This window comes from Thunnus maccoyii, chromosome 19 (genome assembly GCF_910596095.1).
Source record: "Thunnus maccoyii chromosome 19, fThuMac1.1, whole genome shotgun sequence".
Lineage (NCBI taxonomy): Eukaryota > Metazoa > Chordata > Actinopteri > Scombriformes > Scombridae > Thunnus > Thunnus maccoyii.
The window spans coordinates 14252978-14395097 of record NC_056551.1 but is presented as its reverse complement, the minus strand read 5'-3'; the positions used below and the strand labels follow the sequence as shown (position 1 = coordinate 14395097).

At 39.1% G+C, this 142120-nt stretch overlaps 10 protein-coding genes and 2 long non-coding RNA genes across 19 annotated transcripts in view; 6 read left to right on the top strand and 6 right to left on the bottom strand.

The window, feature by feature from the left end:
* LOC121885350 overlaps positions 1 to 734 on the top strand; it is a 1036-nt gene extending 302 nt beyond the window's left edge. Inside the window, exon 2 of the long non-coding RNA XR_006092541.1 lies at positions 112 to 734. This is a non-coding gene — a long non-coding RNA (uncharacterized LOC121885350). The remainder of the gene's footprint in view (positions 1 to 111) is intronic.
* The window catches only part of setd1ba (SET domain containing 1B, histone lysine methyltransferase a), a 16479-nt gene extending 15093 nt beyond the window's left edge, over positions 1 to 1386 (bottom strand). For 3 of the 4 annotated variants that reach the window (XM_042394715.1, XM_042394717.1, XM_042394718.1), the window contains exon 1: positions 1 to 118. This exon is cut by the window's left edge and continues 851 nt beyond it. The gene's annotated coding sequence lies outside the window, so the exon portion shown is untranslated. Of the gene's footprint in view, positions 119 to 1302 lie in introns of those variants that run through there. The other variant, XM_042394716.1, reaches the window with a different exon arrangement.
* Positions 1387 to 3825: 2439 nt separating this feature from the next.
* On the top strand, positions 3826 to 8979 carry rhof (ras homolog family member F). The gene is made up of 5 exons (XM_042395582.1): positions 3826 to 6061; positions 6354 to 6441; positions 7575 to 7684; positions 8027 to 8161; positions 8422 to 8979. The coding sequence occupies exons 1-5, from the start codon at positions 5924 to 5926 to the stop codon at positions 8584 to 8586; spliced, it is 636 nt and encodes a 211-aa protein (XP_042251516.1). The 5' UTR covers positions 3826 to 5923; the 3' UTR covers positions 8587 to 8979.
* Positions 8980 to 9349: 370 nt separating this feature from the next.
* Positions 9350 to 17637, bottom strand: tmem120b (transmembrane protein 120B). Its single transcript, XM_042395576.1, has 12 exons — positions 17455 to 17637; positions 15143 to 15261; positions 14913 to 15029; positions 14762 to 14821; positions 14558 to 14653; positions 14376 to 14465; positions 14172 to 14237; positions 14022 to 14083; positions 12364 to 12456; positions 12008 to 12072; positions 11675 to 11743; positions 9350 to 11414 (listed from the first exon to the last, which is right to left on the bottom strand). Exons 1-12 carry the CDS (start codon positions 17632 to 17634, stop codon positions 11298 to 11300), a joined length of 1134 nt encoding a protein of 377 aa, XP_042251510.1. The 5' UTR covers positions 17635 to 17637; the 3' UTR covers positions 9350 to 11297.
* A 68-nt stretch (positions 17638 to 17705) lies between these two features.
* On the top strand, positions 17706 to 20675 carry morn3 (MORN repeat containing 3). 3 transcript variants are annotated; one of them, XM_042395579.1, is made up of 6 exons: positions 17706 to 17794; positions 19393 to 19564; positions 19678 to 19835; positions 19927 to 20086; positions 20186 to 20370; positions 20526 to 20675. In XM_042395579.1, the coding sequence occupies exons 2-6, from the start codon at positions 19420 to 19422 to the stop codon at positions 20589 to 20591; spliced, it is 714 nt and encodes a 237-aa protein (XP_042251513.1). In that variant the 5' UTR covers positions 17706 to 17794; positions 19393 to 19419; the 3' UTR covers positions 20592 to 20675. The 3 variants fall into 3 exon arrangements, with proteins under 3 accessions (XP_042251513.1, XP_042251512.1, XP_042251511.1); XM_042395578.1 differs by lacking the exon at positions 17706 to 17794 and adding an exon at positions 18104 to 18250; XM_042395577.1 differs by lacking the exon at positions 17706 to 17794 and adding an exon at positions 18106 to 18284.
* An 861-nt stretch (positions 20676 to 21536) lies between these two features.
* On the bottom strand, positions 21537 to 24865 carry orai1b (ORAI calcium release-activated calcium modulator 1b). Its single transcript, XM_042395580.1, has 3 exons — positions 24780 to 24865; positions 22775 to 22941; positions 21537 to 22668 (listed from the first exon to the last, which is right to left on the bottom strand). Exons 2-3 carry the CDS (start codon positions 22907 to 22909, stop codon positions 22111 to 22113), a joined length of 693 nt encoding a protein of 230 aa, XP_042251514.1. The 5' UTR covers positions 22910 to 22941; positions 24780 to 24865; the 3' UTR covers positions 21537 to 22110.
* Positions 24780 to 50824, top strand: LOC121885808 (lysine-specific demethylase 2B). 3 transcript variants are annotated; one of them, XM_042395574.1, is made up of 21 exons: positions 24780 to 24887; positions 25459 to 25603; positions 25753 to 25831; positions 26010 to 26056; positions 27219 to 27397; positions 27530 to 27636; positions 29468 to 29561; positions 29717 to 29870; positions 30050 to 30165; positions 31312 to 31438; positions 32585 to 32991; positions 33118 to 33204; positions 39521 to 39751; positions 41760 to 41903; positions 42032 to 42118; positions 42251 to 42577; positions 43389 to 44461; positions 44555 to 44718; positions 46227 to 46388; positions 47509 to 47727; positions 48599 to 50824. In XM_042395574.1, the coding sequence occupies exons 1-21, from the start codon at positions 24843 to 24845 to the stop codon at positions 48778 to 48780; spliced, it is 4176 nt and encodes a 1391-aa protein (XP_042251508.1). In that variant the 5' UTR covers positions 24780 to 24842; the 3' UTR covers positions 48781 to 50824. The 3 variants fall into 3 exon arrangements, with proteins under 3 accessions (XP_042251508.1, XP_042251507.1, XP_042251506.1); XM_042395573.1 differs by having other exon boundaries at positions 42242 to 42577; positions 43392 to 44461; XM_042395572.1 differs by having other exon boundaries at positions 42242 to 42577.
* A 1494-nt stretch (positions 50825 to 52318) lies between these two features.
* Positions 52319 to 71986, bottom strand: rnf34b (ring finger protein 34b). The gene is made up of 7 exons (XM_042395575.1): positions 71844 to 71986; positions 64772 to 64990; positions 59562 to 60035; positions 56215 to 56277; positions 55861 to 56062; positions 55745 to 55768; positions 52319 to 53275 (listed from the first exon to the last, which is right to left on the bottom strand). Exons 1-7 carry the CDS (start codon positions 71847 to 71849, stop codon positions 53091 to 53093), a joined length of 1173 nt encoding a protein of 390 aa, XP_042251509.1. The 5' UTR covers positions 71850 to 71986; the 3' UTR covers positions 52319 to 53090.
* An 8581-nt stretch (positions 71987 to 80567) lies between these two features.
* On the bottom strand, positions 80568 to 109701 carry lrrc75bb (leucine rich repeat containing 75Bb). Its single transcript, XM_042395303.1, has 4 exons — positions 109166 to 109701; positions 102522 to 102650; positions 99160 to 99272; positions 80568 to 81689 (listed from the first exon to the last, which is right to left on the bottom strand). Exons 1-4 carry the CDS (start codon positions 109454 to 109456, stop codon positions 81074 to 81076), a joined length of 1149 nt encoding a protein of 382 aa, XP_042251237.1. The 5' UTR covers positions 109457 to 109701; the 3' UTR covers positions 80568 to 81073.
* On the top strand, positions 99975 to 102602 carry LOC121885161. Its single transcript, XR_006092479.1, has 3 exons — positions 99975 to 100429; positions 100900 to 101320; positions 102540 to 102602. It is a non-coding gene; the product is annotated as an uncharacterized LOC121885161 (long non-coding RNA).
* A 7119-nt stretch (positions 109702 to 116820) lies between the features above and the next one.
* ggt1b (gamma-glutamyltransferase 1b) lies at positions 116821 to 128059 on the top strand. Its single transcript, XM_042395599.1, has 12 exons — positions 116821 to 116987; positions 117234 to 117364; positions 117494 to 117583; positions 117820 to 118012; positions 118123 to 118283; positions 119036 to 119185; positions 121419 to 121555; positions 122683 to 122870; positions 122976 to 123103; positions 124846 to 124958; positions 125641 to 125754; positions 127520 to 128059. Exons 1-12 carry the CDS (start codon positions 116821 to 116823, stop codon positions 127664 to 127666), a joined length of 1719 nt encoding a protein of 572 aa, XP_042251533.1. The 3' UTR covers positions 127667 to 128059.
* A 1518-nt stretch (positions 128060 to 129577) lies between these two features.
* ggt5b (gamma-glutamyltransferase 5b) lies at positions 129578 to 138038 on the bottom strand. The gene is made up of 12 exons (XM_042395331.1): positions 137648 to 138038; positions 135399 to 135526; positions 135219 to 135314; positions 134097 to 134292; positions 133275 to 133435; positions 133004 to 133150; positions 132720 to 132850; positions 131788 to 131972; positions 131597 to 131688; positions 131373 to 131482; positions 131179 to 131289; positions 129578 to 130954 (listed from the first exon to the last, which is right to left on the bottom strand). Exons 1-12 carry the CDS (start codon positions 137824 to 137826, stop codon positions 130808 to 130810), a joined length of 1683 nt encoding a protein of 560 aa, XP_042251265.1. The 5' UTR covers positions 137827 to 138038; the 3' UTR covers positions 129578 to 130807.
* Between the last annotated feature and the right edge of the window lie 4082 nt (positions 138039 to 142120).

The following is a 142120-nucleotide window of genomic DNA, read 5'->3' as shown; positions in this document are numbered from 1 at the left end:
ATTAAATAACTGCGGAGATTTTAATCGATTTTTTTTATTTTAATAATTTTTTCGAAGTGTGTTTTGTCGGACAACCTGGGTTTTGTTTGACATTGCCTGGTGTTTTTGCAGTGTTCGGGCATTTGGCTGGTTAACAGCAGCAACGCGGCGGGCCAATCAGAGCGCAGCAGTAGAGGAGCTGTCTGCTATTAGAGGCACGGCTCAGGAGTCCTTCAACAGAGAGCAGAGAGAGGGGGCTGAGCGCTCTCGGCAGCCATTTTCCTGAAACAGGACTCAATGGCCTATTCCTTTGTTCCAAAAGGGATCTTACACTTGATTTCCTCATCTCTCACGGACTATGATAAATCTATGATTCCTCCTTTTAAAGGATTGAGAAGAAGGAAGAGAATGTACTGGATGTAATACCCTGTGACATTTTGAGCCTTTTTTCCTCTGCCTGGAATCCATCTTTGTCTTAACTAGGTCATGGCACACCCAATATAATAGTATTTATAAGAAAAGAAAACCAAAATGTTGTGAATAAACAGCTGTATGGTTTTGGAGATGTTGAATTAAGAGAAACAACACAGTTTGAAGTAACAAAATGTGTAATGGCAGGTTGCACTTATGGCCTTGTATGAGTAGCAATGAGTAAGTCCAACTCTTTTATAATCATTTAACAATTTTGGTAATTTAGTAATGTAAAAAAAATGAGGCATGCAGTTACTGTTATTAAAAAGTTTTCTGTCAATTCATGTATTTGCTATCATCAATTTGATCTCATAGAAAAATGTGTCTTTTGTAGTAGCCAACTTTGTTCAATATGTTCACTGGCATGCTGACATGAATATACAGCCTATACAGTCCAGGTTATGTACCACTGCTCCTCAAAATGACAGAAAGCAGGCCATGGGTAACTAATGGCCTTTTGCAAAATACTTTCATTGTGCTGCTTTGCTATTTGGCTGTTGATTGATAACCCCCATTGGCTCTGATTAATGACTTTATACACTTCCTCTCACAACAGCAACGCTTTACACCTGATGGCTTGTGTACCTACAAGTGTGGAGGCAGCTTACAGGCACGATTGGTCTGTACTGTCTATTTGCCATTTAAGAACCGCTCAAAGAGTAGCCTTAACGTACGGCTTGACCTTGCTTCAAGGGCATATTTAAATTTCTAAACAAGTCCTGCCATGTAGTCTTTTTTTTTTTCTTTTTTTTTTTTTTTTTTTTACAGCTTCTACAACGGCTCAGAAAAATTAGACTGTCAAAGCTATGAGGAAACAGATGGAGGGAAAACTCTCATGGTGAAAATATTTACCTCAGCACTTTGGTGAAATGCAGTTAACAGGCCTAAACGCAGGGGCAGGAGGAATGTTTTCAGCTCCATCTTCGGATCCTCTAATAATGGCATTAATAAGGGGTGGGAAAGCGTCTCCTGAAAAGGAAGGAATCCATTAGCACGAAAGATAGAGCTCTTTTGAAAACTTTTTTTTTTTTGATCAGTGCTAGGCATTGCCTCTCAGCCAGCGAATATGCATCTTCAAGCATCATCTGTGTGGGCAATATGCAAACCATCTCCTCTCTCTCTCTCTCTCCCCTTGAAGACAGGATTGCAGTCAAGTGTACCTTCTTCCAATTTCGACATTTTCTAACTAAGCCACTTCCTATTAAACCACAAGGAAAAGTTGTATTGAAAAGGTAAATGGATTTTTTTGTTGAGATATTTCACTAAATTTGCTAGTTTATATGTGTAAGTATTCTCACAGAGGACAGACAACATGAACAATACTTGTGATAAAAAAGACGATATCAGCAAGAATATATTGATTTTTGTAAAATATAACTGTAACTCATATATTGTTTTTGATTGTAAACTTACAGTTAGTATTCAAAACATGTAATCCAAGTCTTAAAAGAATCTTATGGGGAGAAATCTTGTATTTTTCACTGCTTCCCTCTGTCCAAAAATACCTTTTTTGTTTAGTAGTGTGCAGGCTAACACTTGCTCAATGGTTTCTCTGCTGTCTCAAAATGGCTTCTTTACAGACAAAGGAGAGCACTGTGCTGTAAAAACGCTGCTGCGCCATAACTGGGTGAGGTTCGCCCTCACTGGAGGGGGGGAAGAGTCGTTTTTTCCGAGAACACTTCTCGGTGTTTCGTGATTCAACAACATATTTACACCCAGCGACACGAGGGTGGTTTTGCTCGAAAGGGTGTATGTTTTACAAGAAGTATTAAAAAAAGCAGAAGAAAAGCAGTCGACATTTCGTTTAAAGGAAGGAAACATTAAGGTGGCTGTTGGGTTATTCAGGCTGTTTGGTTGCTGCCTGGGTTGACTCGCCCTGGAAACCGGCAGTAATCCGAGAGTTTTTGGACGGTTGCCATCTGAGCCGGAGCGTGTTGCAGCACCCCCACACTGCCATATAAGGTCATCAAGAATCCTCTGCAGCAACCCTGTTGTTTTTTTATCTGGGTGAAAAATAACACAGGGGGTGCTTCGGGCTTCTGCGCTCTCTCTCTCTCCCTCTCTCTCTCTTTATTTCTCTACCCCAGCTCCAGACAAAAGGGTGGCGGATCACCATAGGTTATTTTCAAGTGCTGCAGACCAGATAATGCAATCAAACAAGATGGGATGCCATCTTTAGTTCGGTAAAGGAGATAAAAAAAACAGAGAAGGAGGGAGTTTTTATTCGCGTGCGTAAAAGGTGTCTCCATGCGCGCCACGATATAGGCCTAGCGCTTATTACGCACTCTTTTTGTCGGTGTGTGTGCGTGTATATGTTGCGTATGAGGACACAAAAATCGAAGTCGGTTGTGTCAGAGGCCTGCTTTTCTTGTTATCCACTCCTAGCTCCGGCTGCCAAGCGCGCGCATTCATCCATTTGCAGGTCACGAGGCTGTAAACTCCATTCCCCCCCTCCCCCTTTCACAAGCCATTTGCTTTCCAGACTCTTTACCCTTCGTGTAATGGAGACAACATTGTGGAGAAGGTTTTCTGTGTGTAACAAAGGTGAAAATTTGACATTAGTTCGAGGGGTTTGCGTTCAAATCCGCCAATGAGGTTATTTATAGGCCTTTGTTGAAAAAAAAAAAAAAAATCTCCCCGGTGGGTTGCGCCATTCAGCATTGCGCGCTGACAGACTGGAATATTCCACACAGAGGACTGGCCTCTCTTCTGCAGGACAGCTGTTTCTCTGCACGGCGAAAAAGACATTTTTGACAATTGTTCTTTGTTGTTTATGAGTTAATGAAAATGGGCTGTACACGTACGGATATTTTGTACACCTACAGGACAATTTGATATCCTTTATAGGCTACATATGTTAGGCTTCACCTTGTAAGTCAAACAAGCACTATTTTCTTTTCTTTCTTTTTTTTATTATTGATTACAGGTATTTTTCATAGCTTGTGCTGCACCATACCGTATTGTAGATGCACATGGGACATGGGAACGGTGTAAGACTAATTACGTGTTGTCAGGAAAACCAGGCAGCCAGACAAACTGCAGCCATTTCTTTTCTGTCTTTCTTTGTATGCTGACGGATTGTTGACTGAACCAAATCAGGCATCATCGACTTTTTAAAAAAAGATTATTATTAGTTATGGGTGCAGTCGCCTATTCAAGAATTTCTCATGCAGATTGGTGGTACTGTATTTGTTATATTTAAAACATTTCCTTTTCCTAAATATTTGCATGTCCAGTGTAAATTGTTTTGTTTTTTTAGTGTATTTTACTTGGCAACATTATCTCCTGTCTGTGTTTCTGAGATGTTTAAATAAATAGACTATACACACATTTTTATGTTTTGTTGTTGTGGAAACTAAAGCAGGACGTTGGGATTTTTTTTTTTGATGGACTTACAATGCATTTCTTTTTAACTTTAAATGATTTTTAGGCCCATATTTAAAAGAGTATTTTATTCTGCCATGACTTACTAGATAGCTTACACACAATGAACACAGTTCTGCTGTCATGTTGACATATGGCTGTAGGATCATGTGAATGTTTAGTGTACTCATGCAAAATACTTAAAAAGATTACAAGTGTTTTCTTAAAATGGACAAAGTACAGGGCATTGTCAGTTTATTCTCTTAAAGGGACAGCTTGCTCAAAATTTCAGCAACCCTACCCACTAAATATATCTTTTCCCACCAGTAATCACTGATATTTAACCCTTTCATTAGATCTTAAAATTTGACACAATTTTGCCTTTATGGCAGAAAAAATGTTCCAAGAGTTGAATCAAGAGTAATCACATTTATTTTTTGTATATTCTGATGATTCACACTCATTCTCTATGATCTCCTGAAACCCACTGTGACCAACTGTAATTATTAGAAACCGTCGACATATGGCTGGAACATATTTCTAAACCTAATGTTCAACTTTCATTTTATTGCATGCAATGTAGTGTCTGAAAATTCTAGGTCATGCAGGTCATCTATTACCCAGCAGTAAGTGAAAGGAAAAAGGACAGAATGTATATTTGTCTTTGATCACTACTAGAAAACAGCACATCTGGCTCACGAACATTCACCCAACAAGAGAACAGACTCAATATTGAAGGGAAATCTCATTTAATTCCAACACTGATAAGTTATTTCATACACAAGAACATCTTGTCTACCTCGCACACTCACCGCCTCCCATTTAAATCCACATTTAATCCATTTAAGGTTACATACTGTACCTCTTTGCTCACTGAGTTAGTTTGTTGCCGGGTAAGATGTCCGCACATCGCACCCTGGGACGAGACAGAATAGTTTGTCCTGACGCCCAACCTGTGATGTCACTGCTGTGTTCAGCCATACAGACTGAACAGAGATGTGTGACTGACATGTTGCCTCTAACTACCCCTGAGGATTCATAAGATCAAATGAAAAGGACTTTGTTGCTCATATCTCATCTGAAAACATCCTTCTAATTGTATAATTAGACTCAGCATGTAAATTGATTGCCTGGCTCCTGAAAGTTTATTTAAGATTGTTTTAATTTTTGTACAATCATGGACTCAGTCAATTAAAATATCTGTATTTCTGTTTCTCACTGAGTAAAGTGAGTGCTTCATTATGAATCCAACATATTAGACATACTGTATATTCAATGAAGTAGCATTACAAGAGTATTTTATAATGGTCCAAACATCCATGACTATCAATGAAAAGGCTTGATGGCACAAATAAAATGCACAATAAAATACATCTGATGCATCTGGGTGAAATTAGGTTAACAGGCCATGTTATCATTTGGGCTTCATCCAAATAGAAGAGGAGCTGACCTTTTACCAGTACAGGTTTTTCCGGTGTTCGTTTCTGAGAAAACAGGTTGATAAAAATAAAAACCTCAAATAGAGGTAAGAGATTAGTTGCACATTCATGTCAGTCATCCGCTGTCATCAGAGCATCTGCACGCCACACATTTTTGACATAACAGACAAGAATCTAGAGATACTGCGGTGATAAATGTACAAAAACTTGCTGACTTCTTGGTGTACCTTGGAAGTGCTATCTCACATTTATTCCTCTGTAGAAGGAGGCAGTACGTCAGACTAATAGTACCCACCCATAAAATAAAATAATCATGCACATAGAGGAAGTAGGAGCAGCCAGACTCAACTCCTCCACATGTGCAACTCAGCTGCGGTACTGTTCTCACGAAGAGATGCTTTCAGTGAGCCAACAGCTAATAGGACAGGAGAGAAGTGTAGGGGGGTCAATTAGAAACAGCTTCACAGTGTGGCAGGAACAGGATGTGGTGAACAGAGTGAGCTGGTAAAACATGAGGCTCGTCTGTTCCTCACTCTTGACACTGTCTGTAAAATCAACTCAGCCTTTCCAAATATAGATTGATCAGGTTTTGCCATGTATTTAACCTACATTTGGAGGGAGTGACTTCAGCCCCGTCCTGTCTGGCACCTGTTTGACTGTTTGGAGGCGAGATGACACAAAACGGTGCCAGGACTGCTAATGGTACCGCCACAAAAAAGGGAGAAGAACTTAAAATTGTGATCGTGGGAGATGGAGGCTGCGGGAAAACATCTCTTCTGATGGTTTATGCCAAAGGTGATTTTCCAGAGGTAAGAAGAGTTAAAATGTCATGTAATGATACACATCTGTTGATGCTGTGTATCAGTTTATTACTGCAGGCTTGTTTCTCTGATCATCTCTGTGAAAAATTATAATAATATTGATATTTGAACATCTCTCAGCCCTTTTTTTAAATCCAAATTTAGTTTAAAAAATAGTGAAATGAATTTCCTGTTGAATCATTAATAAAACTAACTAAATGAGCAGAAATGTGATATGTGACAGAACATAAACATGGATAAATCATAAAATGGACATCTTTCTCTTGTGTGTCTAAAACAGAAATACGCCCCATCAGTGTTCGAAAAATATGTCACCACAATCTCTCTTGGAGGAAAAGAGATAAAGCTCAACCTGTACGACACAGCTGGTAAGACTCTTCTTATCAAACATCACCTCTGTGTTGAATGCATTGATTTAGTTTTAAGTCTCTATAATGATATTTGACATTATGTGGATTGACATCAGGGTGTGGAGCAACTGAGCTCCGTGACTATACACAGTGTTCAACAGATGGTGGAATATGTAGATAGAAAGTATACACTGAGTCACAGTTCAATGCTGATGTGATTGCCAGATTTTAATTGCCACAATTTAATATATATTATAAGATAGTAAAGTTGACACATCGTCACACTGTATGTTCACTCTTTATCTCATTGTTCTGACACTGACAGAGGAAGTGGTAAAGGTCGATGTTAACGTCACTGCACAAGCAAAACTATAATTCAGGAACTGACCAACTGTTTGCATATTAACTATCGACCTATTATGGAGTCAAATTTAACACACATTTATTATTTTGTTATACTTCATGATTTAAAAAAAAGGACAAATATTAAAAACCTAAATCAATAAAAAAAAATCCTTATTCCTCCTGATTTAGTGCAAACTTCCATTTACTTTGTATGTTCTTTTCAAACAGCTGAGTCATAGTGATGTTTTTTGGCCATCGACCAATATTAGAACCAGACTAATACATGAGAATTGTGTTTTTAGGTGTCTATAATAACGTCACCTCAACACTAGTTTCAACAATATTCATTTTAATTTATGATTTTGTTTAAATTTTCTCTATTTTATCTAGTGTAGTTATCAGAAATGAGACATTATTGTATTTGTAGCAAAGATGAGGTATTAATTTGACACCAGCTTCAAAGTGATTTAAATAATTCCCCCATTCAAACATTCACAAAATATTGTATTTCTGTCAGGCATAATTTATGAAGTTCATATGTGAAGTTATGTCATTTTCAGGAAAACACAAGACAGTCTGTTTGCAACTTATCTTTTGTATAATTGCAGTAGCGTGCCTTACATCAGCGGAAAAGGAAGCTGAAGCCAGGATGTGGTTTTATACATCTGCCCTAACTTTGTTACACATATATCATATCTTTATGTTCAGGCTGTTGCATCCAAAGTAGAATTTAGTCCCTCTTCTCCACATGAAGTCTTTTCACAATTCTACATTTATCAGCTAACACATATTTTTTTTTCTTTTAGGTCAGGAAGACTATGACAGGCTGCGTCCGCTTTCTTACCAAGAAGCCAATCTGGTTTTAGTCTGCTTTGATGTCACCAGCCCCACCAGCTTTGAGAATGTCATGATAAAGGTAATCGCTGCTGCATGAACAACGTGCCAAGTTATTCATGCAGGTGCAAAGAAACAAAGTTAGCACTGTTGAACAGGAGTGTCAGGTTTGCTGTTCACACTAAGGTTTGTAAATGATTGCTAGAGTCTGGTACGTTGGTGTTGGCTGCATTCTTTCAGCTATGATTAACTCATGCAGCTCTGCCAGCATTTGGACATTGACCCTGTTCATGCCGGTGACACTTGATATAGTGCTGCTTACAAATAGTGTGACAAATACTGTCAAAGAATGTAGAAAAGTATGTTAAACCAGCTTGTGGGGCTCTTATTAATGATTAATTATTGACATTTCTTCCTCACCCAGTGGTACCCAGAGGTGAAGCACTTCTGTCGGGACATTCCTGTCATCCTGATTGGCTGCAAGACTGACCTCAGGAAGGATAAAGAGTGTGCAAGGAAGCTGAAGGCCATGAATCTGGCTCCCATCACTTACACACAGGTAAGGCAAGATACAGAGTGCCTCAGTTTGCATGTATTGATCTACAAAAGAGGCCTTTAGCTTGAGCTAACAGGATGTGAACTGCAGCGTGCAAGATGAAGCACCAGAACCCACAACCACATTTTACTCTATTATGGTTTAAATACAATAACAGATATCTGGGAAATCCATCCTGACTGAAATGACAAACAGTGCACTTGTCATTTCTACAGCTGTCACACAGTCTAACTTTGTAACATCTGGTTGGTTTTGGGATGCAGGGCGAAGAGACCCGGCAGCAGATGAACGCAGAGCTCTACCTCGAGTGTTCAGCGAAGTATCAGGAGAACGTGGATGACATTTTCAGAGAAGCCACCAAAAAAGTGTTGGCATTCAATCGGAAACATAGGAACAACAGGAGGAGGAAAAAATGTGTCATTTTGTGAGGTTGAAAAAAGACAGAACCTTTCGAGGAGTCCTGCTCTCCTCGCAGACTCCTCATGTTCACATTCAGAAACTAAGACGTTCAGAGTCCTAGACAGATGTGGAAACAGCTGCATGACTGCTGGTTCAGAAAGTCAAGAATTGTCTCTGTAAGTTCGGGCTCCCCCCCCACCTTTAACCGTCACTAGCAAATGCCGATGATGATGCAACAGGAAAGACAATTTTGCAAGAAGTTTCAGTGTGGAGATTTTCTCTGTTTCAAATGCAATTCAGTGGCAAGAACAGTCTCTTGGTAACATTGGATATATTTCTAATGCCTTCTTTAAATGTATTTTTACTTTGTATGAGAATGTTATATTTTAATATTTTTTATTTTTTTAAAGTCTAAATCTTTGCACTGCTTAATAAAAATGTGTTTTTATCAAAAAAGTGTATTTATTGGAAGAATGTGAAGTTATTCATTGCTTTCTATCAGTTTTAAAAATTCACAGAAGAGTAGTTGTTAAAATTCAATGTATCATGGTACTGTAGCTTTAACACTCTTGAGAAATGAGAAATCTTCAGGGTTAACTTGTTTCCAGTTTAACAAAACACAGGGTTTGAGCTTGTCAACTTGCAGCAGGTTTCTTATCTTTGCCAACAGCGCCCACTAGTGTAAAAAAAAAAACAAACCTTAACGTGTGTGTGTGCTGGATTACCTACAATGATCAGAGCAGACTGAGGGTGCAACAACTTTCTGTCTCAGTGCACAAAAAAAAACACAGAAAGAGCTACAATTTTTAATTAGGTGTTTCATTATTAATATTTTTTTTTGTTTTTTTTACAACAATGTACACAGATTGAGAAATTGTCAACCGTCTCGTTACTGATCCTGTTCAGGCACCAGTTTACAATCCTGAAATAAAAGATGAAAACACTTTAAACATCAGCTACATTATATAAATGAGGACATCAAGTTGTTTTGTGCATTCTGGCAGCTCGCATAAGTGTAACAGTTTGGTCTGGAACTCGGTAGGATGATGTACGTTTCCCTCAATAAACATGACACATAAATACTGTGATTCTCTTCAGGAGATTAACTGTGGACATAAATGCAACGCTACTGTCTTTGGATTTTCCAAACAGAAGACGTAGGGCATTTTTGCTGTGATAGGCTAAAGGGAGAAAAAGGCATTAGAGACATTGATCAGATCAATTAGTTTGAACCCATCTGAACCCTTGATAAAAAAAAACAACAAACCCGCCCCCCCCAAAAAAACGACAAAAAAACAACAACAAAGACACTTGAGTAATTTTTGAACATGCATGAAACACAAATCAGACAAAACTACAGTGAACCAGAGCAAAAAGTGCCAGATTTGGCCGTAAATTAATTCATACAAATATTTAATTTAGTTTGTCAATTAGAATTAAAAAAAACAATAATCCATCACATAATTTTTATCATCATTCTGTATCATAACCTTACAGTACCAGTGCCAATAGCAGCATCATAATACATTTGTGTAACATCACATAACAAGATGGGAACAACCAGCGTGCTAATTAATAAACCCAACTCTGTGCATTGACTTCAAGTGTTAAACTGAATTTGAACTCTTAACCTCTAACCTGAGGGTTTTGTGTAAAAATGTTTAAGCTTGAAGCTCCTACACCAGTAAGATTTAGACCTAAGTATATATTACAATTTGTCAGCATTAAGTTAAATGACAACATAGAAGTGTAACTACAAGGAAGGAGCTCGTATGGACTCTCCTTTGTCCTTTCAACAGTTTTTGTAGAGACAGTTCAAGTTTGTGCGTGCTTTTGTGACTTAGCCAGAGAACCAAGTTTATGCATTCCATTATACAAAAAAACAGTTATGGCTTTTGTAACCGTAGCCTGAAAGGGAGAAACAGCATCGCAGTCCTTCGTAGTTGTGATACTTTCGAGGAATCAAGAAAACAACAGAAGCAGAACCGCTGCTGAACTCCAGACTTTTTTTTTCACTATTTCTTCTGAAAATGAAGGTTGTTTTGGGCAGTCAAGTATCAGGTTTATGGGTTGTTTTTTTTTTTTTTTTTTTTGAAGTCGTTGACCTACATTTGTCATTTTTCAAGAACAAAAATCTAGTAAAAAAATAGTGGTTAGCAGTGAAATAGCACAATAGGGAGCTGAGTACTACACATTAAAAAAAGCTTGAGAAATGAAGCGCAGTGCAGAAGTGAACATGTCCAATTTAGTTTGAGCCAGAGACAGTTTGATCATCGCTACTTCACAGAAGTATGAAGTATGTACATGACAGACTTCGGTCTTCAAAGGAAAACTTATGTTCTGTTCTTGTTCCGTTGCATATGATTTGAACAAAGCCTCTCTGACAGATTAACGCACAGACACAAATAAAAACACATTCTTTCCACTCACTTTCTTTATGTACAGGATAAAGCGACAAACTGTTCATCTATCAGGCCAACACCGCTATGTGTCGTGACCGTATGTGCAGCAAACCGACGACGACGACGACGAGGAGTCTTTAGAAAGCAAAAGCCTGTTGGCCGAATGCTTTGGCTGGACGCTGCTGTGGTCATCAAAGCCTGAGAGAAACGGCGGCTTCAAGCTTTTGTCTTCTCCCGACTTGATCGTACTGCGCACAGTCTGTCAAGCGATTGTGTGTGTGTTGCTTCAAGATTACTGGCCCATTTGAAGAATCTGAAATGTCCCTTTGAGTTTATTCTCAGTCATTTTTTTGCACCTTTTCCTGGTTTTTCTGAACTTTTTGGTGGACGACTTTTACCGTGGTGAGAAAATTTCCCAGGAATAAGACGAGAAATGTCAGCGCCAGCATAAACACCTGAAAAAAAAAAAAAGAAAGAAAGAAAGGAAAATTTCAAGACCAGTCATGACATGCATTGTTATAACTGTATCTGTATTAGGAAACGTTGCAGGGCTAGATACAATTCAAATACTTCACCAGACTTCATCACAGGTAACACGAGCCTCAAACTATATTTTTAAAAAAAGAAGCCTGTCCTCTTTTAATCAAACCATTTATACTCCACATCAACGTGTTTATGACATTTAGGCGACGGATCTGCTAAATGCGACCCTCACCTGCCACTCCTTACAATCCTCATGTCCTGCCAAGCGAAACAGGCTCACCGAATTGTACAGCTGCCAAAACTGTAAAGCAAGAAGAGACATTATCATTCACAATATCGCAGCACACTCTGGTTTTTCTCCCGAGCTTAAGCAGTCTCTCTCAAAAATGCTGCGTTTGTTCAACTGTGTGTTCTAAAGAAAAAATCTTTTCATGCACTTAGTAAACAAACGCTGGTGTAAAATGTGTTGTGGTAATACCCCCATGAGCTTAAATGTTTTACAATTTCATAATGTGTGCAAAGTGTGCAAATCTACGGCTACTATAATAAAGCTGTAGTTACTTACATGGCCAAAAAAGAGGAATGGCAAAAGAAAAGTGAGGCCTCTCCACATCCAGGACTGAAATCCCTCTGCAGAGACACAGGAGGAACTGTAACAGTGACCTCAGGACAATCTGACATAGTATATTACACAAACAATCACTGTGTTGTCTCAAGAATCTGACATTAGAGATGCTCTTAGGAAAAAAAAATCCCTTGAGGCCTTACTCAAGTTTCTCTGACATCTGCGCTGCAGTACACTGATGTTAACAGCTGTCTCGATCTCTCACCTTTAGCCTATTTTTCCAGACATGGTGTTGCGGATGGCTCAAAAGTTCAAACGATTGAAATGACTACAACCAAAAATAGCTTACAACTTACCCACTGTGAGGTCCAGCTGATTCCTCTCACCCAGAGCTCGCAGCCTGTACAAGCAGCCGCTCTGGTAGTAATACTGGAGGAACTGGACAAAACCTGGATAGAAAAAAAATAAGACAGATTACAGCACAGTCAAAACTTTAAGATGTTGAACAGATCAATGAAGTTTGGAAAACTCAAGTCTCAGTACTGCAAGATGAAAGTGTCATTTTGGAGGACTAGCATTAGCTTAACACCAGCTATCAACCCATAAAGATGGAATAAAAACTAAAAGTCAGAAGCAGCCGGTAATGTGAAGCTTTGCACACTGAAATGGGGCCATTCTGTCCTCAAAACAAACAAAAACAGTCTCAGTTTAAGCATTTGGCAGGTGAATTTCTCCCCCATAAACAAACATCTGTCTGTATAAACATTTGACTTATCACCCAAAATGCCAGCCAAACATTGGTGTACAGGGCATCACCATGAGTCTACATGTGATATACCACACAAAGACTGCAACCATCAGTGTGTCACTTCTCTATTCTAATGATGAGAATTTCACAGACGAACTGTTTTATTATAAATGCAACTATTATTAGAGAGCTGCGGGTGAAGCATCTACAATATAGTATGAGTCATGCTACAATTGAACTATTCTTATATAGCTGAGAGTCTATTCAGTGTTGGCCCTAAATATGAGGACGGCTGTGTCACTTCTCCCAGTTGTTTACTTACTGCAACTCTGAACATGTTTACACTGTTACTACGTGTTTGAGCAGATACTAGTTCTTTGTTGGTTTCACTGACATATAAAGTGATTCAAAAGGACATTTCACTGTTACATAACCAACTTTGTGTTGGGGGTTGATCCTGCCCTTGACCTACTCCGGCCTTGGTGAGCTATCACACCATGGTGTCACAGACTGACGGCAGCTGACAAAAGAGCACTAGGGGTGAAATGTTGAGCTGAGGGTGTTAGGTTCTCTTTATTTCTAGGGGTGGGGGGAGTTTTATTGCCTATTTAATACTATTATTATTATTATTATTTTTATTATACTTTCTATCAATGCTGTTCACTTTTCTATATCACTGTAATTGGCTGAGCCTGAGCACCTCAATGCTTGCATATTTACTTGGTTTAAATTTGGGTAAAAATACTCAGATAAGTCCAAAATTTTTCCAAGTCCAAGTTATAACTAATGAGATTTCAGCTGCACAAATTAAGTCAATATCTTTAAAAATAACAGCTTTTTAGTGCGAAAGTCCCTCTTTTTGTTACAATCCTTTCATCGCAGCTGAACAGTGTCTGTCGAGACACAATTTTCTTTATACTGAAAAGACTGAAACTGTGGGAGATAGACTTTATTTAACTAATTCAGACAGCTGGAGCCTCATATTAGCTTTAGATAAACTTTTAAGTACATTTTTGCTCAAAATGCGGTCTATGGATTTTGTCCTCCATCACTTACATTGTACACAAATGTATTTGGAGGAGATCATCTCATGGTCAGTATGATCAGGAGGAATTATTACAGCATGACAAACCTATTTCAATGTTCATTTAGGCACCTGACTATTGACTACACACTTTAAAAACAGTGAACCTCTCCTTTAAACTCAGAGTGTAATTATTCATTAAGCTCTATTTAGTTTTGAGTCTAGTAACCAGGTTCACTCACTCTGATAGATGGAGAAAGCAAGGAACTGACTTCTGAACATCTGATACATGGGCCCCTCTGGCCTGTGAAAAGACAGAAGATTAAACAAAAAAATCGAATGAAGAAAGTACCACTTAAACTGTAGCCTTTATAACCTTAGCAGTCGCTCACCAGGTAAGCATCACACCTGACAGAAAGGTGGACACATAATGGTGAGAAACCCACCATCCTTTAATCCTGAAAAGGAAAAAAAGAGGAAGAGATGAAGAAAAAAAATATGAAAAAGTGTTACAATTGCATCTTCAATATGTTCAATAAAATAATTGTGAACAGTTTCAGATGACTGCAGTGCCTCTTATTGATGTCACAACACACCTGGAGCCATTGCTCATGAGGATGCTTTCCCTTATCGTCAATGTGCAATAGTACCACACCAGCAAAAAGTTGAAGATTTCATCAGTGACACTAGAAAATAAATAAACAATTAAAAATCACATTTTAATTAAGTGACAACATTAACAAAAATAATGCTTGAGGGGGAAAAAAAGTTGTCTCACCGACAGTTGAGAAAGAAGAGGCAGGTTATGGCTCCAAACATCAAGATTATTGTCATATAAAGCTTGAACTTCTCATACTCGTCTTTGTAGGCAAATCTGTGTGAATGAATGGACAAAAACAAGATAAGAAACTGACAACAAGCACCACAATCCAGAGTCTAAACCTGTTCAAGCTGTCTTAAGGCCTGAGGTAAGTTCACATACTTTGCCTGGTTGCTGAGAAGCGTTACGTTCACATTGCCCAGGACTAAATTCAGGTAGAGTCTGAAAACAAAACAAAACAAATGTCATGTAGGTAATTAAATACAGAAACAAAGAGAAAGAAAATTCACTGTCGACATGAAAAAGTACTGACCCGTTCTTCTTTGGCAAATATGCTTCCATATCAAAGAACACGTTTTCTTTCTCTTTGATTTGTGTTTTGATGTCAGTTATTAGTTCGAGTTGCTTTTCATCACATGCTTGTGCACACCTGTGACAAAAACACAAAGTGCTCATGAGTGGAAACAGTATCTTCTTCCATTTATGTTTCATGTCTTAAGAGTGACAGAGAGGAGTGTTGTGTCCTGATCAGAGAATACGTACTTTTTCAAGCTTTGCCTCAAGTCTTTGAGGCATTTTCTCTGTTTACTGATGGCACTGCTGCATGTTGCTTGGAGGTTGGTGAGCTCCTCAAGCTTTTGTCTGTATATTTTGTGAGTTTCCTGGCGATCAAAGAAATACACAAAGTGAGCGTAGAAAATTTGCAACGGTAGACTCTCTGAAATATACCTTTCTATAAAATCAAGAGAAGTACAGAAGTGATTGCAATAAAGAAAAAACGGAATAAACGCTAAATGAATTTGTCATATTCCACTGAAAACTCTTTTTTTTAAACCCTACTCTCACATATCTTTGCTAGGCTGAAAAAACACTGAAAAACTTCAGACGAACAGGGTCTCTATTCAGCGGACATGGAAATGCTTCATGCTGTGAAATCTTCTTTGACCCTTCTGTCTAAACACAAACAACCCACAACACTGTATTATGTGGTGAGATAAATATTCCAGTGTACATGCACTTACATGCACCAGACCACACCACCCCCACTTTTTCCCGTCAGCACTGGTTTATAAGACATACTTCTTCATTTTCTTATCATTTGCACATGTAGAATTTAGGAAGATCTGACTGGGATCATGTAGTGTGAGTGTCAAGGATCAACAATCAAGAAAAGGTCTATTTGTCCACAAAGTTTCTTTCATTATAAAAATGGGAGAAGTGGTTTGAACAGAAGGTGTTTAGTCAGCTATGTTCTTGTCACCTCTATTGGAGGCCTGCTTGAAACTGAGTTTTGAGTAAAGCAAGTTAAAGTACACATCCTTGGAAGTAATAACTGCATTTGATCTGCTTCACTGCAAATCTCAGAGGTCAAAATAAAAACCACTGGCTCATGTCCAAAACTAGACTCTGGGAAATGTTTGATGGAGGAAATAAACTCAATAATACATGATCCACTATGTCATCCAAGCAAACTAATCACAATAGTCATTGTGGTTTCGATGTACAGTATGTATATCACATGACAGAGACACACACACACACACACACACACACACACACACACACACACACACACACACACACACACGTACGTCTCATCACTGCCTGGTGGTTGTAATTAAACTGATGTGTCACTCAAAAGGTTTACTACAGGTAAATAAACTGATTGATCAATTACTTGATCGACAGAAAATGAATCTGCAACTATATTGATAATCGTTAAACTAGTTTTTCAAGCAAAAATACCACAAATTTCTATGTTCCACGTTCTCATTAATCTGGAAGTGCTGCATTTTTTTGTCTTTTGTGATAGTAAACTGAATATATATTTGGGTTTTAGAGTGTTGATTTCACCAAACAAGCAATTTGGAGACAGCAGTTTGTCATGATTAACATTTCTCACAATATTCTCACATTTTATAGCCAAAACGAGTAGTTGATTAATCAAAAATATTATTGGCATATTCATCATTAATAAAAAGTCCTTTCAAACCCATGGACCCCAAAATTTGGATTTGAACCTTAAATGCCACAGATGTAAAAAAAGATCTGGTAAGAAGCAACTATGAATGGGAGACTGCTAGTATGAAGGTGTCAAGTTGTACTCCTTTTTGTTGTTGTTTTAGCAGAACATGCATCCCAGGACAGCTGACAGTCACCTTCATCACATCTCCCTGCGGAGCAGCTCTAGATTTATCATTTCTGATGGCATCACAAATCCACCTCTCAGTCGTCTAATGCCAACATGAGGAGAGGAATGGTCGTGCCACACAACACCACATGCTACCCTTTAATACCTCAAAGTGATTGTTATTTGATATTATCGACTATACATTATGTTGTTTCAAGTTAGCCAGCTAGCTAACGTGAGCTAGCGCGGTAACCTGATGATGTATTCACCGGCTACGAATTAATTTACTCAGGCAAATAGTAGAAAACACGTGCAGTTACCTATACTGTCTCTAAGTAACTTTGGTCGCAGTAATTTAACATGAAACAATCGCTCAGTGTTGCACTGTGTGGTTAACTACTGCAACGTTAGCTGCCCATTAGCCGCATAACTCACTAGGCTACTAGCAGCAAGACAAGCAACCTGCTGCTAACGTTAGCGGCTGTAACACACGGGTGTTACCGTAAAGTAAAAGGTGATAAACGCCCGGTGAAGTATATTCCACCCTTGAGATAATGCTAACTACAACCGCGCAGTTACAGAGAGGCTCAATGCTGAATGAATGGCGAATACGGAAAAGAGCCTGTCAAACTAACGTCTCTGCTGTCAGTACCATCCACGGTACGCTGCTTACAGCCAGCAGTCTACCACGTATAGTGTACTCGTTTTTAATGTTTTCTGTCACCTGTAATTGTTGATATTCATCGTCAATTTCCTCCCACTCCGTCTGAAACTTCGGTTTAGACATCGTGGTAACAGTGGGTGATGCGGCGAAGAGGACGGCTTCTCTGACTCTCCTCACACAAGCTGACTGTCCGCTCCTTTTTAATTGGGCTGTGTGGAGCATGCGCATATCGTAAAACATTTGTCAGGTGTTTTGTTGAAGTCTTTTCCCCCCTCGAGCAAACGTTCCCCCTCTGTTAAAATTATGGTTCCTGTGGCACCACCTCCGCGGTTGGGGTTAGGACTACGGTTATGGTTATGGTTATGGTTAAGCGTAGCAGAAATAAGTGGTTGTAATCAAGGTAAGTTTGGGGTCAGGTTAAGCGCTTCAGAAGTGATTGGTTAGGGCCAGGGATAAGGTTGTGTGCAGGTTAAGGTTAGGGGATACACATATCGACGGGGAACAGACTTCGACACAACACCTGTCAGCCGTTGAGGCCAAGCTATTTTTGTAGTTGAACCACGGCAAAATTAATTTGGAAATAAAAATGTGTAGAAAATTGCCAAAAAAGAGAGTTGGGCATCAGCTGGGCCCCCAGAACACATTTAACTCTAATTTTCAAATGACTTTGAATATAATATAACGTTTTACACACTGCACTAACAGTACACACTTCGGTTGCTAGGATACAAAGAATGCTCAGCTCTCTCTGGGATGCGGACACCAGCTAGCGCTGATATACTGCTCGCCGTCTAACATGTTTTCCTAATTTACTCTGCAACTGCATGGCCTGAGTTTGCAAGCGGATTGAGTTTAAGTAAGTCATCCGCTTGGACACATCGCTATTAAAGGTACAAGTACTTTGCTTTGAATGAGCGTTTGACATCCTAATGTGTTGAGTTACAGAGCAGCTAGCCACTGTAGTAACGTTAACTATAGCTAGATGGCCTTGTAGTTAACTTGCTAATTAGAGCACATTTAACTGATTAAATATGGGTTCATTGTTCGTGCAGTAGTGTATATGATTGTTTTTGCACTACTTTTCATCAGCATCGTCTTTATAAAATCAATAAAGTGACATACTCCAAGGTAGGAGTTAAAGAACAGGTGGCATTTTTTGTGGTCTAAATCAGGATATTGTATTTACCGAAGTGCATTGTTAAAAGGACGGCTTCACAATTTTGCATGTCCAAATGAACATTGATATAGCTTTCTTTTTTTTGCCATCATCATTCCTCCTGCTCATACTGACCATCAGAAGATCCCTTCATAATGCACTTCAAATGTAAGTGAAGGGGGCCAAACCCACAAGCCTCCTTCTGTGGAAAAATGTATTTAAAAGTTTATCTGAAGCTAATATGAAGCTTCAGTCGTCCAAATGAGTCAAATCAAGTAGATACCTTTCAACGTTTCAGTCTTTTTAGTGCCAAAGTCCCTCTTTTTGTTACTTCCACCGCAGCTCAACAGGGAAACACTGTCCGAGAAAACACAAAAAGGGAATTTAATGCTAATGAGACTGTTAATGAGTCAGATATCCACTTGATATGACTCAGACTGCTGAAGCCTCCTATAAGCTTCAGATAAACTTCTAAATACATTTTTGCACAAAATGACTGTGTAGACACAGTGTGGATTTTGGCCTCCATCACTTACATTGAAAGCATATTTTAAGGGGATCTTTTAACAGCCAGTATGAACAGAAGGAATGATTACAGTGAGGAAAACCTCTTTCAGTGTCCATATGGACACCTGACTGTTATTTAAAAATAGACTTCAAAACTTGTGAACCTGTCCTTTATGTGCATAAATTCCTTGCACAAATGTGATCTACACTGAAAGTATAGCACTATATGAAAATATGGCGCTATAGAAATGATTTAATTTTTCACTTATGGGCAAAAAAACTGGCTAACCTGTACAGCACCATATGTCTAACATTTCATTTCATTCATCTTTTAGGGTTTTCACCAAACTTTGCACCCAGCCATGCCATATGTTAAAACATCTCACAAAAATCCGCCATTCTCAACACTGTTGGATATTAAGTCACAGAAATGTGGACTGCGCCGAACAGTTTTCTCGGTCACTGGGAATGAATACACTGGGGAGTGGCAGAACAACCAGAAGCATGGTGAGATACTGTGCAGCTCCTACCATGAACTACAGATTTGTGAATACCTACATATGAATCACAAAATACTCTGGCTACACTATGCTTATTGACTATGCTTATTGATTTTCAAGGGAAGGGAACTCAGGTGTGGAAGAAGTCTGGTGCCATTTATAATGGAGAGTGGAAATTTGGAAAACGTGATGGATATGGCACCTACAGTGTACTACTCCCAGAAACAAAGGAGTATGTACGGAAGTACTGTGGTGGATGGAAAAATGGAAAGAAGCATGTATGTATCTGATACACTATTATACACACACTGTAACAAAATGTATGTGCACCCTGTGATATATTTTGTATCCTTATTCTTATCTCTTTAGGGGTATGGCACGTACTTCTACAGTAACTCAGCAGTTTATGAAGGTGAGTGGAGTGAGGGTCTCCGGTGCGGCTGGGGAAGAATGTACCATGAGAGTGGAGACATCTACGAAGGAGAGTGGATGAAGGATAAGAATCATGGACAGGGCATCATTCGATTTGGTAGGAGCTTGTTGCTTTACATTTTCATCTAAAATACATTACAGTTTAGTGGGGCAAGAAAGTGAATTTTGGAATTTGACTTTCCATTGTCTGTCCAAGCAAATGGCAGCTGGTATGAAGGCACCTGGAGGGATGGCAAGAAGAACGGCAATGGAAAGTTCTACTATCCTGACAAAGGCCAGCTATATGAAGGCTTTTGGGTGGATGGAGTAGCAAAATGTGGGACCCTGTCTGATTTCGGAAGGGACGAAGCACCAACACCAACGAAGTATCCCATTCCACAGGTACAACATGTTGACTGTATCTACTTTTTACAGCCACCCATCTAAATAAGCTAGATTTTCTCATCCCTTTGCCACCAATTACGTTATACAATCAACATGCTTCTCCAAATGCAATTTTGTAGATTAAAACATGAACACATCTCTTTTTTTTCAAGATACACCTGGTGGATATGCAGATGGTTTTAAGGGAAGCCCAATCGGCATACCTTGATCAATGTTGATGAGCAACAAGAGGATCAACACCATGTTTCCACCCCACCAAAAACTCACAGAATAAAAAATAAATACAAAATGTCATAACGATATTCAACATGTTCAGTTTTGTCCAAAATATTTCCACCCAAATAATTTGTTCTTTTCTGTGGAGAAAAAACCCCACATCCATCAAAATTTCAAATCAATTGAGCACAATAGTGCTACAATTCAACATGTTACTTAAATTTACTGCCAATGCAGATGATTAGTGTCATGATGATAAAAGGTTTGTTGCTAACTGTCTTATCACATAATAGAGCAGTTCTAGGGTCCCTAAAATATAATCAATCTACGTACATGAGGAAAAATAATGACATACCTAAGTACTCTATTCACTACATGGATCTACATGTTACTAAAGTAAACACAACCAAAAGCTATTTAACTTGGTCATGTGGTAAATTCAGTGTTACTAAGTATGGAATAATCAAATGATACATCCACTTATTCTTCTAATAGGGTTTAGTCAATTGTTAGTTTTTACTGTATTCTCTTTATGGTGCATTCAGACACTCGTACACTGTGAATGTCCCTGTGAACCTTCAACAGTTAACAGATACACAAGCCAGACTTTGTTATTCAATAAGAAAGCTCTGATGCTGATGCTTCATCTAATCAGTCAGATAAATACTAGCTCCCACAACTAGCCTGAAAGAAGATCCACCCCAACCTGTAATCATGATGGAATATGAACCTCAACCTTTACAAAATTAAGCCCTAATATTGACATATACTCCACGGAGGTCAGAAAGTGATTCATATACAGTATTAAAAATAGGTCATAAGTCTTTTGAAAGCTTCAGACATGCCTGACTCAGTTGGTTAGCCAGCATAAGGAGGATGATCTCATAAATAAATACACTCATGAAGTTACATATTCAAGCTGTGACTTGAAACTCTGAAACTTTGAATGCCACTATGTAAAAAAACTTTTATTTTAACACCACAGTCTGTGCTACAGATGTCAGCAAATATAATCTAATAATACTGTTGTTTTGTCAGCTGTTGAGTCAGTCAACACAAACAGCAGCCATTACAAATAATGAAAATTACAATCATGTGTACAGTGAATATAGAGGAAAGAGTTAAATACTTGTGGTTCACAAAACACAGTAGGGTAATATTGATTAACAAATGCAGGGTTCACTGACAAACAGGTAAATAAATGCAGCAGGCAACAGACAGGTTTCCAAGTTACTGTTCAGGTGTCTCTGCCATAATGTAAGAGATCAATCAAGCAACTATCACAGTTAAGACTTCTCAATTTCAAGTTACATGCATTATGGCAGATTTGTGAGTTCACAATTGATAAAACAACATGTTTTCTAAAAAAAACCAAAAACTTTTCACAAAAGTAAAATTCACAATAAAGAGGTGAGATATCTTCATTCCTGTAAAAAATCAGACGCCAATAATGTGGCGTCTGGCTCGGAGAAACCCAAAGGAGTCAGAGTTCCAACAGCAATACGCATCTACCATAGCTGTCTATGGGAAATGCGAACTTGGAGACTGCAAGATGGAAGATTCCCCTCTGTTGTCCAGCTCGTTTTGTAACCTGGTGAGATTAGATAGCTCCTCCAGCTCCTGGAACTGTCTGTCAGTCTTGTGGCTGACCAAAGAGCGGTAGAAATGCACAGCAAAGACTATGAAGACTAAACCAAAGGGGACCATAATAGAGGTGGAGGTAATAGCAGCAGCCACACCGGATGAAACTGTATTATTGCTGGACTTGTTGGGCTTCACAGGCAAAAATTTGACCCAGCAGAGTAGGACCACCTCAGCCAGGAAGAGCAAAGTACCAATAACAGTAGAAAAAGCCCACGCAAGTTCAATGTGCCGGTGCATTCGCTCGTGCGGAGACTCCTTCACAGAGTTGAGGTTGTGGACGTTGCTGACAGCCTCTATATTGGGCAGAATGCAGGTGCTAACCATCAGAGCGAACAGGTGAACAGCCACAAGCACAGTGGTGCAGGCACTGAAGGCAATAAGGAGAGCAGGTGGGTAAGGATAGCTGTTGTCTAGCTGCACTTCTACCATAGCCACCTGCAAGGAAGAACAGGAAGGAAACAGCTTTTACACACGTGTCAACACTGTATGATGTGACTGATTTCATCCACAGAGGAGCAATAAGATTTTAAGGCAGTGTTACCATAGCGAATCCAGAAAGCAGAGCTGATGTCCGGCTAGAAGCCTTCAATTTAGCCCGGCTCAGGTAGAGCTTCCTCCAGGACAGTGCTTGCAGTGAATGCTCGTTCAGACTCATGTCGCGCTTTTCAAAAGACATGGACGAGCAGCGCTGACGTAGTTACCTTGTTACTGTAGCGGAAAACGACAGAAACAAGCGGTCAACATGCTAACAGTGTTAACACTTTACTGAAACATTTAACCTCGCCAGCTGACGGAAGTGCGGAAGCTATTTTTTCCCCCTCCACTAGTCTCCGGCGTGTTGCAGAGCTGTACTGCCTGCACCTTACACTACCCACAAGTCAGCGCGCTCCGAGAGGAACATCCGCTAACTCACTGAACTGTCTGTTGCGTTTCTGTACGGGGCTACGTCATGGGTGTATCCATGGGCTACGTACAGAGCTTTACTATTTATTACTTTGGAAAATGCATGTGTTGATTCAGTGACTATGACAGGAATCTCTGTTCACAGTTTTAGTTAATTTGCTTGCTATTTTGACCCGATTTTATATTCACAAATCCAAATTCTTAAGAACAAAGCCAAACTTTTCAGAGCTGACTGTCCATGTCAAACAATTTCTTCAATATCTGACAAACCTATCTGCACAAACAATAACCTGTTAAAATGTATAACCACTGTAACCTTTACAAGATTTTTATTTAACTATTTTTATTTATTTTTTATTACAACCTTTAGTCCCCCTGGCGTGTTTGTGATTGGAGACTCAAATTATATACACAAGGTGCTGTAAACTTGTTATATACTTGTTTCAATAAAGCTGTTTAAAATAACGATAATAATGATAATAACCTTATTTATTTATAAGATTTTTATTTTTATTATAATTATTTAATTTTCAAATTATTTTGAATATTTATTTGTCTCATTGCATTGATGTATTTTGTTTACATCCCCTATTTTCTTTATATTTATACACTATTTTTTGTTGTTTTTTAATAAACAGTTTTATTGAAACAAGTATAAGTTTCCAGTACCTTGTGTATACAACTTGAGTCTACAATCACAAACATGTCAGGGGGACTAAAAGGTGTAATAAAAAATTAAAATAAACATATTTTAAAGCTTACATTGGTTTTTATGATTTAACAGCTTTTTTGTTTGTACATTCAGATATTGAAGAAATGTACTGTTTGATATGGACAGTCAATTCTGAAAAGTTTGGCCTTTTGCTTTAGAATTTGGATTTGTGACTATAAAATTGGTTCAAAATAGTAAATAAATAAGTATTAAGTAAATTGACCAAATAGAACTACGAACAGAGATTCCTGTCATAATCAGTGAATCCAAAGAATACATTTTTCCAAAGTAATGAAAAGTGAGGGTACATATATATTTCTGAGCTCCCCACAAAAGGTACAATCAGTGCGTTTCTGCAAATAATTAGTTAGCACTCTTGTATTGTGTTGTGCACTTGTTTGTGTCTGACGTAATATATACATTTTTTGTTGAATAAAGTTTTGTATTAAAATAAAATAAATAAGGAGGCCTTTAGTATAATGATAATAATACGACGTTCTGTGTGTAGTAAATGTCAAAAAACATGTTCTTGTCAGTTTGAACAGTTGAACGGACTACTGCACCGCTCCACGTGACGCACGTTACGTGCAGCATACAGAAAGTAAAATAATCACTAAAACAATGAATGAAAGTGGATTAAAAGCAATTTTTTGTGATATTGGCTAATTATCGCTTGTTCTTCGTTCGCACAGCGCGCTCAGCTATTCGATAACAGTGTTAAAACGTGCGTATTGTTTTGTTAACGCCTATGAACCGAACATTACTCCGTCTGTTGTGATTAATGTCGCCTATGTGTAAAAGCAGTTGAGGAGCAGGGAGCTGACATGCCGTGACGTCGTCCAACAATGTTTTGGTTCCTCGCGATGACGTAATACACAAAAACATGGTTCCCTTGTTTTGAACCTGAAAAGCGTGCTAAGTGTTTCTTTACCTTTTACGGCGCATGAAGATGCTTTCCCGAAACTGAGTGGCTGGAAACCATCCATAAGAGACGATGGCTCAGGCCGCGGAAACGTGTGCTGAATCTGGACGCAGGCTGGTGTGTAACTGACCATCTGCCGTGTTAACGTTAGCTTATGAAGCCAGACTGGCAGCGAGCTAATTAGTTAGCTAAGCTAACGTTCGCAACTGCAAACGTTGTGATGTTTGTCAGGTCACTTATGCTGTTAAACTTAGAGCCTTTGAGAGAAAATGATAGATATTACAACCTTAGATTTTACAACTTCTTGTGTATTTTGCAATAGTTCAGCGAGCCTGCGGCACTTACAACATAAATCAGCATCTATCTTTAAATCTTGCAAACATTTCACATTTAACGCCAAGTTAACAGTATAACGTACCGACAGCCTCTCTCACAGGACATGTGTCGTTTAATGTTTACTATATTTGACGTCACATTTAAGAATAAATAATGCAACGTACTATCAAAAAAATGTGACCACTTGCTCCAGTTTCAAAGTTAGTAATAAGATTCATGTTAAATCATTTTGACATCAGTCACTCTGTCTGTTCTTGGAGAAAGAGAGAGGCCATTGCGACAGAAATAAAGGGGCTGCTTTCCACTGCGTGTTGCTATTATGTCATGTAAATCACCTCGTTTTCAATGACAGCGCTCCATCTGCCGGAGGATGTACGACGAAAACGAGGATTTGTCTGATGTTGAAGAAATGGCAAACATCAGAGGTTTCAGCGTGGAGGAAAAGCTTGTTAGTAGCAGCTACAGTGCAAACTTTGTCCACTTGATGGAGGGTAAAGGTAAAGTAGGGCAATTTCCTTTCGATTAGCTATTGTTGCTGATTGATATTTTATATTTTTACAATAAAAGATATGCAGTATGCATGTCTTAACCATCATAAATGTTTTACCTATAAATGCTTTTGTCTCAAACACTCACTGTTTTGCAGACTTCACTTATGAATATGTGCAAAGGGAGGCTTTAAGGATCCCACTCATTTTTAAAGAGAAAGATGGACTAGGGATCAGGTGAGAAGTCATTTCTGTGTAGCAGATGGTTGTCAAGAATAATCGTTGACAGTGCTCAGGGTGTTGATTGAGTCTGCTCTATATTTGTTGTGCATTTATGTTTTTAATCATTTGGCAACACTTAACACTGGTAACAGATCAACTGAGTGACATCTGTCCCTGTCTTATATTTACATAGAATGCCTGATCCAGAATTTACTGTCAGTGAAGTTAAAGGCTTAGTTGGTAAGTAGAATTATACACACACACACACACACACACACACACACAGGCACACACTAAAACACATGCATAAATGTTTACTGATGCTGCAATTAGTGTCATTAAACGTGGCCTGAACGAAAACAAAGCTAAAGCGTATGTACATCTAGAGGGAGGTTTAAAAAAGTCAATCTCGCAGCCATATTTACTATCACAGCACAGTTTGTGGAAGAAAAATTAGCAAATTAACCTATGGTCAAACTGACCTAACAATGATTGATTGTGTAGTGAAGGTGGGACAGCACGTTCAAAATACTTGTACTCTATGGTCAGATGTGTCAGAAATTGTAAAGAAGCACTATTTTTAAGTTTATTCATCAAAAAACTGCTGATATTTGCAAAATATTAAAGAAGAAATTGAAGAAGGAATATTAAAGAAGAAAATTCAGCAGGAGAAATTGTAAGCACCAAAACTATTATAAATGGGCAAAAATAATCATGCAGATGGAAATCAATTTATAAAGAGGCAAAGTTTGTAATCACAGTATGTTTAAATTACACACACACACACACACACACACACACACACATATATATATATATATATATATGTATATATATATTGCTAGAATGGTATCATTGTTTCTGTTTTTTGTTTTCTCATTTCTGTTTTTTATGGTATTATTTAATTAGTGAACACACACATTTCTATCAATCTGTCTAATGTCTACCTGTCACTCTTTGTCTGTGGCCTGTCTTATAACTTTTTTATGTGTGTTGGATTATTATAGTAGTTGTGTGTCATCTTTCTCATACTGTGGGGTGTGCTATATACTCCTTTAAAAACTGCTTCCATCTATTATCTTGCACTTTTTGTCCATTAATATGATATTAAAAAGTTATGATCAGACAATTTCCAATTATTTTCATATGTATTATATTGTCAAGCTTGAACGACATGAAGTTAAAACATGATTGGAGTGTAGTTGCTCCATCTAGTGGGGAGGATGGTAGATTACATGCAGTTCATGATGAAATCTGTCAATTGTCAACAATAAAAAAAATTCTTTGTATCAATATAACAATAACATGCTAGGTTGTTTTAGACAAACTTAGAAAAAGATGGAATTAATGACAGTTCTCTTTTCATTTCATTTCAACTTGTGTCCTGGTTGTTTGCTCTCAGGCAGTCGTCGGTCTGTGGATGTAATGGATGTGAGCACTCAGAAAGGCTCTGAAATGAGCATGGCTCAGTTTGTGCGTTATTATGAGACACCAGAAGAAGAGCGGGACAAACTCTTCAATGTCATCAGCCTAGAGTTCAGCCACACTAAGCTGGAGAACCTCATCAAGCGACCCACAGTGGTAACATAACATGACACTCTCTGTATGATGTTATTAAAGGTTTCATGAGGGTCACAAATCTGACGCTATATCAAAAGACAGCATGACTAACAACACTGTAATTGATGGCTAAAAATGCAATTTTGAACACAGGTGGATCAAGTCGATTGGGTGGACAACATGTGGCCTACTGATCTGAAACAAAGCCAAACAGAAGCCACCAATGTGATCTCAGAGATGAAGTACCCCAAAGTGCAAAGGTATGATTTAACTGGAATGTGTTTCTGTTTTTGACAAAATTCTCTTTAGAGCTGTGTGTCAGTTTATCATAAAAAAAAAAGAAATGTTCACAGCAAGACAAAGAAAATACTTGAAGGAAATTCCTGCTCCCTTGGCAGCAAATACAATTCCTCCTCCCATCTGAATGTCTCAGCTATCGCTCTATCACTGTAGAGTGCTGCATACTGTTGGTGTCATCTACCTTCTGTAAGTGCTCTTGATTGTTGCTAGGCAGCAGAGTTTCACGGTGGAGGATGGTTTTATAACAGCTGTGGTCTGACTGCACACACACCTCTCAGCCAATCAGCTGTCAGCAGTAGTACATAGCTAGCAGTCAAAACCAATTGTGCCTTTCCTTTTAACCTCAGTCCCCTTTATTTCCTCCCAATACACAGAGACACTACTAAACCCACTCCCCCCCCCTCTGTCTGTCTGCTGACTTATATTTATCTATTCTATTTATGTTTAATTGAATGATGTGCATAGAGGTTCGGTAGGTGTTGATGGCAGGTTGGTCTTTGGAGGCTTCCCTGTAAATTGCTACCTGTCACAATATTGCCTGAAATAAAACTAGATGCTGTATTTCACTCTTTACTGGCGTGTAATTAATGTGTCATAGAGAAGCAAAATATTGGACATAACGATATGTTTATATATTTTGTAGCCTTGTTTATTTTCAGAGTAAGCCTTGCTGATTTGTCTTTTTACCAACATTTACAGTGTAGTCATTTTGAAAAAATGGTTGAAGTAATTTTAAAAATGTGTCATTATTAGCTTTCTTTGCTTCACCATTTTCTGTAACTCCTGCAAACTCTCGCACTCTGACTTTAAAGCTGCTCTTATTCATATCTTATACATTAGCAATGGATCAAATTGTTATGTTTTATGTGAAAGGGGTTGCTCATAGTGACAAAATCACAAAAAAATACCACCATGCCTGCAGTACTTCTCAGCTCTGTGGAACATTTTTGTCATCTTTCCGCTAATTGTTTTGGTTTTCTGGCCCACAACTTTACTTGTTTGATTTGTTCTCACCACTCTCATTAGTGTCCAGCAGCAGCAGGCAACTATTTTTAGGGAGAAAACAAACTCTAAAAACTGACTGACTTGCCTAGCACCAAACAAAGTTAGTGACAAACTGTAGAACATAGTGGAGCATTTAGCAGCTAAAAAGACAGATATAATTCAGAAGGAGTTGGTGGAGAGCCAAAAGCAGAGAGTATATTGGATTTAGGTTTGTCAGCCATAAATCATGTCAATGCAGGAGAAAGAGGCGTGAAGATTAGTAGCAGAAAGAGCAAATCTATCTGGCATAATGTTACCTTATTCAGAACCTTAACTGACTTATCTTGACATTTGCTGGTAGGTTGTTAAGCTGTTCAGACTGGCTGACTATCTCTCCAACATCTCTGAGAGAGATGCTCCACATAATACTGTTGAAAGATTTCCCTGCAAATGTTTTTTTTCCTGTTTACTCCTGAGATTCTTTTAAATAAATAGAGCTTCTTCCTCTTATCTTCTTCCCATCTAGCTAAATTACTGTACCATGTATGCCCCTTGGAGTGCTAATCATTCTGCAGTTGTTCTGTCCTATTGTGAACAATTTTCTATGCTGTTGTGCCTGTGTGAGTGATTTCTAGTGGTTTTCTATGGGGTAGCTTTTATTTAGAGTAAACAAGCGAGATTACTTCTGCTTTCTAATTGGTTTAGCTGTTTTCCTTTTTTAGATGTTTTTATGGATGTCTGATCCTTACTGTCGACTTCGTACAATGCGATTTTTAAAAACAAATGTTATTTCCTTTTCCTCTCTAGGTATTGTTTGATGAGTGTGAAGGGCTGCTACACAGACTTCCACATTGATTTTGGAGGCACTTCGGTTTGGTATCACGTATTCAAGGGACAGAAAGTAAGTATCTGGTATTTTGTGTCATAACCCATCATTCATCAGTATTTTTTTCATTGAGAACTGATGAAATCTCCACTTATTTCTTCAATATTTCTCATAAACCTCAATGTTTCTCAGAGTTGATATTTCACCTAAAAATGACTTCTTCTCTGCAGGTGTTCTGGCTGGTACCTCCAACCCCTCATAACCTTGCCCTGTTTGAAGACTGGGTCCTTTCAGGCAAGCAGAGTGATATCTTCCTGGGAGACCGAGCTGATGGATGCCAGAGAGTGGAGCTTAAGCAAGGATACACCTTCTTCATCCCATCTGGTGTGTTGGCATGGTTGTTTTACAGTAGCCAGCAGGAACAGATTAGCTGCCACTTCAATGAACCGCAATGCTTAGCTTTAACTGATCATTATATGATGTATTCAGCTGTGTGAGTTTGCATGGATCCTCCATTTATCATTCATCTCTTCACATACTTGTACTTGTTTTTTGTAATTAAGGGTGGATCCATGCTGTCTACACTCCTGAGGACACACTGGTGTTTGGAGGCAACATTCTGCACAGTTTTAACATTCCTATGCAGCTTACCATCCACGAGATAGAGAATAGGACTAAGGTAGGAGTCTGCACTCTCCCATGTGTGACTGAACTCTGATCTGCAATGCAACACAGGAAAGTCTACCTGGGATAAATTAATCTCTCTGAGAACTAGTAGAAAGGTGAAGAGTTTACCTGCAAGAGACAGGAGAATGAGAGATGTGGTGGAGGAGGAATCTGGTTGAGATTGGAAGAGAAATAAGGGGAAAAGGCTCAAAGGGCAAATATTTGGGAGTGACAAAATGAATGTAAAAGTCAGGAAGATCTGTGGGAGCCCAAAAGGACTTTTTAAAAAAAAAAGCAATTTAAAAAGCAATAAATATTTATTTGTTAGATATTGGTAGCTTGTGAAGGAAACTGGCATGGAGAGGCATTTGCTCTTAATATATATTTTTAAAAAAATGTAAGTCGTTCAATGTGCATATTAATATATTGTAAAATATACTTTGGTAATTTAAAAAAACAATATTTTATGCCACTTTCATATCAGTTTATGTGTAGATTTTGGATATGATAGGTTACCTGTGTATAAATTATAAGAAAATAACTTAAAAAATACATCAGCGTGGTGCACTTTGTGTTACAAGCAAACTGTTTTGCTCATATTTTTGTGGAAAAAGCAATTTCTTCTTTCTAGTAGGATTTCTGGATTGAGTTTTGTTTTAATATTTTGTGTGATCAGTACATTAGCGTCTCTAAAGCGGTATTATATCAGAATAATAATAATTATGTCATGCTCCTATAGCTCTAGTTGAATGTAAGCCTACCTGATTTTCGTTGCGTTTCTGAAGAGGTGTGCATGTGTGTTTGTTTGCATGAGAGGACAGTCTCTGTAGTGATAGAGCACAACATATTGCTAGGAGTACAAAACTCTGAGGCTTTTCATCCCTCTACACTGCTGTCAGTGATACTTGCACATGTGTAAAAACCCAGAGAGAAATTTGGTTAAGTGTATACATGACCAAGAAGTCTCGCTGAGATAACAGGGTGTGTCTTAATCCCACATTCTGATTACGAAATCCAGAGCTTTTGATTACCTCACATTCAAGAATTTAGGTTACAAAAAAAAGCCAACAGTAACCAGCTTACCTGAGTACATGTCAGTATACTTAGACTGAAGTGTTTTTCAAGGTTGCACTGATGGTATTTATGCCCCTGTTTTCAGGTTCATTCCAAGTTTCGTTTCCCTTTCTACTATGAGATTGGCTGGTATGTCCTGGAGAGATATGTGCACTGCCTGACCAAACGGTCCTACCTTTCTCAGGAGATCCGTAAAGAGCCTGTAGTAATGGGTGAGTAAAAATAAGTGATGCAGCTGTTTTCCAGCATGTCCATGGATACTGTTAAAATCTGGTTCTGCAGTTATAATTAGCTCTCTCAAGTTACTAACTGTCTTATTGGGTGTTAATAATGAATAATATTTCTGATCTCCATCTGTCCTGCTGGAGTTTAAAAGGCTGTGCAGAGACAAACACACATACACACTTATTTCTGAGACTAGGATAGCAAATACTGTTTGTGAACATTAGCTTTAAACACAAGAAACTCTGTGAAGTTATTAGAAAATAGCCAGACTCATCTTTGGTGTTGTTACTGCTGGAGGACCCAAGAACAAAGCCTCTTTTATTAAAGAGAAAACATGGTTTTAAATCTTAATTCTCTGTAACTTCAAATATTTAATAAATAAGCAACACTCAAAGTTTAAGTTTGGAAAAAAATATGTATTACATATACATCAAATATGTATGTATATGTAAGAATATGTATTAAAATATGCATTCATATGTATTAATGTGTAAATATGTATATGGCAATACATATTTACATATATGTATTACATGTAAATATGTATTGACATGTTGTATTAATCTGCTTCATCAGGACTGTGTGTGGGAGGGTTTGATTAGATGTGAGTTATAGTGATCTGGGAGCATTTAAGCAAACATTCCCACAACTGTCATCAAGTTTTGTTTGTTTAATCCTTATTGGTGAACAGAATACCAAACCAGTGAGAAGAGCACTGACAAAACATAACAAAAAGTGAAAATACCATCACATGGAACAACCAAATCCATTCTAACTTTGGCAGAAAATTGTGTGTTCATACAGGACCTCATTACCCAGAGTAAGAAGTTGATTGAGAAAATAAGTTTCAGGGCTTATTAAAGTCTAGCTAACACATGTTAATCTATGAATGTAGCTACACATGTAAGAATATCACCCCAGATGCTCCTAAAGTATTTTTTTTAATCTTCCTGCTCATTAGTATTGGATATACACAGGAGGGGGCTTCACAGATTACCTGCTGTGTTTCAATCAAACATATCATGCATGCTGATTCAGTGCCACGCTTGATCAATCTACCAATACAAAGAGAAATACAACATGAAGAGACGTGTTGAGTCCTTTGAAACAGCTGTTTTTTTTCTCAATTTCAGACTACGAGACAAAGGCAAATACAGAAAGCCCCTCCTCTGACTCACGGAGCCAGGACATGAACGAGGACTCGTGTGAGACTCAGGTCAGGGATGACCAGGGCGAAAAATCAGAGAGAGTCGGTCAAGATGGCCCCTGCTCGCCTGACAACGTGAAGGGCCAACACCTTAAAGCTGTTCTATCTGTCGACTCCGAGGACAGCTGTAATCCCGGCTCCACCTCTCTAGATTTCCCCAAAACCCCCTCTGACTCTCCAGCCTCAGAGTCTCCGAATAAATGGACTCACCTGACAGAGTTTGAGCTAAACGGGCTCAGGACGCTGGTTGAGAAGCTGGAGTCACTCCCTGAAAATAAGAAATGTGTCCCAGAGGGAATAGAGAACCCACAAGCCCTGCTGGATGACATGAAGGTAAGAAACAGCATGATGACAAAGTAAAAAGTTTGTCTCAGTTATGACACAGTAATTTACATGAAAGATGTGACTCAATAGACATGACACAGTTCTACTTTTTGTTTGCTCTCTGTGGCTGTCTAGGTTGTCTTAAAGGAACACGCTGATGACGACCCTAAACTCGCGATCACTGGAGTTCCTGTGGTTTGCTGGCCTAAGAAAACTATAAAGGTAAGAATATTTCAGCTGCAGTGTGACGATTTCCAATTGTTTCTGCACCAAACATATTTATTTGGGGCTTTCAAGTCAAGTCGATGAACACTTGATACACACTTGATTTTGAGTTAATAACTTATAATAAAAATCAGTGTTATCCAGTGTAAAGTGAGCAGAAGTGATCCTATGCACCTTTCACTTGGCTTTGTGGTGCAAGAACATTTTTGAACTTTCTACTGTCTACAGCATCAACAAAGCCATAATAAGTATTTTTATTTTTATGGATGTATATTAAGGATGTGTAATGTTAACTTCAGTACAAGAGTGCTGTTTACTGTTAAAAGGTGTAGTGTGGAGTGAGTGGTGATGATGTAGCCTCAGCCCACTGATGATTCTGGTTACTAGTGGCAGCTTAAAGTCAGCCCACATGCTTTTTGTTTCATATCGTTAAAATTCAGCTGCAAATACAATCTTGCTTCTGTGTTCATTCAGAGAAAAGCCTTGTTTCTACCATCAGTGAAGAATTTCAATTCAATTAAGTTTAGAATTAGTAGCGGACTAGTGCTGCGCTGGTTGGATACTGTTATCGATACTATAGAAGCACTGTCAGAGCCCAATTTAATTTCCATTGATCTGTTTTAAATGTTTTATCATCACAAGGAAACACTTAGAAATGAGCAATATATACACACTGTATATTATGTTGTTGACATTTTTATGCTTGACATCATCCCAGCTTAAACCTCACTGTATTTATCTTCTTTCTTAGTCTTTAACCTCTCGTCTCCTCAATTGCAGTTGTTCTCATTCTCTGTTTTAATCGTTTTTCCTCTTTTGCTCCAACTCCTTCCCTAAAGCAGTCGATGTGCTTATTTGCATAATTTTGACTTAACAGGCTGCAGTATTGACTAATGAAGTAAATAATTAGTTTTTTTTTTTTAATAATTTCTTTTCGCTCCTCTTGTTTCATTTATATGACAGCAAGATGCTCTGCAGAGTCAGTATTGTGTTGTCATTAACACAGTTTAGGATGAGCCCTGGATCACAAAACAAGCTCTTAAGGGAACTTGAACTGTTCTCAATTGACCGTTATTTTCTAGATGACATGAAACACTAGATGACTTACACGTTTGTTGTTATACTTCAAGTGTACGTGGGACTCAAATTGGTATCATTAATTTAATTATATATTAACTGGTATGAATGTTTACAGACACCTACAGTCACTGTGTGTGTAGTTTCTGCTTTTTTTCCCCTCTGAAATTAAAACATACATTTTCAATCATATTTTTGAGTAAGTGCAGATGCTCATTAGATGCTCATTACTATATGAATGTGACAGTACAAAATATGTCCTTGAACATGTTAGCCCGTGTGAGACTGTAAAAAAGCTGCAAACACTGGAAGGCTTGAAGTACCTTAGATGTCTACGTCGTTCATCTTTTCATTTCACGGAGTCTTGAGCAGCAATCAAAATCAATGACATTGATGTTGAATGTCAGATTGGCTCACATGGGTTTACTCACCAAAATGTCAGTTAATTTTGGCAGTCAGCTAACTCTCAAATTATTTACTTATAACTTATACCACTTAACTTATTTTTGTAATACAATGAAAAACTCAACCAGTAAGTATGGTGAATTTACAGGAAAGTATCTTTGTGTCATTGACAGTCTTTAACAGCCTCACTGTTAAAGCTAATAGTTAAAGACGCACTATGGACACCTGTGTGTAAACTGTATAGGCTACTGTACATTAAATCAGAATGGAAACGGAGCGACGCCACATTTTCTACCAAGAAAGACATGAGAAAAAACTGTCATATTGACACTATTTGTAAAAAAGGGTCTATTCCACTTGCATAGTAGACAACTGTATGCTGTTCTAATGGTTTTGTATGAATCATAGACATTTGCGTTGATTTTCATTTTTATCTCCATATCTGGTATGACAAATTATTGAAATGACAGTGTTTATTTTCAAAGTTCTGTTCCCAGCAGATTATAATATAAAAAAAACACCAGTTTCAAAATGTGAAATAAATATAATGGTAGTGAAAAATACAGTATGCGCTCAAGTAAAATATAAATTTGAATTAGTAAATTGTGTTTGCATGTGCCACTATATACATACCACCGACTATGTGTATTATATTATATATATGATACATACTTTAGTTTTCTAATAATAAGTAATTGTCCCAACAAATGCCTGAACTGTGTTAACAGGCGGAAAAGCCTGAACAGGAGGTGGGAGGATGGGGTGTGTTGTATATGAATGTATGGAAGTGATTTCTTATGCTTTAATGGACCCTCTGGATCACCCCCACCCATCCCTCCAAAGGCCAGCTGCTGGTTGTGCGGCGTCTTTGTGTTTGCCTTTTGTAATGAGATGCCATCTGGCTCTATTGGCTGCGCGGGGCCTGCTCACCTCTCCCTGTGTTACTCATCATGAATATAACCACACTGTCTCTGCATTTTCTCTCCTCATTGGAGGAATGCAGACACCCCCCAGTGCATATTCTGATGCTTAGCAGCCTCCAATTGGCCATGTGCTGTGCAGCACCCCTCCTCTTTTTCCAGGGAGTCGATCCATATTAATGAGGCAGGCTTGTCTGTGTTTCCTACATCTACTTGTGGTATTGTGGAGCTTTGAAGCAGGAGGGAGGGCTGTAGGCCAGACAGCAGTAGCAGGAGTAGAAGGAGGAGGAGGAGACTGCAGCCATGTCAGTTTGCTGTGAGCTGGACGGTGTGTGAAAACCAGCCATGGCCATGTCGCTGAGCGCTGATGATGAGGACTACGACTCAGACTCTGAGCAGGTTAGCACACTAAACCCCTGCAGGCAGGCATAGTGAGGCCACCAGAGGAATGCTTGTACCAGACAGCAGTGTGCAGCATCACAGAGCAGCGAGGAAATGGATCTACCTGAAGACAAATGCATAGATACAGTTTATCTCTCTGCTTGCTCCTTGCTTTTTTTTGCTCTTTGTTTTTGATAGACAGATTTGCTGTGTGTGTGTGTATGTGTGTCTGCATGCTTGTGTGTTTTTATCAGGTAAATCCAGCAGTAGGAGAAGGCTGTGTTTATATAGCTCAGAGCCTCAGGGCTGCTATTGGTTGCTTTAAAGGAGAGAAGCAGAGGAATGGGAATTCACATAGATATAGAAGATGAATCCTTCAGGGTTTGATTGTAAAAACATTGGATGCATGTGTTAGAATATGTGTGACAGTAAAACAAAAAATGTGCAGTATGTGTTAATGAGAAAGCAGTCATAATGAAATTCATTTTTGATAATTGTCAGTGTACGTCAGGTTGGTCCAAGATGAGATGTACATTTGCTTACACAGCAAGAAATGCGTTTTGTTGATTTTAATTACCTCTTCTACTTAACTCTGAAGCACACCGCCTTACATCAATTCTGTGGCAGCATTTGGATGAATTACTCCATTTTATTCTTCTGACTAATGCCATGAGACATTTTGATGTCTCCTTTTTCCAGTCATGTAAATACACCTGTTCCTTGTGTCATAGTTAAACTATCTGAGCATTGACTAAATATGCTAATCTCAAAGCTAATGTGCAGCATATTTTGAAGTACATGCAAGATATCCAGAGCAGGCTGAGTAACTACAAAGATTTTAGGTAGTGTATTGTAGAAGCCAAACATGCTTTTATAACTTAACAATTCTGCATGTACAGTAGCACCAATCTGGACAGATTGTGAATTAATTTACATGCCAGAATACCTGCTTGTATATTCTCAACATTTCCAAACTATGATGTCCATACTCTTAGAAGAGCAACATAGCTTATAAGTGACTGAAGCTGTTGCAGTTTTTTCAGTACACATTCCTGAACAACTTGTGGGTTTCAAAGCACACCATCATATGTAAAATCTGGGCTAAATAGTATAAACTGAGGGTTGGAGTAACCACAATGTGTTTTTTGTCAAATGCAGCATCAGCTTTACTACATATGCCACCTGTACAGCTTAACAGGATAGTAATCCCTCCAGGAACTTGTGAACCCTTTTTTTTTGCCAAGTCAATTGTTTGCACACATGTTCCTAGATGAGATGAAGCAAAATCATATATATACATATACAGTTGTTTTTTTTTTCCAGAAAATGACACACTAGTTTGTTGATGTGTGTGTAGGTCACCACAGTGTTGTGTTTATCGCTGCTGTGGCAATTTGATTTAGAATTTCTTCTGCCTTTCTGCAATCTGTGCTCAATCTATACTCTGTCTTCAGTGTGTGTTTAAGGTGATGCTAAGTATATCCACAGTCATTGATTTCCATTGTGCTCCACGGTAGCTCAAGGGGCTCCCAGACTGTCAATGAACACGAGAGCCTGCTGCTCACAATGTGTCTCAGCTGAATGAGCTCTGAAGTGCCAAGAAATTACCAGTTGGTCACTTGAACTGTCCCTGTTACTGTACAAAGAGGACAGATGTATATTCTGTGAGTTGTGTATATACTTCTGCTATAGATGACTAAACATAGTACTAAAGGCTAAACTGCAACCAGTGACATGATTTCGATATTGTTGTCTGAGACTGTGAGGCAGTTAATTTCTGTGGTAGTGTTGTTGTCAACTTCTCCTGTCATTTAATTCTGAGCATCAGTGGGATATCTGCTTTAGAGATCACCCACTTAGCAGACGGGGGGTGGGGGTTGAGAGGGGATTTAGGGGACAGTATGAACAGCTATCTGAAATCTTTTTCCTCATGTTATTTGTCATGTGCCTCCTACGCCTGTGGTTTAAGCTACAGGTGTAATCAGACAGTAATAAAGACTTTATACATTACAGTGTCGGGCTACTTGATTAATCATAACTGTGATCTGTTGTTTGGTACCTGCAGGACTCGAGGAACATGGTTCTCTAGCTACATAATGTGTTTCTTTCTGCTGGGATATCTGGTCTCATGTCAGTGTTCTACTTGAACAGACCTGCTGTCTGTAATCCCTCACATATACCCCCAAAACAGTCCAGTGCAGCTTGCACCCCCCCCCCCCGCCCGCCCCCATATCTCACTCTAATCCTGTCTGGTAACCACATATCTGAAAGCCTATGCCTGTCTATTTCATGTCTATTGTTAGAATAAATTATTGTAATATGCCTAAGATTGAGCCTGCTTTCTTTTTCAGTTGGAGTCTCATTACAGTTCTTATTGGTTACAAGTCTGTGTGTCATAGACTGTTCTGTTAGGGAACGGGACGTGGCTGTTGCTATGCTGACGCTAGGAAAATCTGCACTGCCGATGTAACTAAAGAAATCTGATCTTCCTGTTCCAAGAGCTACAGTCTCTTGCATTTCTTGTTTTTGTTTATAACATCTCGCGCATTGCCACATATTTATCTCACATGGCATGGATTGGCAGTATTTCGACATGTGGTTTTCATGTAAAAAGAAAATACAATGTTGTGGTTGGGTTCTGAGCCTGAGAAGGAGCAGAATGCATAACACAAGAACAATAATGATGGAGATCAAAGGCATCTCCATTACCCAGCTCTATTAAATAGAGCACATTTAATGCGTACTATTGTAAATCAGACTATGCGCCCCCTAACACAGAATAATGGGTCCTAGTGATCCATGTGTGAAATGTAACCATAAGTGCAGTTTCTCTTTGAAGTAGAAACATGCAAGCAAGTGGAGTGCTAAATTTGGAAGACGCCTCCAGAGACATTCTTGATGTGTTTGTTTTCTCCCGGATCCTGTGCTTTAACAGTCATGAATAATCTTTGTTTATACACGGCATGTTTTGATCAGTTTTATGTTGTGGATATTTATTACTGTGTATGTGTATGGATATACTGTATGGATGCAGGTGCTGTTTCCTTTATGCTTGTGTCTGTTTTTGGAGTAATTAACCCAGAGTCAGAAAGAGCAAAGAGGAGATCAGGCAGGACTGCCTACATCCACCATAACATTGACTCCAGTCTCTTTTTATATAACATGATTGTGAGGGTTTATTGTCGGGTCACAGCACCATTATTAAATGAAATGCAATGTAATTCAGAACATTAGATAGTCTTCCTTTTATTTAATCTTAGATCTAAAAGCTAATGATGCAAGCTTTCTGCTTTTGATATACTGCAAATTTGCCTCACAGTTTTATTACATGAATACACTTGCAACTACTTGACTGTATTCAAGTGGCATTTTCAGTATGTAGCAGCATAACATTGCTTAATATTTAAAAAAAAAAACGGTTATTCCACATCACCAAACTAATTCATCCGACCTCTAGATGCCCATTTGTAAAATATTTGTTGGCTTATCATTTTTAGGGACCTGACACTGTATCCTCTTCATCCTTTTAGCCCCGGCCTCCCAACCGGCCGAAACCTAAGATGGCAGCTTCTCCTGCATCAGCAGTCAAGCTGTCAGCGAGTCGGGGAACATCTGGTGCCAGGAGGAGAAGGACGCGCTGTCGGAAGTGTGAAGCATGCCTGCGCACGGAGTGTGGAGAGTGCCACTTCTGCAAAGACATGAAGAAGTTCGGTGGGCCGGGCCGTATGAAGCAGTCTTGCATCATGAGGCAGTGTATTGCTGTAAGTTCCTCGTTCATAATGTTCTTAATTCATTTTATTGTTAAATACACGTTATTAATGATTGCTTTAAGGGTTGTAGCTGTTCTTTAATTTGAATATTCAATAAGGGTGTTCTATGTGGTTGCTATGGTAACACTGAGTGGTTGCTAGGGAGTGTTTCTTGGCTGTAGTGACACAAGTAGTACTATGATAATGCAAGAAGTAGTAGCAGGAGTGCTGTTAGTACATTAGCAGTAGTCACACAGGCTCATGGAGAGGGAGATAAAGACCGGGGGTCCGTCCCAGTACCCACTTTTGCGGTATTTTCAGGTAGTCAAGTGCCTACTTGTGTGATGTTTTTCTGGGTGATTGCCACAGGGCCCAGTTGCCTGTTAAGACCAACAAGCATGTGGAGGTTTATCAAAGCACACTGGCAAATTCTTGGTAAATTAAGGCATCCCATGGTTTGCGCAAATACATAGTTCAGTTGAACTCAGATGTTGTTTTTGGTGATTTAATTTCCACATAATGAATAAATAAGTAGGATCAACCACACAGCATTAGCTAAGTACATTTATAATCAGTTTTCAGTGAAAAATAAACAGCTTAGAGGAGAAAAACAAATAAATAAAGCTACTAAATTGAGTTATCTAGAAGTAGGTCTATTGTTTATAAAGGAGACATAATGCAATATGGATATTTTGAAATATTTATATATGGATCCAAATATAGATGTTCTCACAATGTCATGTATGCAATATTATTTTTATCAGTTTCATCAAGAAGAATAGATTTTAATACTAAGTGATAACCATCTGTGGAGGTTCTGGCATAATTTTGTTGTGTTTGGACATAAAAATATTCAGACTTCATGATCGAACTTCTCAATGTCAGCTGATTATTGTCTGTCCAAAACCAGCTTATAGGCGCATTAATGCTAACAACTGGACTGATGTTGCACAGAAGACTGGAAGTAGTGAATTGTGCTTTTGATACACTTGGCTCTGAATTCTGCTCTGAGACAGTATTTGGGAAAAGTGTGCATCAAGTGTGGGTGTTGGCATTTTTCAGACGTGGGACACACTTATCTACTACCTGGCAGCGTGTTTGAAAGTGCACTTAAGTGTTCAAGACTGCAAATGTGGTTTACGGCTCTCTATAGAGTAAACTAATGAGTGTCTGTTATATTGGGACTAGTTAATGGATGAAAGTGATTTCAGACACAGCCAGACTATGAATGTTTCAGCACCATGGACAGAGAGAGAGACGGGGTTTGAAGATGATGTTTGTGTACCATGGAGAGACAATGAGAACAGGACTTTGAATTATTGACCACGAAAGACAAAGATAGTGAGAGAGATCACTCTTGATGCCTACAGTACTTAATATTCAGAAGAAAGTACCAGTTCATCACAGTCTGCTGTTCCACATAAATCCATTAGTTGGTCGTAATGTATCTAACTTGTCTGCTATCCGACAATCAACAAAAAACACACACAAGTTGGAAGTTGTCACGTTCATTTCATATTGGATTCAGAGTAAATACAATCAAATGCAAATCAAATAAAATTGTAATGTAAGTTATGGTGGCAGACCATGAACTACAAGGCTATCTGTGATTTTAAAGAGGAGCAATGATTCAAGCAATTAAGGAAAACAGTAACAACAAATATACCACTTTGTACAGTATAAACTGACCCTTAACATGATGTAAAAGCCAAAATTCTAAGAATGGACACCCTATACAGGAGCTGCAGGATGCAGTGTAGAGTATGTAGCTCAATTTGGAGTTTTCTGGTCTCTGAGTGGAGTCATGTCAGTAAGTTGTCACAAGCCATGACACCGAAACACATTTTAACAATAGTAGTCCTCACATACTGTTTAATTCTTGGGTAGGATACATAAAACATTGCAGATAGCTTACTCACTACATTGCAGCATTGTTATTGAACCGTCTCAGTCAGAGGTGTTGGCAAGCTAGTCTGTCAACAGCAGCCTTATCTTTAACCTTGGTGTGTTTTTCCTCCAGCCGGTTCTGCCCCACACGGCAGTGTGTCTTGTCTGTGGAGAGGCTGGGAAGGAGGACACAGTGGAGGATGAGGAGGAGAAGTTTAACCTCATGCTCATGGAGTGCTCCATCTGCAATGAGATTGTTCATCCTAACTGTCTTAAGGTAAATTACTCAGTATTAGTATTTATTTTCTGAAGATCTAATACCATGAGCTATGTTCTTAGAATGATTCAGCTATTGTTTGTTTTCTTCCATTATTGCCTTTCACTATTTATGGTCCTTTTGTTCAGGTAAAAGATTCAAGTGGAGTCGTCAATGATGAGTTGCCAAACTGCTGGGAATGCCCAAAGTGCAACCATGCTGGAAAAACAGGGAAAGTAAGCATCTGTATAGACTTTATTCCATGTGTCTGAATCATAAAACTGATTTAACAGTTGTCTTTATCTTAGAATCTCAGAACCAGAGAAATAAAGTTGTGCTCTTTGTTTTCTAACCTTTTGGCCTCAAAGCAAAAAAGGGGGCCAGGATTTAAGTACGCATCAAACCTCCCAGGGTCGCTATTGAAAGAACCGCGGTTAAACCGGGATGCAAAGGAAGAGCCCGACCCTCCCATGGTGGCTACAGCAACTGTTACTGCTTTGACGACCACGTCTGCTGTGAAAAGAAAGGCAGACAGAGACGAAATCTCTAAGAGGAAAGATGAAGAGCCTCCAAAGAAACGTCCCCCGTTGCTGTCTCTGGATGGGTCGCCCCGGCCAAGACTTGAGGACAACCCGTTGAGGAAAAAGAGGAAACTTTTTGACACCAATGACGAACCTGTCATTGTGAAAAAGAAGGTAAGACCCTCATCTGTTTGTAATCTGACCAATCATACTGAATAATGACATAAATAGCATAAATAATCACATATATTCTGAGCTGTGACTTGTGATTTATTACACACATTTGATCAAACTGCCAATTAAAGTGTTTGAAGGATGTAAAGGAACTATTTAAAAGAGTGACTGAATATGTTTCAGAACATTGTTTTTCATGTGCTGTAATGCATGTATTGCAGTTAGATTTTTGTTGGAAATTAACAAAACAATAATAAGGTTATATTGCAGTAGCAGAAAGCAAATGTCTAACGGCAGAGAAAGGAGGAAAGTTTCAAAAAGCCATTATTGTTCAAATCACATTGGCTAATAAAAATGTTTTCAAGTGAAACGACACCGTAATATCTGCTGCTGGAGTGTAATTTGTTTTAAGGGAGTGTGCTTTACGGACACTTAGCTTTTTATACAGCAAATGATAAACAGTCAGTGTACAGTCTGTGTGCACTGAGTTTCAATAGGTATAAGAAGATGAATTTAATCAGTGAATATTATAAAGGCAGCAGATACAGGTGACCTGAAAACAGTGAATTGATATAGTTTCTCAACCTTGGTGCATTTGCTTGATATGTCATGTGAAGATTTCTCAGACCAATCTGTTTATATTTGGTTGATATATCTTTAATTACAATCATTTATTGGATTAAAACATATGATAATTTCTTGAATCCATAATACAGTAAAATGGAATAAGCAATAACTTAAGTATCACAGTGCTGTTCACACTGATAAACCAACATTTATGATTTCTGATGTTCCTTCTTTTGTTCCTTAGAAGAAGCTTTCAAAACTTGATGATCCCTTGACTCCAAAGCTGTTGCGGCAAATCAAGACCGAGAACGATCACGGCGATGAAGACGATGACCAGGACGATCATGACGAAGACGGGTTCTCCTTGGACAGGATGCATTTAAAGGAGAAAAAGGAGTATGATGATGAGGACCAAGAGGAAGATGAGGAGGAAGAGGAAGATTCGACAAAAGAGAGAGACAGTAGTGCAGATGACAAATCCAAGGTCTTGTTAAGTCCACTGCTGAGAACTTCAGCAGCCAGAGAAAGCGACCAATCCTCCTCCAACTCTCCCAGAGCTGGACCGAGCAGCGAGTCAGGAGACGCCCCGGAGAGGAGCTCTGCTCAGCTGAAGGCTCGCCATCAGCGCAGACGCCTCCCCAACAAAGAGCTGAGCAAAGAGTTCAACCAGGAGATCCCCAAGACAGAAGACTGTCTGAACAACCAGAACCACGGCGCTGTGAAGACAGAGGACAGCCCAGCCAATCACAATCGACGACCACTGAAGAACGAGGACAGTGTGACCAATCAGAACCGTAAACCACTAAAAACGGAGGACTCAACCACTAATCAGAGCCGGAGGGCCGTTAAAATGGAGGAAGGTGTGGCCAATCACAACAGACGGCCGCTGAAAACAGAAGACAGCCTGGCCAATCAAAACCACAGGCCAGTAAAACCTGAACCTGAGAGCGAAGTAGAAGACTCAAAGCCTAAATGGCCTCTTAATAACGGCAGCAGCGACCTGGGAGACTGGCTGCGACACAGGGGACGGGAGGTTAACGGGACACCACGCGGTTACTCACCTCTGGGCTGGAACAGAAACACACCAATCACACCAATATGCCCACGCCCACTTCCCTGCCGGTCACCGCCGAAATGTATCCAAATGGAGCGGCATGTGATCCGACCCCCTCCCATCAGCCCCCCACCCGACAGACTGCCACTGAACGACGGCGAAGCACATGTGATGCGACGAGAGACATGGATGACGGTTTTCAGTCACCTGACTCACAGAGATCTTTGCGTCTGCATGCGTGTCTGCAGGACGTGGAACAGATGGTGAGTACAAGATGTACTGCGGAGTTGTACACACGTTCCGTGCACTTCGTCACGGAGCGGCCCTCTGAAAGCGTCTGCTGTGTGTGTCACCAGGTGCTGTGACAAGCGGCTTTGGAAGCACATCAATCTGAACCGTTGCAAGTCCATCACACCTCTCATGCTGAGCGGCATCATCCGGAGACAGCCAGTAGCTCTGGACCTCAGCTGGACCAACATCTCCAAGAAACAACTCAGCTGGCTCATCAACAGGCTGCCAGGTAAATTAATTCAACTGTAATCTGAATTTTTTTTTTAGAAAACTTGATAAAAAAAGATAAGGTGCATTTTTGGAGGGAAGTGAGAGTATTCTTGTTGACAATGTTGTTTATTTGTGCGTGACTTATATGTCACAAAACAGGAGCCAAGAGAGCAACAAAAACCTTAAGATGCACTGCTGAATGAAGGGAGGGTCTGGTGGTCATTTTAAAATTTAGTTTATCTCACTGTACAGTTATTCTAATGATAATTTTGGTTGAAAGAATAAACTATTATAAAAAATAAAAGGAATGAACTTCAAGGAAAATTACAGTTTCCTGCTCGGTGGATTATTTTCAAATGTTCGGCCATCATTCTTAGTGGTTATGAAAACATTTTACTTGATATGGGGACACGGTGACTCACCTTGACTTGACCGTATAAAGGTATCCATTAGTGCTTGCAGTAATTTACCATATTAACCATATGTTTAAAGGGAGACATTAAAGTTATAGTCTAAACTTTAAAGCAACTATAATCAATATTTACAAGCAGTGTTGCTTGTAGTGATGAACCTACAGAGAATTATCAAGGACTCTGCAGCTCCTCTCGGCTTTATGGAGCTTTACAGTTAGTTTCATTTCATTGTTAAGCTGTCCAGCTGCAACTTTACTGTTTTGGTTCACTCTCACCACTTTCATAGTGTCATCTTCAGCCTGCAGCTCTATAAAATCCACTGTACGTTACCTGCACAGCACCAAAAGACGAACAGACACAGTTAGCGACCAGCTGGTGAACATAGTGGAGCATTTAGCAGCTAAAGAGCCAAATATTTACCTCAGGAGTTGGTAGAGACCAAAAACAGAAATAAAGGAGAGTTAATGTTGGACTTACATTCATCAGTGTTGTGCTTACAGTTTGTTTTTGTTGCCCCCAAGTGGCCAAAAAAATCAGTAATTGCAGGTTTAAGTAAATGTCTTTTTGCAGAGTTTTCAGTAAACATGTTTGCTTTGGTGAAAACAGCAAAACTGCACCTACTGTTGGAGGTTAAATTACTGTTTCAGGTATTAATAAAAATGTGTTTATGTAGCATGTATAGTTTATAAGATGTTAGATTTTGTCTTTTTGGAACACTTTGAATATGAGCCAAGTGTTTGAGTAACATGCTCCCATATGGCTCCCCCCAGATGGATAATTGTATCCCCGGGGCTCCTGAATTTAGATGGTTTAGACGCTTTTTTTTGTTAGTTATAAATGTCTTTGCTGCATCGTTCGGTTAATTAGATAAGAATACTTACTGCATCTGTGTTGCTTTATTTTGTGACCTCAGACTAACTAAAACTTTGTAGATGTAAAAACTATAAAAATAGGGCATATTTCTTCAACAGAGACTGAATGTGAGATAAATTTTGCACATCATGTCGCTGCTTGTGGCCAACAGATTTTATAGCATTTACAGAATAATATGATAAATCTGTGTATTGTAGATAGTCTAAATATGAGGTACTATATGTTCTTGCTGTCCCTGCAGGTTTGCGTGTGCTGCTGTTGTCAGGATGCTCCTGGGTGGCAGTCTCTGCTCTTTGCACCTCCAGCTGTCCTCTTTTGCGAACTCTGGATGTTCAGTGGGTTGAGGGACTGAAAGATGCTCAGATGAGGGACCTGCTGTCGCCTCCTACAGATAACAGGCCAGGTACCAGCCTTCCATCCTCTAGCTCTGCCTAAACAGTCTGAGGCATCAGTGGTTAAATCAGTGACCATGACCACGGAGTAAAAGGAAATCAATGAGAGAGTTACTTTCAGTTTGCTGTGATACTTCACCTGAATTGAAACACGTCTGAAGTGTCTGGATTGTTCCACAGTGGTAAGATATAGACTCTGATGTGTCAAGTCATCAGTGATACTCTATGTTTTTCTTGTTGTCAACAAATCCCATGAACAGACCAAAACTTGGCTCCAAGCCCATTGATTCCTTCTGAAGACGTAAATATTTAAAAATGGGTCACGAATACAGAGTTTCATTAAAAAAAAAAAAAAAAAAAAGTCCTAAGTCATTTCTAAAACAGCTGGGCACTGCAGTTTTCTGCAAACATTACACAGACTGGAGTGAATAATATATTTGTCGGGGGCTATTTTCAGCTGCAGGTTAATACACATTACAATCCAGTGAGTATTTACAGCAGCAGGATGATGTATGTGGGATTGACTAAAAAATAAACCTCGGTAACTGTGTCAATGGTAAGTTACAAGCTTTGGCTTCACAGTAGAGCTGCAGGGATTAGTCGATTAATTGATTGAAAGGAAAATAAACTGTCAGTGATTTTTCAAGCAGAAAAAACACTGAAAACCTTCTGGTTCCAGCCCTTCAAGCGTGCAGGATTTTTGCTTTTCTCTGTTTTGTATTATTGTAAATTGAATATCTTTGGGTTTGGACTGTTCGTTCAACAAAACAAGATATTTGAAGACGTTATCTCGGGCTCTGGGAATTTAATGGGTAGTTTTTCCATTACTTTTTTCCATTTTATAGGCTAGACGATTCATCCAAATGAATCAATAATGAAAATAATCATTAGTTGCAGCCCTACTACACAGACAATACTTGTAAGAAGGATCAATTACTTGTTGGTTTTAGTCTTCTCATGGGATTTGTTGACCGTAAAGAAATACAGAATATCACCAGACTTAATCCCTTAATTGTGTATACAGTGAAATGAAGCGTCTGGCTTTTTTGCTCCGTGCTAATTCATTAGGCCAGACACTCTAACTTGATTGATGACATACAGTAAATATCCCTTTCTTTATCTCCTCTGTAGGTCAGTTAGACAACAGGAGTAAGCTGCGTAACGTAGAGGACCTGCGTCTGGCAGGTTTGGACATCACAGACACATCTCTGCGGCTCATCATCCGCTACATGCCGTTGTTGTCCAAACTGGACCTCAGCTACTGCAACCACGTCACTGACCAGTCCGTCAACATCCTTACTGCTGCAGGGACGACTACCAGAGACTCCCTCACTGACATCAACCTGTCAGGTAGGAACATTTCTTTGTTGGCCGTTAATCTTCCTGCGTTCTACTTGCTCCCTCTCATGGCTGATTTCTGAATTTGATACAATCTGATACATTTAATGAATTGTGATCTCTGTCCACAGTGAATTATTTACTCCCAATGAATTTATGGATCAATAATCTGAAGAAATAAATAAAATATTTGCCTCAAGTAAAAGGATCACACCAGTGTTTTTGCATATTTTAACTAGTGGAGGATGTTTTTCAAAGTATATGATGAGTTTTTGCATTGATTTCATTCTTTCCAAACAGTGACTGGTTTTAGTTCATTTAGTCACCTTTTGCAAGAGTTATATCATTGTCATATGTTAAAACAGTTTCTAGCAATGAGTGATTTGAAACCTGAAACCAAAATTTATCTGGAAGGAAATTAATCTAAACAACTTTGATGTGAGAAAGTAGGTTCATGTAGGTGAAATTGTATTATCCTGTTAGTATTAATCAGTTAAAACATGTAAAACTATACATATGGTTCTTTCCTACTGTTGTATCAGAAGTATAAAATTACAAAAACTTTGATTTTACCATTTTTTTTTCAAAGTGCACAAGTGTCTAAAGTAATCAGATCCTAGACTTGATGTCTTTCTGGAATGCCATTAAATGTTAAAAGCAGTGAATGAAAGAGCTTTTATGAAAACAGCTTAAAGGTAAATACATGTTGGCAGTCTTCACATATATCCCAAAATGCCGCTCAACATAATAAGGCCTTTCGATTTCACGTCCCAGAATATCCTAAAGGGTTGATTAATCCATGTTTGTCATAGCTCATGTCACTACAGGTGACCTGCTACACATCATCTGTTCTTCTTCTTCTTATCCAATTTCTCCCCTGCAGTCTGCAACAGGGTCACAGACCAGTCGCTGACCTATTTCAAACGCTGCGGAAGCATATGTCACATCGACCTGCGCTACTGCAAACAGGTGACCAAGGAGGGATGCGACCAGTTCGTTGCAGAAATGTCCGTCAGTGTGCAGTTTGAACTGATAGAGGAGAAACTGCTGCAGAAGATCAGCTAGGAAGAAAAAACATGGGAGGACTGTGTGACATTCACAAGTGGTAAAACTACTGTCCACATGGAGGCAGCAGATGACTGCATGCTTGTGGAGAGCGGCGCCGTGTTTCATAAACATCTGCGGACCAATGAACAGACACAAGGGCAGTGTGTGTTTCCGTAAAAGGTGATGTAAAGGGAAGCTGCGCTGCTAAGCCAGAATGTAAAAATGGAAAATGGACATTGTCTCGTGAAGGCAATATTGCAAAAATGTCTTTTTGTTGTTGCTGTTGTTTTTCTGAAATCTTTGCACCTGTTTATAAGTTATTTATTTCTTTATATTGACTGTTTATGTATTGTACCATGATTATCTTTCGGTGTTCATAGACTATTTTTTGTTCCAATGCAAGCTTTATTGCATTATAGAGTAATATTTTTGTATCAGAAAGTGTTTCATACATTTATGTGCAGCATTGAATGCACCAGTGTACAGTATCATACTATTGAAATTGATAATAAATCAGCATTAATGTTAAGCTCTTTATTCTCGAGAGGCAAAGGTCTAATGATTTGTTGCCAACTGTAGGATGGTAGCTTGTGTTTGTGTGGGTGTTTTTTATGTTTTATTATATGTGTCAGTGCTCTGTTTCTGATCGGACAAAGGTACTGTACATTTTGTTTTCCTTTAGACTACATACAATGTTGCTATGTCCCTTTGGGCGAGATATTAGATATCTCAAGTTATTTGCACTGATACAGCTAAAATGAATACATGAATGTATTCACACATACACTATACAGTGTACAGTGTATAAAGCATATTTTTTCATCACTAAAATGTTCCGGACTAACAGCTTCTGCAGTGGTTACTGGGTTATATTAAGACATACCTGCATACAAAAGGTGTCTGTCAGTCTCCATCACTTTTTAGTAGTATCTGTGCTTTGTGAAAGGAAGCGTTTTAGCTCTGCATGCAGCAAAAAAATCTGTTTACACCACAGTCAATAGATTTAGTAACTGTTAAACAATATAATCATTTGTTCACTCCTGTCATTAGCTGAACTCCACATGTAGTAAAATTTAAAAAAAAAAGAATCATGCAGATAAAGAATCAACAAAGTCCAGGGTAAAATGTTCTTTAGATAAGAAAGTTTTCTTTCTCCAAAGAGGTTGAATGAAACAAATGATTTCTCAACATTTTTTTTCATGTGTGGCCCTTTTTTCTAAAACTCTCATGACCCCAGAAATTAGAAAAGAATGTTTTTATATCATGGTGAATTATTTTATTGCTACATTTTTTTTCTATTTTGAACTAAAACACATCAAGCCAATATCAGTAAATCAGTCCAGTAAATCTGTGTCCATCTCCAGACTTTGGGTCCCGACCAAAGTTTGAGAAACCTTAAGGTCAAATACACAGTGTTTTCTTTTATACAGTATGAGAAAGGCTCATAGGCCCTATACTATATGTCCATGTCATTTAGCCTGTGCCATTTGAAGAATCAGCAGAAAACATCTTTCCTGAAAGATTTGTGATTTGTGAAACTGGATTTTGTTTATTTTTTACTCTTCAGAGATTCCACTGAACTAAACACTTATGAACACTGGTTGTTTTCTTTAAAATTGTTTCCGAAAAGTTAAATTTTTATGACTTCTGAGTTAAAACTCTTGAAGATAAAGGACATTGCAATCTAAGGCATTAGTAACTGACGTTTTCTTAAGTATTGTTCTTACAACCGTTAAGGCATTCAGAAATTGCAAATTTTGCTATTGGTAATTGTCTAAAAAAAACTGACTCGACAGTTAAATGGTTTGATAGGTTTGCATTTTTCTTGATTTTTAAAAACAAAACTTTTTTAAAAGTCTTTAAAAATCTTTAAAAGGTTTATTGTTGATACAATTCAGTGGAGGGTTTACATTTTATTTGTTTGTTTTTATTAAATGACCATGTCTCCATGAAATATTTTAGTACATGACTGTAAATGTTCTATCTGTACATAATGTACATGTAAAGCCTCTAGGAAAAGTTAAGTCAACCTTTGAGATATTAAATTCATTTTAAATACTGAGCTGTGTGTGAGAGTTTGATCCTTTGGCGTTTTTATACAAAGAGTTTGATGTATAAATAAGAAACATGATTATACAGTAGGGTCATACTGGAATATTGTTGTTAGATTTGATTTAATTTATGAGTGAAAATAAAGCACATTTCAGTCGCTGTGTTGGCTAAAACTAAATCTAATCATCAATTACAAGAAGGAAGAGCAGGGTTTTACTTTCTGGTTTGTAGTACTGCATTTTATTGAATCTAATAAATCATTTTCTCTTGTTTTACCAAAATAAAAAGGTTCAACATTCCCAAAATATAAAGATCCAGGATTATGAGTGCTCACGATAACCCCTCCTACTCTGATAATTCTGTAGCTGCCCGTGAATGACATCTTTGAGAAACAGCAGCATCAACAAACAGGCTTACAGAGTCACAACGTCGGTTACAGTGCGTAGTGTCTGTCAGTTTGGGATCTGAAGCAGACGACGACAACAGTGCTAGAAAGCAGGACCATGACGCATCTTTAATGGTGAATGAGTGACACGATCAGAGGGCTGAGGAACTCATCTGACCAAAAAAACCAGCAGAAATACATTCTGAAAAAACGGTATATTTTCATTTTTAAACCTCTTGATTAGAATTTTAAATTATGTCTCCCAAGTAAATGGAAAAATATACATTTAATAACTTATCAGTAAACAACAATAAAAGCTATCTATGCGATTCACTTACAGTAACATCAGCTTTTTTTTTTTTAAAACATACCACAGGCATACTGTACACAGATATTTTAGTGACATCTGAGTAAACTGGATCTCATGACAAGAAGAAAACAAGAAGGTGTTTCATTTGCATAACAGGTTAAAGTAAACCAGGCTTCCTCTATGTCTCACTGCGTATATGAATATTTGGAAGGACGCCTTGAAAACATGACGAAAGGTACGCTGATGTGAAACTCAGAACAGAGGAAGTAGCACCTGTTACCTACCTAAGATTCGACATTAACGGACAACACAAATGGTATTGCTTGGTGGAAGTTATTTAAAATTAAAGAGGAATAAATCTTTAAAACATTTTAGCTTCACAAAAGTAGTCTTAACTCAAGGTCCACTTACAGTATTAGCTTTTTCCAGAGCTTTCAGCCACATCTCATGGTCATTCTCACATTCGACACCACCAGCGGTTCAAATCTCCCTGTCATACACAACCACGTGATGTCAGGTGAATCATGTCCATGACAACTGAACAAACATCCGCTGATAAAGGCTGTGAAATGTGGGTGAAAGCTCCAGAAAAGAGCTCCATATTTAGGGTTTTTTTTTCTTTTTGGTCAAACTACTGTTGTCCAAAGTCGAGAATGAACTTTCACGCTCAACACATGTAACAGGTATGTTAAGTGCAGCACGTGGAGTAACCAAGCAGCGGTTCACCGTCTTCAACAGACAGCAGGAATCACATCTGTGCACTTCATTTCAGATGAGGAAATGGCAAAACAATCACATCCTTCACACACTTAAGTGTTAAAAAGGCGTACACGTACACACTTTATTTCCTAATGTTCATTTGAGAAAAATAGAGTTAACTATCACACCAAGCTTGCTGGTTATGAGATGCATATACTGTGAAATCTTAACCAAATATTGACTGAAGGCATGACGTTTGGCACCTTACACCCTCCTGCGTGAGACGAGATGACTCAGTGCGTGCGGTGTTCGGATTAATGAATATTAGACAGTTTCTAAAAACACATGTAAGTCTCTTTTTTTCTGATATTGCACATCCTAAAGAACACTGAGGGAGATCACACGGTGTCATGTGGCATGACTGTGTAAACCATATCGACTCTAACCCTGGGATCTTATAATTTTCACCAAACTGCTTCTCTTCATCTCACATATCAACCCGATCCACTTCAAGTATCCGTGGGACCACCTCCGCTCGTCTCCCGCAAGTAAAATCTGACCTCTAAACTGAAACACAACAGAGAATGGAGAGTAGGAAGTGACGGCAGGGGGTTCTGCTGTGTGTGTAACAGACCAAAGAGAGAACGAGTGAGTGTCCCGGTGCAGCTGATGACGGTCCACCAGGGGGAGGAGGGACTGGAACATGAGTTAGTTAGAGTGGGAGGGGGACAAACCGTGGTAGGCCAGAGACAACAGTCTGGTTTTAAAGACCGGGAAGTTGCTCACGCCCGCTGCAGCGTTAGACCCTCTGAGACGTCATGCACCGCAGTTCATCCTCAGTGATAAATTCAGGGCTCGGGCCAGGTGCACGCACACTGAGTTTTAAGACTTGAAGACGTGCACGGCCCGCACTACGTACTGCCTGCAGATGGGGCATTCGCTCATCCTCTTCCCACATTTGGTGCAGGTTACCATGTGCCCACACTCCAGCAGCACGCAGTCGATGATGGCGTCCATGCAGATGCGACACAGGTTTTCATCAGCAGCCAACTGAGCTTTTACACCATCTGTGGGAGGAAATATGAAAAGTTATTCTCAGTTACAATAGTTCTCTGTAGGCTCATTCACAAACTCTATGGAGTCAGATGTTGTACATCAGCACCAAACTTAAGCTATTGCAGTCTGAGAATGATGAAGATCACATCAGTCACTACAGTGGTCATGAGCAGTATATCCTCTCGTCTATAATCCCTACTCTCCAGCAGGTTATAGCTGCCATTAAAAGGTTAATTTAGGCAATTTTCAATATTTTTCTTATTGTGAACAAATATCATGTGCAGAGACAAACCAACAATGATCTGATCCTACATAACAGTATTGTCTGTGTATCCAAAGCCTGATATATGATATTTCTCTGTGCTGTAGACCTTTGTTATTGTCCAAAAACTATTAAAAACAGGTCAGTGAGCCACACCGCTGCACTGGGTGACATGTTCCTTCACCCTGAAGATTACAGTCATGTTAGTTTGTTGAGAAACTGCTCCAAAGACAGCAATCACGTTTTCAGTCTCCGGAGAGTAGTTTCTTGTACAGCAGACATCCCTGAGCAACATGTGGGAGCACGGTTCTGTTTACAAAGCTTCACTTGGGTTGTTGTGCTACATATCAGAACCTCTTGACTTTATATTAAAGTTATTTATGTGCAAGATAGTACAAAATCGAGAGGTTGTGAAATGTTGCACAACCAGCTGGCGTGTTCCTTACATGCAATTACCCTCCCGAGACTGAAAACATGATTGTTCTTATCAGTCTTTGGAGCCGTTTCCCAAACAAAGGCAACAGAGGAGTAAGATAAATGAGGCTTTGGATACACACACAATACTTGTGAGTAGGATGAATTGTTGGTTTGGCTCTGCACATGACATGTGTTTACAATAACAGAAATATAGAAAATTGCCAGACTTATCCTTTAAAGTCCAAGCCTGTTGGACAAAATGTTTTATCAGCATTGCCTGTACCTATGAAACTCTCAGTCCTGCAGAACTGCTTTGCTATAGCAGATGCTCAGTTTAATTCTACTAAAGTACTTGTCAGAAAAAAAGCTAAACAATAAACCAACAAATTAGTCACTGTAGTTTCAGATACTACATATGTAAGGTGGGAGTGTGCCATTTAATGTCACATAAAAATAAAGCAGCAAAACTGACAGGCACCGATTAGAAGTTGAGATACACTGTAACCCACAAAACAAATACTTTCAATCTGCAATCAATTAGTGATAACAGCATTAAACTGAACCCTGGTTTTAAGCCAAGTGCTCAGAAATTGAAATTTTAAATCTACAACTGTGAAAACTTCATCTGCTGATCATGTGATATGGTCGAAAGCTCCAGAAAATTGCTTTGTTAAAAGTGAGTTAATATTTCCAACTAAGTTAAACATTCTCAATAACTGATCTGTTACTTCTATTTCAAGTAAACGTTATTGAATAAGATCACAAAAAGCAAATTATGTGTCACAAATCCGGAGCTAAATGTCTGATTGCTGACTACATTTGACTCACGCTGCTCACATCACGTGCAATGGGGAAAGCCAATAGAGCAGCAGCCTGTCTGCTGTACCAGCTATTAAAGTGTGCTAATATGATCCTCAAGCCCTTTATGTCAACAAGAGAGCCTGTAGGAAATTTGACAGTGTAATTACACCTGATGGAGACATGCTGCCACTAAAGTAATATGATGGTTCATCAAGAGGTAAAAGCTCTTAGAGACCACATTAATGACAGGATGAGAGGCCGTCCTTCGGAATAAAATGAGATGATGCAAACTAGAGGAGAAATACGAATGACAGAATGTGGAGACACTGAATCAGGCAGGATTTAATGACTCAAGTGATCATAATGTGATAATATACAGAATGATGTAAAGGATTGAGTGGACAGAAAATGGCTCTGGCATGCCTTTGGATGGGTGCAATGTATGATATGTGTTTAAGGAGAGATGGAAAGGGTGCTGTGAAGTGGCTTTTTACAAAATCATCTTACCTCCAACTCCACTGTTGCAGAGAGGTGGAGGATATGCAACCACTTTATAGATAAGAATGGGCAGCGATAAAGAAAATCTATTAGTGTAGGAAACAGTGAATTTGCCCTTTAATGTAAAACAATGTTAAAATTAAAACAGATTTTTTTTAAAAATCACATAACAGATTGGAGCTAGGAATGTCAATGATTAATTGATAATTGGTTAATTGCCGTTAATAGTTTAACTGATAATGCAAAAGAGGAGGAATGTGCAGTGTCACTGTGCTACACTACTTTTACTCAAGTAAAAGATCTGAGTAATGATTAACTGATAATTGATTGTTAAAGTGGCCAACTATCTGTCAAAGAAATCGCTTAAAAATTTGCATCCCTAGCTGGAGCTACAATGCTGTAACTGCATTTGCATGTAAATGTAATGTGTTAATATTAGAAAAGCATTAAAACTCTATGTAATGTTTGAAACCTGAGAAATATAATAAACAACAATAATTACCTGCAGTTATGCTCACATTTTCCACTAAAAGAAAAAGAGAGAAAAAAAGCATTTTTGTCATACATTACATTAAAATATGAAATTTAAATGCAAAAAGTAAAATCAAAAGTGCCCACTGGATTTCCTGTTCTGCTCGTTCTCTCTGTAGAGTCGATGCACTCGCTCCAGCAGCTCCCACTTCTCGCAGCAGCCAGAGTAATTGACAAAGTTCTTGGCGAGAATCTCTTTCAGCTGTCGGACGGAGAGGTTCTCTATCGCCTCTTCATTGTCCAGATCAGACAGCGAGGCCCTGATCCTCCTCTGTGTCGCCGGACTGACCTACAATCCACACAGGAAATAGAGATGCGGTCGGTAAATCAGAGGCATGACTGGCTTTTCCTGAAAGCCTCATTAAACTACAAGAACCTTTGTACTTCTAGTATAAAGACTTGTTCAGTAATGTGTGTGTGCAAAAAAAAGAAGTGTCGTACGTCTATGATATTTTCAGCGGGCGCCAGGTTCAAGAGGGACGCTGTTGGAGTATCCTCATGCTCCTGTGTGAGAAATCAACACACTGAAGTTAGTTTAAACTCTCATTACAGCATTTCACTCAAAATTTCACTCCGCCTCTGCTATTTAAACAGTATGCACACATCTCATCAGCAACAATGTCAAAGTCAAATGGTGAGTAATAATATGACCTTTAAATCATAGTATCAAAAGAACTGATAAGAAACACACTAAATTAACACATATCAGTTTGTCTCATGTCACAGGATGATGACCTTCTATTCAGCGTGACTGAATTTGTGTAGAGATAAATGCTAATCAAAGTACATCCTGGTCCTTTTTTAGATCTGTTAATCTACATTCCTCAACACTATCAAAAGATGTGCCTGATTACAGTGATAATTTCTTCTAAGCTCCATATAACTATCAACATTGTTACTGTAATATGTTTAAATTCTACGTGCAGCTGCTTGGATGTCTAATGAAAGAATAGAGATGTTTAAACATCGACTCGGTTCGTTGCAGCTGCTCTCAACTCAGCGGGTGATTATTCTCTTTTGAAGGTGGAGGTCAGTAATACGCAGGATGAAAGGAGAATAAATGGAGCTACAGAGTAGTTCAGACGCCGTTTGGTGTGAGTTTAGAGCTCTGTATTCTTGGCCATTTATGTGCTTTGAACACAAGATATCATCTCTTTATTCTTTTATCTGCTCGACGAAAGAGAGCTTGTGAAGGGCTGGAATAAGCTATAACTGTGTGATATCATGCTGGAGTCTGTTTCTGTGCCATTAAAGTAAAAAAAACTCTCTCTCTCTCCTGCCGTCTGTTTCTGTCTTTGTCTGCTTCAGCACATTTTCAGCAGACCACTGTGTGGCACAGTGGGTGAAACCACACCACTTTGTCCCCATTACGCTTTCTGTTTCTTTCCATACTTGCCATTTGTCTGTTTAGTCAGTATATGTAGCATTGCTTTCACATATTATCCTGGGTTTTGTTTTGTTTAGCATTCTTACATTTGTGTTTATGGTTCAATCAAGTATTTAAGTTCAATTATTGTTTATTAAATTAAGTCCTGAGTTTCTTGAGTAATAGATTAGCTTGTTTTTCTTACCATACCAACCAAGCTTTCCAGGAGACAAAAGAGGAGTCACCCAATGACTTCCTGCTTTTAAACTCACACTGACATCACCAGTGATGTTGTGGATTAGACCATGCATGGGGGGATTCATTTTACTTAGCTAAATGTTTGGTTTAGCATCTATACGATTTGTATTTATTTTGGCTTGTAATAAAAATTACGTTGTGGATAATGTGATTTGTTGTAAACAATGTTGACCTTTACGTAGCATTGTTATATGCCAGTTGTTGGTATAAGGGGAAAGGACACCCCTGCAATAAACGTGGTTGTGTCTAGTAGATTGGGGGGCCTATTTAAGGGGAGAAATCTTGGTTTAGGAAAGTAGAAATTAGAGGATGGCAGAGTAGCTGTGTGCATATGATCATGACTTAGTTTGAGTTTAGCCAGTCAAATTTGATTTATTTGTATTAATTTCTTTTTTTGAGACACTTGTTTTTTGTTACACTGGACAGAATAAACCATTTTTTACTCATTCAACTAGTTTGACTCTGCCTCCTACAACCTTCCTACCCACTCTGGTCAGGCTTCCTCACACAACCTTCTTCCTTGAACGAAGATGTGTTAATAATGTATCCGTCAGCGTTGCGGTGCTAGATGCCTGCTCTCGCCAAGACATCATGCTTTTGCTCAGACTAGATTCCTCAGAGACAAAAACATGGGCAGCAGCCCTGACACACGCGCAAAGTGCCAAACCTCTCCAGAGCACAAAAGTTTCTTTTGACTTGATGTTAGATTTCAGTCAACCGTTTAATTCCAAACATGTGAAAGTACTAGAAAGCACTCAGAGAGTGTGTTTTTCTGTCGAGGCTGCACAAGCTGCAATTTTTTGATTTTTATTTGAATATTAGAAAATGCTAAAAAGTGTTTCATCTGCATTAAGACACATGGTGATAGACAGTCATGGGTTATATGTGCCAGACTCCTTTCATTGCAACAAATAATGAGAAAATATGCATAAAAAGAAATGCTATCAGACACTGCTGGATTCACACCAAAAACTAATCACTTGATCATTGATGCATAGCCTGACTTTCTACCAAAGATCATTAAAATCTGTTGACACATTTTTGAGAAATCCTGCTAACAAAAACAAACCAGATGTAAACCATAACATCCTTTGCAGATATCTTTAGTATTCATACTTTTAATGGTATTATAATGGTATGTTGCTATACTCTGCAAAGGTGGCAATTCAAGAAAGTAATACTATATATTGTTTGGATGATTGTTATTTATCCAAAAATCTCATCAATCTTGCTTATTTCAATAAAGCAAAACTGCAAATATCTCTACCTCTGATGTGTCTAGATAACAATATTTGCTTTTTTTCAGTGTCCATTCACATGTTTACTATAGGTAGTTCAAAAATACCATTTATACTTCATGACCTATTTTACATCAGTAACCCTCCAAGAATTTCAAAGGCAAAAGAGGAGGAAAAATCATACTGAGAGATTATAATAGAGAGATGAGAGGGGGGGGGGGGGGGTGTAGTTGTTTCTGTTGTTTGGCTGCAGCTGTGACGCTGTGGGGAGTTCTCAACCTGTGTGCCTGTTACATAACAGACTCAGCCTATGTAACAGACCTAAAAAAGGCAAAGGGCTTAAGCTGTGTTGCTGGCTGGTCTGAGAGCACACACACACACACACCAACACACACACACACCAACACACACACACACACACACACACACACACACACACACAGCAAATGCAGCTGTTTCCAGCTGTCACATGGACATTGGACCAGCGCTGTAATGCTGAGCTTTTTCAATGTCAATGGAGAGAAAAAAACATACACTGAAATGTAGTAAATTTGCATGCGTAACACTTCATTCAGAACGAAGCACGACGAGACAAAACCCCCCACAGAAGACAGAATAAGGAAAGAATACAAGATGAAATACAGTGAATGAAACTGACATCTAAAAAGGAATTCATGAGAGGGCATTTGTTTGTCTGCGAGTTGAAAGAAACACGTAATCTCATGACTTTAAACAGTCACACTGACACTTGTAAATAAGTCGATTTCACCTTTGAAATTAATCATGTTAGATAGAATGAGGACAGATGTGTGTGAAAGTATGGTGTATGTAAATTAGTGAATGTATGTTTGTGTGTGTGGTTGCACAGTGTTAGCTCTGCATGCAGACACACACTGAACATCAACTGTGTGTACAAGCTGCCAAACCTGGCTGGTGGTCCCTGAGCTGTCACTTGGGCTGAGGACGTCTCCCTGAGAGGCGGAGAGGACCGACTGTTCAGAGGTGGAGCGCGTGGCAGAGGGGGGCGAGGCGGCGTGCGAGTGTGGAAGCGAGTGGAGACTGTCTGTATCATCTCCCCCTTCATCTTCCTCCTCCTCCTCATGCGTATCCTCTTCTTCTTCCTCTTCCTCCTCATCCTCCTCCACCACTGGTCTCTGAGTCTCCCTCGTCCCCTGATGACAGAGAACCAGGTCCACCAGGTCCTCTTTCTCCCTGCATGTGTCGGTGGGGATGTTGCGCAGCAGCAGATACTGGCGCAGGTCTTTCACTCGGAGCTGCATGAGCTGAGGCCTCTGGAAGGCCGTGCCGCGCAGCAGGTGGCAAGTTGTGCAGCAGCGCAGGTTCTCCTGGAGTACCGAGCAAAGGGCGCAGAAACTCTTCTTACAATCACAGCAGATGTGCTGTTGGGGGAGAGGAGATTCAGACAGTCGTGATGTGATCAACTATTCTTTTTCGTCTGACTGAGGCAACCAAACTTGTCCTCAGAGTAATTCCATTTTCCACATCATCATTTAATAAACTGTATTTTTCATCATTTCTAAATCGGCCCGGATGTCAGACTTCTGTTAGCATATTAAACTGGTTACCCTCCACGTCACTTTTGATGAATAACTTAACCATCTACTGAAAGGGATTTATCTACTATGAGCTCTGAAAAATGACCCAGATGACTGAACTCATTGCAGCTGCTGTTTGAACTAATGACAGTAACAGAGTTTTGCAGAGTTAACAGAGTTTTCATTTGCACCAGAATGATCCATCAGCACTTCAGTTTACTTGTAGCATATCGTTGATTAGGGCTGGAAAATAGTTCAATATTATCATTTATTAACTTGGAGTGAAATTGTGACTTAATCTTATTGTGTCATTTTACTAAATTATTTTGTTTAAAATGAATGATTCTAAGCACACTGTAATTAAAAACTATCAAAAAGAGTCACTGGAGTTTGTTTTATAGTGGAACAGTGGAACCAAGTTGATCGTGCTGAACAACAGTTGAATTCTTTTGCATGGAAATTTGCATTTTTTGCCATTTAGTGACATATTGAATGCTGAAACAATTAGTTGATTTATTAAGTAGCCTAGTTGATTGTCAGAAAATTAATTTGAAAAAATAATGTATGATGCAAAAAGTCAATCTGTTGGTTCTATATGTATATATCTATATTTTTTAACCCATTGCTTGTACATAATAGTCATATGTTTATGTTTACGTGTCTCTGTTCAGCTTTGTTGTCTTTGTTTTGGCTGTATGTCCATGTGTATCTCCTGAACATTGTTGTGTGTAAGCACAGTGAGAACCACTAGAAACAAGAGTCAAATTCCTTGTATTTTTAAACATACCTGGACAATAAAGCTGATTCTGATTCTGAAAATGCCAAAGATTTGCATGTTCCAGCCTCTCAAATGTGAGGATTTGTTGCTTTTCTCTGTTTTATATAATTGTAAATTTAATGTTTTTGGGTTGTGGACTGCTAGTCAGACAAAACAAGCAATTTGAGGATGTCACCTTGGAATATTGTGATGGACATTTTTCACTGTATTCTGACATTTTATGTTATTGATTAACTGAAAACATAAAAGACAGACTGATAACAACAATAATCGCTGGACATTTTAATAATAGATAGATCAGGAAAATATTAATATTGTGACACTGATTTCAATAATACTGTATCCCAAAAGCCTGGGACACTGATACGATGAAACCCTCAAGGACACAGACCAAGTGGATCAGCTGGCTGCTGGTGGACACCAGCAGTGGCCTTGAGAGTTTTGACACGCCCTTGCTCCTTGGCAGGTTGAAGCTAGTGCTTTCACTTTGGTCTCTTACCCCGGCTGATGTGGCCATTGACCATCTATGAGGCCCTAGTCTCAAATGTCAACAAGTTGGAGAGGATGATCAGCTCATTTGCCAGAAAGTGGCTAGGTCTCAAAGGGCTCTATGGAAAAGGCATCCTGGAACTTCCCGTCTCTAGTCTTTCAGAGGAGTACAAGTGTCCCAAAGTAAGGCTGGAGATGATGCTAACAGAATCCTGTGACCCATGTGTAGCCCAAACTGCTCCCACCCTGGTAACTTGGAGGAAGTGGACCCCATCAGCAGCTATGCAGCAGGCAAAGCCAGCTTTCAAACACAGAGACATCGTTGGCCACGTGCAACAAGGGAGAGGAGGCCTTGGCCTTGGAGATAGCAAACTGGTACAAGGCAACTCCATCTTAGCAATGAGGTCTGGTGGTCCAGGAGGTGCGCTGGCAAGAGCAGGCAGCAGGGCGTGCAAAGGCTGTTTCTCAAGCTAAGCAAGGGCAGTGGGTGAGATGGGAGGGAGTTGACAGGAGAAAGTTCAACAGGAGTTCAATAGGAGTTGTGGGACATGGTGGCACTTCGAATCAGCTTCATTATACAAGCCACATACGATGTCCTGCCATCTCCCAAGAACCTCAACGAATGGTACAGCGAAGACCCTATGTGCCCCCTCAGGTACCAGGTACTGAAGTGTCTAGCAGCTACGCTGGAGAGCAGATGGACAACCATCAATGTCCTGCCTCCCCTGTCTTCCCATCCTGCATCTGCAAGAGAGTTTGTCCATGAAGGTGCAAAGCAACCCAAGGCCTGTACTTCAAAACCAGTGGCCGGGCAGCTGGGAGCGGCACAGGACTGGAAGTTACTGGTGGACCTGGAACAGAGGCTCTGCTTCCCATCTGAGATCACCATGACCAACCTCAGACTGGACTTCGTGCTTTGGTCCACCTCACTTTGCACTGTCTACATCATAGAGCTTATAGTGCCCTGAGAGGATGCTGTGGGTGAGGCCTATGAACGTAAGAGGCTTAAGTACGCTGAGCTGGCAGCCAGTGCAGAACAACATGGCTGGAAAGCTAAGGTTTGCCTAGTGGAAGTTGGCTGCAGAGGCTTTGTAGGCATGTCAACTACCAGGCTGCTTAAGGACATGGGAATCCGGGGCCAGGCCCAATGTCAAGCCATCAAAGCAATCTCCAGTGCTGCTGAAAGGGCAAGCCAGCGGCTCTGGATTAAGAGGAGAGACAACACCTGGGCTCCTAAATAACATCAAGAACAAGATGGCGTCAAGGGGGTGAGCCTGGGACGCCAGGCTGAACCATCTGGAGGTGTAGTGGACTCATCAGTGAAACGCTGATTAAGGAGGGCACCCACTTGAAAAACCCCAAGACGTCATTGTTCTGCCCATAACAGCAAGGTCTCTAGGTATGTGCAAGCAAACAAGGGATTGTATGATCTAGTCCTAAATAGAATATGGCACTGTTGTTTATTATGTTTTTCCTGAAACCAGAAACCTTATAAACCAGCAATACAAAGTTCCATCTGAAACCGTGGCTCATAACCTGTGTGCTCAGTTATTTTCTTGGAAAGAGTAAAAAAAAAAGGAGAAATAATAATAAGTAGCTCCTGGTGATGTCTGACATTTTACAGGCTTAACACTGTCTCCTGATACAGAGCAGCCAAGTAGATTGACACTTCAAATGGGCAGGAAAGGAGGTCGGCCATGGTTGTAAACATTTTCTTATCAATTGTGCACAAGTATGCTCTAGGTTAACCAGAAACGCATTTCCAGTGCGACAGATACTTTCCCTCAATCATTTGTTGTTAATCCCCTGGCGCGTCTTTTTTCGTACTATGAAAATATCACGCTGACACACAAATATGTGCATCCAGGGAGGCAACCCGCTGTCAAAAAGGCAAGTGGTGTGTGGATGACGATAGAGCTGTCTGATGCGGCGAGCAGAGAGGAAGCCGGGCACTGCAGCCTTTTCATCAGTGTTTCACTGCCAGACAGATACACTCTGCCATTAAACTCTGACATGTTCAGCTGTGCAGAGATCCTGGAAATGCCAGAGTTAAAAGATATGGTGCATGTTCTTAAAGTACCATGCTAGTGCTCTAGTGTTTTTATAACATACAAGTTTAGTCAAATTTACAATGCTGCAGACCACTCCAAAACGATAAAACAAAGTTTTTAGGTTAACTTTATACCTCCTTGGCAGACATAAGCTTTCATTTATTTCAGCATATCATGACAATCAGGATGTGGAGACTTTAAATTTGCTTCAGATGCTGTTTATCCATCACAGTGAACACCCTACTGCCTATATAAGTTACATTATACTGTACATAGTACAGTGGATTTTGTTGCCTTCAGGCAGAGCCAGGCAAGCTGTTCCTCCCTGTTTCCAGCCTTTATGCTAAGCTAAGCTAACCAACGTACTTACTGCACAGACTGAAAGTGTGGTATCGATCATCTCATGTAACTCTCACAAGAAAAGGAATAAGCATCTTTACAAAATGTCAAGCTTTTCTCTTAATGGCTGTCTGTTCCTGTATTTCTATTAATTTTTAACAGGCTGTTGCTGTAAAATTGCACGTACATTCAGCCAACCTGACCTGTATAAAAACCTGTATATAAAGATTAAATAAATAATAATGACTATCATATGATATTCCAGTCATGACTCTCCTTATTTACGACATCAATAACACTCCAAGATCAAAGATTTTAGAGTTGGCTGCTATAAAGAATCTCATTCATGAACTATACCGATATGACCTTGGAAGAAAAATGATAAAACCTTGAAACCTTGAAGTCATGAAAAGGATCATGCCAATTTGGTTCACATTGAAAAAATATCCAGCCAAATCAATATTATTTCAAAGATTTTGCATCAAAAACATCTCTCCTCTGGGAATGACCCAGTAATTATGGATGTCAGTGTTCCCTCGAATGCACCATGAAGGAAGAGTCCCTGCTCTCACTGCACGCAATGATTACATAATTCTGACAAAAGCTGACTGAATGTTGACTGTGAAGGATTACTCAAGCAAGTTTCTAGTCTCGTACATTGATCTTCATACAGTACTGACAGTGAATGAAACCAAGCAGCGTGGGTTAGGGTTAGGGTCAGTAGTCAGTTAAAACATACAGTTTGCTTTAGAAAGTGGTCAGTAGTGTGGTACAAGATTTGCATTTAATAGACAAAAACATGCAGAACACACTGTCTTTTGATATTACCTGCCTTTCTTCCAAATTTAGAAAAATCTGTCTCTAGCCACCAACTCAGCATACCACCAGCTATTATCACTTACACTGAAAAAACTCTTGTTTACCTTGCGTCTGAAGACAGAGAAGGCCAGTCCGCAGGCCTTGCACAGCTGACCGGCGCTCCCTGAGCTGGTGGGGGGGTAGGTGGAGTACCCAGCGCTGGGGGCGAAGCGGAAGGGCCCCGCCCCTGCTCCGAACCCCGGCTGCTGCGCCCGCACCGTGCCCGTGCCCATCACCTCGTTCAGCAACCCACAGCATGATGCCCACATGGACGACGCCCCCGCCTACGGAGTACACAGACAGACACACAAAACCTTTACAGACATATTAAATCTTTTCTCTGCCATTATCAATGACAGACACATAAATGTCTTCATCATGAATATGAGGCATTGTTTCAGGATTAAAATGTTACTTTACTACATTATTTGTCAGTTTTCCCCTTGACAGACATTTCCCCTTCTTCTATTTTAAGTTGCATTAAAGTTGGAAAAATGATCGTAGTCCACGCTGTCTCACAACATCATATATATTTCGTATCCTCTTGTACCAGCACTTCATTAAAGCTATATGATGTTTACTCTGAGTGAAATATTCAAGCCCACGACCCAGGACAGTTTTTATGGCTGCAAAAATCCATAAAATGTGCATCATTTTATGCAAATCTGTCTGACATATGTGGTGCCTTTGGAAACTTCAGGACTCCACAAACTACTAGACCTTAAAATAAAGAATAGAATAAAGAGTTTAATGAGATTTAAAAACATTCTGTAGTGTTTAACGGTTCAATTAATTCTTCTTTTAAAGGTATTCCAACATAAAACAGCTGTGCAATGTGAGAACATTTTTAGTATTGAGTCAAGAACAACTTCAATGCTCCTTGGAACAGATATCTAGTACTTCAGAAGTGACTACCATGACCAAACGTGACTAATACGTCTACCACACATCTCCCGCAGATGTTAAATTGGGCTGAGATCTGGTGACTGTGAAGACCACAGCGTATGATTCACACCATTTCCACACTTATCAAACCATTCAATGACCACCCCCCATTTCCTGTATGTATTTACGTTTTTCCTCTCCTTCTTTGTGTTGGCAAGAAAAAATAATTGATTCCCACTCTATCATATGCTTCACCATGCCAAAAAGGGCTTAAGTAGATTCCCCTTTGAGAGAAAAATGAGACAGAGAGTGAATGGGAAAGAGAGGAGGAGGAGGGAGAGAGATACTGGGCAGCACATTATTGAGAGTGCTCTTTAGGAGTCTTTGAGGTTAGAGATAATTAGACAGAAGTAGACTCTAAAAGCTCCTATTAATGACGTTCTCCAAAGAGAGCTGTGGGTTAAATTTCTCAGTTGCTGCATTATTTTGTATATTTGATAAACAAATCATCCACATAGGAGGGGAGGATGTGTGAAGAGTCTCAGCCACACAATAAATATTTCTTGAGGGTCAAAAGGAAAGCGGTGGACGCTATGTTGCTTCCGGGGAGGAAACACGCAAAACTAGCTCAAGTTAGTACACCAGCCAGTAAAGTTCAACCAAGTGCCCACACAGAAAGAATCAGTCAGATATGTTTGCTGACCACAAGACGAGGGCCAGAGACAGGGAGCAAAGATGGCGTGATGGGAGCCACGGCTCCTTGGAGCATACTGATGAGAGGAGGAGGGAGGGGGAGGACAGCGAGGAGAGAATATGTCTTCTGTTCTTCTTCTTCTGTTCCCCAGCCTGCAGAATCAATAGCTGACATGAGCATAATGTAAGCCCTCTGTGCTTCCCGGCTCTGTGCACAAAACAATGGAATTCACAGGGTCCTGCCACGTCTCCTGTTAAGGCAGCGCTCTGCTCCGACTTGTCACAAACACCCTGTGATCTGACCTCACCCATCTGCTTAGGGATTCGTTATGTAATCTTAGGAACAAGGCACTATATGTGGAGTCACAGTGAGAAAGTGGAAGGTCTGCCCCTGCAGGTCTACCTACCACTAAACTAGGAACATTTGATGCTTTAGTTTATATTTTGTAAGGTTGCAACTAATTTTATTATTGATTTTAAATCTGTTGATTATTTTTTTCAATTAACTAATTCATCCTTCAATCCACAACATGCACAAAAACTTGTTTTGTTCATTAAACTGCCCAAAACACGAATAGATTCAATTTACAGTGATATAAAACAGAAAAAAGCAGCAAATCCTCAAATTTGAGAAGTTGGATGCTTTAAATGTTGAATGTCAGCCATAATATTTTGTGAATTTCTGTTTTTATTGTCCTGAGTTGAGACACAAGCAGCTCTCTTTATCAAGATATACTCCTCTAGCTTTATGTGCACAATAAAGTCATGATGCATACCAACTTGAATTATTTGCCTGTGGCATCAACTTGACCTGATGTTCATCTGGTAAAAAAAAAAAAAAGTCTCCCAGGTTAGATGCAGCCTTCCTCATACTATACGAGATTCAAATCACGAAAAGGAATATTTACTGCATTCCTCGGTTGAGGAGCTGCTGTGGCGGTGTGGCCATGAAATCAGTCTTATCTGGCTCGGAGCCAGCAGCACGAGTTCCCTCTGTCACTTCAATTAGCACACTGTAAGCTCTGCGGGCAGGGAGTCCCAAACAAACAAGTGCGGCATTGTTTTTTTGTTGTATCATTTCCATTTTAACTACACTTAAGCTATACCTCTGGGAATACTGTGTTGTTATCATGTATTTTTGTCATTTCAATTACCTTTGGATGCTTTGAGTGTCAAGTCTGGACCCAGTAAGTGAGATATTTCTCACACTGCTGCTGAATCTTCATTGTCAAATATGATGAGCAAACATTAAAGTCCCAATGCGCACACAAACAAACAAATATAAACCCACTTAGAGGGAGCAAAAAGTAAAAAAGTAACTGTGGCACAGATTTAAATAGATAAACTCACATGGGAGGAAAATCAGCAATGTGGAGGCAGTGATCTGACCTCATAATATTAGCTTTTGAGGATCAAATGTCAAAAACCGCACAGACAGGCATCGACACATGTAGCCATATAGGACAGGACTCTAGATAGAGCCTAAATGGGTCATGTAGAGACTGATGTGTTCGACTAGAAGTGAAACGAGCCTGACACCAAGAAAGGAGCATTTTAACCTCCTTTGATAAACCAAGTGACCTGAATGTTTCATGTTTGTCAGGTGCTGCGTTCCAAATCACATACTTCTACTTTTTACTTTTAGTGCGTACTGCAACTGCCCTTACAAAGTATGTACTGTTGCATTCAGTATGCATGCAATATGCATACAATTGGGACATAATACTTTATCTGTCATTGTGACTTCTGTCATTGCACTGTCAGTGCACTGACATTGGTCTGTGCTCTTGGCAGCTCTGCCGATGTGACGTTATCTTCTGCTGTGCAGAGGATTGTGGGTCAGAATAGTCAGAAAAGCATTCTGGTTTGCATACTGCAAAATAAGACCAGTTGTAGTTGGACATCTTGGTACTTTTGGCATACTGCATTTGACATACTATGTATTGGGACATACTAAGTCTTTTTCTGGCGTACTAAATAGTATGGTAGTATGGGTATTGGAACACACCCAGGGTCTTATGCATCTGTACATTTACTGCTGAAACGTTTGCCTTTCACAGGCTAAATGGTGAGGCTAAGCACAATTTCAAAACCTAACCATTAATGTGTTAATGTCATTTTACATTTAAAGTCATGATAGCAATGTACAGTGTAGCATATTGTGACACAATATGTTTTCTGGAAATTCAATTCAAATAAGAGACAATTTATATATAAAATAACCAAATAAGAATGTCTGTTTTTTGATCCAGTGAATTAAACACCTGCTTAATCATTGATTTGCAATATTGTCCATCATGTTCTAAATAAGATATTAAGGTAATAGCTACATTTTTAAGAGTTGTATACCAAAATCTCATGGCATATATCTTCATGTCGCTAAAAACCCTAGTCTATTTTTTTTCCAAAACATTTGAATTTCCAAAAAAATACCAGATAACAAGTAACACGTCAAGAACTGAATGATTACAAGAAAAGGGAACAAAAGACCCCCCTAAATTTGGTCACCTATGAAGAATAAAAAGTGGTGCAGTTATATGGCAAATATACATTGCATGAAGTGTAAACAACTATGTGCTGCTGTACATTTTATAAAGACTATCTCTCCGTCATCCACTGTATCTCTCACATTTCATTTCCTCTCTCTCTGTGTCGAATCCTTATCCTGTTTTTCTCTGGCATCAAGTGGAAATGTCACTCACACTGTGAAAAGTGATTTCAGCTGGCTGACTGTTTAGACTGGAGAGTAATACTGCCACAGAAAATAAACAAATTTAATACCGCCCTTCGTCATTTGTCTAAAAAATATGAATGTAACATTACATTTAAATTACACATTACTCAAATAGATGTACACGATTCGGAGATGTCGGTTGAAGCCGATGTCAAATCCAGTGAAGTCTGGAGATATATGCACATAAAACTCAAGCTGCTACCAGCTAAGTTAGGATTTGTGTCTGGCAAAATAGCAGATTTACACGCTTTGCTCTAAAGGCAGAGGACTTGGGGAGGATTTATCCCGGGGAATATTTTTGGGTGCAGCAATACAAACAGATACCGACTGCTGCGGAGATTGTCCTGCAATATCAAAACATGACTGGACTATTTTACAACCACCACCAGAAATCTGCTGCTCTTTATAGCTTTAGACTTCTTTATCTACTTAAGAACTCAGCCCTAAGTGAGTTTAGCCTCCTTTGGAATAAAATATGATCCAATGCGCTACATCAATGTTTCATCTTATAATTTCAGCAGAGATTTGTGAGTATTTACATCCACGACATACAGTATATGCTGGGAAAATTAAATGATAAGAGGATTTCGAATGTTACAAAAAATGAAAAGTTTATACGTACTGAGCATGCATTTTGGAATATAAAGCAAGTTAAACATCTTTCTTTGTTGATAACACATAATGTATGTATGTGTACTGTATGCTGACCGTACACAATACAGCTAACACCATTTGTTCCACAAAGGGAGAAAAGCTGCTTTTCTGTTTAAACCAGATTACTCAATAAAACATCACATCCATTTTGTTCATGGGACACAGAGACAACATGTGCCTTAGGAAAATGAACTGCACTGTTCACTAAGAGGTAAGCACCACTGTACTCAAAAGGTGAAGTAAGAGGCAGAAAATCTAATATACTTAAGTATAAAAAAGTGAATTATTCATTATGAAGAATGGGTCCATTCACTGTTACACTGTTGTTGCATTGTGTGTGTGAGAGAAGCGACTTTGTGTTGTGTTTGAGCAGCAGATCGCAGCCTTAACCTATAAAACGGTGACTCTAAAGACCGCTAGCCTGTTTATTCTCTGACACTGCCTAATATTTTACAAACTCCTTGTAGATTTTACTTGTGAAACCCTCTAATTAAAAGTAAACTGTAGGAATATTTGATTTTTTATGCAGTGTAGAGGAGTAGCAACCAGCTGAAGGACATTTTTCTACCCTTTTTTTTGTTTAGGGGGTGATGCAAACCTTTAGGACTTGATTTGTCTGTAAAATAGTGAAAAATGTCATAAATTCTTGTAGCCCATTGTGACGTCCTCAATTGGCTCATCTTATCAACTGTCGAAAATCCTGTGTGGCAAAACCAGTAAATGTTTGGAATAAATAAAAAGATTATTTGTTTTTTCAAAATAGTCACTGATTCATTTTCTGTCGTTTGACTAATCGATGAATCAACTAGTCATTGCAACGCTACAAGCCTTAAATATGTGTTTGTGAAAGCAAGAATACTAAATAACAGAATATATTTTTCTTAAATGTCTAATGCTCAATTAAAACCTAAATGGAAGAGCATTATTCCAAACATGAGGTCCACATTTGAAAAGAGGATTTGGTGAAAGTCACTAATTTGAACAAAATCAAACACCAGAATGTCTCACACAGATTAACGTCTTGTGAGGTTGTCTCCTCTCATCACTCCAGAAGTTTTGTGACATTTAGATATAAAAGTGCCCGACCATCCACAGCCGAGCAGCCGGCCATTTAGCTTGCAGCTGGCACTTGGGGAACCCTCTGTAGTGGCATACAAATGACAGTATTTCACTCTGGTGGGGGTAAAAAGTCTCACTGAATAAATCCTCAAGTACTTCAAAGCTGTGTTTGAGTACATGTACTTTCACCTCTAGCAGTAAGAGAGGTTTCTATTTTCAAAATGAGGACATTCACCTTTAAATAAAGTCATGTGATGCGTGGAGGCAGCTTCAAATAGGAAAGCATCCAATCACCAACAGAATAACTGCAATAACAGGTGATTAATTATCAGTATCATCCAACAGTGTGTGTATGCACAGCACTACTGATGATGATGATGGTTGCATCTGGCAGTCCTGCCTCCACCTCACCTTTCACCACGACTGTCACCACAAAACCTGCCGCCACCAGAGCACCAATGACATCATCGCCATCATCTTCATTATGATCAGTCCAGACAGCATCCTTTCCTCCCTGTGCTGCAGCCTGCTTGTGCAACAGCGCGCACACACACACATGCACACGCACAAACACAAACACACACACAGGAGACTCCAGTGAACCTCATCCACAGCCTGACACAGCTCGGACCTGAGGGGTGATCCTCCTCTCTCTTCACCGAGATGTCTCCCAAACATCCCCGCACTCTCTCACTCACTCACTGGCCGCAGTCTCTATCTCATTAGCGCGGATTAAAGCCTGACGATGAATGGACGTCGCTGCAGCGGCTTTAGTCCACTGAACTGTCACACTGGGGTCAAAGCAGGCTCATTAAAAAGGCTATACACACTGTACCTAATGTTTATCAGGACGACTGGAGATGCAGGAAAGGCATTTCCATGCTTGTACGCTCGCCACAAACATAAAATATCACACTGATGACAAGTTCACTGCTGCGTTAAAATGCAAGCCTCTTAATACAATTATATCTAAGTGCACATAAACACATTTAATTGACATTAGGATGGAGGTATTCCCTTCATATAGGTGCAGCAATCGCGTGCAAATTACAATAAATCGGCGTCGTAATTGCATCCGAATCCTTACACGGATTGCAGATGGAGTCACGTACCTTCATTGCACCTCCCGTTTGAGGAAATTGCCGAGTAATGTCAGAACGACGACCATTGCAAGTGCACAGGGAATCAAACCATTACGTCTTCCCTCTCTCCAGCTGCCTGTGTGTGTGGAGTAAGCATAACGTAATGGCAAAAGAGAGTCACAGCCAACCACAGGGCGAACACGGGAGTTGGTATCTTTAGCAGCCAATCCGACTCAGCACATCACCGGAGTGGGCGTTCAGTGCCGTGCGTAAAGACGCATGTGTGCGCCTGACAGACAGACAGACGCATCATGCTATTTACACAGCATCGGTTTATTCTAGTGAATTAGCTGTTTTTTACCCCCCCAGTTGAGTCTGATAATAAATGTGTATATGGTGGACAGCAGCATCCGCGCTGAATCATTTGGTACATTTTGTAATTAATACAGTTTTTTTCTTTGAATCATAATATTCTGCACTATTGATTTAGTTGCAAAGGCTAAAAAAATGGATGTTATTTTTTTTTAAAAACAAAAAAACTTAAGGAATTGTTTCTTTTTTGATCAGATGAAAAAAAAAATCCCTCTGCACCACCGCATGCAATGTTATTTCTGTCTGTTTAGTACCCAATCTAAATGCGTCCACAATCTTATTTACCGCCATATTTAGCCAATGTGTGTGCTTGTGTGCCTGTGCGTGTACATGTGCACGCAAGTCTGCCGTCTGCAGTAAGGAGATTAGAGGGGGTTTTCTTCCCTCACATCGTCAGTACCCGCTGTGAGCCCGCAGGGGGCAGCAGATAGCAGCACCATCATCATTATTATCATCACTCAGACATAACCGAGCCTCAGGGGAGCAAAGCTGTTCATGCTGTTCATGATGTTCTTACTATATAATGCAGCCGACTTATAAGTTATGCAGCTGTTGCAGCAGGAGACAAAAGAGCATTTAAGTCTGTCTGAGGAATCGTAATGAAGCAAATACAGCATAATGCTGCTGCATGAGCATCTTTAAATTTTCTGTCATTTCCATCACATCAAACAGTTGACTCTTGTATGTTGATTTTATCTCACACATCCACATTTATAAGATGTTACAAGATGTGTGGAGGCCTTCAGGCCAGCAGTGACACACTTTATAGCTTCATATTTTGAGTGGGGGAGTGGGGGGGCTGACTTTACCTCACATATGATATCACCTACTTTTAGTGGGACAGTAAGACATCATTCTAATACCTCTAGTTTTACTTGTCCAGATTTTTGCATGACCATCTCTGAGATTTATTCCTGAGCTGTTAAAACTAAAAACAGCAATATCTTTTTTCCTCCACCAGAAACAGTGTCCTCATTTCTTTGGCTAATCCGCAGACCTCGCTGTGAACAGTTTTCACAGGAACTATTTATTCAGTAGGAGAAGGTCCAATGAAAATGGAGCACTATTTCTCTTGCTGCTGATTTTGTTAAATGTAACTTTTTTGATGCTATGAGCAACACTGCCGACCCTTTAACTTGACTCTTTGCCATCCATTTAACCAAGCTTTAAGGTTGACTCTATATATGTCACACACCAAATATCTATATGAACTTTACACATAATTATATTAGACCACAGAATTTATAGAGAAACATTCTAGTCTTGTTGCTTGATAGTAAATGATCAATATTATCCAGCTGTTTGTACTTTGGTTGTGAGGGTGCCAGTAGTGTGGGCCAATTTCCCTCCCTCTGGAGATAAAAAAGGTAATCTTTGCACACACACATACACACACACACACACACACACACACACACAAACAAACACATGCACACATGCACTGACTCACATGCACTGACTCACATGCACTGACTCACATTTAGTCCAACCCTAAAATTACATGGTGAACTTTGTAGGGAACAACTTTTTGTTCTCAAGAGAGATGAATTCCCCTTATGACCACAATCTGGTCAATACAAGTACACACACATACACACACACACACTGCTGCCAACTTCTGAATCATTTAATGAAAGTATTTGTGGAGCATTTGTCATTTCCATCTTGGGAGATACTGAAGTCTGTTTCCTTCTGTTTAAATCTTAACATCTGAATGACCAAGAGGTGATGTGAGTGACTGTTTTTGGTGATAAGAAGAAGATAAGTTGAATAATGAGTGAAAAAAGTTGGTTGACTTATGAATGTTGATTTCTGCTCCCCAGAACTCAAGTGGAAAGAAAAGCAACATGTGCTAAAGTAAATATGCAAACATTAAACAATGTATTATTCAATTGAAAATGATCAGACTTAAATCTGATCTGATACAGAGACAGGACGGCAGAATGGAAGCGAGGAACAAAGGAAAAAAGAAGAGTGGGTGAAGCCAAATACAAAAATACAAAAAAAAAGCATCTTATCTGCTTAACTTGAAAATGAAAAGGGAATATAAGACACACATAAGTAAAGATGAAAATGTATCAGTGACATGAATCCTATATCACTGTGTGTGAAAGCTGCAGTAACAGTTAACTGTGTCTTGTCAGTGGGAGTTTTGTTTGTTTCAATCCCTGTTCTTTCTTTTTTTCTTTCCAGTTTGTTAGTTTCTATTCAGTTCTGCAGAGTTTCATTTTCCTGTCAGGATTCTTGACATTTGACCTGGAAACCATGTCTGTTGATTTTTTTTCATCAACCAAAGATCAGCTCTGGTTTTATATGCATGTTTTAAGACATATAAATATACTCTGCTTGTAATTATAATTTGTGTCTGATATGGTTTTTCTGCAACAACAAAAGCAAGTTCATTTACCTGGTTGGACAAATTAACTTCCAAACTAGTTAGACGTCACAAGTCACGCACGTGTAAAACTTTTTAAAAACGTATTTAAGGTGAACGTGGAGAAACTTTCCCTCTTCAGCCTTCTAGTGTCAAACTCTGTGCGTTCATCATTCTGCACAGTGAAGCTCAAACATCACAGTGAAATTATAGTAAGAAAAACACATATTTGAGCATCCTCACATCTTTCATCTTTTAGTTTAGTGATGTGACAAAACAGTTAAAAATCACCCATCATCACTTCCTAAAGCCTAAGGTGACGTCTTCAAATTGCTTTTTTTTGGTCAGATCAATGTTTACAATGATACAAAACAGAGAAAAAGAAGCAAAACTTCACAACTGAGAAGCTGAAACCAGATAATCTTTGTGCAATTTTTGCTTCATCAATTACTTAAACACCTCACATCAAAATTGTCATTGATGAATTTTCTAACTAATTGATCACCTGAATGTTTCAACTCCATATGTGCCTGAGAGTTTCTGATACACTGAGCGAACACAGACTTGAATATTCCCTTTCTTCCCACACTGTCGCCCACGTATGTGCTTTTTTCTCACAGCTGCCTCCCATGTTCACCCAGTTGCACAACTCAGCTGAAATATATTAAAATTAATCCACTCCTTCACTCTGCTTCTAGTTACGCAGTTTACGGCAACCATGTCATGAAAATTACATCAAAAATCACATTTACTGGAAGCTTGCTATCTTTTTCTCCCTTACAAACAGGAGAGCAAGACACAGAGCCTTTTTCAGGGGATGTTTTTGGATCCCTCGTATTTCTGGGTTAGGTCGATGCACACTTGACTTCCTAAACTAACTTTGGATGAAAACCAGATGACAAGATCCAACTGTGTGTGAGAATTATTGCTTTCAAGCTTCAACATCCTCGTAAAACCTCTGGGAGAGAGTCCAAAACTCATCTGTCTCCATGATTGTGAAACATGAGAAATAAGATATGACTGACACCCCCCAATCACCTCAGAGCCAAACCCCCCCTCTCTCCCACACACACACACAAGATGTCAAACACATGCACAAACATGTGTTTTTGATCTAAATTAGCTTAATTTCCAACTTTATTCCCCCATAAACATTTTATTTGTTTGACTTGCTTTGAAAGTACTGAAACAATCTTTGTTGGAAGTCTTTACTGACTCGCTATGTGTGTTTGTTCATTTTATATGGTTAAAAAAACCTGCAGCTCAGTGTTTCTCATGATGTCACCGAACACAGTTATAAAATTTCCTCAAAATATTTCATGTGATTAGTTTCTTGTGCTCCACCTGAGACTAGAGACCTTAAGTGAATGCTGATGAATGGGGGATATAATTCCAGTTTATAAAAACATTCAGCTGCTTCTTGTGCTGACAAGACCCACTTGGAGCTGACATCCGAAGCTGCTCTGTGCAGCCGACAAAAGCCACTAGATGGAGTATGTATGCTTTCGAAAAAGAAAGCAATCTGCAGCTCATTGTGGTATTAAGCAGACCTTGATAGCAAGATTTAAGTTTCCAGAGAAGTTGAACAAGTCTTCACTGGAACTGTTAAAAACTACTTGAGATTAGATTTCTGCAAATCACCTTTTACTGGCATTCCCAAAAAAAGTCTAGGAGATATAACTTATTCAATCTCTGCAGCCAGACTCCAAAACTATAAAAGTCCTGTTGTTATTATTACATAAAACTTTAAACAGTCTGGGTCCAGCTTACATTGCAGACTCTCTTTATGTGTCCTCACACTCATTAAGATCCTTCAAAGCTGGTTCATTAGACTTGCAAAACCAAGTCAGCGGAATAGTGGAGATGAAGCTTTTTATGACTAAATTATGGAACAATATTCGTCAAACTATCAGAGAGGTGAGCTCAGTGAACATCTTTAAGAAACAGTTAAAAATATTTTACTTAGCTTTTAAAGTAGCGTTTTAATTATTTATTCACGCATGTTTTTAATTGCATTTTAAGTGAATGATTTTTAAACCTAAATATAATATTATAATGTACTGTATTCTAATAATTTCATTTGTAATACTTTGCACTTGAGCTGTCTAGAGCGAACACAATAAGCTGTGAACTACAGTATGTTGTATGTGTGTTAGATATTTGCATTTTCAACATGCCTCTATGTCTGTTTTCTGTTGTTTTAAATGTAAAGGCACTTTGAGCTGCTTTCTCTGTAAGAAAGGTGCAATGCAAGTAAAGATTATTATTATTAGTAATAATAATAATAATAATAATAATAATAATAATAATAATAATAATAGTCTTTTCATTTCTCTTGTTTTCTGTCTTTAATTAAGCATTTTGTAACTAATATTTTTAATTAAGTTATATAAAAAAAAGTTCACTTACTTACTCACAGAGTGCCTATAGAGCATTTATCATAACATAGTAGCAAACTGCATGTCAGGGTTATTGAAAGAAGAACAAAAGAAACCAGTTGCAACTGATTGAGAAACTCATTACAGACATAAAGGTACAACTATACATTATTATTCCAACTTAACAACAAATTAAATTATTGAATTATTATTAAATAATTTGAGTGATTCAAAACAATTTGAGTCATGATTCATTTGCAGACTATCATGCATGATAAGCCAGCACACATACTGAACATGCATGATTTGCAGGCTCATAAAAACATATTGTCATCAAAGGAAGATATTGTGACACAGTCTTGTACCAGGGTCAAACCACAGATGATCAAAAATATTCCCTCTACCTCCCACATCACTATAGCTCAGTGTGTGCTAACTTGTTATTGCACACATCCGATGACTGAGAAATAACCAGGTCAGTCAATAATAACTTGGCTAGACAGCTGGTTTAGTAAGCAAGGAGTGTAATCTTTTTGCAGATTCAGCGAAAATACTTTGAGATGATGAAGCCTGGTAGCAAAATGTTGATTGTATTTTGTTGTGCAGATATTACATGAAACATGAGCAGAAACTCTTCAGCAATGCCACAAGGAAAGAATACAACAGTACGAATAAGAGTTGTGCATTCAAAGGCTTGATCCATTTCAAAGGTTAATGTTTAATTATTGATGGACTAAAGTGTAAGCAGCATTTTAATGTTGTTGCTGGTGCAGGTGGAACTGAGAGTTGTTCTTTAATGTTTGTTAGTTTATTCTTCAGTAATCCATCATATTTTTGAGGGATCTTTATGCTTTCAAATCAGTTCAGTTCCTCAATGTGTTCTTCGACATGCTGAGGAACTTCTTCCCCTTTCTGAAACTCTTTAGAAATTGTCCAACATGAGTTGAGTATGTTATCATACTAAAACAAGGACGTTTGTCATAATCTGGAAAAGAAGAGTGTTATATTATAGGCTATGAATCATGAATCATGAATGAACATGCAAAGAAACTAATGAGTAGTCATCAGTTACATGTAAAAAGTACAATTTTCCCTCTGAAATGTTGTGAAGTAAAAGTAAAAAGTTTCCAAAAGTACCTCAGAGCTGTCTTTTTTGTAATACTTGTTTTGTTGCTGCCCACTACTGTACATGAGACACTCATGTATCTCTAAATGTCTACAGGGTGCTTTCAGAGTCAGCTACAAACCAGAACAGGATCCTTTGTTAGCTGATGCTCCTCTGTTTCTTTTGGAGGGACGAATAGGGATTGAAGATGGATGACCTCAGGCTCCCCCCCATGAACATGAAAATGCCTCGCTGGCAGAGCAGCCACATGTCAGCAGGATGTTGATATTATTCTGCCTCTGACAAGTCTGTACAGGGTGCTGCTCTCATCTGCAACACAATATTAAATGCTGACATGGGAACCAGCTGTTGAAAAAACCCCACTGTCATCAGAATTTCTCTAATGTGTCTCTAAAGTGTGAAAGGAAATTACTAACTTTGTGTGATGGAGAAAGATTTTTATATAGAACAAAACCATCTTTGCCAATTTTAAAGGTAATATCAAGTCCAAGTAGTTACCAAAATTTTGGTTATATTTACATAAATCAACAAACAATATGACTTGTACATGTAAAATTAGGTATGCTAGTTTTGTTTTAGAGAAAGCTACATTATGTACAGACTTAAACAATTGAAGTTTTACAGTAAATGTAGACCTCATTTTTATTATTTATCTTATACTGGCCCTTTATGCAGCCCCGCAGTTCAGCCTCTGTCTGAAACAGGCTGTTTTAGCTTTTATATCTTTAAGGCCCCCCTCCAGATGAGCCCACTCTGTTCTGATTGGTCAGCTCCTGGAAGCTGTGTCTTGGCTGACTTCTGGCGGCTTGGGAGGCTACATTAACAGACAGTAGTAGTAGGATTTCACTTCTTTTTCTCGTTGTTTACTTGAAATGGAAACTTAAATACATGTTTGAAATTGAATTTGAACTAAAATATGCGAGTGGACAATGCAAACATCCCACGGAACAACCTTAGCAACAACCTTAGAAGGTCTATCAGTACATATCAGTACATTTCATGATAAATGTTGTAAATAATAAATCACAAGCCATGGGAACAGTGTTTCCTTTAATCTTTAATTGTTTGTTTACTATCCATGTCACTGATGGTATAAAACAGAACAAAATGATTAATTACAAAAAGATAAAGTCCACAAATGGCAAATGTTACTCAAATCATGTTTATTTTTGAAGCAACAGCAGGCAAACATCACCTTTACTTTAAAAGCGAGCCGTGATTCCACGAACCATGAAGACTTTAAATCAAAATTAGGTAAATTTACAAATGATTTTATCACAGCAGTGATTTGTACGAAGGTGGATGATTTATTTATCTATCAAACCGAGAAAGCTGACATAAAACATTAATTTTAGAATGCGGGTGACTCAGTAAGCTGTTTTAATGTCAGTAACAGCCCATAAAAACAAAGCTTGTGTATTCAGGGACTGAATGGTCCTTAAAGTGCAAATGAGTAAACATTTCATTTCTACGATCAAAGGTAGTAATTTACTCTGCACGTCCACAACACACTCATGCACACAGGCACACACACTCTAATTATACTCTCATAGACACACTCACACAAGCATCCTGTTCATTAATATCCCTGTAAACACAAATAAACAGATTTTCCTGAATAATAGCATGGAAAGAGACCACATGAACAACCGTAGGCAGGATAAAGTGTGGGCTGTTGTACAGTTGTCTCCACATGAGCCAATTTATAATCAAATCTCCCAAAAGGTATCTCCAAAATTATTGGAATATTACAGTAATGTACATGTAAACATGCTCTCTGTGTCTGGGGTTGCGCTACAGTGAACAGTCATGCCTGTTTTTTAAAAACAATACAAAAAGATGAGAACTACACATTTAAAAAAGAACAGTGAAAAAGAACTGCTGCAGTTTATTCATGCAACAATAAAGATTTATGTGCTCACTGTAGCACCACAGAGGAGAAGAAAAACTGTAATCATTTCATTGTTGATTCTGTGTGCACCTTTAAAAAAAAAGAGTGGGCATCTTTCTCATTGCTTATGGTCTGATTCATAAATAGAATCATTCATAAACCACCAGTGGACAAAATTATCTGGGGCTAGTCCTATTTGCTGAGATAAAATAGATCCTCTGCTCACCATCTGTGACTGAAGCGGCCTAACGAGGCCTGTTAGAGGCAGTAATCAGTTCATCAGCAACTCACGCCCAGACGCTGTATGTGTTGTCTGCATGTCTGTATGTGTGTGTCGGCCGAGGCATTTCTCCATACAGCTGCAGCCTCAGTTTATCAGCACGTACTGAAGCACCAGTGCAGGCTATTTAAATGAAAATGGATTCAGAATGCTTCATTTGCCATACCATAACTCACCATTTATCTTAAGATAATTCCTGAATAAATGCTGTGTCCCGACAGGGAAAAATGGAAGCATATTTTATGTGAGCATAATCTCACTGCAGCTGAGCTCTGGCTGTGAGGATAAAAACATGTATCATAGCAAAAAAGTCAGTTGAAATTAAACAGATCCACTTTTTAAGTAGGATATTTATTAACTTTGACTTACTCAAGCTTTTCATAGAAATGGAGCAAATCTCTGGCCAAGCTGGGTAAATGTGCTTGGGGAATGTGAATTAGAACTGACTCCCCCCCCCCCCACCAGCTACTGTCAAGGTGCCCTTGTGCAAGGCACTCAACCCCCAACTGCTCCAGTGGCCAGTATGTGAGAGCACAAAACTTCAAGAACATGAAGCACTGGAAAACAGCAAGCGTATTCAGTTCCCCCGCATAAATTGAGCTTACATCAATCCATAAATAAAGTCTTACTGTCTGTACAACCACAGAGCCGTCTGAGTTTCTGTAGTCAGAGCATCCAGAGGGACCCACAACACAGTAACATTTAAAGTTATTTTCAGAAATGTGTGGTTCACTGTAAGCATCTTCTGCCACAATGACACTTGCTAACACAGGAGGCTAGACTAAGGGCGAGGTGAGCACTGATACAGGGGGATATAAGGGGCTGCCAGCTTGGGGCGATCACCTCCCACAGAAGTGCAGCGGCACATTTTTTGACACATTTTTTTCTCCAAAGCCCCAGGCTTGAAGCTCCAGCCTGTCCTCCTCCTCCTCCTCCTCCTCCTCTCTATCATCATCTTCTCCATCTCCCTCCTCATACAGACTGGGCTCCTCCACAGAGGTCTCCATGTTTGGGTTGTAGCCCCTTAACGCCTGTGCCTCACTGTACTCATAAATGGTGGGCAGGCTGCTGCGCAAACCGAAGCGGCGCCGCAGCGCCACAAGCAGTGGCTGCGGCACGGTGAAGATATCAACATTGTTGCCAAGGTCGATCCAGGCCAGGCTGGAGAACTTCTTGGGATCTTTCACCGCATCTGTCAGGTCTTTCAGGATGGCCACTGTCAGACGGTTGCCATTGATGGCAAGTATGGTCAGTTTCGGCAGGCAGCCGAGGAACGGCAGCAGCAGCCTCAGGCTCTCGTCCTGCAGCTCGGTGAAGCTCAGGTCCACAGCAGACACTGCGTCACTGCTGCTCTGGAGGTAGAAGGCCACACGGTGGACGTCTCGGCCAGACAGTGGGATGCCTGACAGGTTGACCACATCACCAGACAGTTTCTTCTTCAGGGTGGTCTTCAGACTGTTTGGAAAAGGAGACAAAACAAAGCAAAAGTTGGATCTCTGAGACCACAAAATGATGATGTGTTGCAGACAAATCACAGATGGGCTCATTCTACAGCTCTGGAAGTTAGTTTTCTAAAAGAGTGTAAAGACAAATGATCTTTACTTAAAGGTCCGGTGTGTAGAAATTAATGGCATCTAGTGGAACGGACTTGGCAGAAATGGAATATAATATTCATATAATCACCTGAAAATAAGAATGTTTTTGTTACCTTAGGATGAGAACAAACCAAACACTCAAGAGAGGGCTTTTCACATTTCACGGCCACAGTAGGTTCTCCTACACACTTCGAAGGGGAGGGGAGGTGTATTCAGTTTATTGCAATCTGCAGCCTCACCGCTAGATGCCACTAAATCCTACACACTGCACCTTTAATGATGCTGTGGTTATTGATTTAAGAGATTCTGTAATGTGGTGCCACACTGTCCCATAAGCACAGGGGAACTGCAAAGTACGCAAAAAAAAAAAGAAACAGCAGCCTCCAGTGGAGTGTACAGAGTGTAGCAATCAATAATGTAAAGAGAGAATTTGCATTTAAATGTGTCTCAGTGCGAGTCCCTCAAGCAACGAATTTTCTCTCCTGGGCTGAATGTCATCCGAAACGCACCAGCTGTTTTCAGATTTGGGTGTCACTTCGTTCCGTAAAGCCATTTCTAAGCCACCTCTCTAAGTCTCCAAGTACAAACCAAATAAATAAATTAGTGTTTGGAAAACAGAGTAAATAAGGCAATGTCTGGTCCAATTAGTAACAAATATGTCATCTTGTTTGGCTGTGGTTACATTTTCACCCCTGGGACAAGATGTGCCATTTTGAAAACTGGGGCTCAGTAGAGACATGCATCTTTTTCTTTGGATTTTTCAAATCAAGTCACTTTAAAAATGGTCAAAAAGTAGTTATGAGATGCCTCTTTCTTTCACCCTTCCCCTAAAGTTTTGTCAGAATTAGATATATATCTTTTGTGATATTGTACAGGACAGCAGGCAGAGGTATGGATAGATGATAGATGGACAAACACACCACAGAGGGACAAAAAATGGGCGAGAAACAAGAGTGAGGAATGCAAGTGATCATCTATTTCAGTCTGAATGACTCCAGACAACAGGTGTGAGGTGAATCCATCTTAAAGAAAAGAGCCACTATAACTATGATACCTGTCAGGTTGGATCATTGTATCCCTGACTGCCTCTGCCAACGCAGGGCAATCTGAAACAAAATGTTCTCTCTATACCGGGGTGTGGTTAAATATGCATAGGCGAGCTAGAGAGCAGCTACATGCATGTCAGGATAGCACTGGAGTGTAAGACTGAGTCTGCTGCAGTGCATCCTTTTGTTTCTGCTGGCATTTAGAGGGAAGACATCTGCCACACAAATGACAATGAAGTGGAAGCGTGGGCGATTTTGTTTAAAAAAGCAGGAGAAAAATGTTCTGTTTAAGTGGCCTAAGGTTTATCCTCTCCATGTCTTAGTCCTGTTTGCCTCTTGCTTGTCCCCCTGCCTCCTCGGGCACGGTGAGGATTATCCCCGCATATCTCTGCTCTCTGGTCTGTCTGGGAGCCTCATAAATCGGCAGGCTGTGCACTTTACATCCGTCACCCTCTCTGCTCGGTTAAGGAAAAGAAAAAGATCTGTAGCACACCGGGGCTGTGATTCGCAAGATTATTGATTCCAAGAGTAGGCTATAATTCATCTCCTTCTCCTTCATATCCTCACTCTTGCTCACTGCCTCTCATTTTCTTGCTTTTTCTATTTCTTGGCCTCGTTTTTTTGTTGTACAATCTCACTGCTTGTATTTTGATCTGCTGAAGCACATGTATTTGCGCTTTCTTTCTTTCTTTTTTTTTTTGAATGACTCATTGTGTTTGTAAGTTTATTAAAATTCTCATCTGGCCACCAGAGACTCTGATAATGCTTTACAGATTAAAATATGAAGATCATTTTTCTTGTGAAAATGCTGCCAGCTTATTGGTTAATCTGTTTAGTCCAATAATTTAATAATTCAATTTATTGCTCCCCAAACTGAGTGTCAGGGTTGCTCCAATGTGTTGCATCTAAGGGGTCATGAGATGAGGCCAGGAAAGCAGAAAAAAACATACTTCTATGACAAAAAAATCATGTTTTGCTTTTCAGACTTATTCTAATCTTTACTTTTTCCTTGTAAATTACAGGATAATTTTACATCTGCAGATGTAAAATTTTACAATTATAATTATAAAATCAAATAAAATTAGTTTACATCTTCAGGCCCCTAAAAAGTATGCAAATGATACCAAATTCCCTCTTTAGTTGAATTGGCTACTAAATGTAGATGGCTAGCAGACATAGCTTTGTGTTAAGGGGGAACAAGCCAAAAAGACTGGGAATTAGACAAAATGTCCATCACCATTTCAACCAGTTTAAGATGATGTTTTCCAATTGCTTGTTTGGTCTTGTTTGATCAGCCCAAAACCAAAAACTTTTAGGTTTACAATGATATACTGTAAGCAGCAAATCCTCATACTTAGAGGCTGAAATCAATAAATATTTGTCCTTTGTGGCTTAAATGATTTATCGATTAATAAACTGAAGTTGATTAATTTTCCTTCAATTCTGCTAATCTATTAATCGTTTCAGCACTCAAACATTATTGACTATGACTGTAGCTTCTTAAAATGCCTAATAAAGTATTCTTGGCACACTCGACCGCCCCTGTTATTTCAGATGGTTTACGGTATCGCTGTGCAGCTTCTGCACTTCACTGTAATGAAACTGATTATGAGCATCGACTTTTGTTCTCTTGGACTCATTTATAGCCGTGTTTTCCTACCTCTGCAGGAGCCCTCCCCTCTCACCTGTGTGCCTGTGTCTGTGTGGGAAGAATTTCTTGTGCAATGCACTGTAGATCTCTTCCATAAAACTAAGTCAGGCAGGGTAGGTATAGTAGCTCTAATGTGCCTTTAATGAGACGGATTAAAGACGACCTCAGACTTCCTTCCAAATCTGCTGCCTCTCGGCTCCGTGGGCACAGTTCCACCCACAGGCTGCTTGTCTGGCCGCCCGCCCGGGGGCACAGCTAGCATTTCTAAAGCCACAGTGTACACTACAATCCATCATCATGAAATGATAACAACATAAACAACTAAATGTCTCATCTTGCTCCCTCTGATGTGGCTGCTATGCTCATAGGCAGTGGACCAGCTCAGACGCAAACAACTTCAAAGGAAAGTCCCCCCGCATAAACATGATGCGAAGCAGGACTGTCCCCTGCACCGGGACTCATTGGAAAGCAAACAACTGAGGGAAATCCATCTATTGACATCCACAGGAGCGACTGATACAACAGTGCAGGAATCAAATAAGAGCTGACTCTCATGTGTCAAACTATTGGCTGCTTAAATGTGGGTTCAGGCAGACTGTCTAATTGCTTTTCATAGCCTGTCTTTCCTGGGGGATGTTGTTAACTTTTATGCACTGAACAAAGGTCCTTGCTGCTCTATAGTTATGTAAACCCCAGAGGTAGGAAATAAAACATCTGGGGTTTGTGATATTGAAATGGAGCGCAGGCAGAGGGACCAAGCTTACAATACAAAACCCATGAATGTGTCTTTAAATGACGGGTTTTTAGAAAGTGTGTATTAAGGAATACGCTGCTGAAGAATCAATGATTCAATCTGTATTTAAACTGCACCAGATAGTTTGCACTGGATAACAAACCTACAGAGGCTTGAGCTATCTCACTGCTGCCACTGTTGATACAAAGATTTACTCAGACATGCTCAGCTGCCCAACATCTCTTGTAACAACTGCACACACAACACATCTGCTCCGGCAATGTCTTCAGCAATATGATCAGAAATGCATTTTAAAACAGTTTGCAGCTTGAATTCTGATTATGTGTGAGCTGTGACCACTATTTCCCTTCAATATTTACCACATGCAATCACGTATTATTCCATCTTTATCCTTATGTGCTTCAATGTGCAATAATAGCTTCTCCACTAAAAGTTATGACAGAGCCATTGATTCCTCTATTCACCCATTTTCCATCTCTCTCCTTTACGTCTGGTGTCAGGTTAGTCTCCACTCAGCTGAGTTGTGTTGATTGTCCTGACGTTAAAAAAGTTAAGTGCTCATCATCAGCATTACTCTGTATCTTCTCTACACTTCACCATTCTGCTAATCAATTTCTGCTCTCTTGCAACCAAACACTGCCTCTGCACTGAACTTGAAAGAGACAGGGGTTCTGCAGAGGTGATACTTTAAAAAGGGATGGAAGGGTCAAGTCTATGTGTATGTTATCTTTGATTAAAATACTGTGACATTTTTACAAGGTGAATCGTACAACCCTTCAATATTCTGCCACCAGGGTGAGAGTTAAAAGCAAATGGCAGGAGAAACTTGTAATCTGTCCACCCACATAGAATACATGTTCCCCTTCATTTACTCTCATGAATCAGTAATATATCAAGAGATGGGGGGCATGTGCTATATTTTTTTTCTTTTTTACTGGAGGATTTAATAAAACAATAGGTGGTGAGTTTTATACGACTGACTCACTTGGTAAAATAAATATATTTAACCATTTAAATTATTTTTTTCCTATAAGCATGCATTAAAAGAATAGTTTGACATTTGGGGAAATACACTTTTTCATTTTCTTAGACAGTGAGATGAGAGTATTGATACCATTAAGGCTGCAGCAAATGTTGATTATTGATAATCTGCTGATCATTTTCTTGATGATTTTTTTGGTCTACGTACCATAAAATAAGTGAATATTTATTCCGTAGTTTCTAGAGTCTAAAGTACAGTTTTCAAATTTCTTGTATAGTGTGACCTGCAGTCCCAAACCTAAAGTGTTCAGTTTTTTGTATTAATGACAATTAATGGTTTATCAAAATTGTTGCTGATTAACTTCATCAACTAATTGTTTCAGCTCTAGATACTGCTGTCATATCTGTAGATATGAAACTACAGCCAGCAGCCAGCTGGTGTAGCTTTGCATAAAGACTGTAAACAGGGGAAAACAGCTAGCCCAGCTCTTTCCGAAGGTTACAAAATCTGCTTACCTATACCTAAAAAAACAGCTTTAAAGTGCTGGTAGGTGGATTTTGTTACATTTGGAGAGAGCCAGGCTAGCTGTTCCACTTGTTTCCAGTCTTTATGCTAAGCTATGCTAATCCACTGCTGGCTGCTTCATATTTACTGTACAGACATGAGAATGGTTTTCATGTTCCCATTGAACTCACGGCAAGAAAGAAAATCAGAACATTTTCTAGTTCCTTAAAGAGTAACTTAACACCATGGTGAAGAGCAATGTTTTACTGTCCTCTCTGGTCGAAAGATAAGCCTCTTATCTGAATCTTAATATTATCATTACTGATCTACAAAAATTATTTACCATTTATAAACATTTAAAGATTTACAAGCCATAAATTATTTAAAAACTAAACCTTTTTACAAAGTGGATTAGGGTTAGTGCTTTTCCAGTAATTTCTCTTGATTGAGAAACCACTTATATTTCAACTTTGTATATAAATATTATTAAAGTATCATTTTTGCTGGTTTGGTTGCAAATCTTTTGGCCCATGTGTTGAAAACTGCAAAGATCTGGTGAGCAACTAAATACAGACAATATGTCTGTCTTGAAATATATAAAGATATATAAAGATTGGAAATAATATCCAGTGCTATCTCAGCTGGCAGGACAAACTCTGTAACGCAAATTCAAATTTGTTTCTCGCTGAGCATGCACAGAGACACTTGACTCATTTCAGGGGAATGAAAAAAAGCACTTGAGAAACATTGGATGTGGATGCCGTTTTCACAGACCCGTGGGATCGGTCAGATCAATGTCTGCTTCATCAACGCTTTGGTCTTGACTTGTTTATTCCTCCGATCGATCTGAGCTGTTTTGCCTCCAGGCATCTGTATAATACATGTGCGGCAGTCTGGCTCAGCCGTGGGAGAACCTGCGAGGGTCTAATGTACAAACTCATCCTTGAAAAGTGAGGTCCTTTATTTCTCTGCTTCTGTTTTATCTGAATGTACCTTCAGGCCCGTGACTGAGGGGGTACAGTGCTGAACATTTCCTGAACCAGATTGTTCAACTCAACTCAGTTTTAGCATCAAATATGTTTCTCTCATGCCTTAGGACAGTTTGAGCCATGTTAATGAGAATTCATTACAGTCACTGCCATTTCCTCAACTATGCAACTGTCACACTGATACTACGGTTCTGCTGAAAATGTACTGGGAAACATGAAAGTGGTGACTGCATACACTATTCAGTGTCCTCCACTTTCATGGGGATAATAGCACATTTTATGGAAAGGAAAAAATAGCCTCAAAGCTCATTTGGATTTGGATTAAATTCCAGTGAAACATTTAGCGGATGGGCTGATTAAGGCTTCCTCCATTGTACGCCATCAATGGTGCTGCTCCGGGCTGTGCAGTGTTTTGATACCTCAGATCAGTCACTTGGTTCTTGGAAACTTTGAATTCAAAGTTTGAGGGAAAAGTAGCAATGTTGATGTCAACATGGAGTGAACTGACAGCAGTGATATGAACAGCACACGTGTCTTTTAGAAGAAATAGGGAATATATCCCAAAAAGGCACAAATCATTAAAAAACATGAGCCAAATCCTCCAAAATTCTCCAACTTACAGCTATGTCAAATCCTTGAAGATGTAGCACCATTAGTCCCCATCTGTCTTTTGTACAGGTGTGAAGGTGAAGTTTTAATGAGCACAGAGGCGGACAGAAGAGTACTCGAGGGTCTGTCGAGTGCAGTGAACCTTACTCAGCTAGCTTCTCCATCACACAACTCTCATGGGTTCTTTGGGCATGAATGCAGCAAATATGTCAACTAGCACAAACAGGAGTGACATTTGTTCTCAATGCAAAGAAAAAAAGAGAAAATATGACACACACTGCAAAAAGAAATAAAGAAAATGTCCGTATTTATTTTTAAAATCTCACTGTAGTTTTTCTACCTCTCTGCTACCGTCAGTTTACACCCAAAATAACACAGGCGGGCCAACATGAATGTGACTTCAGACCAAAGATGACAGCATATTCACGCTGTTGTGCCAATGATTGTAAAACCTCTTGGTACAGACTGTACCATAATGCAACTGTACGGCGTATAAAATGCAAAATGTACTCCACGGGTGAGCTATAAATTCACCAATGATTTGATTCAATGTGACAAACTGGAGGCTTAGGAGAAAAGAATACTGCGACAGAACACACAGAAAACAGTTTGCATTACATAACTGCATATCACGGAGCGCGCCTGTGTCTGCTACACTATGTCAAGGCACAGTTATGAAACCAGCATTAAAATGCAGGGCTCCAAACACAGACCGAGGGACTTGATCGCAGGGAGTGATCTGTATCAGCCTTAAAGGGACGAGACCAACAGATCATCAGAAGCACAACAATCCTTGTTTCTGTTATTCTTAAGCAGCAGCCTTATCATAGATTTACAGTTAAAATCTAATCAATGAGAGGTTAAGAGAGGTTCAATCCCTGAATAAAAACCAAGGGAATCTTGAAATGCTGTTATTTAAAGTAACGTGCTGCTCATTTTAAAGTTCCTCTTTGAATTAAAAACACCTCCAATCCTGTGTTTACCAATCAACACATTTAATCATTCTAATTATTTCATTATATCCCCCATGCCCTGAAGATTGGAGCGATGGTATCTGAGCATCTCTTCCTCCTCCCCCTCATCCTCCTGGAACTCAGTCTGTACCACGGGAAGCCCTCAATTATTCATGGACAAGGAGGGTGGCTAGAGCTTTAAGTCTCAATTAAAAGTGGAGGTCAAATAGAAAAGCAGATTGAGCAGACTGAGTGCAGCAAGCAAGTCAAGTGGAGCACTCCATCTCTAAATGGAAAGATGACCAGAGAAAGCTAAAACTGTGATTATTTTTCGCATTTTCTTTTCCCTGTGTTGTCAGATTTTTGCTCTTGTGTTAGGGGTTGACCTTGTCAGAGGTCAACGTGCTGAGTCAGAGCATGTTAGGCCTTCCAGTGCACATCTCGGGGCGGGTAACGTGGCTCCGGAAATAGGTCACACACGTGTTGAAAGCAGATGACACTTGGCTCAGTGTACAGATGCCATATGTACAGTAAATGCATTAAGGATTAATTAATTTTTGCAGACATAGAGCAGCTGTGTGACAGAGAGCAGGTGTAATAAGATTATAGGTGACGGCTTATTATTTTGGGGGCTTCACCTCAAGAGGCTACTGAATTGCAGGAAATATCCTGAGCCAGTGGTAAAGAGTTTAAAACCATTTGACCTCACTGGTCAAAGTAATGTTACTGCTTACTGTACACCCCACAAATTTTACAGGTCATAGTGAGTATTGCACAGCCTTTGATTACAGTAAGTGTTGTTTAAAGTCTTCCATGACTCTGGAGGAGCTTTGTCAAGGTTGAGGAAAGGGCTAAAAATCTCCAGAGATAACCCCAATGACATCACGGTGACGTCATTGGGGTTATCTCTGGAGATTTTTAGCCGTTCTTAAAAGCACATAGCTCTGGGGATGGCAATATTGGTCTGTCTGTTGGCCCACTTTAGTCCAAACTGAAATAGCTCAACACGGATTTCCATGAAATTTGGTTAAGACTTTCGTGTCCCCGACAGGATGAATTGTAATAACTTTGGCTATTTTAATTTGTCTGATATTAAGGTTTCTGATATTTTCAGACAAAAGCTAATGGCTCCCATCAGCAAAACACTATACCTGCTAAATATCAGCATGTTAACATTGTGATTGTGAGCCATAATTCAGATTACAATTTGTCGAAACTTAATAGAGGTAAGAGAATAAAAGAAAATAGGGCTGGTTGTTTAACAACTTTGATGCAATTTTTGTTTTTGCTGTAGCAAGTTTAATCAATTTTCAAGGGCAGCTTCTTCATTCACAGTACAAATAGAAAAGCTAGCAAGGCTGCTGAAAAACTAGCCTACTGACACTTTCATCTTTGTCTGTCTGTCAGGTGACCTTCACCTTGCAGGTTGTAGTGGTCAGACAAGAGTCTTCCTTGTTTGCAGTTTGTGGTGTCCTACAGTTTTGCAGATGTCTCTTTTATAATGGTGGTCTATCGGGAAAATGCTTTTTGGGCCACAGGGGATTTTTTTTCGGTGCAGTGCCACAAGTGACCACTGGGAGAACTTGGCAGCCATAGACTGTAAAAAAAATAATGGACGTAGCCACCGTGACGTCACCAGTTGATTTAAGTACTCCCTTCTTGAAGCCTCGAGTTTGGCATTTTGACCATCGCCATCTTGGTTTTTTGAAGCCAGAAGTGACTATAATTGGATGAGAGGGTGGAGCTAAAACTAACGCTAGTGTTAGCTGCTGGCTAATGCTAATGCTAATTTTGGCTAGCGAAAAACAGGCTTAAACCAAATGTACTTACCATAAAAGCTGAACAGCTGACTCCTTAGAAGGTCTTTTAGTACAACCAAACGCTGAACAAGACTTTTTAGGTAACCAAAATGCTACATTTAACTGTCATTAACTGAAAACACACGAAAATATCAACAGCTACACCTGTACTCCTAATCTGAGGTTACATTACGTTACATACATAACCAAGGTTGTCACGGTGGTAGCAACTTGTCACAATGTAGCCACGCCCTCAAGCATACCCTGCTTTATCGTCTATTTTACTCTAAATGGGACCATAATTTACAAAATGAACATCATCTGTGTTGAAGAAGACTTGAAACTAGCGATTGAGACCATAAACTCATTAGAAAACTGTTTACTGAGGTAAGAAAACAAGTGAGCAGTGGGGTCATTTTCTCACAGACTTCCATACAATCTGACTTATTTTTGCAAACAGTGGAGTCATACCCTGCTGGGAATTACAGAGAACACAGGTTTAAGTCACTGCCACATTGGCCTCAATTTTCAGACCCAGGGCTTCCCACTTGTTGGCAGCTAGGCTGAGTGGTGACAGGAAGCCTGATGAGAAGACAATATAAAGTTCCATTATGGGAAATGAGGGATCAAGGGTTTTTACAGCTTTGCCTGTACTAAAAAGTCAGGATATGACCTTCTTCCTCTCAGAGGCCCTTTAAATCAAGTCAAGCTCTTTCATGTTGTGTCATGTTTCAATGTTTCAGATAAAGTTGATTATAAAATTTTCCATCCACATGATGTTTTCAAATCTTTTGTTCTACTTCACAAGCCACACTGTAAACACAAAAAAACAACACACAAAACCACTTCATTTAGTATGCATAGTATGTACATTTGTGTCAACAACCATTTTTGAAGTGTTGCTGGTTCTCAATATTTATTAAATGTTAGTTCAATTTATTTTGATTTGCTATGATTATTTTAACAGTAAATCATATCTATCCAAGGACTTGCAACACTTTCTTCTGCTCTCATGTTATCGCATATGTTTGAAATGTTTGAAACTGAAAATGATTGATGAGGGAAGGATGACTCACTTCTTCCAGTCTAGAAAAACAGCATGTGTTTAGAAATGATCAGTTTTTAGGGGTTGAATGGCAGCTTGTTGTGAATGGGAGGTCAAAAAAAAAAGGAAAAAGATTTTCAGATAGATTTTAAATAACATTAATGTAGAGTAGACATGGCCTTGAATGATTTGACAGTAGAATAAGCTTCAAACTCTTGGTCTCAAACACATACAATAGTAAAGACTGCAAAAGAGTGAGGGAGGTGTAGTGCCTTGACAATATTGCTGTGGCCCTTGAAGGATCATGAAAGGGAGAGGGGCTCAAAATAACACCGAGGAAGGGAGGTAGAAGGGATTTCTTTAAAGATTAGAGCAAATTAGCCTCAGCAGAGCAGGGAGAATCCCAGTGAGTACTTCTCTGGTGATTAGCTGGTGAAAAGCTGTCGAGGAAGCTGGTCTGGAACTGTAGTCGTAGAAATGCAGTTGAAAAAGTGGTTATAAGCATTTGCAATTTATAACACGTCTAAACAGCTCAGCCACATATATCCATGATGTTTACATGGCTTTTCTAATGATTGCTAGGGTTTGATTCAGAGGTGAGAAGATGACTTGAGGTGCCTCTTGAGGATATTGCTTTTTTTTGCCTATGAGCAAAGACAGGAGATGCTGATCTCACTGAAGTGGAAAGGACAGTCCAACAAGAGCTGAATTTGCAAGGAGAAGTCTTGTAGAATCATGATGCAGGTCACAGGTTGGTGTGAAGAATAGGAAATGGCTTGTACGTTTGGGGCTGAGGAGACTTTAGTAGCCTCATACTGCATGCTAGCATCATGGATTTTGAAAATCTGAGCAGAAACCATTAGAAGTACCACAGGATGGATGATTTTGGTAGTTGAGACAGGGGATGATTTTGTATTGAGTGCAGACATGCCAGAAAGGGCTGCAGCTGTGTCACATCAGGACTTTATTCTTTGGTCTAACTAGTTTGTATGAAGTGTGGTCAAAACACATCTTGATACATAAGTCTTTACGCCTGTTTCAAATTGGAACACTCAAAGTTGAGGTGAAAGCCCGCTGTCATAGAAAGGGATTGAGTGTATTGAGAAATAAAGCTGTACACACAAAAAGTGGTGAGTAGTAGTTGAAAAATGTAAAAAGGGCTCGAGAGAACAGTTAAAACTGCCCTACTTTCTCACCTCTGCAGACCTGGCCAATCATTGCATAGAGTGGGCGTGATTATTGGATTGTTGGGTTCGGAAAGTTACAAATTGCGACATCAGAAATGTGTTGCAGTTGCTGTTCGACAATGTTTGAAGCATAGTGAAGAGGGGTCAATGGGGAGCTGTCACTGCTGATGGAAAGGAAAGGTGGAGCACAGACATATCTTTGTCATGTTGAGACTACGTTTGAGTCGAGGTCTGAAGAGAAATCGAACTGAAGTTCAGCAGAGTGAACAGTTACTGCAGGTTGGAAACCAGTCTGTGGTACTTTTTAACTTCATGAATGACAGCATTTAAAGATTACAGATCTTTTTTTTTAAACTCAATTTTTCTAACAGCTTTTCTTTTGTAACAGCTTTACTTATTGTTTGCGTCTTGATCCAGAATTGTGTTGTAGTCATAGCAAAACATGATAAGAGTTGTCATTACGTTGGAATTTAAGGATTGGTCAAGTGTTTCATCTTCTGTGTAAACATTTGTAATATTTCGGCATGTCTAAATTGCAAAACTGTAAAACATTTCAGATGTTAAATGTAACCAGATGTTGTTATTATCTCAGCCGGGCATAAACCTGGAGGGGATCAGACGTTTGGTTGTGTGTGTCTGTGTTTGTATCGGTCTAATAATCTCACATACTGCTGGACCCATCAGCCTAATATTTTTTTTACACATTTATGACTGTATACTCAAGGACCTCTTGTGGTTGCAGTGACTCACAATTTTTGAGAAACCTATTTTAAACCGCCATTGACTGCTCTTTGACTTAACCAGCTGGTAGGGACTGCAAGTGATCAACTACTGCTTCAGTTTGGAATCTTGTTTTCCGCTAGGGACAACCAATCACGCCTTGTTGCCACATTAGATCAATCAGTGCCGCAGTTTTGGTACTTTGAGAGTGGGTTGTGTTGTGAATTAAAATAAATATTGATAAGATTCTTTATGAGCCTATCGTCTTTTCGGCAGTCCTTGCCATTTAACGATATGCGTTACGGCATATCAAAAGGCATTTCTGTCAGTTGGCTAGGCTAAAAACATAGTTTACATAGTCTATTGCAGTCCACATTTTGGCCTTTGTCATGGCTTGAAAACTGACATCCATAGAAAAATTTGTTCTCATCTTGAACCTGAGCATCTGCGAATTAATTCCATACACGCTTTGTTATGATCCACTAAAGTTAGGCAAAATACGAGATGAATAAATCTCCATTTTTGTTATCTTTGCTTTCATCTTGACTGTACACACCTGGTAGAGATCTGCACTCTACTGAGTGCACTCTTCTAGTTGATAATGAGATCAGCAGACCAGTGACAGTTTTGGCTTCTGACCATTATCTGAATTGTTATTTTAATGTACTAAACCTTTGGCCGGTGAATATGTGGACCACACACCTAAGCAACAAGCCAGTTGATTACTACTTCAGTAGCCCTTTATACAATAACTATTAAGATTTATATGGACATAAATAAAAGTGATGAATTTACTTGTGGACAGGCTTCGCAGTGTGAGCTGTGGGAGGACAGGCACTTTAGTCTGAGCAGTGTGAGGTCTGGGTCAAATATCAGGACTCAGGCAGACTATCAACGCTCTCCAACAGCTGATGACACCTGCCCAAACAGCTGCCATAACCACGTCTCATTTCACTCTTATCATCAGTCGGCACGACCTGCAGTACTGAATACTGGCACTTAAACTAAATCGTGAACGATGTATTCTTTGCTGACTTAAATACAGCAAAAAAAAAAGCCAGCTGCAATCCCTCGCTACTTGAAGTGTCTTCTATGAAGCTTACAACTGAATACAAGAGTAGACTAACAGAATTCAATCTTCAACTTGAACCACAGTAATTTCTTTAAATGTACTGAAGATGTCTGTAATAGCTGCTGTAAGAGCCTTGCATCAATTATAGCATTGCAGTAAAGACAAGTAATGAAATAGCTTCTGCAATCTGAGTCCATTCTCTTCAAAATGTGCTGGAAGGGCAATTTTAGCATAATAAAAAATATGAGCTCGATTAGTCTGAAATTCAATACCAATTACAATAACATTAAAAACTCCTCTGGGGACTCGGCAATACTGTACTTCCCAGAAACCTGGCACACATGCTGCTGCAGAGAAAATTAAGTTGCCTTGATAATATATTAAATGTGACACAACCAGTTTGCAGTTACAGTGTTATAAAAGCAAAACCGGGCGAGAGTAATAAGCTTGAACTATGATTTATGTGTTATTTCAGGAAGATTTGCAACCGATTGTATATATTTCATGAAAACAATTCAATTTGAACCACAGCTGGAGAGCAAGCAGCAGCACATTTCAATGTTTATCAAATAGGCTTTCCAGTTTCACTTCATGTAGAAACTCAGAGTATAAGAATGTAATATAGGTTATATGATAGGTAATGCTTTTTCATTCCTAAATATGAAGAGATCAAATTCTCGATCGATTCGAAGCGAGGAAGGAAGAAAAAGGGAAATGCAAGAGCTCTAATCAGCAACCTTGCAGTGATTCCGCCGCCCCCCTTTTTCTCTCCGTCTGACAGAGTGTTTCCCCAGAGCCTCAGCTCAAACTGCAGAACCGCTCTGTGTGGCAACTGTTGAACAAAATGGACTCTCACAAGAAGGGAGGAATAAATCCCACAGGAAAACAAGAGAGGAAGAAAATCAATGCAAAGAAGGGGATTTTAAAATAGGAGATGGAGTAGAGGGGCTGGAAAAAAAAAGGAAAAAGGAAATCAGAAAGCAGAAAGGAGAGGGAGACAGGCTGTAAGTGTGTTTCCATTCACTTGTGTTTATGTGCATTTTCAATATGCACATAAAAAAACCTGAGTGGAAAGGTTGGAAGTTGGAAAAAAAAAAATCATAATATTGTGGAAAAGCTTTTCACGCTAGGCTGAGGTGGAAAAGTTGGTGTATCAATAAAAATAAGAATGTGAAAATAGACTTCATGATATGAAGCATTTCACTTGAACATCACCCAAGCTCAACTAAAGAGACAAAAACATCAGAAATGTCATATTTACATCATGTTTTCCCACATGGTTTTGAGGTTTGACCGGTGCTCTTTCAATTACATCATCCTGTTGTGCACTCTTCTGATTTAATGGCACTTTACTGGAGAATTAGCACCACCAACTGATGAGACCAACTACAAATATCTGTATAAAAGTGGTGGATGGAAACCTGCTTTAATTTTATTTTCTTTGCAAATTTTCTGGCTTTTCAGGTAAAATTTTCACTACATTCATATGGAAATTTGGCTAAAAGTGGAGAGAGAAATAGAATATTGTGCTATAATGAAAAGATCAATGACACAAAAGCATTTCAAATCATGTAAACCTTGTCCTGACGTTTCATTTGATCCAAAGACATTCATTTTTGCACGTTTTAGTGAGCGCCACGTATGCAGAGGAGAGAAATATTCAGGCTTGAGTCTCACAGTAAGCTGCTGCTGTCTGGAAGGTTGCAGTGGAGGCTGTGAGAGAGACAGCTTGCTAATGAGCACACTGGGAGAGTCTGCCTTGTTGTTTTGTTGAGTGTTATTTCGAAACATTGCAACTGAGAGTCTGGGGCGGGAAGTTAACTCAAGCTGTCAAAAAATCTTTCAATCTGGGTTAATTGCTCAGGGAGAGGGAGCCTCATGATCATCATTAGAGATTTTTTTTTCATAACATCCCCACCAATGTACCTGTTACTTAATTTGAGCTGGAGAGAATTTTTTATTTGTTTATGCGTTTGTATAGTGGCTGCAATCAGTGTCTTTTTGTTACTTCTCACTGCTCTTTCTTTACTTCACTTGTAAGGATAATCAGCATCATTATCTGACCGTATCTGACCTCTGATGGCCTGCAGCTTGGTGGCAGTTCGTCCAAGTTCAAATCTGGCTCAGACTGCTCAGTCATGCACCCTTATCTTAGTCTCTTATTCTTGTTTCACCAGTCTCTCTTGGCTTTTCTCAAAGACAGTTTGGCAGCATACATTGTTGTTGTGTGATACAGGAACTGGAAACAACACACCTGGTTGTTAGAACCTCTATAAACAAATCACACTTGCTATGCATGGTGTTTAAGCTGGTGTGAGGTTGTTTTTGTCACAGTAGTATTGGGCGGGAAACTGTTTTTGCTGGTGAAAGGAATGTGTGAAAACTGACGGATCATCCTAGATAGATTTGATGATTTGATGCCCCTCAATTAAAACCTGAAAAATGTGGTTCTAGACAGTGGCGAAACAAGTATTCAGATCCTTCGGGAATAGTACTAATACCACAATAAGGTAAAATTATAGATGTATTATCAGGAAAATGCAGTTAAAATAACAAAAGTAAAAGTACTTGTTATGGCAAATGGCCCTTTTTACAGTGATTTATATTTTATAGGATTAAAACTGATGCTTTAATGTGTGAGCAGCATTTCTGCTGAACTGTTGGGTTCATCTACAATGCATCATATTTATCATCTGATTACATTTTTTGAATGAAAAATAATTTACAAAGTAACTCCAGTTGTCAGTTTTTCCCTAAAATGTGGAGAGTAGAAGTATGAAATGGAAATACTCAAGTAAAGTAAACATACCTCAAAACTGTTCTCAAGTACAGTATTTCAGTAGTTAATTTCCACCATTAGTCTGCAGTAGATGTACATATCAAGAAACAATATTATATATATGCATATATATGGATAAGCAAAATTAAATAAGTAAAATGTATTTTGTTTTAAATACATTTTACTTATTTAAAAGTTCTATATGTAGGAATCAGAAATTCCTTCTCATTAGTGACATCTGTGGCCATTAAGTAAGCCGTAATCAACATCCTGACGCTCACTTGCTCGCGCGTGCTCTCGACAACTGACAATTGCAGGTGATGTCTTTTTCCTCACTTACACTTCTCATAAAAGATTACGTAAAGGATTTACATAAAAGATCTCTAACATTGTGTTTTGCACCGTGTTTCAGCAAAGCATCTCTCACTCCCAGTCAGTTGTTGTTGTTGTGAAATGTGTAGTGGTTGACGGAGGCAGCTACCTGTTTCATTAGCTGGAGAGCTAATATCTGCAGGGTGTTTAGTTGGATAGTGGGCACCTTTTTTGTGTTGTGGTGTGGTTATGCCGGTTATTTGCTAATGTTAGTGGGAGAGAGGCAAGGCACGGTGGTCCTTCACATAGAAATCAGTCCACAGGCTGTTACAGACAATTCAGAAAGTTGGGAAGGTCTCATTTTTTACATTACACTACTACCTGTTCACTCATTGGCAATAAAAAACGATTCATATGTGTAAATTGTGTCACAATTTTACATACAGAACCTTTAATTTTGCTGTTCACAAAGAAAAAAATGGACAAAATTGAGAAGCACTGCTGTAATGCATCATACATCATCTAATCAATTACTGTCACTGCTTATTTTCATTTATTGTAAAATTTGATTAATTTCACCTTCAGTTAACAAAATGATGGTGCAGCTGAAATAGGTTTTTATAGTCATATGTGGCTCTTGCAGAATATTATCACACGGTCATTGTGTCATTGGGTTTTGTCTCTGTGGTGTGGTGCCATCACAGAATTAAAGAGTATGCTATAACATAACCCTGACTTGAAAAGAGCAGCACACAGGAAACAGAATTGGAGGAACATCTTCCAAGGACCTGGCAGAGGCCTCCTCCCAAACTTCCTGTGAAGTACAGTATGTTTTACTGGTGTTTATGGCGGCTGGTGAGGATGTGTTCAGCGTGGCAGGAACTGTCCTTCTGAAGAGTGATGGCAGCAGCATAAAGGACGTACTCACCAGGCCTGAGACTTCCTCCTGGGCACGCTCTGTCTCGTCCACTTGGAGTGAGGGGTCAGGTGGTAAATGAGCTGGCGACAGATCTTGTTGGTGGACTTGAGGGAGTCAGTCTCCTGCAGCACACACAAATGACGAATGATGGACAGCAAGTAAAAATCCAGATCATACAACAAATAAAAAACACACAGGAGCTGTTCATGAATAAATGCAACTAAACCATCACACATTTGAGGAATTATTGGGAACAAAACAAGCCAATAAAGACTATATTTTACATATGACAAAGTATTATGATTATAGAAAAGGAGCTATTTTACAAAAAGTTTAGTATCTACAACATCAAAGTCATGATCTCTGATCTCCGTTTCTTTTTTCCTGTAGAAATCAAACTACATATGTACAGATTTTCACATGGCCACAAAGCGTTTCTTTCTTGTCCTTTGAATACATCTGCTTCAAACACTTTCAACATCGAACCATTAATTTAGTTTCCCTTTCGCCTTCTTCTTCCTCCTCCTCCTCCTCTTTGCCTTCCCTTTTCTCCCTCCTGTCCTCTGTCAAAGACTTTAAACGGAATGGGTTGCGCTGAGCAGAGTGAATCTAATTAATGGTACAACACGACAACAAGAGAGAGGCAATGTGGCGAGAGAGAAAAAAAGACAGGGGCAATTTACCTTAAGGCGATTAACCATTCCCGCTGCCACTTCTTTTCTTGGGTGACAAACAAACATGCCTCATACTTCAAAACATTCAGTGCTGCTGTTTCAGCCTCTTGGATGACTGAACATGACGTTACAGCGCTGCATACTGATTCACAATGTGAATGTATTCTTAGAAAATGTGAATCTGTGGTCTGGAAGAATCAACAAGGTCACTAAATGTGCAGTACTGTAATTCTATAATCACGCGTCTGTAAACCAGAACTAAACATACATTAAATTAACTGGCTGAAACTGATTCAAAACACTCACTTAGCTCACAAATGAGGATCATTTTAGTCCTCAATATGCCCCTGAATATATAATCTAAATAAATCTCAGTGTGGTGGAAAATATTGGTTACAGAAGCAGCTGCAAGGCCTTAAAATCAGCACATTGCCTCTCTAAATCCTTGTCACGTCTGACACAGTATCCTGCCACGGGTCGCTAGTCAGTAAGGAGAACATCGCTGCCAGCTCCTCACTTTCCCGTCCTTCCTCCTGGGCTTTCCTCACCAAAGCAAACAACGATAAGATCAGAGTTTCTTACAAATGCTTATCATCTGGACTTTGGTAAGTAAAGACTAGACAACAGTGACTTTATCTTAAGGCAACCCATCTTCTCCTAAAACAGATAATTACAGACTTCAGATAACCGTAATGGCTGCTGGGGTCTGTGTTTTACAGCCACACTGAGATGCTTTTTTAGTGTCTTCACCTTCATACCTGAGTTTGAAATGCAATTTGAATTCTAATATCTCTGATTTGTATGCCATGTAGATAAATCTGAGCATTCACATTTATAATTGAAGAGTTTGTCTTAATGATGGAAAAACCAGCATGTGCATCACAACTGAAAATGTAGGCTTGTTATATTGTTGTATTTACAAATATTATTGATATAAAAAACTTATAATATCAAACAGCATTAATACATCACACCCAGCTGTCTAACATTAGCTATCAATGTGACAGCAGATTATAATAATTTTTAATAACAGCTGGAGTTGTTCTGACCCTTTTGTTTTCATCTTTACAAACAGTGAGAGGTGTCTGTAGCCTGGGAGACAGCAGACTTCACTGCACCCAGTGGACTCCAGCAACACCAGGTTCTCCAGTTTGATCCCACTGGCCACCTGCCAGCCGTCAAAGCCTTCAAATTACTCTCACTCATAATGCCAAAGTCAAACCGCTCCATGAGCTTTGGTGCCATTGACCGAGGTCACCAGACCTTTTTCACCTAAGCATGATGCCTGCTGGGCACCTGCCCACGCTTGCCAATAGGAAACAACCAAAGTTGATAATCTCACACACCTGCAGGTCCTGGAGCACAGCTGCTGCCCGTTTACCACTGCGCTGAAAGAGCACACGAGCAGCAGGGAAGACATCGACCCAGTGGCTGCCTAACCTCTCTAACCCCCACATACAGCAGGCAGGCATCCCCTTTGTAGCTGGGGCTGAGGGGTAATTATCATCTAACCCTCCTGATTGTCCTCTTAATGGAGCTTTTCCACATGTTAAAGAATGGTGGGAGAAACTTCCCAGAATGCAATGTAACCTGTGGCTGAAAAATGTCTACCACTGCCCATAAAGACCTGTTCAAATGTAAGCACTTTAAAATGATCAGCCCCCCAAAGAGTAAAGACAGTTTGGACATCTTTGTTTTATGAATTGTGTAACTCATTCTTGATATTTCTTACGAAAATCAATATGGACAGTTTCAAAGAAGATACCAGTTGTTACCACGGTTACCATAGATGTATTGGCCAGAAAGGCGATAGTCTTGTAAGTTTTGCAATGATGATGTAAACGAGTGGTGTCCCTATTTGTAAAAAGTTATGGGACAAAATTTATCTAAGTTTTCACTGAACCTTGCAGCTGTCCAGTCCCTGCTTTGCAGCACCTGGAAGTTCCTTCTACTACTTCCTACATAAATGTTAGCTTTAATTCTTTATTTGCTTTAGTATTACTAAATATTGTCATTCAGTGATTTTACTACTGTAATTTCTGTCTACTTTGTATACATGGCATCTATTGCATGTCTGTCCGTCTCTTCCGAAGGTTTCTCTCTTTTTATTTCCATCAAAGAGATTTTTTGTGAGCTTATCCGAATGGAGGGTGTTCAATGTCGTACAGATTAATAATAAATAAAGCCCTTTGAGAAAATGTGTGACTTTGACCCGACTTGACTTAAAATGTTGTGCAGAACCAATCACCTTTCCCCTGTAAAACCTGATCCAGTTACCTTTGACAAATCTGTGAAAACTATGCAGGTTAATATAGTTTATATGTCACCTATACTAAACAAATAATAGAGAAACCAGGACGTGTTTAGTGATCTATTGTACTAATGGTTAAACACCTTAAATATCATTCTTCACGCACCGATTGTGTAGCTTCTGTAGTTGTGTTTGTTCAAAGCAAACCGACAGTTCATTGTTGTCACAACAGCATGACAACAAATATGACACATGCGCTTAGTCATGGCTAATAAATGCGGACATGCTGCAGCTTGCCTCTGTTCTGTTTATAATATTATTCCTTGTCTTGTTAATTAATACGAAGTCTGTTGTGTTCTGAATAAAGAACTGCTTTTTCATAATTCCTACATTAATGCAGCCGTCGAATGAATGCAAATATCATTATTATTATTCTGTATTCTTACCCTTTTTGGACACTGCAGGTCGCGGGCCAGACTGAGCAGCAGCTCATGTGAAATGGGGTCCACCAGGTTGAGAAAAGCAGCGTTCTTGTACAAAATGTCATTGAGGGACGTTCCCTGGAGACCCAAATCCTGAGAGGAAAGAAGAGGGAAGAAAGTGACTCTTAACATGTAACGCACAAATTCAGATATGAATTTGATTAAAACTGCCACGCTTAATTTAATATTTAAGTGACATTTTATAGATAATTTAATGAAAATAGATCGTCAATGTTTATAAGCTTTGCTCATCACCTCCTTTCATCTTGCCCTCTTATCACGCTGAGAGCTGATAAGGTTTTTCCATTGGAGCTGTATGTAACACCCAACGTGGTTGATTAGGGGTGTGGGTGGTGTCTGTGTGCATACATATATGTGTATGTGTGTGTGTGAGGGATGGTGGGGGTAAAGTTTAAGTGAGTTAAGATAAAAGTGATGTGGTCTTTTCTCAAAGTGCCTCATTCACTCAAATATCACACTCTCTAGTGAAGAGAATAAAACTGTCTGGTTCCTCTTATCTCATTTACAGGTTTCCGTTGTCATGTTGCCCCCAGGGTCTTTCTATCATTTTCACAAAACACAACTCGAAACCATCTGAGGAAAGCCCTTTTTTGATTCTAGTAAAATGCATTTCCGTTTTCTGACTTAAATCTTCAGAATTCATATGCAAAAGATTGTGTGACGTGCAGAACAATTTAAAGGAGAAGTGTGTAGAATTTAGTGGCATCTAGCGGAATGCACTTTGCAGAAATGGAATAAAATATTCATAAATATGTTTTAATTATTTTCTAATCATCTGAAAATAAGAATCGTGTTTTCGTTACTTTAGAAAGAGCCATTTATATCTACAGAGGCAGTGGGTCCTCTTCCACGGAGCCCGCCATGTTTCTACAATAGCCCAGAATAGTGTTGTGTCATTTGTGAATGATTCGTTCAAAAGAACAAATCTTTTGGGTGAACGAACTGAACTGAATCACTTCCTGAAACGATCCGTTCATTTCTCAGTCAGTTACGAGCAGTGTTGGGAATAACGAATTACAAAGTAATGGGCTTGTTACTCGTTACTTTTGTCTAACGTGACAATAGTGGGCAGTTGCAGAGGATAAAAGACAAATGCACACACAACACAAACACAATGTCATCTGACCTTATCGTGCTGTCAAGTCCACGTCACTGTAGCCAACTCATGGTAAAAACAAGCCTCGTCTCTGGAGTTTTAACGTTATATATTGTAAATAATACCTGTTACTGAACTGCTGCTGGTATTCCTGGTTTGGGTTGTGGATCTTTCTTTTATGTTTGTGAAACTGGATTGAAATGAACCAATTTGGGGTTGTGGGGAGAAAAAACAGACCCTTGGCCGAGTGGACTGAACTCTTTTTTTACTTGTCAGTAACTTGCTCAACACTGGTTGAGCACTCACAGAGAGTGAGTGTATCCCTGTGAACGAATCACATTTGCTCGCAGGGATACACTCACTCTCTGAGTGAGTGATTGAAGTCATTTGTTTGCAGGAGGAACAGGGTGTGTTCAAGACAGCAAATAAACAGCTGATTCGGGTCGCTAACATTCAGCTACAATGATTCAACAACATTGGTCTTGAACTGCAATCCAGATATATGACATTATCTAGATTGATATTATTTGCATAGGCTAACATTTAACTTTACTGTGTGCAGTGCCGCACACACGCACACACACACACACACACACACACACACACACACACACACACACACACACACACACACACAACATTACTGTTTTAAAAAGAGGACAGTTATAAGGATGCATTCACTGAACAGAGCATGTGTGTGTGTGTGTGTGTGTGTGTGTGTGTGTGTGTGTGTGTGCGCGTGGCTGTGTTTCAGTTCAGTGAGTGGGACTACAAAGTCGGAGCTCCGGTCAAGCACTGAACGATTTGGTGAACGAATCTTTTGAACAAATCTGTTTAATGAACTGATTATAATGATTCAGTACACTGAAAAGAACTGCTTTGCCCATCACTAACCCAGGAAGGACAAACCAAACACTGGCTCTAGAGAGGGCCTTTCACGTTTTTCTCCATCCCCAGGGGTGGATGATATTTGTCTCATCTTCAGGCTGCTTCTATTTGTAGTAAATATATTGAAACTGCATCTTCAGGTAATGCTTCCAGTGCTGACGTGTCATTGGCAGCCAGTGTTTGAGACGCAATGTTTTCAGACACATCAAATAGCCCCACCAGATACGATAGATCCAGACACACACGGACACCCAAGAAAAGCATCAAAAAAGCAGGAAAGGCAACAAACTGATCAGATTAAACAAAAGGATCAGGAAATAAAAGATTGGGAGTAAGAGGAAAGAAAAAGGAATTAAAACTGCGGCAACTATATGACCAGAACATGTTTTACTGATCTTTTTACTTACAGTGATGTCACTGTTTTAAAACTGCACGACTAGAAGCTGTGGAGCTGATGACTAAATACTGTCAGCTCTATATGGGCTGAAAAGATTTTCAAATAGCAGGCTGGAGGCTGAAGCTGTGTAAAACATGCTCTATACGCTCTGACAGCCCTAACACTTGGGGGCACAGAGGAAGCAAAGAGGAAAACTCCTATCAGCATTTTCTCCTCCTCCAGCTTTTGAGTTGATTTATTACAGCAGAGCTCAGTGGGATTCCCTGATGCTGGGCTATCCTCCGGACCAGCTCTCCCTTCAATAAACCTCACTTAGTGCAGACTGTGGGTTCCACATGTGTCCATAAATGGAAGCACAGAGGAATTTGAAGATTATTTTATGATGATGTATGTAGTGCAGCTACAGCATCAGATGTGTTTTTGTGCAGTGCTGCGGGGGATTCGAAGATGAAACTAACCATATTTTTAAAAACACACACACACACACACACACACAGATCTGATCCCATGGATTAATTTTTACAGATTGTTAATCATAAAAGCGTGAAATGTTTTCCTATTTGTTGCTGACAGGATCTCTCTGTTTTACTTGTGCCTTCAGATCTGACTACTTGTGAAAGCTGCATATCTAATCTGACGTCTGCCTCGTCACAGGAAGTCTGAATAAAGCAATGAGCTCCAAATCGCAAAGAATCATCCCACACATGCAGTTCATTAGAATCCAATTAAATATATCGCAGAGTGCGACAAATCCAGTCCCACAGACGCCCCTCTGCTTCGGTATAAGAAACTGTCATAGCTGTCAGGTGATGGACCTTCCAACTGTTTTGTTTACTTACTCTTTTATGTTGAACTGAAGCACTGAATGTTCTTTGATAAGGTGTTGTGACCCTTTATGTAATTATACCAAAATCTGAGGTATAAAGTCAAAACTGCATGCAAAAGTAACACTGGTTAAGGTCAGCTTAGTCATATGAGACTAGACAAACGAGGAATATGAATTTACACTGAGTATTCTGTACTTGAAAATGGTGTTTCGTTCACATCCCTGTTAATCTTTCTACAGTCACATATGTAATCTCCCCCTCAAATAAAGGAGAATGTTCTGTACAGGCTGTACTTCCATCCAACTTTCCAATCTAAATAAATCCGCATTTTATTGAAATATAATCCACTACCACCGAAGTTAGTCCCCCAGTGTTCACTTTTAAGACTTACAAATGGACACTTAACTCCAGTACATGAATTTTTCATTCTATTTATCCGATATTTGTGCTGCAGCTACAGGCCGCATGAACCTAGAGCAAGGAACTTGACCTTAATATAATAAAATATTCTCACATTTTCAAATGATCACGCCAAAAGCTAGTCTTATTTGAAGGAATACATTTTTGGTACATTTGCTATTTGCTTTGTTGCCGAGAGTCAGATTAGAAGATCCATACTACAGATTTATGTGACAGTGGTATCAATCTTCTCATTTAACTCTCACAAGGAAGCTAATAAGCATATTTCCCAAAATGTCGACCTAAGTTTTTTGGACATTTTGCCCACATTCAATAGCAGAGAGGCAGACAGAAAATGTGGAGAAAGAGTAAGAAGGGGACGGCATGTGACAATGGTTCACAATTTGAATCAGGGGATGTTGCAGTTTCAAGGGATGCATCTTACTTGCATCTAATTTGATTACAATTAAAGCATTTATTAGTATTCTTAAAATTAACAGTATCAGGATACATTTACACATGTAGCTTAGTGTTTATATACCATCACAAAACCTAACAAAACATCTATTTCAACTATGCATTAATGGATGAATATGTAATATCACCAATAGCACCTGATTATTATTGAATAAAAAGAGCAAATAAAATATGTGTGTTATTGTGTTCTCACAGCTAACCTTCAGAACAGTCTTCATAAACAACAGAGACCACTTCAAATTAGTGTTTTCTCCATCGCTGCACATTGGTTACTCAGTGTGCATGTTGTCAGGCATAATTGATATGAGTATTTGCTGATTCTTTGTTTACTAATGAATATCCAGAAGATCCCAAACTAATTAACTTAATGGCCCAGAAGGCAGATCTGCGATGGAGATACAGTGAGGGGGCAGGTGTTATTGGTTCCTCTTTGTAATGACTTCCTCTATGTGAAAGAAACATGTTCCAGCATCCATCATCTTGAGGTGATTATCTCCAAATCCATTCATCCCTGAGAGGAAAAGCTGCTTTGCTGCTGGAGAACAACAACTGGAGATCTGCTGCCATTTTTTTTTTTTTTTTTTTTTTTATCAATCTTGAAGCATTATTAGTCAGACACTTGGCTTCAGCCCCAACGACATACAACAGTAGCAGCACTCTGGCTTCACCTCAGTGAGTGCTGGAGAGAGTATTGGTGCTTTGTGAGCAGTTTAAATGCAGACCTATGGAGAAATCTGCCTGTGCTCACGACCGACAAATGTACATGTTGATCTTTAAAATCTTTTCTCTTGTGATAGGATATTACTGACTGCAGAATTGCTTTAATAAATCCGGACAGCGTCACTGATCTTATTGGAGGCCTTGCATGAGTCATATCCTTGCAGCTTCATGCAAATATGAATAAGAAGTTTTACGATTATGTCTAAATTCATCCCACACCTATTATATTCTCAGTTATTAGTGCAGAGTAGAAGGGATACCTGACTTTTCAGGCACCCATACCGTAGCTTCTCTTCAGTATTGTTGCCCGCTTTAATCCACACACATCTGTATAATTTATTCTATGGCACCGTACAGATGGGCAGGGAGTTTTCATGACAGGAGGCTCTCTTGATCAGAACTGCTTTTGTCTGAACTTCCAAACTGTTCTCCTTTGATCAATGTGCAGCAAGCAGAAGGTAGCGGAAAGCTCAAGCTGAGCTCTGCAAACTACTTATTTTTTCCTTTCTCGTTCGGATAAATCTTCAGAAAGTGAGAATTAAACGGTGGACGGTGTTACACAGGAATGTAGAACAGATAAGACCTAAACCTTACCTGTAGTTTGGAGCTATGAAGCTGACAACAAAGAGGTGTTTACACAATTCTGCTCAAAAAGAGAGAGATTAGAGCTATTTAACGATGCCACTTTCAAGCATTGAGTTAAGATAAACTGCTCCTTCTCATATGGATATATATATCCAACATTCATTCAACATATGTACGTATAATTCAAACCTTCTGCACAGCAAACATTGAACAATGGCAGAAAAAGAGAATAGGTGTAGCTTGATATTCATTCAGGTTATTTACTCAAGATTTTCTTTTAACCCTTTCGTAACCCAGTGAAGGCTTTGATAACAAGAGTCTAACTGACTATAGGCTAGCTTATTGAGCTTTTTGATTTGAACTAAATTAAGGCCACAGCTGATGATTGTGTGACCAACAGTCCAACACCCAAAGACACTCGGTTTACAATAAAACAGAGCAAAGCAGGAAATCCACTTGAAAAATGACTGAAATGATTGATAAACAAAACAGGTGCTGCTTCATTTTCCATGGATCGACTAATTGTTGCAGCTCTGATCTAAATGAAAGGAAATGTGCAGTTACCAAGTTTACCAAGTCTTCTTTTCAGTGGTTTTTGGTATATTTTAAATGCTAACTTGCAGTATAATGCCTTCAGTGTTCTGTGCTGTTTGGAGCTGATTGAATATTCAGAACATGAATTTGTTGGCTCCATAAACCGTTCCCTTTCAGAAAAAACAGGTGGTTGATTCAGACCAGCATCTCCTCTGATTCAACCTCATTATAAGCTACTTTCCCCCCCCTCGGGAATATTAAAGGAAGGCAACAGTGTCTTTGGCGTGTCCTTTATATCAGCAAAACTTTACAGGAAACATTTATGAGAAGTTACATTAGATGATTACCACACTGACACCTGATAAATGGTGATTATGATCACTGCTTTTGCTAAATCATTAAATGAATGTTCTGTTATTATTACAGTAGGCATGACTTTGCACTATTCATGACAGATTTATTGTTTTAAGTGAATAGCTGATGTTGTATTGTTTGTCCTGCAGCAATCTTTTTTAGGCAGATTGGAAGAAAACTTCTTTTTTCCCTCATAAACAAAACAATGAAAATCATAATTTAAAATCATATGTTTTCCTACATTAACAAAAGTTTCAAGTGAGAATAAAGTACGAACTGCCATTAAAAAAAAATCACGTGAATCACCTACCTTTCTCAGCAGTTTGAGCACTTCAGCTGCTTGCTCCATCCTCTGCTCTCGGAGAAGCCTCTGGATTTCCCTGATCCAAGCCACCCGCCTGACATATGGGCTGGGGTTGTTTTTCCGCAGCATCCCTGGAAGCTTGTCGGACTTGAGCATCAAGGAGGTAAACAAGAAGTCTCGACCGCCTCTGCCGCTACTTCTCTCGCTCTCTGCGGGCATGTCATTTCTCTGGCGTCTCCTCTTGGACAATTTGCTGTCAAAATCGAGACTTCTCTGCCTGGTCAACTTAGAGCCCATCACTCCTGGGAGGACGGTGTCGGTGATAGTGTTGGTGGTGGTGGTGGTGGTGAGAGGGATTTTACAACATGCAGCCAAAACATCACACTTAACTTGCAGCGAGATGTGCAGAAATACATCTACAATCAGGAAAATGCTGTTTAAAAGTTTCCAGGCTACTCAGAACTGAAAAGCATGACTGGTATATATATATATATATTTGCGCCCATGTCTCGCTGTCGTCCCCTGCTTGCATGAGTCCATGCACTCACTGCCTGAACACTGTGGCATCCTTTGCTTCACTCAGAGCTCCTGCGCTCCTCAGCCAATCAGATAGCGATTCTCCGCTCAGCCCGAGACCCATGTAGGAGCAGGTTTCAGCTGAGTTTTTTCTTGCTTGACTCCACATCACAACGCCCAGGTTGTTTATTTGACAAACGTTTTCACTGTCAGTCAGAGAAAAGTCAGAGAAAAACTGACTTGTGTAATCATGTTTATTTTTGGGGTCTTATGTAACGATTTCATCCTCTAGTAATATGATAATGTACTGGATAGATAGATAGATAGATAGATAGATAGATAGATAGATAGATAACTGACCTTGGAGTTATTATTAAAAATAACTCCAATGCAGAAAAGGAAGAAAAGAACATAATATACAGGAACATAATAACCTTTTTACAGAAGTAGTATTTATTTCAGAGGTATTGCATTGGATTGTGTTACATTTTAAAGGTGTTCATATTGTTTTGGTTCAACATTGGTAACTTCCAATACAGTGTTGACTGTTGGACAAGTGGAATGAGACATAATTGTTGAGAATTAACATTTGTCTCTTCTTTTTTCTCTTTTCTTATGTTTTTTTTTCTATATTTTGTAGCAGCCTCTCCACTACTCGTTATTTTGATTCAATGTCATTTGAAATTCATGCATGGCCAAGTATCTGGGTGTTTCTGCAACTACAGGCATTTTTAAGTCTCAACAGTGAAATTTTGGATTCATGTTAAAATTTGTCATATGATGCTTGATAAATATATACACAATGTTATTACACATCTTGACAAAATAATTATTAAATAATGTGATTTAATAAAATTTATAAAGCATTTTATAGGTCCAAACATCACTTTTGTTCACTTATGTCCCACAACTCTGGTCTCAATGTTGAGATACGTGAAAAGAGCTAATCCAATTACAATGACATTATTTCAAATTAAATTGTTTCACATAAATATTACTTTACACCATATTAAAATTATTGTTTTTTGTTTACTGATCATTTATATGATTTTTTTCATCTTTGATTTGTTTAATTTTAGAGAGTTAAAAGTGACCGTAGTTGCAGAAACACCTATATGATGGTAAAAGTGTGTGTGTGTGTTTTTTAGGTGAATGTATTTGTGTACATATCACATTTTTATACAAATTGTAGAGATTGTAGAGAGAATCTCAGGTCACCAGCCTATGTGAGCTGTAACACTATGTATGACCATTGTGAGTGTGAATATGAAAAAAATGTGCATGAATGAATTTCACAAGTGTCCTATGATGCTGACAAATGTCATGTTTTGAAGACAGTTCCTACTCTTGAGGGCTAATTAGGGCACACTGGACAGTACATTCATAACAGGTAAGGAGCTGTAGGAAGCACAGGCCTAACAAAACAAAAAGTCCTCCGTCTGAACCCAAGTACATCCATCAGCTCTGTGGACCAAGTTGTACTTTTGGATGCCCATTAAATCAGGTACAGTATCGATCAAGCTGAGAGAGATGGGCTGATAGACAGCTTTAATCAAATACTGGAAAACATGACCTGTATGTGTGAGTAGTGGAGAGACTTTAACTATTTAGGACAAATTGTTTTTGAAGAGCAACTTAAACAGCCGCTAACCTTCAGCCAGTTAACTTCTCAACCTCACTGCAGGGATTTAGAGGCTGTGTCTGTACACTATTGACTGTGTGTGTTGGGTGTGCTTACACCCCCAGAGATGGAGGTGAAACACAGCTCTTCCGCCTAGTGTTATGTTACCAAATAAGGCAAGATGGGGCAAGATGGGGCTATAGCCCCTCCAATAAATGACTTACATTATTACCAACATCGAAAATCCTGTTTGATTTTCTTTATTTGGCTGCTGTTTCTCCCATTCTCCATTTAATCCAGTCCAGTAGTAGATCTGGTACTCCTCACCTCTGGCAGCTCTGTCACTAAAGATGCAACTTTTTGTTTCCTATGATCCGTCTGTGTTGCTTTTTTGTCGAGATGAGAGTTGTATTTTATTATTATTATTATTATTATTATTATTATTATTATTATTATTATTATTATTATTATTATGCTGCCTTTAATTTTTTGGGGAGTTTTACAAAGTTGACTGTTGTCTATTTTGTTTATGTGTAGTGACTTTAGAAGTGGTTGTAGTAGGCGTAAACTTGAAATTGACTTTCAAATACAGCATTTCAGCACTCAGTCTTGATTATTCATGTATTTAAATTCCAATATAAGGCCTCAACTAGCCTGATGTCTATTAACTCCAGTTGCCCTTGACATACTGATAATAGATATTCTACCATAACCTGGATGACCGAACCTTCATGCTTGATTTGTACATTCATTCATGAAACCAAAAGGTGTTGGGAAAAATGCTCTGTGAGAATTTCCTCCAGGCATAGGTATGTCAACAACAGGGGAGTGAACCGCATTCACTGTCAGTGATAGATGTGTATCATGTAAACTACTCAAAACATGGAGAGAACCTTAGGGTTCCCAGCCCAAATACAAAGTCATTGAGGCAATATTGATGGCGATGCTGGGCCATGGAGCAAAAGAGTAGTCCTGCAGGGCCTGGTGCAGCCGCATCATGCTGGCACTAAAGCTTGATGGCTTTTACTGCTTCAGTCTGGATTTCAGGATTTCATAGTCCACCTCGTTCTCAGAGCAGCTGATCTCCTGGATTGTCAAGGTTCTTGTTTTTCCCCACACTGGATTTGAGCAGGTAGCAGATTCCCTTATTACCAGAGTCTACGGAAAAAACAGCATGCTCCTCACCTCAAGGTTTGTAGCAATTTTCTGTATTTTCTTTTGGATTGTACCAAAGTCCCAATATCCTTAAAGCACCTTGTGTACTTTTGTTTTGCCTCGTCTAAGTGGGGCTACCCTACCAGAACGGTAGAATTACTGCTATTACTGCTCACCCAACACCCTGGGGCCCGTTTCACAAAAGCAATTTGTGAGCACTGCGTAAACACAGATTGCAAATGGTGCCAGTACCCCTTTGCAGAAGGGATTGTCACTCACAAATGTAGGTACATTTATGAGTCTTACAGTCCTCTTAAATGCTCATGCATGGGTCGCAATAATGGTGCTTCTTTTAATTAGTTACATGTGTCAAAATTAACATGAGAGAAAATGAGCTCATGTTGCAAATTTGGTGAAACTGGCCCCTGGTCTGAAAGTTATGTGAGATTCTTCATGGGAAAGCTGGATATATGATAGCATAGAGGAACAGCACTAACTGATCTTATTCATAAGAGTGCTTCAGCAAACAGAGAGGCACAAGACGTTTGAGAAGTTTAAAGCACCTCTATACAGTATAACATACATCTAACCTCCACTCTCTCCCTTCTCCTCCTGACAGATACACTGAACTCCTGGATATTTTGGTACAGGAGGTGTCAGAGTTGACAGCCAGAAGCGCACTCCAAGAGCAGACGTACAGCATGGTGGAGAAGGAATATTTCATGATCTTTAATGTAATCTCCTGTGCTGCTCTTTCTCCCTCTATACTGCACAGTGTCACTCTGTGGTTTCTGAGTTTACTGACCATTTAAATTCAATGAATCATAGGAATGGTATGAGAATAACTGTGGCGGACTTAAAGTAATCTGTCTCTTCATGGTGGCAGGGTTTTAGAGTGGAGTGTCTACTGTAAAGTGTCTGGGCTAAAGCTGGATGTTTCAGTGGCCTCACATACTGTACATACCTCCAGATTTATAGACCAGCATAGCCGTTGATTGTTGAAACACAAATACAATATCGTATATATTATCAGACAGTGCCATGCATTCTTTATATACCCGAAGTAATAAAGGGAAGACAAAGAAGAAGAACAAGAGGAAGAAAAAGATGGTAGTACATATGATAAAGCTTTTTCACATTATGCAAAAAACAGTGGATATGTTCTATTCTAAGGAAGAAATTAGGAGAAAACTGAAGAGAGCAGCTGCTGGTTTCTTATAATGACTAAATTATGTAAAATGTAAATGATGTGATGTACAGTGTATTCTGTATTCATGTTTTAATTAGAGTATTAAATCAAACTTCTGTCATTAATGTTTGTGGGCAGTCGGCCATGTGGAGCCTGAGTAGGAAGCTACGGCTGTGTCGGCCTGCTCATATTTATAAGTCTCATTTTTGTGGAACAGAAGATGATAATCCTGAAAGAATGAGCCATCGACTTGTCGTTTTAATAAAACCATTATTATTAACTATGTTTTGTTAGGTTGTAGCCACCCAAATGAGAGCAATATATCCTGCATGCCATGGCTCTGCATACGTTTCTGCTTGAAATGCAGATACGTAACTAACTATGGCTATTTAGTACAGCTAAAGGGCGACAGCTGTGAAAACACAAACATTAGCTGTTGGTGTTATCACAGCTGTAGCTAAATGTCCAATGCACTGACCAAATGAAAAAAAAGGAGACTCCTTGGATGTGTTACCAGTATTTTTTGTATATTGAGAGCTAAATTATGCAATTATACACATTTAAAATCCTATTTTGGAAGTGGAAAGGTGTTGCTGCAGAGTGTGACATTGCAGCTCCATTGCTTTATTCTTTAAGAAAGGCTCTGATAATTTAAATAACCCATAACCCAAACATAAGCAACTGATTGGGAATCAAATTCAAGGTCAGTTGTCAGGCGTTCTGTCTCAGCTACAGGTCTTCAGGGCTTTTTCTCTAATTGCATAGGAACAACTCCTCCTTGAACACCCTCAGGCCATCTGGATCTTAAACAAATTTGATTTTTGAGCGCTTTGTTTTTTTCTCCATGAGCCATTCAATTGGAGGAGCGGGAGCGGTGCAGTCTGGGAGGTTTAGTTCAAAGACAACTTTAATCGGTGGAAGTGGAGGTTTTCATTACCTGGGATGGCTGGCTTGCAGAGTTCCTGTGTCAAAGTTGAGAAAATCATGTGTCCTGTCCCTGTTGCCCTCCACCTATTGGCCTGGCTGCTTATTTAACTGACCCTTCTCATCCAGCTCCGCACCCCTTCACACTGTTCCCCTGCAGTTTGTTCTTAGTGTTCTTTCCTCCCCACATGGCAGATGTGATCTTCTCCCTGCAGCCCCGAAAGCCTTCATTTTCCTGGTGAGGAGGCACTTTATTTAAAACTTAAATATCAAAGGTTTTCTGAGCAGTCATGCAAAAAAAGAAAAAAAAAAAACAATATTATACTAGAGCTGAGTTGCATTAAAGCTGTGAAACAGGGCCCTACTTTATCATTTTGAGAAAGTGTTGACTATGTAGAATCATATGTCATCTATTTGAAATGAACCACAAACAAAGTGAGGCTATTGCTAGTTAATCTTTGTCACAAGTAGGTTTAACTGTCAATGCAGATAAAAAGCCATTCATTCAGTGGAATGTGGTTTCCTCTCAGTTTCAGGGTCATGCAATTTGCGCTGTGGTATTTTAGAAAGTTATGTGAAGATTGAATACAGATGACTAATTATTTGAGTGATAACTTAAATATCGTCTCGTGTTGTTTCCTCTGTCGCTGTCTTCCATTGGCAACACAAGTAAGGTGTTTTATGGTGGGGAGGGTTAAAGTTTAATGACTTTGTGATAGTTACATATTGAGAACCACAGTAAGCCTATTACCTATCACCTGCTGCAGATCGTGGCAAACGCATACAGTGAGCAGCCTGTTGCAGAGGCCCCGAGAGAAATCAAGGTAAGACAGAAAATTGTGTTTCATGTCTTGGAGGGTTTACCACTATCATCCAGGAGGTGCAAAGTCTGGAGAGAGTTGAATCCAAATCACAGGACTACTGTAGGCATAAAATTTTTCCATCTCAAAAGTTTTATATTAGAAAATGTTCTTTTAACTTTTAACTGTTGAAGTAACTTTGTACTTATGATATGTGTATAAATGGTTAATGTACTGTAATGTTCAACAGTGGCTCTTGTGGCTGTTACATAATCAGTTTTCATTTATTCGACAGACCAAATAATCTGCATGACAGTAGGCTTTAGGGTTTGGAGCAAATGGGAGGTGTCATTAAGCTAAAATACTCCAGGCTTAAAAAAATTATTCATTGGCTGCAGAGAGCACATCCAGAAGGATGCACTGCCTCACAGTCAGATCATCTCACATGTACAAAACTGCTCTGTAGTATAATGTATGATTCAGACAATGTTACTTAGAACAATAATTTAGAGAGTCTTCAGCACGATACACAATTCAAAATCCTCTGTTATTTGTGCAGGCAAAATTGTTTTAAATGTACATTTCATGGAAGCAATGAAGTAATTTATCCATGATAGAGTAGTAAAGTATTTTTTATCCATTTATTGATTCAACCTTGCCTTTTGAGAACATAAACTCTAGACAGTTTTTAATTAGAAATTTTAGACATGATGTGGCCTGGAGCACCGATTGGCAAATATTAATCAACACAAATTCTCAATGTTTTCTATTTAAGCCTAGTAAGCAAAGTACAGATGCCAACAGAGGTGGAGTGGACTCAATTTTAAGTGGGGGGGTTGGGTTTTATTAATTCCCATGGGGCCTCCATATATAATTTTGATTTATTGGCCCCAAAGTTATTTGGTTTAGTAAATAATGCCAAAAAAAAAAAAAAAGAAAAAAAAAGAATGGATACATCACTTGGAAATACTGTGCTGTCAGGTGCTAAATCCTTGGTTGGAGTTCGGAAGGTTGCTGTTTGGGTTTGATTGTTTATTATCTGGTTTGATTATATCTGGTTTTATTATTTTAAACTATAGTATTTTATCAAGAACTACTGTCTCACACTCAACATATGAATTTAAGCATATTTATCTTATCTTATTTTATCTTATCTTATACTATCTTATACTATCTTATCTAATATTTATACCTGTATTGTATGTCATACATAGTATATGTCACAATCATGCTATTTGTCCCCAAGGAGCACTTGGTTGTGCAGCAGTGCAAAACAGGATAAAAACACAAAGCACATGAAGACAACATATACATAAAAAGATATAAAATCGATACAAAAGAGAGCAGAGTGCATAAATAAAAAACTATTTAAAACAAAGGGTTTCAGTATAAATTAAGAAAATGTTTTTTTGTTTTTTCAGACATTATATAAGTATTTATTGTTCCTGACGTAAGAATGGCCAAGAAGACAATAGTTGTGGCGCTGGCGTTGCTGCTGTTGGCAGCTGTTGCCACTTTTGTGGGCGTTTTCTTTGGTGTGGGGAGAAGGAAGCCCAACAGTGAGGACGTATACTTGAAGGCAGCAGTGGCAGCAGATGCTGGGCCCTGCTCAGAGATCGGCAGGTGAGAGCTACTTCCCACAACTGAAGATACTGTAAACAGGCTCATAGATGCATGCAAACATGAAAAATAAGCACAAAAGCATGAACATTGCCTCCACGTACACACACAATTTTAGCATACGTGCAAATCCATGTGAACCTGCTTAATGAATTTTTTTTACTGGTTTTGCCCACACAGGATTTAAGATCTTAAATATAAAAACTAATCCTTTCTTCCCTGTGTGTGTTAAAATGAATTTTGCTGCAGAGACATACTGATGAAAGGAGGGTCTGCAGTAGATGCCTCCATAGCTGCTTTGCTGTGTGTTGGGCTGATGAATGCTCACAGTATGGGCATTGGAGGCGGGCTTTTCTTCACCATCTACAACGCAACAACTGGTATACCTTCTCTCTAACATACATCTCCACCACAAAATGTTCTCTATTTTATTTTTCTTTATAAATTACACACAACTTGCTGACCATCTGGATCCTAAATGCATTTGCTGGTGTGTGATGTCAACACAGGGAAAGTTGAGACCATTGATGCCAGGGAGACGGCGCCACGCAATGCAACAGAGAACATGTTTGGCAATAGCACAGATTTATCCCAGAAAGGTAATGTTTAACTGTACGCTATCAGACATGGAAATGAAGCTGTCGTAGACATTATTAAGAGAGATGATGACCTTGTGATAGCAACACATAAAAGAGAGATTAGAGTGTGCAATATATTATCCAAGAGCTGTAATAGGATCTAAGTTTGGGGATGTGTGCCAGCACCATAAACTAATGGCTGAATAAGCTACGAGGCAATTATATAATTCTGTTTCCTTGGTTTCCATGGCTGATAGGAGGGTTGTCAATTGCTGTACCAGGGGAGATTCGAGGTTATGAAATGGCACACAGACGACATGGCAAACTGCCTTGGAAAGACCTGTTCCAGCCAAGCATTGATCTTGCAAAAAAAGGTTTCCCTTTGGGCAGGGCACTTGCCTCTGCTGTGTCCAAAAACAAGAAAACCATCCTCGAGGACACAGCCCTGTGGTGAGAGGCATCAACTTAAGGGTGTTTGGAGTACAAAATCAGTGTCTGGTTGTTTGAAAATCACTTGAAACATTGTTCATTACCTTAAATGTTCTTTTTCTCTCTTTCAGTGAAGTGTTTTGTGGGAAAAATGGTGAAGTCCTGAAAGAAAATGAAACCATTAGATTTACAAAGCTTGCAGAGACCTATAGGAAAATAGCAGAAGAGGGCCCTGATGCTTTCTACCAAGGACAACTAGCTCAGGACCTTGTGACAGATATTCAGGAAGCAGGTAGTGTTCTTTTAAGAAATCCTGTTAAATTTGTTCTTATAGTTAGCCTTCATATAACCTGATCATAATGCTCTTAATTTACTTTCATTTGAATTAGGAAAATCTGAAATCACATATCATTTTATCTCTAGAAAAGCTGCTTTTCTTTGTTTGTCCCATTTTTGATCCAGGTCTGAATATCACAAAAGCTGAACATATTTTGTTGAACTGAACTGACTTCAGACTCCCAGCAAAAAGATGAACAATTCTTCTATAAATACTAGCGAGTTTCCACTTTTGTGATTTATAGTGGAGAAGTTTAAAATTGAGTCATCTTTTTAATCTAGACTTTTTATTTTACCGCTATTTATGCCGATAAATTTTATGTACCCACACAGCATAAGGACATTATCATTTTGATCATTATTGCCACTACCAAGTCATGTCAATTTTATTTGTATAGCCCAATATCACAAATCACAAATTTGCCTCAGGGAGCTTTACAGTCTGTATAGCAATACAACAACCCCTGTCCTTAGAGCCTCGATTCGATTAACAAACAACTCCCTAAAAAACCCTTTAATGGCAAAAAATGACAGAAACCTCCGGAAGAGCACTCACTAAAAGTCTTTTGCTAAAAAAGACTTAAAGACATATAATAAAATATTCTAAAATGCACCTCTCTCTGCACATCTAATTTCCATGGCAAGGAGGATTTGTTTTTCCAATTCTGTCCAAGTGTGCATTCACAGTGTTTGTCAATCCCTGTATAGGCGGTATCATCACAATGGAGGATCTGAAGGATTATGTGCCTGTCTTGGATGAGAACCCTTTAAGGGTGAATGTGGGGGAGTACACCATGGCTGTTCCCAGTGCCCCCGCTAGCGGCCCTGTGCTCTCGCTGATATTAAACATCTTGAATGGTAAGCCTTGATGCTTTGTCCAAAAACACCCTGAGTGGGAGAGAATGTGCTTTAATGTGAGCTGCCTTCACTTTGCCAGTCATTCAAAGAAAGCACTCCACTGTGAGCAGCATGTTGATATACTGTGCTGGAAATCTACTCTTGTATGTTTATTGGGCTAAGGTTACCTAGGAGAACTAAACACAGATCTAAATTTGTAATGCTTTATCATATGACTGACAAATATGACAAATATGATTTAAGAGCTAAACAGATACAGATTTTTTTAAACAAGGCATGATTTTGATGATCCTTTGACTTTTCATCTACCACCACCAACAAGTCTAAATATTAAATTATTCAGTGAAAAATCTCAATCTACTCGGTAGATTGCCACTAAATTTGGCACAGATAGTCATGGTTTCCAGGCAAAGTGTTATGATGTCTTTGGGGCAGGGTGATAGCTTTTCATTTAGTTCCACCAACAGGTTGAGAGTGAAATATCTCGACAACTGTTGGATTGCCTTGAAATTTGGCATTCAGTCCCCACAGGATGAATATCTTTGTTAATAATCCTTGGCCTTTTAATTTAGTGCTTCTCAACATTCCGATTGGCCCAATACTTTGGTCTATACCCAAATATCTGCTAAACAAATGAATCTCAGCTACACTTCATATTTAGTGCCAATTAGAAATTATCTGCATGCCAACATGCTAAACATTGATGGTGAACATGGTAACAGTGATACCTGCTAAACATCAACATGGTAAAATTGTCATCTTGAGCTGTTAGCATGTTGATGTTAGTATTTAGTTCAAAGCACCATTGTGCAGTATGTCTTCAAAGAGCTGCTGGTGTGACTGTAGACTGACTAGCTTTGTTATAACCATGACCATGATCTTTCCCCTCCCTTATGCTGCGTTCATGTTATATCAGTTACCGTAATTACGTGTTTTCTAACTTGTAAATAGCATTAATGTCACCCTCCAAGATGTAATAACGACTGGGAAACTGGGACTTTTCTGAAAGCTCGGCACTTAATAATACAGAAGTGCTTCAAAACGGATATAATGTAATTTTGTCAATGCACATTATTTTAAACCCTCATATGACCCACTTAATTATCATACAACCTTACTGAGTTAGGCTGTAGAGATGACATCACTGCTCACAAGTCCTTAACATGGGAATCCATCCAATCCTTCCCATCCATCCGACATAGCGTGAACACGGGATAAGCTAATCCTTCACCAAACATTACAGATTGGAAAAAGCTCATATGACTCACTTTTATAATGACAACATTGGTTGTTTTTAAAGTCACTGACAAACAACCTGTTTTGTTGTTTTCATTACATCATATGAGGACTTGAATTGGTGATACTGACAACATTAACGGATGGTGCCTCAAAATGACATAAGCTACTAAAACAGTATCGAGTTAAAATTTAACTTCCTCTAATTTAGAGAATGAACTAACTGAAATACTACTGAGGGAACTACTCTGTAAACCTGACAGAAAGGCTTTTGTTTGAGTGCAGTAATTAAGATCCAAATATAATTGCTTGCTGAGTCTTCACACCTATGAGGCTCACAGTCTGATCAACTATCACCATTTCATTGAATAATGATATTCTGTGAGCACCATAATCTGCCTGATTTTACTTTCTCCTTTGTTGGCTGGTCATAGATGTGTTACAGAAACTGTCCATGTTGAAGACACTGTCTCTCTGCTTCAGTCTCTCTGTCACTGCATTTTCCAGTGACAGTGTCTGCGTCCGAGGATTAGATGAGAAACTTGCTCCTAAAGTAATTAATTTCTCTGATTCTTCCTTTCCTCTGACTGGCCACCCACTCACTGCGGCCCCCTGCCTCACACACTAACACTAATCTCACCAATTTACCTCTAATTGGACACAGTCGAGTGGTGGAGGCACACGTTTCAGTGACTGCCCAAAACTTTCATCCTACTGATTTACCGTGACTCCTGTCTCTGTCCAACAGCTGAAACCCATCAAACCAAAACTCTCCAGTTCCTTCAACCTTCCTCTTTTCTTCCTCTGTGGCTGTCAGCTCAGGCTAATACCCGTGGTCTGCTCAGAGCAGCTTCCAGACTAAATACAAACACAGGAACAGCCTGGGTCAAGTCCATTTTAGCTGTCTCCTTTCCTTACCTGAGCAGCCATCTGAATGAAGACAGATGAATGAGACTGTGGTTTAAATCGAGTTACTGATTGTGTGTATTTTCTACAGGGTACAACTTCACCTCAGATAGCATGGCAAGCACTGAGAAAAAGATCCTAACCTACCACCGCATCGTGGAGGCCTTTCGCTTTGCTTATGCAAAAAGGACCTTGCTTGGAGATCCAGCGTTCCTCAATATTACAGACGTAAGGTCACGGCCTCTGCTTAAAACACAAATTAACAATAAAAGGGTTTACCCAGAACCAGTAGCAGCTCCTCTTGTATGTAAGGAAACAAATCTTCTCTAATACTTTGTCAAACATTTTCAGATTCTACACATAGCAGCTTTAAATAAATGTTTTCACAAGTATGAACATCTAACAATTACCCTGCATTATTGTTTGGACTTACTTTTGACAAAATATGCATATTCTAACCCTGTCTGCTACAAATTACATGTCTATACTTTTAATTTGCTTTACCAGTTAAGTTTTGAATGTAAGACGTAATCACTGTCTGGATTATGTCAACTGGCAATGTTTTTCATTGACCAGCGCTTTATGTTTTTGTACAGTACCGAAGTCATAATCGCAGGACTTTGACACTAGAGACCAGGAATGTGCATTCTTGCTCCTGCATGTGTTTCGGTTAAATGTTAATGTAAAGTAAACATGTCCTGTCATGTGCTTTGAGTCACTGTGTACTTTTTCAATATTGAACCAAGACCACCATAGCCAGGTGCTGTTTATTCATGCTTTAGTTGATGATATTGTTGGAGAAAACAAATGAAACAGGTCAGTGAACATTTTTCAGATACATTTGGTATCAACATTGTGCAACTTGGACACATTCTTTATGTTTCCTCATTATGGTGATAATGAATGTGAACTAGGCAGCAAATATGTATCTGCTGTTGCGAACTTGTAGTGTATAAAGGGTGATTTCTAGAATTCAGGGTATATTCATATTAACCAGCTGTAAAGAGTGCAGTTTCATGAAGAATAATGTAATTTCTTTGTTGATAGTAAAGTTAGTGATCACAAAAAAGGAGAATGAATTCCCAAAAAAGTCAAGGCTTAGTTTAAAAGCCTTTATTATAGTAGCTACATGATAAAGACCAATGTAAATCAACCGCACACTGGTGTTTCTTAGGGTCAATCAATCACACACTCAGACAAATGAATTAAGTACAAGCTTCAGTCACACATGTGAGTACTGTATTAGTCATATCCACAGTATTTCACCACAATATGAGTCAATAGTTAGTACATAATACTAAAAAATACATTCCCTAAAAAAGATTTTGAATTATGTCCCACTTTCTCCCCCAAAGCTCATCCAGAATATGACTTCAAGGTCCTATGCTGATGACCTCCGTGAAAAGATTACAGATGATACCACACATCACATGAAGTACTACGAGCCAGAGTTTTACCTGCCTGAGAACCACGGGACTGCACACCTCTCTGTAGTAGCAGAGGACGGAAGCGCTGTGGCGGCCACCAGCACCATTAACCAATAGTATGACCTCCTCATTGGCTGTGACAAATATTATCACCAGTATTAGCTGATTGGTCTTGTCCCCGTAACGCCCTTGATATCTTAATGGTTATTGTTTTCCTGCAGTTTGGGCTCCAAAGTCATGTCAAGATCAACAGGGATCCTCCTCAACAATGAGATGGACGACTTCAGCTCCCCGCTCATCACAAACGGCTTTGGAGTGCCTCCTTCACCAAATAACTTCATCAGGCCAGGTTAGATTAAAGCCAACACACATGAAACACACATAAGGGTTCTCAAATCTTGTAAAACTGTCATATAGATTGGCTGTTCAACTGCAGGCTGATGAACAGATTGGACAGAGGTCGGCCTGTACTTCTTGATACTGTGCATTATGTCTTTGGATTGTGCTGTGCATTAACTCAATTTAGCCACCAAAGGACAAAGGGACCGAGCCCAAAAGGCAAAGGACTACAGTAGGGTCCTCGCCCTTAGGCGTGTGATTGTTTGTTTGTTTGTTTGTTTGTTTGTTTGTTTCTTTCTTTCTTTCTTTATTATTACGGGACATCACACCTAAATTTGACCCCCTAAACATGCTCAAAAACTCACCAAATTTGGCACGCACATCAGGTCTGGTAAAAAATTTGATAAAATGTAAAAATTAACCCCTAAAGTGCCAAAATGTGCTCTCTAGCGCCACCTATGTAACTAAAATGGCTGCCACGGCCTGTAGGAATGTCGTAGAGAGATCAAACCAAAACTCAATTATTTGTCTCATCAAGACCTACAAATCGTACACTGACACCCCTAACCTAAATCCAACAAGAAGTCCGCAATTAGCCTTTAAAAATAAGACTTTGCCCCAATTTTGGCCCCTGAACAAATGCTATCTCCTCCGAGGGCATTAATGGTATCGGCTTCAAACTTTAATAGGTGACTTATGACACTATGCTGAAAAAAAGTTGTTAAAAACTTTGTAATAACTCAAACAGTTTGGATTTAATAAGCCCTGAAAGTTGCAGTGCCACATCACCCTTACAATGTAAAACAATGGGGAGGCAATCTATGGGCATGAACTTTGTGTCAAACAGAGGCTTCTGACGTCTAAACTATAAGTCTGATCACTTTCAAACCTGTATCAATGGATTCACAACAAAATTTCCTACCAAAAAATATGATTTTTAATGTAAGCTTTGGCCAAAGTAATGGGATTTATGAGGAGATTTCACAAAAAGCGTACTCTAAAATCCTCCTCTCCAACTGCTCCTGGTGATGTCACTCCCTCAGTGCTGTGAAACATTCCGCAATACACACTCATTATAAAATCACAGGCGGAGCAGGAAAAGACTTTAAAATTCACACTCTAATATCTCAAAAACAATAAAAGATAGAAAAAACATGTAAATTCAAGATTTGTAGGTCAAAGTCTCGTGACTCATTTAAAGTTCAAATGAAGGTTGTATCTAAAACTATGTGGAAGTAGTAAATGTTCAAAAAGGTGTGGGTTCGCTCACACTCTCCATTCAAATATATTAGTATTTTTCAGTGTCCAGCTGCAGTTACTTATTGTCTCTACACACCTGACAGTACACATGTCAATCAAACTTTGACCAGGTCATGTGGGTTAAAAGTCTTTCCTTTTCTAAAAAAAGACTTGATGAAAATTAGGAAAATAATTTGTTTTACACACAAACTCATCAAGAGTTTTCAATTTACTAATTGAAATTCAAGTGAATGGGCCCAAAACTTGCATAATTTTGATGACACAGGTGTGAGCAAGACAGACATGTCTCACCCTGCAGAAAATTCTCATCCTGTCAATCAAACTTTCAAAATAAAAGCACACCACACTTGTAAGAAATATCCCTAATTTTTAAAAAGCAAAATGATCTGATCCTGATGGACCAGAGTGCGAGGTCCCGACCAACGCTGCTTGCAGCTTTAATTTCATTTGACCTTGTTTTAAACTTACATTAACATTATATTCTGTTAAAAGGGAAACGGCCAATGTCTTCTATGTGTCCAACCATCCTCTTTGACAAAAGCAACAAAGTTAAGATGGTGGTCGGAGGCTCAGGAGGAACAAAAATCACTACCTCTATTGCTCAGGTAGGCCACAAGCTACCAAAAGTTGATACAGCTATTGTAACCATTTAGAGTAATTTGTGTAGTGTACTACTGCTAAAGGATAAGGCTAGCAATTTTCTGTATTTTTCTTATTGTTAACAAATTTCATGTGCAGAGCCAAACCAACAATGACTTGATCCTACTTACCAGCTTGTTGTAGATTGTCTTCTCAAAAAACTTAGTACAAAGTCAAGAGGTTGTGATATGTAGCACAACAAGCTAGCAAAGCTCTGTAAACAGAACTGCGTTACCGCGCATGTGCAGTGGTGTCTGCTGTACACGGAACTACTCTCCGGAGACTGGAAACATGATCGCTGTTTTACTCATTAGAGCTTTTTCTAAACAAACTACTGAGCCCAAACTCTTTGTAGTGAAGGAGCATGTCACCCAGTGCAACAGTGTGGCTCACTGATGTGTTTTTAATAGTTTCTGGACAACAATGGAGATCTACAGCACAGACGAATTCAATATATCAGGCTTTGGTTACACACACAATACTTGTGGGTAGGATCAGCTCATTGTTGGTTTGGCTCTGCACATGAGATTTGTTGACATTAAGAAAAATATAGAAAATTGCCAGCCTTAGCCATTAAGTATAGTAACAATGTTATTAATTTCTTGGCTGTTTATCATTGGGCGATTTTTTTCTTCTTCTGTTTTATAGGTGATTCTGAACGCACTGTTCTTCAACTACGATTTGAAGAAAGCTGTATCGGATCCAAGGGTCCACAACCAGCTGAGTCCCAACACCACTATAGCTGAGCCTGACTTTGACGAAGTGAGTGTCACAAATGGCAAAACAATACTGATATATGTGGCTAATAGCAGGGTGGTGTGTTGTGAAGGGAGACAATCCTTCAACCAAAAGCCCAGCAAACCACAGACCATTATAGCTCAGTCGTGACTGGCACCAGGGACGCTGTTCATTATATTTACCTTCAGGGATCAATGCAGTATATCAATAAGGAGAAAAATATTTAGTATATTAATAGTCTAATTTGTGATCTGGCTAAAAATAAATCTTTTCTGTAAAAGCAGAACATCAGCTCATTCTCTCATGACTTATTATTTTATGACTTATTAAAACCCATATTACTCTCGCTGAGTCAGTTGAACTCCCACTGGTCCTGATGACTCAGGTGTAAACATACTATTTGTTTCACATACTGTAGGTTGTTACTAATGCAGTAATGTCATAGTGTAATTTATATTACAATATCTGAGTCTGTAGGACACCGCAGGAAAGCATGAATTTAAAGAGTAATGCCACCCATTTTAAAATGTTTTCCAGTGTGCCACAACAGTTCATGAATGTACATTAAATGTACACAGGTCTTTAAAAGCTAGAAATCAGGGAATTGATTTTTATAACTTTACTGGAATGTAAAATCTGACACTGCTCCATGGACAGTGAACAGGGTGCTAACTTTGTTAACACCAAACAATGTTTGACATCTTGTTTATATCTTTAATAGCTTCAGTAGTGCTACAGTAAATCTTTTTGGTGTGATCACTCAACTTACAGTAGCATCTTATGAGCTGAATTATATTATTAACTTTTTAAAAGTAACATTATTGTTATTACAACAGATGAACTTGCTTTGGTGAGCTCATAGTGGTGGACAGACGTGACAACCCAGCATACTAATGAAGCCATCATATGAAATAAATCATATTAAAGTACACACAGTACCATAACTATAAAAGATAAGCTAAAAACAGTCTCAACAGAGTCCCAACGATTTACAATTCAGGAGGCAATACTCAAAATACTATTCTAATTACAAAGAAAAATGCAAAATGTACATTAAAGTGCTAACGGTTTACCATTCAAGAGTCAAACAGCCTCAGGTAATGTACCTCTGTTAATCCACTCAGGTTTAAAACGAATCCTCCAGTGGGCATCAAAGAGGGCAGATGTTGGGTACGAATTGTCTCTAGCAACGTTCAGAGCCTTTTTGTGAAGCCAAACTTTCTCAGTTGAAGGAAAGAACTATTTTCTTTAATACATTTGTTTTAGCAATAGTTAGACTACCAAATATAAATACAGCTGATGTGTAAAACCAGACCATCGCTTCCCTTTTTTCAGCTTCAGCAATAATCTCTGATGAGCCAACTTTAAGATCTTCTACACATTTCTGTCCCATTTAAGGTTTTCAGAGATTTTAGTGCTAATAAATTTAAACTCTTTCACATTTTCAGCTGGTTTCTCTTCAATGGTTTATCTTCTATGATCATCTCTTAATGACATTTTAATCCCACTGATTGTGTGTCGAGCAGCATATCAACAGTGTTTATCGCTTATTGAGAGAGTTACAGACTTTTACAACTCAACATGAAATCTTAAACTGGGCGTTACCCTTTATCAAAACAGATGACACCACAACCCTGATAAACTTAAGTTTTTCAAAGCAACATGATCCATTTTGTATGATCACATTCATCAATACATTTCTAAATGAGGATGTTTTGTCATTTTTACATTAAAACCATGCCACACCTACTCAGATTTCCTTTGTTTTTAAATGTTCTCCTGTTTACAGAACATCTTGGCTGGTTTGGCAAAGAAGAACCACGAGACAGAGCTCCTCAAATCGACAGGAGCTGTGGTACAGGCGGTGGTTCGTTATGAGGACGGACTCCGTGCTCAGTCAGATCCTCGTAAGTGGGCGTACGCTGCAGGGTACTGAGGTCATAAACACACCCCTCAATACGCAGAGGGACTGTAGCTGTGTGAACCTTGACACCAGTGAGACGAGTTGAGAGATTAGAGACTTAATAAAGGACCAGGAGCCATCGTCAGCTGTCTTGTGCACCAATTATTCTCTCATTACGTTCGGACAATGTTCATGTAACTCAGATGACAGAGCATCGACTTAGTGCCTGAAAATTAATTCTGAATACTTATGGCTGCTGTATTTATACGTCACCTCATCATTTCATGTAATTAAGAAATGCACAAGTTTTTTTTTTTTAGAAGATAGCTTTACTATCATTCAGGTACCTGTAAATGTTGAAATCATTATTTTCACTGAAGAAACTCACACTGTGTCAGTCATAAAAGTGTACAATTCTTACCTATTTATGAAGCACTTTTGTAAATCATTAGCAGTGTAAAGCTGTTTCCTGTTATTGTTGTCTATTAAAGATGAGATATTGTGATGTCTAGAGTGATTATTGGAATATTGATGAATATACTTTAAATCAACCAAAACTAACAGCGAGAACTAAAAACATACATTTTCAGTCATGCCTTAAACATATTTCATATGAGGTGGCAGCTAAGAGAGAGAGCAGAAAGGCACTCTTGTTATAATAAAGGGCTATTACGCTTCAGGGACATCCAGTCCTACAGCACACACTTAATGACTTACAGTAATTTCCCTACAACCCAGAGTGCAATGACCTATAATGACCCCGTACGACATTACAGCTGTTGCAGCTCACTGTCACTGCTGGGATTCAGGGCTTTTGTTTTCTCAGCTGGAATGTAAATGAGTTACATAATTATTTAAATGTATAAATGTGTGAAATTATAGTGTATTTATTAGCATTTTTAATAGAAATTACAGATGTTATAAGAAACACACAATAAAGGTATGGATATGTAAATATTACATGGTATACATCTTAGTTCCCTAGGATACCATGAGGACCTGCAAGCCTCTGTTTAGAATAGCTTTACTTGTGGTACCTGGTGGGTTTTTAAGGAGACAGGAAAAACAAAAATGAGTAAAAACCCAATTCAGACTGGAATTTCCCTTTAAGGGCCAATTAAGCACAATCTCAGTTCCACAAAGTTATAATGAACTTTAGTTGAGAGTTATGTAACTCAGACAGGCCAATTTACTCACCCTTAAGCTATGAAAAAATATTCAAACTCTGTGTACAACAAAGTCTAAATGGTTTTAATTCGACCCACTGCCTTGGATTTTGCATTATGACTGTAACAAAATAATGATACACGCATTCAAAATGCATGTATGTTAACATTAAGCAAGTACTGTTGAGGTAATTTACTTCATCAAGGCACTTTGTGATTGAAAGTGTGCTAACACTGGAAGTCATCACAGGATTATTTGCCTTTGGGACATTTTCTAAAGTGAATGACGCTTATTTTAAATGGCTGTTATTCATACAAAGAGGGTAATATCATGACTCTGAAGCCATAAAGTCACAACTTACCCCGATTAACTTATTTGTCATACAACAAAGACACAGTGGTGCTTCACAAGGAGTAAAATTAGCATGTTCTCATAACTCACATCTAATGCCTCAAAGGAAAACAGAGTAGAATCCACTTAAGAAATCATTACTAATTCATAAGTCTCTCTGCTGAAATGTGTTTCATTGCCGCTTCCTTTGTCCTCTTTGCAAAAGTGTGGCTCGGAAAAAAGGCAAACAGGAAGACATGGAGCAGATTATTGCTGGTAATACTGTACTAACAAGAAATAAATGTTTAAAGAACTGATGTTTACAGAGAAGAGTGTATTGAATGTATTTGGCTTGAGAAGCCTTAGCTCAAGAAGCTCAAAGGCTTTCTGGTTGAGAAATATGTCTGGAAGATCAGGGACTCAGTGATTTCATCATAGTTTGGACTTTATGATTTATTTTCACAACACAGATTTTCACAGTTAATAGTAGTAAAAAATGTGTAATTATTTTACAAAACATTCTGACATTAAAACAGAGAAAATATAAAATGACACTTTGATGGTGTAAAAATACATTTAAGCTTTTTGAGATCATTTGTTCACTGTGAATCTACTTATCACAATATGCTCAGTCTTGTTTCACACACAGTAAGAAATCTGTAAGGTCACAGTAAAAGTTCCCTGTCTGGGCAGCTACATCGGCCTTCAACTCACGTGTCAGTCAGGGTGTCAGTTTAAAAGGGTCACATGGCTCATCTACGGCAAACAGTTTTTACTTCAGTCAGAAAAATAAAAGGTTTAGGAGTGTGTAATCCTACAGTACATACAAGCAGATCTCAGCAGTAAGAGTATAGTGCGTTAGTCTGCGTCATTCAAGTGGAATGACATCATAGTGTGCGTGTGTGATGACTGGCTAGATTGAAAATGTGTATTACAACTTTTTTATTACAGCTTGGGTCTTAATTTCACTCATATTGGTAATAATACTTCAGTGCACATTAAGTTCATTTCTGAGATCTGGGAAAGCAGCAACATGGCAAAAAAAAAAAAAAAGTCTGACGGGGCAAGAAACACAGACAGTCAGACAGTCAAACAGGTTTTAAACAAACCCCCAATTTATCCAAATTTCTTTGGAAAAAAACAAACAAAGGTGAATACTAAAATATTTACCTTAACTGTTCGTTGTACTATCGTAGTTCTGCGTACACAGTTTTCATGTGCCATGAAGGATTATTACTGACATTTGAGTCAACTCACTTTGTGTTTTACTTTCAAATAAAGTGAGTTAGATAATCTGCTGGATCTGTTTGCTTGTTTACAACCTGTTTGATCATCTGAACGTACATTTTTTGGCCTGTCTGACTTCTTTTTAGTCGCTGTGTTCAAAGATCCCAGCAATTACTTTTGTGAGTTCACTATCATTAAAACTAATAGAAATGATGGCCCAAACTATTAAAATAAGACCCCACACTGTAATAAGCTGGAATTATTCTTTCCTGATTGACTTTGTTGTTCATCAGTTCCATCAAGAAAGAGCCTGAGCACCAGTCAGCTCACATCTTCAGATTTGCGGCACATTCATTGTTCTTAAGGCCACAGGTTCATTCAATTGGTCTTAAGGTCAGATTTTAGGGCAGATTTCAGTGAGAAGTTGATGTGTCCACATGGTCTGTACGGTCAGTATCCAGCTGACATTCCCATCTTCCTCCTATCTGATACGGCTACAAGGCAACCATTCTCCTTTTCCACGGCATTCACTACGTTTAAGAAGTAATTCCAGTCTCCAACTTTGTGTCCAAGAGCTTTGAGGCCTTGTATCACTGCCTGAGGGCACACACACACACACATTAATACAACTTATTACTTCCCACTTCAGATTTCAAAACTGATTGTCAATTAAATCTGATTTTGCAGGATTACGTCTTGGTAATCTCCATCAGAATCCATGAACATAAATAGAAATGTTATTCATTAGATAGACGTTCACAGTCTAGTGAATTTGAATGTCATTAATGGGCAGTAAAGATGAGAGAACATGATTACTTCACCTTGTCAAAACCAGGCTCAAAATTTACATTGTTCTTGGCGTCAACAAACACTATAGGTGCAGCAATGGCATCTTTCAGATTCATGCCCAGCCATAAGTGATTTATCATAGACTGCGGGAATAAAAGAGAATCATGTAAGCAAATAAATAAGATAGCTGACAAATAAGTATGCAAGCAGAGTTCAGTTGAGTTACCAAGGCCACTGCTGTGGTAATCATGCTTCCTCCTGATCCACCAATTACAAGAATTCCTCCAGATTCTGTCTCCAGTATGACTGGAGTCATTGAGGAGGGAGGTTGTTCACCTATGACAACAACACTCCATATCAGAGCTAAAAGACACTAAAGGACTGCATTAAGTAATGTCTTTTATTCAATTGGCTTTGGTTGAAAGGCTCTGTTCATGTCTGTGACCTTACCTGCCCTCATTGTGTTTGCTCTCCCACAAAAGTCAGACAGCTCGTTGTTGAGGATGATACCTGTTCGTGAAGAGTAAATGGTTCCTCCGAATCTACAGCACAACACAGTAATCAGAGGGAATGACTCTTATATCATAGAATATTTTCATATAACAACAGATATCTCCTGTATGAAGAGTCTTCCTGCTCACATTTGGTTTATGGTGCTGGTAGCAGAAACAGCCAGACCGTCTTCATCCAGGACAGACACATGTGTCGTCCCAATGTGATCAGAGGAGTGCTTGACGTTGTAGTAGGAGTTGTCTTGGGTGCGGTTGGAGGAAATCATCTCCCTGATGCGATTTATGAAGGCGGGATCAACCAAATGAGCTGCACTCTGAAAGAAGAATATCATGATGAGACAAACTGGAAAAGGATATAATGACATCCTGTGTTTTCCTGTGCATGAACTATCTCAGATTATGTTTTTGTTTCTTTCGTGTTTCTTTAATTTTCTGTTGTTTTTTTTTTGCTTATTTCCTTTGTCCAGGATTTTTGTAGATATAAAAGTGTAGATACAGATAGGAAACAGAAATAGTATAGTAAGCCTTTTGTTTCTGACTTAGATCTGCATAAAGACTTTTTGGCCACTTGGGGTGAGCGAAACAAGCTGTAAACACAACACTGACATATTATCACCTTATAAAATTGATATAGTGAAAGTGTTAGCAAGCAGTTGCCTATTTACAAGTACAGAAGACATAGAGTTGAACCAGCATTTATTTGGAGTTGTGTTTCCATTCACTAGGTGAATATTTATGGGTAAGTCCAATATTTTCTCTCCTTTGACAGCTACCTGCTATGACTAGAAAGTACGTTAACTGTAACAGTAAATATTCAGGAAAGTTGCTGGCTGGGAAACCAAAACAGTTTGCTAATAAGTGATCATTCTCTGCAGGTTTGTCTCTATCTTTGTACAAACTCCTTTCAATATCATTTTTCCCATTGTTAATATAAAAATATTGATTAAGTGCAGCTTTAACACCTATCATACAATTAGATATTTTCTTGACTATTTGAACATAATGAACTTGTTTTCCTTGTTTCCCAAAAACACATTTAAAAAACTATCTCAGATCCCAACCTCCTTCTTATTAAAGGCAGGATCACGAATGCTCCCCCGTTGCCCGTTAGCGAATTTAGCTGCCTCTATGTAATGATGGTACATCTGAATCTTCTGGTTAACATCCAGGGGGTTTGAAGTCAAGGGGAACCCTGCGGAAAAAGAGAAGAAGAACCAATGTTAAAACTATCTGTTACTGAATTGTGTTTTTGCTTCTTTATAATTCAGAGTATACGACGAATATGCTAGAATATAATTCCGTTGCTGCAGGGCTCACGGAAGAGTCATCACACAGTACATGAAACCTTTCATTAGCTTGAGAATGAAGGCAAGCAGAGCGCCCCCAGCAGGTGGTGGAGGGATGTGCAGCTGACTATTTCCCAGAGGAACCCTCCATGCATCTTTCACCAGCACTTGGAACAATGTCAGATCCTCCATTGTTAGCGTCCCGCCTAAGAGAAATGTGTAGAATATATAAAAAGCTTGCTTATTTTAAACTAGTCTCTTTTACTTTTCCTTTACTATTCAAGCATTTAAACCCCCAACTTGCCCGACCTATGTTGATACTGCACCAACCTGCAGCTTTTATGTCTTGGATTAAGTCCAGTCCTATTTTGCCACTGTAGAAGGCTTCTGCCCCTTCTTCTGCAATGGTCTCCATTGTTTCTGCAAGCTTAGGCATCTTCAGGATGTCTCCTTGGCTCAGCACACTCTTGTTCTTGTTGCAGAAAACTTCACTGGAAAACAGTGTCCATGTATATGAACATATTAGAATATCATTTAAGAACATAAAAACATATGAATTAGAAAATATTCATTGATACATTTTCAGAAGCTCTGCAGGAATTTATTTCTGCATCTGTGTGCACACTTTTGCAGGAGCAGACCAAGTATCCAAGAAGCAAATGCTTTCTTTGAGGCTTTTCACACCACACTTAACCCTTTGACTAACCCCTTTTTAAGTCTTGCATTTGGGAAAAGCAACATTTCACACAAACTTTTTTTTAAAAGCCAGCACTGCTTTTATCTCTGGGTCAGTGATCCCTGCTCCTAAAATGTTATGCCATGAACAATACTTTGAACCCCGGTGCTATTAAATAATCACTTTCATTAATCCACAAAAGTGTTCAAGTGAGCGTGACACCTGGGCTAAAATATTATGCAATCCTGAGAGTTAAATGCTTAGTCAATTGTTATCCCTGAGGTTACATAAATCTCGCATGAATTTAGTTAAACAGGGGAAATTTACAGAGCACTTTATTGCTCCAGGATTTCAAATGAGAAAAGGTTTCCAGCGAGGGTCATCAGTTCATCATTCACTTCAAACACTTCTGATCGGTGTGGCTGCAAAGAGGATATTCTCACTGAAAATGATTATTTCATAATGCAATGTTGTACCAGAGGGATGAATTTTCCACTCGTTGTTTTATAATTGGGATGTGCAAGAATTTTCCCAGATACGGTGGCAGAGGAATGCCCTCCCTGGCCAGTCTAATTGTTGGCTCGAACAGCTTGGCCCAGGGCAGCTTGCCATACACTTGGTGAACCGCCTCGTAGCCGCGCAGCTCTCCAGGAACGCCGATCCACTGGCTGCCTACGATACAAAAGAGGGAAACAGTTCAGCTGCATCAAACAAATGACTGAACTTTCAGGTGGACTAGGCCTATATGTGGAATAAAAACAGGAGCAGGAGAGAGAGCACAACTGTGTTTTTGAGTCAGATTGGTGATTATTTGTATAATGTGATTCCAAATATGTAAAATGTGTATTTTATAGCAATTACATTTTACCATCACCAATGCAACAAAAATTCATAGATCTGCCTCTTGCTTTTTGTTAGATACAGTATGTGGAAAGCAAATTTATACAAGACTGCAAGTGGACATGACATAAATCCAATAAATCGAGGTAAAAATGAACTAAAACGACCACTGAATAAAACGATCTTTTACATTTTGTCATTTGCCAGACACTTTTATCCAAAGCGACTCACAAGCGAGGCAAAGCAATCAAGCATTAAAGTTCCCCTCCACTCATATATATGTTTTGATTCTTGTTCCTACAGTTGGATGTTTGAGCTTCACTGTGCAGAAAGATGTAATGTGGAGTTTGACACTGGAAGGCTGTTTTCACATTCATCTGTTTGTGATGTGATTTGGAAACTTGAAGCCACTATGCACATAGTAGGAGGAGACATCTTGTGTCCAGCAGGTAAACTTTTGAAATTAACACATTTGCATTTTCATAGATTCTGAAATTTTTAATGAGAGAGAAGGAGGAGATGCCATTTTAAGAATTTTAACATGGTAATTATACTTTTTTGTGGATAAACCATCAAACACACATTATTGTTCCAAGCAGAGTAATTTTCATATGTGTTAATACATGTCTGGAGGGCATCTTTAATATTTTGTAACGTGGTTCAAATTAATGGGCTGACACTGCTGTGGCTAATAGGGGAAATGAGGGATGTAAATTTGTATTTCCAACTTAAATTCATTGATGAACAACTCTGCCTACCTGTGGTAAGTGCGAATTTGGTGGGACATTCATCTAACAGCTTCCTTTTGAACAACTGAGGAACAGTCTCTCTGAAGTTGTAGACTTTTACGTTGCCTGGGAATAGATCAGCATTTAGAATGATTAAACAGTTTGAGAAGAAATTCAATTTAAGCCGTACAAATAAATCAGTACACATACCTGTTTTTTCTCTGATAGTGATTATGGACCCTCCTCCAATCCCCATGCTCTGAGGATTGACCAGAGAGGTGCACAGAAGAGCTGCAATGGCGCCATCTACTGCTGAGCCACCCTGCTGGAGTATATTCCTGGAAAACAGTCATTTTCACTAGTTTTATGGGAAATGTGTGAACAAAAAGTTAGTCACCAACTTCCTGACTGCTCACCACACATTTGCCCAACCACAGACATGCATCTATTTCTTTGAACAGTTGCGTGACAGCATGACTTCACAGTAGACCCTGAGGTTCAGTGCTTAAGGGTGACAAAGTGTCAGAGTCCTGCCAAGAGGCAAGTTTAAACCTTGCACTGATGCCTGGCAACAGTGGAGCTTTTTTCTTTTTTTAAAGACTCATGAGGTGAGCTGTCTTCCTTAAAAATTACAACACATATGTTTTTAATTGAATCTATCCAAAATAATTAAACTATACAATAGAGCATGTAAGATTAAATCTGAGTCATCTAAAAAATCCCTGAATGGGTCTTTTCACTGAGAGGCTGGCAAGGGAATGGGAAGTGCTGGAAGAGAAGGGAAGGCACTGTTGTGAATGTTTTGGCTCTCTGAGGGTCAAACTGACTCTTTGCCTTGTAGTCTGAAAGATGTGACAGAGGAAAAGGGCCTTAGGAGGGGAAATGCCAAATTTAATCAGAAGAATCAGATTAAAGGACTCATGAAACTTTGTTGACAGAGCAACAAACGTAACTGTTGATGCTGTTTTTTGTGTTATTTGAGCTGGACACCATCTACGATAGGACAAAGTCAAATAGAAGTAGCATATTTTGTCTCTCTTGGCTTAATCTGATGACATAATTTATATCTAGTGTGTTTGGTTTCTCTAGGTGTGGGTGAAAAGTGAGTTTGGAAAAAGCAGATATTGTTGTGTTGATTCCTTTTTGTTTCCACATAATAAAAACTAGTTTCATACAAGACTTTGGTAATGTGTGTTTGTTGTAATGTTGTAATTATGCATAATAAGTATTTTCATTGAGCTTTACATTGTAATTATATGACATAGATTATTGTTTTCTGTCCTGACAAACTTTATGTATAATACATACGGTATATTGCTTATGGTTTATCAGGTTTTAAAGAGCAGACTGTACTTTGCACATTCCCATAACTCCCTTCATAATCCAAGTCAAGGAGGAAAAAATCCTAACATTTCACTTGTTTATTTGGCTCACATCAAAATAGAAAAATGCTCTGTAGAAGGCTCTGTGCTGAAAGGCGTGAGCGTTTTTCTATTTTGATGTGAGCCAAATAAACAAGTGAAATGTTAGTATTTTGTCCTCCTTGATTGGGAATTTGAGATGTGCCACTTCATATTTTTGGAACATGCTCACTGGATTTTGGGTTTAGCTCTCCACTGAGAATCCCATTGTTGAAGCGCAACTTCCTTTTCCAATTCAGTTCCCTTCATATCCGTTCACCATTCACTGTGTAGATACATGGTCAGAGGTGTTCTGTAACATTTTATCTCATGGTTGTCAAATGTTTGTCATCTTTCCTTTTAAGTTCCTCTCATCACATGGACATGTTGCCTGTTTCCTCAATGCGCCTCTCTCTGTGAAACCTGGTGGAGGAGTTAACTCTGCTGTGAACTGGGAAATGAACCCTGAACCAATCCTGGACTGCTCAAGAGAGTAACACAAAAGCCGGAAGAGCCATACGCCCTTTCCAGTGATAATGCTCACCTTTGGGAATTACTGTGATGCCAGACTGATGGACTCCACCCCACCGTTAGGAAGACTAGCATCAGTTAGTGGGCTTAGAAACCTAGTTTTCTCTTACAATCACACCTGGCATGACAGTTTAGAAGTGGATCAGCAGGAGGTGAATGGCCTGTATGCACACTTCTGTAGGTATTATCTCTATTCTTCAAACAGAGCCTATCAAATCTCTTAAACTGCTTATCCCATTGCTCAGTTCAGCTCACTATCTCTGTCAACAAGACAGGGAGGTATGGCCTGATAACCTGCAGAAGTCTGTCTAACCAAAATCGATCCAGTGAATAAAGAAAAAATATGATGAAAATACAGAACGTGTGCATGGTAACACACCAAGAATGAACTTTTTAAAAATCCCCCAAAATCTCAAATTTCATTATAAGGAGCGTTCAGCAAAACGTGGTCAAATTCAGCACTGATTTCTTCCAAACAATCAACTTTTCTTCAGATTTTTTTTTTTCCCTCCCCAGAAAGTGACTCACCTGCCAACCTCGGAGCAACGTTGTGAGTCTGCAACCACAGCCGCATGTTTGAAGCTGCTGCTGCTGCTGGAACATCCACTGTCCACAAGTGAGGCGATGCACAGACACACAAGAGCAACCGCACAAATTAAACCCGAAAAAATAAAGCAGCACACAAGCCAGGGCTTATATTTCGCCATTAAAACTTTCTGTAGAGGAAACTTTGTTGTTGCTGAAGGAACTGTTGCTGCTGCTGCTGCTGCCGCTCAATGCGCTCAGACACGCTCAGTGAATTGCTTGAAATCCTAAACCTGGATTCACCCCTCCCTTCTTCCCCCTCCATCAACTGGATCATGTCCTCCTCCTGAAGTGAAAGTGAACAACAAGAGACGTAGTCACCATGTAAATCTGCCTGACACCCACACTTTCACCCCCCAAAAAGCTGGGGAAAAGCCTGTGACGTCATTGTCGGGAATTTGTGTGTACTGTCTAATCAAATAACTTCCAGACATCTGATAGCTTCCTTGGTGATTAACCGGATTTCATATCATCATCAGAATATTCAGTATGAGTTTTATATACATAGAATTAACATAATTAATGAAGCGTTTTCCCTCTTGTCCTTATCTTGCAACTCCAACATTTCTCACTAAGTTTACTCACAGTAAAAGAAAAACAGGCTATTCCCTAGAGTACCATTGTGTTGGATGTGAACGCAGTGTCAGTGACACAGAGGAGACAGGGGTCTTTAAAGTGAGGCCTCACAGATTTCCTGCCAACAGAGGCCACCTTAGCTGCTATATGTATAAATTTGCTTATAAAGTATTTGTATTTTAATTTTGTCATCTTAACTGTTCAATGACCTCTGGTTGTTAAACTTATTGTACATAAATCAGCCTGTAACTCACAAAATAAATCCCCAGGGATCATGTTTTCTTATCAGCAGCATGCAGCTTTAAGTTGAGCATGTAGAGCTTGAAAGCTAAAGTCTATTTTTGTGGTCCTGCCATTAAATCGATTGATCAGCTGTAGATTTTCACCCCTGGATTTCATATTAGTTATTCAGCACTGAACATAGACTGTAATTGTGTGTATTTTTAATTTTGTATAATAATATGTGACATTCCTAAACTGCACCATTGCAGTACTAAGGTATTAATACCTATAGTATTAAATAGTATTTTAATTCTACCCATCTTATTCTATAGTATAGTATATAGGTATTAATACCTATAGTATTAATACCTATATACTATACTATAGTATAAGATGGGGAGAATAAGAATAAGAACAAAGGCATGAGTCAGTTTTTTAGCATCCTCCAGGGAGAGGTATGTTTCTCAAGTGATAAAAGACTATTTTAGTAACGTTGCTGATATGATTGTCAAAATTGAGGTCAGGATCAGGAATGACACCCAGGTTTTTCACTGTTGGTTTTACCTGTAGGGTCAGATTTCCAAGTCTATTCATTATTACATCTCTTTGAGTGTCTGTGCCAATGATAAGGACTTCAGTTTTGTCTTCATTTAATTTGAGAAAGTTGCCATTCATCCACTGCACAATACTGGAGAAGCAGTTTAGCAGAGGGTGTAGGGCATCCTTATTGTCAGGTGCTACAGATAAATACAGCTGGGTGTCATCAGCATAGCAGTGAAAGTGAATCCTGTGGTTACAGATAATTTCACCAAGTGGGATCATGTAAAGGGAAAACAACAATGGACCAAGGATCAAGCCCTGAGGAACACCATAGAGAATGCTTCGCTTCTCGGAAACATAGTCACCAAGACTCACAAAGTAATTTCTGTCTGTGAGGTAGGTGTTGAACCAGCTCAATGTGGTTCCTGAGAGACCAATCCAGCTTTCAAGTCTGTTCAGAAGTATCTCATGATCAATGGTATCGAATGCAGTGGTCAAATCGAGAAGAACAAGGACAGAAACTTTCTTTTTATCTGCGCTCATTCTAAGATCATTTATGACTTTAGTGAGTGCAGTCTCGGTGCTATGTCTACCTCTGAAACCAGACTGAAATTTTTCATAAATATCATATCATATACCTCCAGCTGTATCAACACTGCCCTTTCCAGGATTTTACCTAGAAAGGGCAGGTTGGATATGGGCCTGTAGTTACTCAGAACAGAGGAATACAGCATGTGTTTTTTGAGCAGAGGCGTAACTAGAGCAGTTTTAAGTGGATCCGGGAAGATACCTGACTCTAAGGAACAGCTTACAATATCTAGTACATTGAGAATAAAACTATCTACAACCTCTTTAAAGAAGGAAGGGGGATGGCAGGTGGAAGATTTCAATTGAGAAATGATATTCTGGAGTTCCCCTTCGCTAATTTTCCTAAAATAATTTAGATTTCCTCGAGCAGCGCCAGCATATTTTTGATTGGTAGTATTCATAATACTAGTTCTGATGCTGACAATCTTATTTTCAAAGAAGGCAAACTCCTCGCACTTTGACTGTGAGGGAAGATGGACATGCACGTTAAAGTGGGTGGGTTTTAGGAGACAGTCAATGGTTTCAAATAAAATTCTGGGATTATTCTCATTAGTGTTAATAATTTTAGAAAAATATGCCTGCCTTTTACAGCGCAAGGCATTGTTGTGAACATAAATAGATTTTACGAGAATCTCGCGGTGGACTGTTAATTTGTTTTTCCTCCATACACGCTCTGCTTGACGGCATTCCCTCTTTAGGAGGCCTGTTTGCTAATTTTTCCAGGGGGTGGCCTTAGTTTGTGATTTGTGAAAAGAGGCTGAATGTCATTTTTGTCTTGGAAAGCATCTCGAAAGTAAAATAACCTTATCTGGAAGGATAACATTGTTGTACAACTAATCATATGAAGCTCAGGAAATGACAAACAGAGTGTAATACAGTGTTATTGATGCTACAGCACACATTGGAGCCCAAATCTCTAGATTCTCCAGGTGGCCAGTCTACTCTTAAAAGGTAGGTTCACAATTTTTCAAGTCTGTCTTAAACAACAGTCAGGTGCCGAAATGAACATTGCTGTAATTATTCCTCCTGTTCATACTGAATATTAAGAGATCCCTTCATAATGTACCTTCAACATAAGTGATGGGGGACAAAATCCACAGTCCTCCTTCAGTGCAAAGAAAATGAAGCTAATATGAGGCTTCAGTTGTCCAAATTAGTCAAATCAAGTGGATATCTTTCAGAGTGAAAGTCTTTTTAGTGACGAATCCCCTCTTTTTGTTACGATCCTTTCAATACAGCAGAACAAGAAAGCACTGTCCACCCAGACACAAAGAGGGAATGTTACTATGGCAGATATCCACTTTATTTGACTAACTCAGATGGCTGATGCCTCATATTATCTTCAAATAAACTTAACATTTTTGCTCATAATGACGAATGTGGATTTTGTCCCTCATTACTTACTTTGAAAGCACATTTGGAGAGGATCTTCCAATGATCACATGAACTATTGTTTTAAGTGAGATGTGAGTAATTGTGAAACTGTCCTGTAAATGCTGTGCCCAAAAGTGTCAAATAAACTGACTGAGATGCCAGGACAGTCAAACTCAACACAAAGCTCAATTCATTTTAGCTGCAGCTGGAAGTTAATCATCATGAATGTACTCATGTTCTCATGAAGTTACAATAGAAGCTACAGTGTTCCACCAAACACTCAGGAAGGAGGCCAATCTGACAATTACACACACATGGTTAGCCTTTGAGGAAAAAGGCAATATTGTGTGATAATGATCTTGTGTGCGTGCTGTTATATCTTGATTGGAAACTCCAGCTCATTGCAATAATGTTTTTGTCAAACAAGTGTCTGGACAACGTACAAGCATTGATACTTTCTAAAGGTGTTTCAGGTGCTTTTTCACCACAACATTGTAATACTGTAGATTAATTTCTCTTTGTTCTTGCCCTAACCCAAACCATTGTGCTCTCCGACTTGTTTTTGTTGGCCTGCAGCATGACAGCTGATGTGCTACCGTACTTAAAGTGCTCTCAACATGCCACTCCGGACCAAATGTGGCAGTTGCTGACCGAGGTGCTGAACGTGCTCTGGCAAACCTGGCATCTACTGCCGCTGTCCGTGGTGCTGACCCTCAGCTGATGAGCCGTATGAGTCCAGTGACATGAGAGTCAACTGCTTTGTTCCTCTCATTTATAGTATATAACGCAATGTCAGTGTGTTTACCGTAACCTCAAACCAGCAGAATGTGTTTTAGTTCAGACAACACAATGACTCTGATATGTATGTATACATTGCATATCCATGATGCGTGCAATTAGGATACAAGAAAGGATATGATTTGGATGTTGTACAGTAGGATATGAATATATGCATATGCATATATATATATATATATATATATATATATATATATATATATATATGCGCACATAAATACATTCTGTCTAGTTCTGTCAATGGCCAGCTGAAACTTCAACACAAGGGGGAGATGGTGTGTATATTTTCACTTGTAAACCTGCCAGCTGCTGTGATCA

What these genes read in the sequence shown, in the direction of transcription:
- ggt5b (XM_042395331.1), bottom strand. Translation starts at nt 137,826, where the DNA reads ATGGCGAAATATAAGCCCTGGCTTGTGTGCTGCTTTATTTTTTCGGGT. An exon ending in CGTTGCTCCGAGGTTGGCAG is followed by an intron (nt 135,527 to 137,647) that starts GTGAGTCACTTT and finishes ACTGTTTTCCAG; the next exon opens with GAATATACTCCAGCAGGGTG. An exon ending in CCAAGACATAAAAGCTGCAG is followed by an intron (nt 133,151 to 133,274) that starts GTTGGTGCAGTA and finishes CATTTCTCTTAG; the next exon opens with GCGGGACGCTAACAATGGAG.
- ggt1b (XM_042395599.1), top strand. Translation starts at nt 116,821, where the DNA reads ATGGCCAAGAAGACAATAGTTGTGGCGCTGGCGTTGCTGCTGTTGGCA. An exon ending in CCCTGCTCAGAGATCGGCAG is followed by an intron (nt 116,988 to 117,233) that starts GTGAGAGCTACT and finishes ATTTTGCTGCAG; the next exon opens with AGACATACTGATGAAAGGAG. An exon ending in GATATTAAACATCTTGAATG is followed by an intron (nt 119,186 to 121,418) that starts GTAAGCCTTGAT and finishes TATTTTCTACAG; the next exon opens with GGTACAACTTCACCTCAGAT.
- morn3 (XM_042395579.1), top strand. Translation starts at nt 19,420, where the DNA reads ATGCCATATGTTAAAACATCTCACAAAAATCCGCCATTCTCAACACTG. An exon ending in GCAGAACAACCAGAAGCATG is followed by an intron (nt 19,565 to 19,677) that starts GTGAGATACTGT and finishes TTGATTTTCAAG; the next exon opens with GGAAGGGAACTCAGGTGTGG. An exon ending in CGAAGTATCCCATTCCACAG is followed by an intron (nt 20,371 to 20,525) that starts GTACAACATGTT and finishes TTTTTTTTCAAG; the next exon opens with ATACACCTGGTGGATATGCA.
- rhof (XM_042395582.1), top strand. Translation starts at nt 5,924, where the DNA reads ATGACACAAAACGGTGCCAGGACTGCTAATGGTACCGCCACAAAAAAG. An exon ending in CCAAAGGTGATTTTCCAGAG is followed by an intron (nt 6,062 to 6,353) that starts GTAAGAAGAGTT and finishes TGTCTAAAACAG; the next exon opens with AAATACGCCCCATCAGTGTT. An exon ending in CAACCTGTACGACACAGCTG is followed by an intron (nt 6,442 to 7,574) that starts GTAAGACTCTTC and finishes TTTTTCTTTTAG; the next exon opens with GTCAGGAAGACTATGACAGG.
- rnf34b (XM_042395575.1), bottom strand. An exon ending in TCTCTGTCTTCAGACGCAAG is followed by an intron (nt 60,036 to 64,771) that starts GTAAACAAGAGT and finishes CTCCCCCAACAG; the next exon opens with CACATCTGCTGTGATTGTAA. An exon ending in GCTCAGGGACCACCAGCCAG is followed by an intron (nt 56,278 to 59,561) that starts GTTTGGCAGCTT and finishes TTTCTCACACAG; the next exon opens with GAGCATGAGGATACTCCAAC.
- orai1b (XM_042395580.1), bottom strand. Translation starts at nt 22,909, where the DNA reads ATGTCTTTTGAAAAGCGCGACATGAGTCTGAACGAGCATTCACTGCAA. An exon ending in TGCTTTCTGGATTCGCTATG is followed by an intron (nt 22,669 to 22,774) that starts GTAACACTGCCT and finishes TCTTCCTTGCAG; the next exon opens with GTGGCTATGGTAGAAGTGCA.
- LOC121885808 (XM_042395572.1), top strand. Translation starts at nt 24,843, where the DNA reads ATGGCTCAGGCCGCGGAAACGTGTGCTGAATCTGGACGCAGGCTG. An exon ending in CCCTGCTGGATGACATGAAG is followed by an intron (nt 32,992 to 33,117) that starts GTAAGAAACAGC and finishes GTGGCTGTCTAG; the next exon opens with GTTGTCTTAAAGGAACACGC. An exon ending in TCATGAGGCAGTGTATTGCT is followed by an intron (nt 39,752 to 41,759) that starts GTAAGTTCCTCG and finishes TTTTTCCTCCAG; the next exon opens with CCGGTTCTGCCCCACACGGC.
- lrrc75bb (XM_042395303.1), bottom strand. Translation starts at nt 109,456, where the DNA reads ATGGGCTCTAAGTTGACCAGGCAGAGAAGTCTCGATTTTGACAGCAAA. An exon ending in TGCTCAAACTGCTGAGAAAG is followed by an intron (nt 102,651 to 109,165) that starts GTAGGTGATTCA and finishes CTTTCCTCTCAG; the next exon opens with GATTTGGGTCTCCAGGGAAC. An exon ending in ACCTGCAGTGTCCAAAAAGG is followed by an intron (nt 99,273 to 102,521) that starts GTAAGAATACAG and finishes TGTGTGCTGCAG; the next exon opens with GAGACTGACTCCCTCAAGTC.
- tmem120b (XM_042395576.1), bottom strand. Translation starts at nt 17,634, where the DNA reads ATGTTTTACGATATGCGCATGCTCCACACAGCCCAATTAAAAAGGAGC. An exon ending in CTCTTCTTTCTCAACTGTCG is followed by an intron (nt 14,466 to 14,557) that starts GTGAGACAACTT and finishes TTTATTTTCTAG; the next exon opens with TGTCACTGATGAAATCTTCA. An exon ending in TGCTTTCTCCATCTATCAGA is followed by an intron (nt 12,457 to 14,021) that starts GTGAGTGAACCT and finishes TTTTCTATCCAG; the next exon opens with GTTTTGTCCAGTTCCTCCAG.